The sequence below is a fragment of the Pelodiscus sinensis genome, chromosome 1, assembly GCF_049634645.1.
Source record: "Pelodiscus sinensis isolate JC-2024 chromosome 1, ASM4963464v1, whole genome shotgun sequence".
Taxonomy (NCBI): Eukaryota; Metazoa; Chordata; order Testudines; family Trionychidae; genus Pelodiscus; species Pelodiscus sinensis.
Window position 1 is genome coordinate 149,427,294 of NC_134711.1, and position 142,952 is coordinate 149,570,245.

General features: G+C 44.4%; 4 protein-coding genes and 1 long non-coding RNA gene across 10 annotated transcripts; 3 read left to right on the top strand and 2 right to left on the bottom strand.

Moving 5' to 3' along the window:
• Positions 1–2,033: 2,033 nt before the first annotated feature.
• On the bottom strand, positions 2,034–23,588 carry GPR161 (G protein-coupled receptor 161). 2 transcript variants are annotated; one of them, XR_012897417.1, is made up of 7 exons: positions 23,456–23,588; positions 20,251–20,662; positions 14,910–15,634; positions 11,223–11,330; positions 7,156–7,275; positions 6,448–6,677; positions 5,686–5,823 (listed from the first exon to the last, which is right to left on the bottom strand). XR_012897417.1 is itself a non-coding variant. In XM_075907091.1 (6 exons), the coding sequence occupies exons 2-6, from the start codon at positions 20,631–20,633 to the stop codon at positions 5,576–5,578; spliced, it is 1,584 nt and encodes a 527-aa protein (XP_075763206.1). In that variant the 5' UTR covers positions 20,634–20,662; positions 23,456–23,588; the 3' UTR covers positions 2,034–5,575. The 2 variants fall into 2 exon arrangements, 1 of the variants encoding a protein (XP_075763206.1); XM_075907091.1 differs by lacking the exon at positions 6,448–6,677 and having other exon boundaries at positions 2,034–5,823.
• Positions 23,589–32,094: 8,506 nt separating this feature from the next.
• On the top strand, positions 32,095–55,031 carry TIPRL (TOR signaling pathway regulator). The gene is made up of 7 exons (XM_006124635.4): positions 32,095–32,326; positions 36,125–36,304; positions 38,447–38,546; positions 42,220–42,351; positions 44,578–44,673; positions 44,998–45,060; positions 48,148–55,031. Exons 1-7 carry the CDS (start codon positions 32,226–32,228, stop codon positions 48,295–48,297), a joined length of 822 nt encoding a protein of 273 aa, XP_006124697.3. The 5' UTR covers positions 32,095–32,225; the 3' UTR covers positions 48,298–55,031.
• Positions 55,032–57,376: 2,345 nt separating this feature from the next.
• On the top strand, positions 57,377–76,014 carry SFT2D2 (SFT2 domain containing 2). Of its 2 annotated transcripts, none has more exons than XM_006124632.4 (8): positions 57,377–57,579; positions 59,445–59,531; positions 60,699–60,784; positions 63,656–63,737; positions 64,336–64,371; positions 64,463–64,521; positions 67,252–67,281; positions 69,726–76,014. In XM_006124632.4, the coding sequence occupies exons 1-8, from the start codon at positions 57,517–57,519 to the stop codon at positions 69,763–69,765; spliced, it is 483 nt and encodes a 160-aa protein (XP_006124694.1). In that variant the 5' UTR covers positions 57,377–57,516; the 3' UTR covers positions 69,766–76,014. The 2 variants fall into 2 exon arrangements, with proteins under 2 accessions (XP_006124694.1, XP_006124695.1); XM_006124633.4 differs by lacking the exon at positions 57,377–57,579 and adding an exon at positions 57,955–58,114.
• A 7,552-nt stretch (positions 76,015–83,566) lies between these two features.
• Positions 83,567–116,348, top strand: TBX19 (T-box transcription factor 19). 4 transcript variants are annotated; one of them, XM_075907231.1, is made up of 8 exons: positions 83,567–85,439; positions 93,019–93,283; positions 97,377–97,511; positions 99,957–100,018; positions 101,122–101,183; positions 108,769–108,957; positions 111,801–111,936; positions 114,887–115,087. In XM_075907231.1, exons 1-8 carry the CDS (start codon positions 85,243–85,245, stop codon positions 114,951–114,953), a joined length of 1,113 nt encoding a protein of 370 aa, XP_075763346.1. In that variant the 5' UTR covers positions 83,567–85,242; the 3' UTR covers positions 114,954–115,087. The 4 variants fall into 4 exon arrangements, with proteins under 4 accessions (XP_075763346.1, XP_075763354.1, XP_075763337.1 ...); XM_075907239.1 differs by having other exon boundaries at positions 84,319–85,439; positions 115,060–116,348; XM_075907222.1 differs by having other exon boundaries at positions 84,338–85,439; positions 108,772–108,957; positions 114,912–116,339.
• LOC106732121 (uncharacterized) lies at positions 84,684–96,947 on the bottom strand. Its single transcript, XR_012897441.1, has 3 exons — positions 96,594–96,947; positions 93,259–93,331; positions 84,684–84,856 (listed from the first exon to the last, which is right to left on the bottom strand). It is a non-coding gene; the product is annotated as an uncharacterized LOC106732121 (long non-coding RNA).
• Positions 116,349–142,952: the final 26,604 nt, after the last annotated feature.

The window sequence follows — 142,952 nt, forward strand, 5'->3', positions numbered from 1 at the left end:
ACATTGGCCACAGACGCTTTTCCAGAAAAAGGGCTTTTCCGGAAAAGCAGCCTGCCAATGTAGACGCTCCTTTTCCGGAAAAACTGAAAACAAAATAGTATTCCGTTTTAAGCAGTTCCGGAAATTCATGCCAGTGTAGACACAGCCCTGGGTCTTAATTTTTTTAATTTAGAAAACATATTTCACAAAAGGCTGTAAAACATGGTCTCAGATAACCATTTCTGTAGGGTGTCAGACATGGCAATTTATACAAAATAAGGACTCTGAGATACTTACCATATGAGAAGTCCCATGAAGTAAATGGGACTACTCACATACTTACAATTAGACATGTGTTTAAATGCCTTCCTAGACTGGGGCATTAAAGATGCTAAATTTTTTTTGATTAATTAAATACTGCTTTGTGTAAGGGTGGACTACATGCATTTTGATTTGATAGCTGCCCATGACATTTGGAGCCATGCTTCCAGGGTGAAGTGGCACACCCAGAGACAGTAGAGAGTTAGGAGGCCACTGTGCATTTGTCCCTGACCCCCCGTTGTCCCTTGGATGCATGTAAATACAGGGGAGAGGAGGGCAAAACCCACATTCTCCTCATGGAACAAACTTGATCATAATTGCTGACTCATGGAGGACATAACTGAACCCTAAGGATAAATCTCAACATGAATTCAATTCTGATTGCCAGAAAAGGACAGAATCTGACAAATAATACTGGTGAACTAAGGAAGGGGCGGAAGTGTCATGCAACATGTTCCATGCTTTTGTCTTAGGCTAGAACTATTACTTTCTTTAGTGGAACATTGTCAACATTTAAAAAAATTCGTCTGCCGTGAAATCAGTAACACCTTTGATTATCAAAAAGTAATTTTTTTTTTTAAATCTCACTTTTTTCAGGGGTGGGACACTTCATGCAGGGTGCAGAATGAAAATCGACTGCTCACTTTACAATGTTTTTCCTTATACTCTGCATGCAACTTTGTAAAATGTGTATTTCTTAATTAGTTATTTCTCTAATAATGCCTCAAACTAGAAAACACTAACAATGGTATTATGGAGAGGGTTTAAGATGTTTTGTTTTGTAAATAAGTTATTTAGCAAATATATTATTAATCTATTAGTGAAATTAACACTGAATCAAATTCAACCTTGGTATAAGCAGGTGCAACTCCTCAAACCTTCAGGTGGGCTGAATTTGGGTCTGTGTTTTGGTGCATAAGGTGCTCTTTAAATAATGCTAACTATTTTGTGCTTTCATATGAGCCTTGGTGGTCTCCCCCCCTACATTTATGCCTTTGGGCCTGAATCTTGACAATTACTTCAACTCAACCTAATGGTGAATAAGGGTAAATCCAATCCATCCAAACTATGTTCCCTTTTCTTCAAGGGCATTTTTGGTCAATTGTTTTGCAAGGGTTTACAAAATACAGGCAGTCCCCAGGTTACGTACAAGATAGGGACTGTAGGTTTGTTCTTAAGTTGAATCTGTATGTAAGTCGGAACTGGCGTCCAGATTCAGCCGCTGCTGAAACTGACCGCCAGTTCTGACTTACATACAGATTCAACTTAAGAAACCCAGGCGTCCCCAAGTCAGCTGCTGCTGAAACTGATCAGCGGCTGATTCCAGGAAGCCTGGGGCAGAGCAACTCTGCCTCGGGCTTCCTGTAGTCAGCGCTGGTCAGTTTCAGCAGTGGCTGACTTGGGGACACCTGGGGCAGAGCAGCTGGGGTGCTGCTGGGTTGCTCCAGTAGCACCGCTCCTCGGCGCTACTGGACCAACCCAGCAGCACCCCAGCTGCTCTGCCCCAGGCGTCCTGATTCAGCCGCTGCTGAAACTGACCAGCAGCGACTGAATCAGGATGCCTGGGGCAGAGCAGCTGGGGTGCTGCCGGGTTGGTCCAGTAGTGCCCGGAGCGGCACTGCGTGACCAACCGGCAGTGCCCCAGCTGCTCTGCCCCAGGGTCCACAACAAAAGCCTGGTCTGCTGGGGGGGGGGGACGACACACTAGCTGCGCCCCCCCCCCAGCAGACCAGGGACACGGGGAGCAAAGCCACTGCTGCGGCTTTGCTCCCGGTGCCCCTGGTCTGCTGGAGACGGTCCCCAGCAGACCAGGGGCACCGGGAGCAGCTTTTCTCGCCCCAGAGGTCGAGGTGGCGGGACCACTGCCTGCGAGCTCCGGGGCGAGAAAGCCCCGTTCGTAAGTGCGGATCCGACATAAGTTGGATCCGCGTAAGTCGGGGACTGCCTGTAAGTGGAACATTAAGACACTGTTTCTAACAATCGGACGAGCTACTATACCATGTGTGTGTTTACATAGACAGCAATGAAAACAGCATCACTCATGAAAAGAATTCCAGTGACATATTCCTTTTACAATGGCAATAATGACCTCGGTGCAGGGCATTTCCTGGCAATTAATGGATTTACATATTCTTGAACATTTGCCCAGAGCTGCCAAAAGATACAATTTATACATTGAAAAATTAAATAAAGTAAAATGAATGCGTGATTGGGGTCAATAGGTTTCTGGCTATCAATTCCTCACAAACCGATATTATTAGCTTTCATTCCTGAATATTTTGTAGTTATGCAAAACACCCCATACTAGTGAACTATTGCGGTCTCAATTCAATAGTTCATCCCTATTCAGCAAAACACATGCTTAATTTAAAGCAAATCTCATTGACTTCAATGGGACAGAAGTGAGTACTGAGGCATGAGCTTAAGCGCATTGTTGAACAGGCATGGATTTAAGCATGTGCTTGAATGCTTTGTTGAACTGGGGCCAGGGAAAGGTGTGACCTAGAAGTTTAGAAATGAGGCTGAGTTTCATTAAATCTAGAGTTCTTACCCTCTGATACTCTGTCTGTGGCCTTGGGTAAGTCACATGCAGCTCAACTGTCACAAGAGTTCTCTAATTCTCAGGTTTTTAAGTGCCCAAACTGAGATGCCTTAACGCTGATTTTCAGAGGTATTGTGCCCCTACAGTTACCATGTGGATCACACACAATGAGCGAGCACTTTTCAGGCCTGCAGACAGGAATTCCAAGCCCCAGGACAACACATCAATTGGACCCCTAATTCCCTCCCTCAGTGGGAGCCAGAATCCACCTTCCTCCCTGCCCAGAGAAACCCCAGCACCACCCCTCAATCAGAGGACCCTTTGGTCAGTCACTGCTCCATCCCCCACCTGCCTGGAAGTATCCATCCCATTCTCCTTCCCCTTTCTGCTCCCCAGAGGTTCTGTACCCCCTGAACTCCTTTCTCCCAGCTTCCTTGCCTACCTCTGTATGCATTAGGGATGTAAGCAACTAGTCAAGCAGTTGATTACCCAATAAGCATAAGCTTATCAGATAGTCAAGTAGACACTTGATTAGTCGCTCCCTCCCCCCCTTTCCTGCCTCTATCAGAGAGAGACAACAAGTGGGGGAGCAGAAGGTGGTGCTGGAGGGAGCCAGTTTAAAAGCCAGTTTCCCCTAGTACCATCTCCAGAGCGGGAAAAAGAGGCAGAGGCATAGTGGGGGACTGGGCACAAGCCGGGAATCAGCTGATTTCCAGCTCAAGCCTGGTCCTATGTGTCTGCTTTTTAAATGCTCTTAATACATTTAAAAATCAGAGGCACAGGGAGGGGGACAAGACGCGAGCCAGTCAGCTGTCCCGACTCGCTCCACGTCCTCCCTGCTGCATGTCTGCTTTTTAAATGTATGAAGAGCCAGGCGGCTCTTCATACATTTAAAAAGCAGACATGCAGCGGGGGAAGGGACTGGTCACGAGCTGGGAATCAACTGATTCCCAGCTTGCGCCTGGTCCCCCAGCTATGCCTCTGCCTTTTAAATGTGTTAAGATCCTTTAGACTCTTAATACATTTAAAAGGCAGAGCCGCAGTGGGGTTAGGTCCCAGGCCGGGAGCTAATCCTGCTGTAGTTCTACAGTTCCCCTCCTTATCGGCTAATCTAATAGTCAATGGACATTTCATCGACTACTCGATTAGCTGATTACCCACAATTTAACATCCCTAGTTTGCACTCCTCTACTCTTTTGCCCTCCCAGCCCAGTTCATTTGTATCTCTCGCTCCCTGCAGTCCTGCACCCAGCTCTACCCCCAGAGTTTGGCTCCCTTCTTCTCTTCCCAGCCTGGCTCTCTTCCCTCATTCCCAGCCCAGCTCTCCTCTCCCTGCTCCTTCTGTCCCCCTCCCTCTGCCCTGCTGCTCCTTGGACCCAGGCAGGGGTTCAAAGTGGCAGGGAGCTCCCCCCTGCTGCTCCGTGGATTCCAGCTCCAGGGCTCCCTGCAGCTGCTGCCACACTTCTACAGCAGCACTGTTTAAAAGGACCAGGCCTCCTTAATGCCACCAGGCTCCTGTGCAATTGCCCCCTTTTCCTTGCCCTCTCCCCCTGTCAGTGAGCCTGGCACTTCTGGGCAAGCCTGGTCCTTCACTTTGCTGCTTCAACAAAACAGGGACTTTACATTGCTTACCTGGGGGTGGGAGCTGTAAAGGTTAATTTATGTTCATAGAGCGCTTGGAATGTGAAAAGTGCTATATAAGTGCTAAATATTACTTTAAGATTTCATGAGTTTAACTCCAAGAAAGACTTGCACTGAGGTAGCTATTGCTTAAACAATACAAAAAAGACATGCTCCCTTGTAAAAATCCAACTCGTACTTTTTCTATGTGTAAAGAATGTGTCCTGAAGAATAATGTCACTATTAAAAGGCAATGAAGAATTGATATTCAATCTCATCCTTATTAAATCTTGGTAGCTGTACAATGCCTCCAAGTAAAAACAAAACAAGGAAAGCAAATAATTCTCACAGAGAACTAAAAAACCCAAACAAAATATGCATGTCAGTCTTTTGAAACCATTTCTGCAACCATCTTTCCAATGCTGGCCTGCCTTTACCCATTATATGTGGGAATGATATATCTGCTCTCCCTGGTGAAACACTTGTCCAGTGGAACAAAAGCCTCATATTTAGCATTCCCATGACTGTCAAAAACATAATCCAACATGAAAAGTAAACAGGACCATAATTTGGATAAAAGGGATCTTGGAAATCTGAAAACTAGTCTCTGATTTTGTGCTTTTGTTAAATGCATGACCTGGTCTTTTTTTTACAGTTCCCCAAAACAACACAGTGTATAAAATTCCAAGTAAGTAGAACCATCAAATCTCCTCTTTTAGGGATTACATTGATAGCTCATGTGTCAGTTCTCTACAACACCTCATATATTGCTGCATGGGGTTTTTCTTGTGTGGTTTGCTTTCCTATGAAATATCAGGAATTGACCACTGACAGATATTTGATCTGTATTCAGTTTGGTCCAGTAAGGCAGATCCTATGTTTTTATGTGCTGCCTAATGAATTAAAAACATTACACAAACACATTTACAGTACCCTGAACAGTAAGTAAATACTGTTCTAAAATGCAGATGTATGTATTTAATGACAAGTATTCAGGTATTTTCAAGTGTTCTTGACTAAAACACTGAAGTTAAGCCATTCTGAATATCCTGCTTCTTTTAAAATAATGAGAACTGGTCCTACTTAGTGGTTTCTTCCGGTTCAGTGCTCTTGTCAAATATTCCCTTCATCAATGCTTTGCAGCTGAAGTCTTTGGCCAACCTGAGCCCTGCCACTACGCCGTACACCAACACTGTTGCTTGGTACAGTCCGCGAAGGGAACAAAGATCCCGGTAAAGCATCTTCTCCAAATAAGCTGATTTTCACATCAGCTTCAATAGCTTTAGCCAAGCTGGATGCATAACTGTCCAAAGATTTATGCACTTCAGCTTTTACATGGAAAACAGAATTCTTTGCAGCTTCTAAAAAAATAAAGACAGAACAATTAATAACGTGCAAACATCTGAGGGCAAATATTGGTCTTTGGGTCTGCAAATGTGGGATCATGTCTTCTACATATAATTACTATTGCAACTTATACTACTTATGCTTCCATAGCATATTTTATCTGAGGTTCTCAAAGCACACTAAGCTTCAAAATATTTTTTCACAGAAATGTTATGCACCACTCTGTCTTACTGGTCATCACAAGCTCCCATAAGAATTTCATGCAGTTTCTAAAAGTTCTATGTTGTCTCCTAGATTGGTTTAGGAATGTGAATAGCTAATTGGTTACAGGTGATGCTTACTGGTTATGGTTAACCAGTGGGACTTAGGGGAAGGGGGCTGCTCCAGCCAAGTGCGGCAGTCTCCGCTCACCCCCATTTAAGTGGTTAACCAGTTAAACATTATGTTCAATCAGTTAACTGATTAAATGGGATTTTACATCCCTAGATTGGTTAGCTACAGTGTGGTGCAAGAGCAGATGCACTTATATCAAACACACATCTGTCCTGGCTTTAAAGTCATTCCTATGTGAATAAGAAGAAAAGAGCAGATCTTAAAAAGAATTGGACAGACGGTAGAAAGACAGTTTTAAAATATACCTGAGTCCTGACTAGCCTCACTTCCCTGTTCCAGAAAACGTGTTCTTCCCTCCCTTCCACTCACTCACTGGCAGCATCAGGATGGGAAACAGCTGGGAGATGTAGCCCAGGTGGCATGGGAGAACAGTCAATGAGATGGAAGTCAGAGCAGGCATCAGTGGTGAAAATAGGTGATCCAGCAATAAAGGATGGAGTGAGTGGGGGGCCTCTCAAGAAGGTTGTGGAGGAATCTGCAGAAGGGAGGAGTCAGAGCAGCTATTGGAGGGGAAGGGGTGAAGAGCCCAGGGAATAATACTTGTTCTCTGAGGGCATGTCTACACTACAGGAAAAAGTCAAATTAAGATCCCTAACTTCATCTACATTAATTGTGTAGCTGAAGTTGAAATACCTTAACTCAACTTTTGACACTGACCACACTGTAGGAAATCAAAGGGAGAACGTTCTCCCTTTGACTTCCCTTACTCCTCGTGGAAGCAGGACGACCAGCATCAACTGAAGTGCCCCTCTCACTTCGAATTAGCTGTCTTCACTAAACCCGCTAATTCGGACCCTGGAAGATCGAAAGCGGCAGTTTCAATCTTCTCTGTAGTGTAAATATACCCTGTGTTCTAAGTTTTAAGAGAGGGACAGTTAGGCTGGGCAGCAATCTGGGAGGTGCAGGGGGCTCATCCCAGGTGAGCAGTATTATTGTAACCATCCTGAACACACCTTTGATTTGCTCCACTTCATCTTCGAATGTCACTGAACTCCTCCGTCGATAGGGATAAACACAATGCGGGTGATGAGCACCATCTGAACTATAGTCCTCAAGCAGCATCACATCTGTCCCTGAAATGCAGAAAACGTTTAGAAATAGTACCAACCCCTGAGAAGACAAACCTAAAATTATCGGGGGGAAATGAATTTTTGAGTGCATGGCCTTTCGCCCCTCTCTTTAAAAGATGCCTAAAATGTGCTGATGTATTATCACTCCGCATTCAACTGTGATGGGATTTCACACAAGTTATTATCTAAAGTTGCCAACTTTTTAATTGCATGGAACCAAACACTCCTTCCCTGTCCATACCCCATTCCTTCCCCAAGATCCCACCCATTCTTCGAAGCCCTGTCCCATTCAATCCATCCCCCCTCCCTCTGTCACCTCACTTTCACCAGGCTGGGACAGGAGATTGAGGTGCAGGAGGAGGGACTGAGGGCTCTGGCTGGGGGTGTGGTCTCTGGGGTGAGGCCAGGGATGAGAGGTTTGGGGTGCAGGAGAGGGCTATGGGCTGGAGCAGGGGGTAGGATGTAGGGGGTGCAGGCACTGGGATATGGTCTTGCTCCTCACTACCACACAGTTATGGCTGAATACAGGCACTAAGAGTAGGCCAACACTGCACTTCGACACCTGTGGCTGGCTTGGGTCAGCTGAGTCAGGCTCACAGGGCTCTGGCTAAGAAGCTGTTTAATTGCAGTGTGGCCATTTAGGCTCGAGCTGCAGCCTGAGCTCTGGGACCCTCCCACCATGCAGGATTCTAGAGCCCAGTCTGGAGCCAGAACGTCTATACCACAATTAGAGCCCCTTAGTCAGTAGGCATGGGCTAGCCCGGGCTTTTTAATTGCAGTGTAGACTAGGGATGTAAGTGACTAGTTGAGTGACTATTCAACTACTTGCTTTCCCCCATCTGCTGCCTTTGTATCAGAGGCAGCAAGGGGGAGAGCAAGAGCTGTTGCTTGGAGGAGCCAGCTTAAAAGCTGGTCCCCCCCAACCCCAGCACTGTCTCTGCAGTGTAGGAGGAGGGGGGTACCAGGGAAGTAGCAGTCCTGGCTGCGGCTCTGCATTTAGATTTAAATCTAAAATGCAGAGCCACAGCGGTGTTAGCGAGCACTACCATTTATCTACTAATTGAGTAGTCAATGGAAATTCCATCGACTATTCAATTAGCTAATTAACCATTACTTAACATCCCTAGTGTAGATAATCCTTGTGACAATCAGAGAGGCATTCTGCCTGCTTGGCACAGAAGTAGACAGTGTGCCTCAGAGAGCACTAAGGGAGCATGCTGTGTAATTGCTTCTTACACCTGCTGTTGAAAGGTGCAACATGCGCTCCCCTGAATGCACGGGACGCGTTACTCTCGGGCCAAAAACATTTGCACTCTGATGATGAATCAAAAGCTTCTTTCAACATCTGTTCCATGTTTTATATCTTGTCCCAAATCATTCATCAGTTCAATTATACCCACTGCACACCACACAATTATACCCTCCCAGCCACACAAGTTCAGTTGATTCCTGGATTTATTATTATTGGAATATCCAGAAGGTCCAGGACCAATTTAGAGCAGAGATGACAACACGCATCCACGATGAGTTCCATGAGACGAGACACTGCCTCGCATATCTGACCTTAACTAATGATGTATTTAGCAAACCTGTTTTTGTTAAACGAAGGATGGTCCAGAATTGCACTATGATATATACATATTTCCATTCCATCCTGTCAAATGCCTCTCCAAACACATAATAATGAAAGACTGAGTTATCTTCCTCATAGACCATGCTAAATGAGGGAGATACTTTTAATGTTCTGTGGATAATTTGGGGTATTGATGTCAATGGGGCAAGATCCAAGCCCTACTCCTTGGATACCTAGACTGAAATGGATCGGTAAAATTAGGAAGAAGACACTCTAGTCCTTGAGAAAAATGTTTAGCATATATTTTAAAAACCATATTGAGTAAGGAAATTGGCCTGTAATTCTTGCCTCAGAAGTGGAGACCTGTAGGCTGTCTCTACACTGGCATGAATTTCCGGAACTGCTTAAAACGGAATACTATTCCGTTTTCAGTTTTTCCGGAAAAGGAGCGTCTACATTGGCAGGCTGCTTTTCCCGAAAAGCCCTTTTTCCGGAAAAGCGTCTGTGGCCAATGTAGACGCGCTTTTCCGGAAAAGAGCCCCGATTGCCATTTTCGCGATCGGGGCTTTTTTCCGGAAAAGACTACTGGGCTGTCTACACTGGCCCTTTTCCGGAACAGTGTTCTGGAATAAGGACTTATGCCCGAGTGGGAGCAGAATAGTTTTTCTGGAATAGCGGCTGATTTTATACAGTAGAGCATCGTTGCTTTTCCGGAAATTCAAGGGCCAGTGTAGACAGCAAGCAGCTTATTCCGGAAAAGCGGCTGATTTTCCGGAATAAGTGGCCCAGTGAAGACACAGCCGTATAGAATAGGGATGTTAAACATCAGTTAATTGAATAGTTGAGTAACCTCATGAATTCTTATCAGTTACTTGACTATTCTATAGTCCCCGGGGGCTGGGCCAGCACCCAGTGCAATCTGGCCCTACTCCCAAGGAACTCCTTGCCACTCCACACTCCTGCCTCTGTATCAGAGGCAGTAGAGTGGGCTACCAGGCAGAGCTGGTCCGTGAGGGGATCCAGTTTAAAAACCAGCTCCCCTCATGGACTGTCTTTGTGTAGCCCCATGCTGTTGCCTCTGATACAGAAGCAGCAGCACGGGGTGCCAAAAGCCCCTGTCTGGGGCAGAGGTCTGAGCTCCCAGACCCGGTTTGAGCCAGAACTAAGCCAGGCTGTCTGCCCGCCCAGCTCCTAATACACTTTAAATGCAGAGCTGCAGAGGCGCAAGGTGGGACTCAGCCATCCTACTGGCCAGCCTGCTAAAAAATTTACTGGTGGGGGGGATGCTTGTAGTCTATAGCCCTAACTGATAAGCTTTTGCTTATTGGTTAATTGACTATACTATTACATCCCTAGTTTAGAAGGGATGCTAAGGTAATGTTTTGACTGAATATGGATGATTTTTATATTATCTGCCTCATTAAATACTTGATCTGGAACAGGCATTCCTTGATCTTTTCTCTTTATACATCTCCTTTGGCTTATACTACCTAAAAAGCCTGTCTTCTGTCGTTTCCCAATTCGAATTCCCTACACATTGGGGCTAACAACTTATATCTTTGATGTGGAGGCCTTTTGGTGTCTTTTTTCAGATAGCTATAAAGAGAAGAGTTCCCCATTACCCTTTATCACCTATAGCTGCTTATAAGCCTACAATTCACTTACTGTATCCACAGTATTAGTGGAGTAGTGTTGCCTTCATGAAAAATACCACCCTGCCAGCCTCCTCTCCCAGTCAGAGGGAAGCAGAAAGCACTGCAGAGCTGCACTTGTCAGAAGAGTGCTCTCTGGTGTCTTTAAAAAAATGCTCTTTAAAATAGATGCTCTTTAAAACGTCCTTCTGTGGGTAGTTAAAACCACAACCCCCCTATTACCACAGCAGATCACAGTGACCTCTCCCTAGCTACTATCTGAGAGATTCATGACAAAGATGGGAAGCTTCTGCTTGATAAGAGAGGCTCTAGCATAGAGTGGCCAAATGAAAGCTCCTACGAGCAGGAAGTGAAGGCCTATTTCCCTAGCAGTTTGCTGCTTAGCTTCTTGGGGAGCGCGGAAGATTACTGAAGGAAGGAGAAAAAAGCAATGGAACAAACAGATTATCATGCTCTTAGGAAATATCCATTAGGGAAAGAAATTATTCTCCTGGGCTGAACAGCATTTTCGTAGTACACGCTTCAAGATCAAATACACAGAGGAGAAGCTAAGGCAATTCTGCTCAGGATATCAATGGTCTGTGGAACATAGGTTGAAAACCACTGCCATAGGAGATGCTTAATGTTACTGTTCATTTGCCAAAAGATATCTAGACATAAATACAGACTGCCCACAGAATTCTGCAAGTAAAATCTTCTGTCTGTGAAAGGAAAACAACAGTTACCTGAATCCTGAGAGCAGCTGAAACCAGTGTCCCCTGTGCTGCTGCTGCTGTGTCCTAAAGGCCGCCCACCTGCCATGAGAGCTGTGAGATGGGGAGATAGTCCCAAATCTGCAAAACAGTTAAATTATCACAGAATTGTGCTCTGTATGGTAGATCTATTGTAATATAGCATCTTCAGACAAATCCCACATCCAAGTGCCCAATTCGATCCCTGACTTTCCCTTCTCCCCATTTGCTTGTGATAAAAGAACAAAAAACATTCTACTAATTCAGCTGTCAAACCATCTGGATTTCCCACCTTGTTCATGTCACCAGCTGCCAAATGCTTCTAGACTCTTTCCACAAAGCAAGCCTGCTGTCTATTGTTCTCCAGCAATTTGCAAATATGTGCAATTTACTGGGGGAGCCAATTATATTTGGAAATATTTGCACATATATATGCACATAAATATGTACTGGAAAAAAATGTATCAGACACTCTCTAGTCAAGGGATTAAATCTAGTAGCCAGAAGTAGCAATGAAAGACAAGTGTAATGGTGGGATGATAACTAGTGAGGGCAGGGGCAAGTTCCAGATTCTTTACAACCCTCAGATGCTGGAAAGGGGGAAAACTCTGCGATTCTTAATAAGATACAGTCTTAAGATCTTGACCTTTTCTATCAGTCTCTATCTAGCCAGTAGATGTCTGATAAATTGGAAGCTGCCCAGCCTACTCTTGCAAATGGAAGAAGCTTCCCTGGCAATGCTTCCAGTCTTTCCAGAGCCTGTCTCTGGGCATGTCTACATTAGGAAATTATTTTGAGATACCTTATTTTTAAATAATAACTCCTGAAATAACTATTTTGAAATAGCACATCCACACTACAGGGACGCTTCGAAATTAGTCCAAGGCTGGTTCCCCTAATGTGGACGCGCTACCTTAATTTAGAGCCCCAGGAAGCACTGGGGAGTAATTACCTTGAATGACTCTGGGGCAGTGATTCCCAACCTTTTTCCCATGGAGGAACCCCTAAAATAATTTTTCATATCCTGAGGAACCCCTACCTATGAAAATGTTTGCTTGGCCAGAAAAAGTTGACAGCAGGGAGCGCAATTCAATTACTGCTAAATTACTGTCAAGAAAATGTATTTGTAAAGAGCTGTTATATATATATGTAAGCATTGTAAGAAAAAAAAATGTATTTATTCCATGATTTCTCGCAGAACCCCTGACGATGGTCTACAGAACCCTGGTTGGGAAACACTGCTCTGGGGAGTAGTTATTTTGAAATAGCAGCAGTGGAGAATCCACACTACCCCTATTTCAAAATAACTATTTCAAAATAAGCATTAATGCCTGAGGAAATCAGGAAATACCAACTGTAATTTTGAAATAACAACAAGCCCCTTAATTCAAAATAATGGGCTTGGTAGTGTGAATGCTCCACTTGTTATTTCAAAATAAGGGAGTTATTTAAAATAGCTCCCTAGAGTAAACCAGGACTCTGAAAGCTACCTGGATTCCATAATGAAGATGGGAGTTTCCAGTGCCCTCACCTTCCTTCCATGTTTTGTTTCTTTTTTCCCCACTGATAATTCCAGTGCTTTCCTCTACATATAACTCTCCCAAGCATTACCATGAAAGTGCAATTTCCAAGGTGTGCTGAATTAGCAATCATAATAATGATCAGAATCTTGCTAATGTCATTATGCTAGAATATGACAAAGCTCTGAGCAGCAGCAGAGGCACTGATGGTGCCTGTCTACAGACTCAGGAAGACACTACAGGTAGTCCCCGAGTTATGAACGCATCGACTTATGACCGTTCGTCCTTACGACCAACCTCCCATTAAGCATATCCCTGAGTTACGAATGCACAATCGCACTTACGAACAGCGCAGTCACATTTAATGAATGGGGTCCGACTTATGAACAGATCGAGTTACAACCAAGTGCTTGGTACGTAACTCGTTCGTAAGTTGGGGACTATCTGTATTGTACTGGAATAGTTTCATTACATTTATAAAGTTTTCTTCACAACCACGACTAAAAACGTAAACAAACACTCGCATTTTTTGGTGTCCCTAGAAAAAATTGCCATTGGTGAGACACCTGCATTTTTCAACCTCTGTACATAGTTGACTGTATCGGACACTTGATCGTAAGAAGTGGAGGATTACTGCAGATAAGAGGAAGGGGATAGGCTTGTGCTTGCTAGAGAATTTAAAATCTGGTGCCTAACATCAATTAACTCTTATCCAAACCCCATTGAAATTAATGGAAAAATTCTCATTGAATTTGATGGGTTTTGAATCAGGGCCATCATGAGGAGAGGGACTGCTGCTCCCATTTCTAAACTGAATACAAATTTTGCACTTGCAGAGAGCAATAATATTTGTGTTTCAACAGCGTATTTTCCTATCCTGCTTTACCAAGGAAAAAACTACTGCTTCCCAGCAGTGACACAAATTGGTCTGGTACGTCTTGAACAATACAGAATTTTTTTAATACTAAGAAGCATTGGGAATTAAGGAATGGTTCTAAATATCTGATGGATTTCTTTGAGATGTTTATATAAAACTACTTTGACAAGGAATGGGGTATATTATTATTAGCACCTACAACTGACTTGATGCTATACACTATGCAAAAATAAAAACAGTCCCAGGCCCACACAGTTTACAATCTAAAATGCATGCAGAAAAAGGATTTGATGGACTGGGAAATCTAGAAATGCAGATCACAGTCTTCTATGGGTTCACTGCTTATGAGCCTTGTGGGAGAAGATGTTTTTTTGAATGGACTATCCTTAACTTAAAACTCTCACTTCAGACTGTAAAGGTTTTACCTGATATTGTTACAAGGAACATGTAAGTTTATGGTAACTGGAAGACATTAGAGAAAAAAATATTTTCTTTATTTGTTTCCATTTGTTTACTCTGAGCATTTGATAGAATTTTGTGTCTAGTCAGTTTCTCTTGCATGGTTGGTCAATTTCAGACCTTGCTTGCATTTCCCTTTCATTCAGAAGAGGGTGGTGATTTCCCCCTATCTCATTCTCAAAAACAGAATTTTAACTTTCCAAAATGTTTTGACTTCAGGCATAGATCAGGAAAAGTTTAGCCCTACAGGTAAAAATTTGGGGATGTTACAATTAACTAACTACTTTGTCTTAGAATGGAAACTTTGGAACAATGTTAACTATGGCTTTTGTTATGACTCCAGCTAAAATGACAACCTTACCAAGGAGAGAACTAACACCACTCGGAAAACATTTTTATATTAAGCTGAATACATTTATACTTTGCTTATCATAGCTATATTGGGCCTCATTCTACATTTTATGGCATTATTTTTACATCCATGTAACTTCACTGAAGCTGGAATCAGGCCCGCTGAGTATATTAATCATATGAGAGTGACAGTGTATGCGTGTGAGAGAGAAAGAGCGAGGGAGAGAGAGAGAGGGAAAGAAAGAGAATGATAATTTAGCTGTATCAAGAGATGGAGATGCATTCCCATCAAAGGCAAGGAGCTCATCAGCTTTCCTTCAGATGGAAGATATAATTTGAAAAAACAGTCCACTGGGAGCCTTCTTGAGCACATCTCTAGTGTGCATTTGCACAGTCTTGAGACATGCAACATGTGTGCAGATACAAAGTATAAACCTCACGGGAAGAACATTTTTTTATCTCAGTGTTTGTTACCTGTGATCCTATTGGAAATGCTGAATAATCTGGATGTCCTGTGACGCTGAACAAATGACTCCCGGTAATATCGGTCCCCAAAGCACATTCCTAATAGTTCTTTGCGCACTGTCTTGTTCCAGAGTCCATAAATCAGTGGATGGCAAATGGCACTTGAAAAAGATAACCATGTTGCTAATGTCTCCAGAGCAGGAGAAATGCTATTTTTCCCCCAAAGAGCTTCTGATGTAATTACTATCATGTAGGGCCCCCATGTGATGACAAAAGCACCAATGACAACCAAGATAGTTATGAAAGCTTTGCACTGATTGGCTGAGTAGACAACCCCTTGGAAAGCATTCTTTCGACTGCCTGAAGAGGAGGTAGAGGTGCTAGAGTTCTTTCTCCCATTCCTCTGGGTGCCCTCCTCGACAATGACCACGCTACCACAGTGAATCTTACGTGCTTTAATCCTAGCCACACGAAATATGAATCCATAACAGATCATCATAACCAGGAAGGGCAGCAAAGCACACCAGATCTGCCAAAAGACTGTGTAGCCTGCCTCCTTATGCCACGCAGCCACACACATCCATTTGAACTGATCAAACTCCAAGGAAGACCACCCAAAGAGAGGCGGAAGGCAGCCAATGAGGGAGTGTAGCCACACGTACACAAGAGCGACAACTGCTCTGTTTCCTGTAATCTTCATTGGATACACCATTGGATACAAGACAGCATAATACCTGGGAAACACAAAAGGAGATATCGGTAGTATCATAGAAAAGTATAATGAGCAAAGATCTGGTTTACTGCTTAAGAACCAAGACCCATCACAGTCCAGGGCTATGTCTAGAGTCTAGACTGCAGAGCTTTTCAGGAATACCAGAGGTATCCCTTAAAAGCTCTGCCGCATCCAAGGAACACGTCTGCTTTTTTGGAACAGTTTCTGAAAAAGTGAACATGTTCTTTTGGCATTCCTGTATTCCTCTCGGTGAGAGAAATAAGGGATGTTCTGAAAGAGGCGTTTTTTCCAAAATTTGGCCCCATGTAGGCAGGCCAAATTTCAGAAAAGCCTCTTTTGGAAAAAAAGCTGAAAAAAGATAACACAAATTGCGGTTTGCAATTTGCATATCTTTTTCCAACTATTCTTTGCAGTGTAGACATAGTCCGGGGAAGTTTTCCACTCCCCAAACCTACATGCAATTAGAGTCACCATTAAAAAAATCATGTTTAAAAAATTATTTTCAGTTGAGAACTCAAAAGTCAAGATGTGCCCAAGATGAGACTGCATATGCAACCTGAAATCTGCTTCCTGACCATAAAAACATGAGACTGGCCATACTGCATCAGACTAAAGGTCCATCTACCTCCGTATCCTGTCTTCTGACAATAGCCAATGCCAGGTGCTTCAGAATCTTGCTGTATTAGTGAGATTTTAGAATTATACATGATTACATAGATGATATGCTATTATAGCATCAATTGATTTTAACAATCTTAGATGCATGCGCAGCATCTTGAAATACAGTGAACCCTCGTTTATCGCGGTAGATAGGTTCCAAACCCGACCGCGATAGATGAAAATCCGCGAAGTAGGATCCTCAAAGCCTCGGGGGAAGCCGGCCGGGGGGCATCCCAGGCGCGCCTGGGCTGCGCCCCCGCCGGAGCCCCTCCGCGGCTTTCAAAGCCTCCGGGGAAGCCGGCGGGGGGGCATCCCAGGCGCGCCTGGGCTGCTCCCCCGCCGGAGCCCCTCCGCGGCTTTCAAAGCCTCGGGGGAAGCCGGCGGGGGGGCATCCCAGGCGCGCCTGGGCTGCTCCCCCGCCGGAGCCCCTCCGCGGCTTTCAAAGCCTCCGGGGAAGCCGGCGGGGGGGCATCCCAGGCGCGCCTGGGCTGCTCCCCCGCCGGAGCCCCTCCGCGGCTTTCAAAGCCTCCGGGGAAGCCGGCGGGGGGGCATCCCAGGCGCGCCTGGGCTGCTCCCCCGCCGGAGCCCCTCCGCGGCTTTCAAAGCCGCGGAGGGGCTCCGGCTGGGGAGCAGCCCAGGCGCGCCTGGGATGCCCCCCCGCCGGCTTCCCCCGAGGCTTTGAAAGCCGCGGAGGGGCTCCGGCGGGGGAGCAGCCCAGGCGCGCCTGGGATGCCCCCCCGCCGGCTTCCCCCGAGGCTTTGAAAGCCGCGGAGGGGCTCCGGCGGGGGAGCAGCCCAGGCGCGCCTGGGATGCCCCCCCGCCGGCTTCCCCGGAGGCTTTGAAAGCCGCGGAGGGGCTCCGGCGGGGGAGCAGCCCAGGCGCGCCTGGGATGCCCCCCCGCCGGCTTCCCCCGAGGCTTTTTAAAGTTTTGGTAACCGCTACTTCGCGGTTCGACCATCGATTCACGTATATACATAATGTAATGAAAAAAGTCCGCGAAGTCGTGAATCCGCGATGGTCGAACCGCGAAGTAGCGAGGGTTCACTGTACTAATTTAATTATATTCTACTCTTCTATTTCACGATTTTATATGTAATTACAGGAAAAAGGTATTATATTGGGGAGGTAATGTTGTCTACTGGGTAGAGCACTAGACAGGGATTTATGGATCTAGATTTAGCTCTGCCACTGGTCTTGAGCAAGTCACTTCACCTCTCTCTGTGCATCAGTTTCCCCATGTATGAAATGAGGATAAAGGTACTGGCCTCCTTTGACTTCCTCCCATGCTTCAAGATTTGCTGCTGAAAAGTGCAATACAAGAGCTAAGTAACTGTTATTACTAATTACTATAATTGCAGTGGTTTCCAACCTTCTCCATCCTATACTCACATTAAAAATGTCTGGGACCTTCCACTACCCATTTAGCCTGAAGGAAGGGGAATGAGATCATGGTTCCCAGGTTGAGAATCCAAGTTACTTTGTATTGTTTAAAAACTGTATTTAATTGGGTCTCTGCAACCTTAACTCTGACTTTTCACTGCTTTATCCATGGAACCTTCACATTCTCTTATCAAAACTTTTTAGATTGCTACATGTATAGATTCTGAGGCCAAAAGGGACCATTGTATTCATCTAGTCTGACCTCTAGAACATTCCCAAAGAATTCCTAGAGCAGATCTTTTAGAAAAAAAAATCCAATCTTGATTTTAAAATAACTAGTGATGAAGAATCTGCCACAACCCTTGGTAAATTGTTCCAATGGTTCATTTAATTACTCTTTCTGTTCAAAATTTTCTCTTTATTTCCAGCCTGAATTTGTCGAGCCTCAACTGTCAGCCATTTGTGTTATACCTTTCTCTGCTACACCGAAGAGCCCATTATTAAATATTTGTTCCCCCTTGTACATAATTATGGACTATAATCAAGTCACCCCTTAATCTTCTCTTGGTTAAGCTAAATACAGTAAACTTCCGATAATCCGGCACCTTTAGGACCCAGGGGGTGCTGGATTATCAGATATGCCGGCGTACGGGAAGGGGGGGCTATGAGGGGTCTGGGGTGAGGGGTGGGGTCGGCGGGGAACTGCGCAGCGTGGGTGAGGGCGGCGCTGCAGGACCAACCCGGCAGCACCCCAGCTGCTCTGCTCCCGGCTTCCTCAAGTCAGACGCTGGTCAGTTTCAGCAGTGGGGGACTTGGGGAAGCCGGGGGCAGAGCAACTGGGGTGCTCTGCCCCAGGGCTTCCCCAAGTTCACCGCTGCTGAAGCTGACCAATGGCGGACTTGGGTAAGCCAGGGGCAGAGCAGCTCCAACTATCCGGCTGGCGGGAGCACTTCTGGGTTCCAGTTGGTGCCGGACTATCGGGAGTGCCGGACCACTGGATGCCGGACAATTGGAGTTTTACTGTAGATTGCACTTTTTGAGTTTATCATTATGGGCATGTCTACACTAGGAAATTATTTTGAAATAAATTATTTTGAAATAGTAACTCCCAAAATAACTATTTCAAAATAGCGTGTCCATACTACAGGGACGCCTCGAAATTAGACGGAGGCAGGCTCCCTTAATGTGGATGCGCTACCCTGACTTAGAACCCTAGGAAGCACTGGGAAGTAGTAACTTTGAATGACCATCCACACTACCGCTATTTTGAAATAACTATTTTGAAATAAGCATTATTCCTCATGGAAAGCAGGAGTTATTTCAAAATAACCAGCCCGCTATTTCAAAATAATGGGCTTGTAGTGTGGACACTCTGCTTGTTATTTCAAAATAACTGCCTAGTATAAAACTAGGGCTATAAGGCATATGTTCTGAGCCTTTAATTATTCTTGTGCTCGTCTCTGAAGCCCTTAACATTTATCAACATCCTTCTTGCAATGTGGGCACCAGAACTGGACACAATATTCCATGGGGTCAAACCAGTACCAGAGAGGTAAAATAATCTCTCAACTCCTGCTTGAGATTCCCCTATTTATTCACTGAATAGTTACATTAGTCCTTCTGGCCAGAAAGGCACCCTGGGAACTCAAATTCAGCTGATTATACTTCACAACTCCCAATCTTTCAATCACTCCTTCCCAGGATCAAGTCCCCTACCTGTAACTATGGCCTATCTTCTTTGTTCCTAAATGGATACTGTATTACTCAGAGTTACAAACACCTCAGGAATGGAGGTTGTCCATGGGTACCGACTATTCCTCTAGCAAGGGGTGCAGGGTGCTCAACTGCATGCTCCACCTCTTCCCTTAAACACCTGCCCCTTCTCGCCCTTGCTCTACCTTCACTCCACCTCTTTCCTGAAGCCCTCACCTCCTACGATCATATCATGTCCTTGCTCCTCCCACCTCCCTCCCAGAGCCTCTCAAACACTGTGGAACAGCAGTTTTGTGGCGGGTGGCAAACATTGGGAGGGAGGAGAAGTATTTGGTCAGCAGAGCCGCCATCAGGCAAGTAGTGCTGGGGGGATAGGGAGCCAAAAGGAGAGCTTGGCTGCCAGTAGGTGCTAAGCACTTGCTAATTTTTCCATGTGGATGCTCCAGCCCTGCAGCACCCACAGAGTCGATGCCACTGGGTTGTTCATAACTGTGAAATTGTTCGTAATTCTGAACAAAACGTTATGGTTATCCTTTCAAAAGTTTACAGCTGAACACTGATTTAATACAGCTTTGAAACTTTACTCTGCAGAAGAAAAATGCTGTGTTCCCTTTATTTTAGTAGTTTGCATTTAACACAGGACTTGTGCTGTACTTATATTTGTTTGTTTGTTTGTTTCTCTGCTGCTGCCTGATTGTGTCCTTCCAAGTCCCAATGACTTGTGTGGTTGACTGGTCAGTTTGTAACTTTGGTGTTGGTAACTCTGAGGTTCTACTGTACATTTAGCCACATTACAAAATATCTTGCTGCGTGCACCTTGTTTGGATTAATCATTGTTGTTCATCATGAAAAGGAGGAGCTTACCGATCTATAGCAATGAGACCAAGAGTGAGCATGCTGGCTGAGCTGATCAGCATGTAAAGTAGGGCAGAAAAGTTGCACCAAACTACTCCAAAGATCCATTCCCGCCTAATGGAGCTGGTGACAACAAAAGGAAGTACTAGTACAGACAGCAGGAAATTGGACAGTGTCAGACTGAACACAAACTTGTTGCTCAGTGTAAGGAGGTAAGACTTCCGGTAAAGGGTGACAACAATCACCAAGTTGCCCAAACAGATGAAGATAGCAATGACGATAATAGCAATTGACTCCGTGACTCTGATTGCCCCGTTGTCCTGTGTGGTGAGGTTTCTCAGGCCCTTCCCATTGCTGAGGGAGGAGTTGATGCTCATTGTCAGAGCGCACATTGACAGAGCAGACAGCACATGCTGGGCAGCTGGAACAAGAAGAAAAACACCTGTATTTTACATTCCAGGACTTCAACACCCCTTATCAACACTAATCAAGCTTCACAACACTCACAGGAGACACATAACCATTTTACATGGGGAAACTGAGGCACAGAGCAGTTCCCTGAGGTCATATACAGCAAGGCAATGGCAGAGCCAAGCACAGAACACAAGAACAGGGTTGGAAAACAGGGAGGAAATTTTGCAAACATTTCATTTAATATTTTCCAGGGATGGGAGGGAGACATTATTTAAAACTTTTGACCAGCTTTCCCGATGAGTTCTAACACCCAGTCATCTACACTAAAAAGCCATTATGAAAAGAAAAAATAATGGAGTTATAAATGGTCTTGACTTGAACAGGTGACTACTGTGGTATTTTACTCTGATCTGTAGAGCACCTGCTGCTGTTACACATAAGCCTTGTTTGCAACTGCTAAGTCACAGTAAAAAAATTAAAAATACATTAAAACACTCTTTCTAAATATCACTTTTGCAATGCCTGTGGTTACCTCAGGATTGGTCTTGTATTGCCAGTGAGCCGGGGGAGGTGATCCTCTGTGTGACTATCAGTGGGAAATGTGTCCAAGAGGCAATGCCTTTATTAAGCTCTCATTCACATTATGAAAATGGTTAACAGCCCTTACCTAAAGCTTTATCACTTCTCCCAGCTGACCAACATCTCCCTATTGCTCCTGATTCCCATGAGAGCCATTATGATCTCCCTTTATTGTTTCTAGCAGATTCCTGACTACTAACCCTTCATCCTGGTAGGCCTGCACAATTCCTCTGGGCTCCTGATTAGTGGCACTTCCACTGCCAGCTGCCTCAAGAGGCCTCTATTCCGGCCTCAAAAATGTCACTCCTGCTTTACCACCTTTCCCCTGTGTGAACAATGGTGCTCCCCCCCCCCCCCGCAATGAAGCAGGGAACTGTATGAACATAATGTACAGCCCCCTCACTGCTTTGTCACTGAAGCCATATACATATTGCATCCCCAAATCCATGCCAAAAATTGAAAAAAAAATAAAAAGGGAAAGTCAAAAAATTCATGCAAATTTGCTGTTAAAATTTCTTGGAGGCTAGTGATTCACCAGAAAGTGCCACTTTCTGGATATTCATGCCCCCCAGTCAAGAAGGATGGAAAGCAAGATTCCCAGCTAAAGCAGCCTCTGTGAGTCACAACTCCACAAGAAATGCTAATACCAAGTTTGCCTGAACTTGAAGACAATCTTTTTTTGAAATTTCCTTTTATATTTTTTTCAATTTTTGACTGAGATTTTGGAAGGCAGCATGCATAAAAGAGAAAAAAATCATTTTTAAAAACAAATTTCTCTCCATGTTTTGTTAAGAAAACATTAATTTACTGACATTAAAAGAATTTTTAAATTGCATTTACTTCCCACCACCAGTGGAGCTGATTGTTTACGCTTTGCATTTCATTTGGCACAGACCATGGACATTGTGCATAAGATCTTGGGCTGCTTTCAGCTACACCTCTAGTGATATAAATCAGCCCAGAGTCAGCTTCTCTGGGAACTCAGGAAGGATCTATGAAGGAGGAAGGTCAGGCGGCACAGAGTAGGGATGTTAGATATAATGTAATTGAGTAGTCTGTGTAACTACATGAAATCTTAGCAGTTACACAAATATACCACAGTACCCAGGGGCAGGGCCGCTCCCACTCTTGAGAAACCTCTTGTCACCCCACACTGCTGCCTCTATATATGAGGCAGCAATATAGGATGGCAGACAGGAGCTGGTGGATCAGGCGAGCCAGTTTAAAAACCAATTCCCCCACACAATCCCCTAGCCCCATGCTGCTGCCTCTGATACAGAGGGTTTGAGCTCCCCACAGACTGAGGCTGCTGCCAGGGACAAGCCCCTGTCTGCAGCAGGCCCAGGCTCGCTGGGAACAAGGACTGCTCCATATTTGGCAAAGTAAGCACCGTCCTGAGTGTTCAGCAAATGCTTATGCACCAGTGGGAGCAGCTGCGGGTGGTATGTGCAGCTGCAAAGTCGGCATAGGAAGTACTGGGGGGGGAGGGGTTCCAAATACGGGTTCCCACCCTAGTTCTTTAATGTAGACAAGGTCCCACTACGCAGGCCAGGGAAGAGCAAACCATGGAGACAGGCCCTGCAGAGAACACCCTGTATCCTCTCGCAGCCAGAGCGCGGGGAGGGCAGGAAATCCCGGGGGCGCTGCTATTGCTGCCGCAGGGCGCCCAGGAACTCTCCTAAGGCTTCAGCACGGCCGGCTCCTGCCGGAGCGAAGGCGAGAGGGGGGCGAAGCCGAGCCGGTGCCGTGCGGCAGGGCGGGCAGGGAAGCCGGCAGGGCGCTCGGAGCAGGCGGGTCCCGCGGGCATGTGGCGGGGGCGCATCTGTGCACAGGCCCGTCGCCCTCCTCTCGTGTCACCCGCCTGCCGCTCCGAGGGACACTCGAGCTCCGGCCCGGGCGGGATGGTCCCGTGGCCCGATCCTCCCGCAGCCTTCCCCGGGCCCAGCGGCCCCGCTCGGGGCGGGACACCAGGGGGAGGGGGGGGCGCACTCCGCTCGGCTGCTCCCCTGCCCAGAAGCGCAGCCTCCCCCTCGGGCCCGGCCCCGCAGACAAAGGCTGGTGGGGGCGGGAGCCGCTCGCTCCGAGCCCCGCCGGGCTCCTCCAGCAGGGCCCCGGCAGCAAAGGGCAGCGGGAAGCGGCGGGCTGGGCGAGCCCGCAAAGGAGGCCCCCGCGCTGCAGCTGCAGCCACACGCTCCCCTGCGGGGCCGTGGGACAGACTCACCGCCGGGCCGGGCCGCGCCGCGCCGCTTTCTCCTTCCCCTGCCGCCTCCGCTGCAGTCAGGGGCGGGAGGTTTCGGGTTACAGCGCCCGGGACCCCCCACAGCAGCCGCCAAGCCAGAGGCCCGGAAAACCTGCCCGACCCGCCTCCCGGCTCCATCCCCCTTCCACACATCCCCCCTGCCCCCTCCTGTGCCCCTTCCACACCCCTCCTCCTCTCTTCCCCCACCCCCTCCTCCTTTCCCCCTCACATCCCTCCTCCCCCACCTCGCCTCCTGTCCTCACACCCTTCTATCTCCTTCCACGTCTCTCCTCCTGATCTCCCTCATCTATTTTCCTTCTACACTTTCTCTCCTCCTTTCCACATCTTTTCCCACCCCCTCCATCCATTTTTGCATCTCCTTCATCTTCTGTCCCACTTTCACTCTTCTGCTCCCCCACCCTGCTTTCCACTCCCTCCTCCATTCATCTTTCTTCCCACCTTCCTTTCTTTCCTCTATCAGTTTCCTGTTCTCTTCCCATGTTTCTGCACTCAGCAATCCCCCTTCCTACTTTTTTTTTTCCTGACAGGTGTCTTTTCTTTTCGCCTTCCAATCTGCTACAACTTTTCCCTGCTATTTGCTCACCCTTGGTCTACTCTCTCACCCCCTCTGCTATTTTTTCCCCTGTCCCCCTTCATACAGACTCACAAGACCAAATTCAGGGATGTAATATAACTTAAATTCCATTATACTAATTTAGACTTCTGTAGACATTGGTACTAGGGATGTTAAATATCGGTTAATTCACTAGTCAATTAACCTCATGAATTCTTGTCGGTTAGTCGACTATTCTATAGTCCCTGGACAGCCCCTGTCTGGAGGGAAGGGGTCTGAGCTCCCAGACCTGGCACAAGGCAGAACTGAGCCAGGCTGCTTGCCCACCTGGCTCCTAATACACTTTAAAGGCAGAGCTGCAGCGAGGTAAGTCCAGGACCCAGTGCAAGCCAGGACTGAGCTGGGCGGCTGGCCAGCCTGCTAAAAAGTGTACTGGCAAGGGGGAAGAGGGGGGAATGCATGTAGTCTATAGCATTAACCTATAAACTTTTCCTTATTGGTTAATCGACTACACTATTACATCCCTAATTGGATGTAACTTGAAATGTGTGTGTGTAAAACTGTATGAGCATAAAGGCATCTAATATGCATTACCACTACATTTGGCAGGCTCAGATGAGGTATGAAGCAGGGAAGGTATTTGCCCAACATCACATAATAAGTAGCAGAACCAGGAATAGAACCTGGCATCCTGACTCCTAGTTCCTTAAATCATCATAGCAAATGCCAAGAAGACACAGCCTCCTTGCTGATGATATGCCACCTAGATCAATCTGTGGCTACATATTTAAGGTGGCTTGGCTAGATATTCAGCTTGTTCATCACTAGCAATCTTAGTGCACCACCAAAGCTTTTGGCACCTAAGTGATCATTAGCAGGATAGTGACATTCCTTTGTGCATGTGCTTCAGAATTCATTGGTCTTTCATTCCAACAATATACTCATGCCAAGAAACCTGCCCAAACTGAATAAGTGCGGATGGAGGTGACTGCTGGGTTTGGCTTTTATCTTGTCCTGCCATGTGATATGGAGTAGCCGATGAAGATGATGAGAAGTCCCCTAAGTGCTCTGAACTAAAATGCTGTTATTAATAGAAATGTGAAAGGTATTGTAAGCAGTGTGCCAGTTCTGTACAGTGCTTTTCAAATGTGAAAGTTACAACCTGGAGGGGAAAAGGTGGTTACATGTCACTTTTGTGCCTCCCTAATTCTGGGCTGCTCCAGATGCTAGCATGGCCCTAGTACAAATTAGAGCAATGGTTCTCAAACCAGGGATTGCAACCCATCCAGGAGTTGTGAGGTTATTATGACAGGATTGAGAATACATGCATGAAGCAGAGAATAAGTGGTATAAAATATCTAATTTAAATCAGGTATTTTAGAAAATTACACACACCTTTCCATCACAATGTGTTTACTTCACAAAGTACTTCATAATACACTGTAAACTATAATGCAGTGATTGTTGTTCTTAGACAATATATATATATATATATAATCACCACTTCAGGGAAATTGAACTCAGGATATTATGCACACAGGTTTGTTGTCTTGGGACTAAAAAGGTGGGACTGGGAAAACATTAGAGGACTTGATTGTGCAGCAGTTGAAGTGCTGCATTAAGCTGGAGACCAATCAGAACACTGAGATCTGCAAAAAAGCGATTTATAATTTAACAGACACACAGGCAGTAGTGATATGGGGGAGAGGGCACGAGGAGGCTTGCAAGGGCCCCATCCTTATAACCACACCTCCCAGCAAAAATGACAAATGTTAGGCCATAGTAAGGGTGGCAAGGTATGAGAGTACCACCCTTACTTCTGTAGTTCTGCACTGGTGTTGGCACTACCTTTAGAGCTGGGTGTCTGGACAGCAGCTGTCATTCTCTAGATGCCCAGATCCTAAAGCAGTGCTGCTGCCAATAGCAGCAGCACAGAAATAAGGGTGGCAGGAGCCTGGGAGCAAAGTGATCTATGGCCATGTTGTTCTGCTTCCTTCCACCACTGCTGGTGAGTGCTGGGGGAGGCCTGACCTATGCTGCCAGCACCAGGTGCCCCACCCCAGTCCTCAGGGCCACTCCCATGCTCTGGTCTTCTTGCCCATGGTGTTTGGGAAGGCTCATGCCCTCCCCCATGCATTGCCCCTGCCTCCCAGAATAATGAATATTTTATATTTTATCCAAATACACACTTACAGCCAAATCTTTACAACTAAACTAACATTTATTTGTCAAGAAAAGAGAGAGTATTGGTTAAAAGATCAATATACATACAGACATGAATACAGTTTTGAGATCACATTCATGGTAGAATTCGTCCATTGGTTATAGTCCAGTATCCATAGTCAGGGTGATTTCAGATGGGACTGGAGATCTCAGTCTTATTACTTTAAGCTTTCCCTGATAAATTATCAAGCAGATCTGAGATAAAAAGGATCAGGTCCCAAGGGTCTTTATGCAGTCCCAGGATTCTATTGACAGGTCAGAGTCTTTAGGCAAATAATAGGAAATCCTGGAGACTTGTTTCCTAAGCACCACCAGTAATTAGCTGCAGAGATCGACATGAGCCAATTGCCGGTTTTCATAATTCCCAGATGATTCGCTATAGATCTCAAAGGAATATGAATACATTATAGACAGGAACTATTTGGTTACATTGTTATTCTTGAATAATGTATATGTAAACACACAAAAACATTATCTACCAGTATGTCCCTAAAGATTGAATTTGACTCATTTATTCTATAGGATCATAGAACCATAGAGCTGGAAGAGACCTCAGAAGGTCATCAAGTCCAGCACCCTGCTCTAGGCAGGACCAATCCCAACTAAATCAACCCGGCCAGGGCTTTGTCAAGCCGAGACTTAAACACCTCTAGGGATGGAGACTCCACTACTTCCCTAGGTAACCCATTCCAGTGCTTCACCACCCTCCTAGTGAAATAGTTTTTCCTAATATCTAACCTGGACCTCTCCCACCACAACTTGAGACCATTGCTCCTTGTTCTGCCATCTGTGACTACTGAGAACAGCCTTTCTCCATCCTCTTTGGAAGCTCCCTTCAGGAAGTTGAAGGCTGCTATCAAATCCCCCCTCACTCTTCGCTTCTGCAGACTAAACAGACCCAACTCCCTCAGCCTCTCCTCATAGGTCATATGCTGCAGCCCCCTAATCATTTTGGTTGCCCTCCGCTGGACCCTCTCCAATGCGTCCACATCCTTTTTGTAGTGGGGGGCCCAGAACTGAACACAGTACTCCAGATGCTCACTCCTGTTCTGGCCATGAGTCACAGAAATAAATAATCTGTCAGACAATGGATTTTTACTCAGTGTGCAGCTTCATAGGTCATTTACATTCCCTCACTCAGGTCTTAAATTCTCAAAGATTATTTCCCTGTGGTTTCCCATTCCCCTACACTTGGGGTTCTGGGTGTTAGCTCAGTGGGGAGAGGGAGGAAAAGATTGGGGTGAACACCACAGAACTGAAGCCTCACACCTTGGCACTTTCTACAGGCCTGAAGTATGCCTCCTGCTGGTTTGAAAATGTTTACCAGAGCTCTGCTAGAGTGGGCTCTGATGAATTTGAGCCCTGCACTCATCCCATGCATTTCCTAGGAAACCTACTCAATTAACAGTTTACACTGTTTCAAAAAGTTCTTTAATGTTCCTAACAGCAATAAACACAGTCCAGAAACCCTCTGAGGAGAATATGGGGTTGATCCCCAAGGAATAAATAGTTAAACCAGCTGACTGTATACAATGTTATTGTGCTATAAAATGTCAAATAAGGTCTTTTATGAAAGCTTGTAGTGTAATGTCCCTATGTTTTATGTAAGTCACATCTTTCCAGGAGTTACATACAATCCCACAGTAACACATACAGGCAGTCCCCGGGTTACGTACAAGATAGGGACTGTAGGTTTGTTCTTAAGTTGAATTTGTATGTAAGTCAGAACTGGTACATATTGTACCCCAGGTGTCCCCGATTCAGCGCTGCTGAAACTGACCAGCGGCTGACTACAGGAAGCCCGAGGCAGAGCTGCTTTGCCCCGGGCTTCCTCGAATCAGCTGCTGGTCAGTTTCAGCAGCAGCTGACTTGGGGACACCTGGGGTAGAGCAGCTGGGGTGCTGCCAGGTTGGTCCCCGCAGCGCCGAGGTGCGGTGCTGCGGGGACCAACCCGGCAGCGCCCCAGCTGCTCTGTCCCAGGCGTCCAGATTCAGCCACTGTTGAAACTGATCAGCAGCGGCTGAATCGGACACGCCTGGGGCAGAGCAGCTGGGGTGCTGCTGGGTTGGTCCAGTAGCGCCGCACCTCGGCGCTGTGGGACCAACCTGGCAGCCCCCCAGCTGCTCTACCCCAGGCTTCCTGATTTAGCCGCTGCAGAAACTGACCAGCGGCGAGAAAAGCCTGGTCTGCTGGGGAGTGGGGCACACTAGCTGCGTCCCCCCCCCCCCCAGCCGACCAGGGAGACGCGGGCGGCGGGACCGCTGAGACGCGCCACGGTCCCGCCGCCTGCGTCCTCCGCGGCTTTGCTCCGCGTCTCCCTGGTCTGCTGAGGGAGCCCCCCCAGCAGACTAGGGAGACGCAGAGCGGCTTTTCTCGCCGCGGGGTTCCCTCACCCCATTCGTAAGTAGGGATCCGACATAAGTCGGATCCACGTAACCCGGGGACTGCCTGTAATTGCATTTGTAATACAATGGATCTCAGAAGTATTGCATTTAGCTCAGTACAGTTTAATACATTGCAGAAGAGGACACTCCCCACTATTATAGCAACACTTCTCTAGTTTGGTGCATTCCCACCCTCAATAGATGGAAACAGAGGTAGAAAGAGGGTCAAATTGCAACTTCAGCTACATCAATTGTGCAGCTGAAGTCGAAATAGCTTAACTCAGCGTTTGGTGCTGTCTACACAGCAGGAAGTTGAAAGAAGAACACTCTCCCTTCAGCTTCCCTTACCCCATGTGAAATGAGGGTTACAGGAGTCGGAGTAAGAAGTCCTCCAGCTTGACATTATTTTGAAATACAGGCTTGTAGTGTAGACATGCTCCTTGTTATTTTGGAATAACATCAGTTATTCCAAAATAATGTTGTTGTGTAGACGTACCCATAGTGAAATTCATGTTTAGTGTATCTGCCATCCCCATTTCTGTGACTCAGGAATCGTTTGTTGCAAATTGGTAAAGGGCATAGAAGATACATAGGAGTTTACGGGGATCCCATAGATGACTGGTGCTTCCCCATAATGGGGGGACACTAGCTAAGGGGGAAGACATGCGACCATCCCATGTGTCTCTCCTTCAGTGACTCCCCTCCCACTTTGTGTTACCCAGCCCCATGCCACATGAGGGTGAGGATTCTATGTCCTTCTTTCTCCTGCACCTCTCTCCCACCGCATTTGCTACTTTCTCTGCCCTTGGCAGTTGGGCAGAAATCAGGACACAGCTGTTTCTGCCTAAAAGGGACTGAATGGAAGGTGAGAGAGAGAGAGAGAGAGAGAGAGAGTGTGTGTGTGTGTGGTTGTGCCCACAAAAGCTCATGATACCATCTACATGTTTTGTTAGTCTCTAAGGCTCATCTAAACTACATCCTCTTCCGAAAGAGGAATGTAAATGAGGCTGATCAAACATGCAAATGAAGTGCAGATTTACCAATCTTGTGCTTCATTTGCATAATTGCGGGCGAGCGCTTTTTCGAAAAAGGGTTTTTCGAAAAAGAAACTTCAGTCTAGAAGGAATTCTTTAAAAAAAAACCAACCCTTTTTTGAAAGAGCCTGTACTCCTGAAAAAATGAGGTGTATGGGCTTTTTTGAAAAAGGGCTTTTTTATTGAAAGAACCCCATCTCAACTGCGCTTTGTTTTTTGAAAAACCCTTTTTCGAAAAAGCATTCTCCCACTATTATGCAAATGAAGCACAAGATTTGTAAATCTGCACTTCATTTACATTTTCAGTCGGGCTCATTTACATTTCTCTTTCAGAAGAGGAATTTAGTTTAGACGAGCCCTAAGGTGCAGCAGGACCATTCGTTGTTTTTTAACATTTTTATGTATGTGAGAGTGAGCCTCCAAATCAGACTCTCTTATGCAGAAGCAGCTGACAAATGTGTTGTTTAGTTGGGATAATAATGCTTCCTTTTCTGGCTGATCATATGTTTCACAGTGTAAATCGAATTGCATTACTTAACCTGATGCTAATGAAGATGATGACTTCACGTAAGATCAACAAGAAATGTTTTATCCCAAAACAGCATGTTTCTATGAGTAAAGACAATAAATATTGGGAGTATAATGGGAATATTATGATATACCTGAATCCTTCACCAAGGAGACAAAACTGTCAGGATGTTTAGCCTTACAAAAGGAGGGTGACAACCAATGTTCCCTCTAATCTTTTCTATGTGTTGATTATTTCCATCCATGTGCAGAATACATTTTTATGTGTATCAAGGCATTTGCGAATAGGGTTGCCAGATGGTTTAACAAAAAATACCGTACCACCCAAAAAAACCTGGGAAGAAATTCCGTTAAGAAAAAAAAAACAGCAAAAGTTGTTGAGCAAAAAGAAAAAAAAAAGGGATTGAGTAGGGCCGAAATACAGTCGCGGCCCTTTAGTTCCCAGCCTGCTCCATCCTCCCCTTGCCCCAGCCAGCCCAAGCTGTGCTGCGTGTCCCAACCACCCTTCCACAGACACCTGAGCTGGGAAAAACAGAAAATGTTCTGAATTTTTTTACTGGATGGAAGGCGCAAATACCGGTGGCTGTCCAATTCAGTACCGGACACCTGGCAACCCTATGTGTGAAGGTGTACCACTAGCAGAAGCAAAATCCTAGATGTGGGAAATCTGCTAATCAGCTGGAGAGCATTTGAAGCTCTCTTTGAGTGGCTGCACAGGCGCACAGCTTACAGAGAATATTGGTGCCAGCCAACATGGCTGAAAAACACTGAAGACTTCATTAAACAATACAGTATCCTGATTGGGGGGGGGGAAGGGGGAGAGTAGGGTGTCCAATTCCATCCTGAAGCCCTTCCCCCTCCTGCCATCCCCTTGCCATCTCCTCTCCCTGTCACTCTGTTCCCTGAGGACTGGGCCTCAGGGATTACTTGGGGAGCCTCGCACAGGGTGGTCCCCCAGCAGTAGGGTCCCCCTGCACTCCCTTTTTGAAGGCAGACAATTGTAGAACAATTGTAGAACAATCAGAAGTGTTAAACTGAATGTAAAGAAATGAAACCAAGATAGGAACATAGTAGGGGTATCAATAACAGTAAACACTGTGATTGGGATCATTACAGTGTTTCCGAGCATTAAAATTCTGAAAATATAGAATACAGACATAACAATATTTAGTATATTTCAGAAATACAAATTGCAGTTTTTTTTCAATGATTGATGGCAGTGGTAAGCTTCAAATTTGTTTAAAATTGTAAATACAGGGCATCTCTGCTATTAGTTCGCCCCATATATATCCGTTTCATACTTAAATCGTGTGCAACACAAACCAAACAACCACAAACAAAAACCCCAACCAATTTGTGCAAATGGAAGTCAGCTGCAGGAGAAAAAAAATCACCACTTTGGGTGTAAGTCCAAGTTTTTTGGAACAGAACTTGGACTTGTAGCGAGGACAGCCGGTACATCAATACAATGTGTTCAACTCCTGTCTACAGCTATCAGGGGGTAGGGAAACTAAAGTTTAGCGTTTCATTTTAATTGTGGAAAACACTGGTTTTTATGAGCAGCTAATGCTGGGGTTCTGCAGTCCCGGGCCAGTAGGCTGTGTGGGGTGCCTGTTGTCACACCCAGCCGCGCCTTTCCAACGCTTTGACCGGCCCCTTCTCAACTCCCTCGTGCTCTGCTAAGGAAACGCCTCCCCGTGCCGGACCCACAGGCAGAGGCGCTGTGGTGGAAAGGGAGGGGCGGCGGCTCTGCGAACGCAGGGACTGCGGGAAGGGCGGAGCGCGCCTGTGTTCCCCGCCCCTCCAGGCCCCGCCCCCTCGAATCCCCGCTGCGCCTGCGCGCGTTTCTCGTGACGCTGGATGACTCTACCCCCAGGCCAGTCGGTGACCCCGGAAGCGGAAGTGCAGGACGGCGGGGAGTGCGGATTCCGGTTCCGGCGGCGCTGGTGCCGCTGCTGGGGGGAGCCCAGCAACCGCCTCTTCTCCCACCTCCTCCTCCCGGCCCCGCCATGCTCCCCGTGTTCCAGAGCAGCCGCCGCGAGTTCACCTTCGGGCCTTGGAAACTCAGCGCCGCCCAGACCCACATCATGAAATCTGCCCAGGCCGAGAGGTGGGGGCGGGCTGCGGGCCGGCGGGGGTTGGGCTGCCTGCGCCCGCTCTACGGGCTGCGGCCGGGCGGGCGCCCGTGGACGCTCTGAGTTGTCAGCCTGAGGTTTGAGCCCGGGTCTGACTCGGGTCAGCAGGCCCCCGGGATTTGGGCGCTAACGTCTGGGCTCCTGCCCTGTCATTCCGCAGTGTGGATACAGCTTAAACCACAACCCATGTGCGGTCTGTGGAGAGCAGCTTGGATGCAATAGCACAGGTGTCGGACCTCGGGCCAGCGATTGTAAATCTAGGTGTTTGACGCCATGTAACGGTTGCTCAGACATGAGCTTGGAAACATTAAGGCTAAACTAGAGACCTTATATAATGGCACAGCTGTACCGCTTTGTCTCCTGTGTAGCTAGCTATGATGATAGAAGGGCTTAATTAAACTGACCCCCCGCCCCCAAGCACCGGGAGCTAGGGATGTAAAATCCTGTTCAATAAGTTAACCAGTTAAACATTAAGCTGCTGTTACCTGGTATGCATCACCTGTTAAGGGTGATGCTTACTGGGTAGTTGGTTAACCAGTTACTGCATCCTGCTGGGGATGAGAAATGGTGTCACCAGTAGGGATGCAAAAGTATAACCATTTAAATGGCTAGCCCATAAGCCTGGTGTTAGCAGTTAATATTAACAGTTATATGCAGGCTCCCACCTTGCTCCTGGGGAACCGGCTGCCACCCTGCACTACTGGCTCTAGCAGTTATACAACTACCCACTTTTTAACATCCCTAGTTGGCAGGAGAGGCTCTACCCAATGACATAGCACTTGCTGTATCAGTGCTTTTGTGGATTAAATGTATGTTGGTGGGGGTATGTGTGTTCCACACTCCTGACCAATAAAACTTGTACTGATAAAAGTGTTAGTGTAGACATAGTCTGAGTCCATAACCATTGGGCCTTCAGACCTGGGTTTACTACATAGTGTAGGCAAAAACCTTGGCAAAACCCAGCTATCTTCTCAAGAGCCACAGCAAAGAGCACTACTAATAAAAGGGAACCCCAATAAATGTAAAGTGCATATTGCCACCATTTGGGGTCAAGAATTTCTTTTGCATCCTTTGTCTGATGTTGTGGGTCATCTTTTTGTTTGAGAGGTAGGGATGTGGTGTTTTTCTTCTTCTTCCCAAGGACATTTATTGTGGACTCTTCAGCTCATGTTTTCTTACCAAATGGACCACATGCCTTTTCAGATGTGGCAACAATTTCTGTTTCTATAAAGCAGTAGGAGAAACTGCTTCCTTCAGACTTGACTATTGTTTGTTTGAAACCTGAATGTTAAACTAAATATAAATAGTTCAGATACTAACAGTAATATTTGAGTTTGTTTACAAGCAACTTTTTTTTGATAGTTTGTTATCTCTGGATCTCATATCCTATAGTAAATTAAATCTGTCATACTTCAGCTATTTTAAGTCTCACCAATATAGGACTTTCAGATTGTTGCATTAATTTTTGTGAGATTCATTTGCTTATCATAAACTTATTTTGGAAGGTACTCTTTGTATAAGTCTGCCTTTTATTCAAATGTTTGTAAAGTCCTGAATAGACTTTTAAATTAAAAATGTCATTTTATTGAATTGCATTCCATAGCAAAGTGTATGATAAACATGAGGAGATGAAATCATAAGGTTATGACATTATTTACCAAACTATCTGGGAGTCATAGTCATACAGCCAGATCGCATGGTGTTTGTTGTGAGCTGCACAAACACAGTGCAATTCTACTCTTAGGAGCATTTTTTGCACTCACTTTTTTCTCATTCTATCTGTGCCTGATGTGTCTATTTACAATTACAGACCGGTAAATTTACCAGGTAAATTAGTTGAAACTATAGCAAAGAATAAAATCATCAGACACATAGATGCACATAATTTGTTGAGGGAAAGTCAACATGGTTTCTAAAAAGGGAAATCATTCTTTACTAATCTACAAGAGTTATTTGAGGGGGGCCAACAAATATGTGGACAAGGGGGATACAGTAGATATAGTGTACTTAGATTTCTGGAAAGCCTTTGACAAGATCCCTCACCAAAGGCTCTTAAGTAAAGTAAGTTGTCATGGGACAAGAGGAAATGTCCTCTCATGGAGTGAAAACTGGTTAAAAGACAGGAAACAAAGGGTAGGAATAAATAGTCAGTTTTCAGAATGGGGAGGGGTAACTAGTGATATCCCCCAAAGGTCCGTACTGGGACCAATGCTATTTAACCTATTTATAAATGATCTGGAAAAAGGGGTAAACAGTGAGGTGGCAAAATTTGTAGGTGATGCTAAACTGCTCAAGATAGTTAAGAACAAAGCAGATTAACAAAGCAGACTGTAAAGAGCTCTCACCAAACTAAGTCAGTGGGCAACAAAATGGCAAATGTAATTTAATGCTGGTAAATGTAAAGTAATGCACATTGGAAAAAATAATCCAAACTATACATACAAAATTATGAGGACTGATTTAGATATAACAACTCAGGATAGAGATCTCGGAGTCATTTGTGGATAGTTCTCTGAAAACATCCGCTCAATGTGCAGCAGCAGTCAAAAATGCAAACAATGTTAGGAATAATTAAAAAGGGATAGAGACTAAGAGAATATCTTATTGCTTCCATAAAAAACTATGGTACACCCATATCTTGAAGACTGTACAGCTGCAGTTACCTCATAAAAATATATTGGCATTGGAAAAGGTTCAAAAAAGGGCAATACAAATGATTAGGGGTTGGAACAGGTCCCACATGAAGAGAGATTAAAAAGACTGGGACCTTTCATCTTAGAAAAGAGGAGACTAAGGGGGGATATGACAGAGGTCTATAATATCATGACTGGTGTGGAAAAAGTGAATAAGGAAAAGTTATTTACTTGTTCCTATAGTGGTCACCAAATGAAATTAATGGGTAGCAGGTTTAAAACAAACAAAAGGAAGTTTTTCTCCACGCAGCACACTGTTGGCCTGTGGAACACCTTGCTAGAGGATATTGTGAAGACCAGGACTTTAACAGGATTCAAAAAAGAACTAGATCAATTCATGGAGGTTAGGTCCATCAATGGCTATTAGTCAGAATGGGTAGGGATGGTGTCCCTAGCCTCTGTCAGAAGCTGGGAATGGGCAACAGGGGAGGGATCACTTGATGATTCCGTTCTGTTCATTCCCTTTGGAGCACATGGCACTGGTCTCTGTCAGAAGACAGGACACTTGGTTAGATGGATCTTTGGTCTGACCCGGTATGGCCATTTTTATGTTCTTGAATCTTGAATTATTCCTGCTTGCTATGGTGACTAAAATAACTGTTACTGCATTTTTCACCTGATAGGTGTGCAAAATAGGGATGTAAAATCTCTTTTAATTTGATACCTGGTTAAACATTATGTTTAACCAGTTACCCAATTAAATGGTGTGTGTGGGGGGGGGGTTGTCACCAGCTCCCACTGGTTAACTGTAATCGGTAAGACTCACCCATTAAGGGTGAGGCTTACCCGTTAATCATTCACATCCCAGATGCAAAATGATTACATTTACAAAAGAGAGATGTTTTCTTGTCTTTCTAATTTTGTCTGCATAATAGATTCACTAAAGATATTACTATCTTATCAGGCTTTCCCACTGTATGCCTTACCAGTATTTTTCAAGCTTGAACTGCATGGTCCTCTTGTAGGGAGAGAAATCTAATTTTAGTCTATGTTGCCCACTCAGTCTTTGGTCAGTGTAGTTACGAAGTACTGCAAATTTAGATTGCAACTTTATTGTTTTAACCTCTTTGTCCAATACAGATTAGCTGAAGAATTGCACATGCCTTCCCTCCCAGAAATGATGTTTGGAGACAACATTCTCAAAATTCAGCATGATTACGGCTTTGGAATTGAATTCACTGCAATAGATGCTTTAAAATGTGTAAATAAATATCAAGGTATGATTAAAGTGGCCTGTGCAGAGGAATGGCAAGAGAGCAGGTGAGCAATATTACCACAGTAATAGGGCACGTGCTAATATGAAGGGGGATGAAGTGTGATATGGTGGCTAATGCAGAAGACTGGAGCCTGCATCTTATCTTCTATGGACATCTTACTAGATTGCTAGCCGATTTTCAACTCAAGTGTATGAGACAGGGAGTTTGTGGGGTGGGGAAAGAGACAGAGTATGTTTTGGGGAGGTGTATATGTGAGAGGCAGTGTGTATGTTGCGACAGAATGAGCATGTTGTCTTTTTAAGTTCATACTAGGGCTGTAAAATCCTGTGTGATTGGTTAACCGGTTAAATAGGAAGTTTGTCTCTCTTTTAACCAGTTAAGGGGGGGGCACCACAATATAGCTGGGCTGGAGTGACTCCTTGTTTCTCCCACACCGTGGCTGGGCTGGAGCAACCCACTGCAACAGGCAGGAGCAGTTCCTGCCTGTGAAGCACCCAGGCCTGCCATGGACAGGGGCTGCTCCAGACACCCCCTCTGTTGCTTTAACTTTGCTGCAAAATGTTCTATTCCTCCTGTCAAATTTTATTTTATCAGCAAAACAGGAGAGTTTTGCTGACAAAAGAACCATTACAATGTGTACACTTCTACTGTTTTGTTGGCAAAAGCTGCCTTTTGCTGACAAAACTCAGTACAGCTACTCCCCAAGTTACGACACCTCCACTTACGACCAAAGCAGTCATAAATGTGGATCCGAGTTACGAACAGCGTTCTGCGCTTACGAACAGCGCGGTTGCCATGTAAGTCTATGGGATCTGAGTTACGAACACTTCGAGTTATGGACCAAGTGTTGGTCCGTAGCTTGTTTGTAACTCGGGGAGCAGCTATAATGTAGATGGCTTTTCTGTGCTTTAGGGTATGTCTGCATTTAATAGCTATTTCGGGATACCCCACATCTACACAAGCCGCCTGTTATTTCGAAATATTTTTTGAAATAATGGGCATGCTGTTTCAGCATCCCGGTAACCCTCATTCCACGAGGGTTAAGGGATGTCTCGAAATAGCACGTTATTTCGAAATTTGGTGCTGAGTAGACGTGCCAAATGACGAAATAAGCTATTTCAAAATAAATTCTAAATAAGATATGCAATGTGCGTAGCACAAATTGTATATCTTATTTTGAGTTTAGGGTTCTGTGTAGATGCATCCATAGTCTCTCATCTGTAAAACTGGGATGGTTATATTTCCCGAGTATTGTGGCTGATTTAACACTTGTAAAGACTTTTGTTTGATTCTGCTGCCATTTTAGTCAGTTGAAAAATTCCTGTTGTGACATGACTGTTACAAGATTTCATATCTTAAGGTGAAAGGCACTGCACAAGTTTAAAATGTTGCTACTGGAGGCTTTTTTTTTTTTTTGTAGTATGCTTAGTCTCAATACAGAATTCTAAATTTATCAGGATGTTGGCAATGCTGCTGGCAGTATAAGGCACAGAAGAATAAAAATTGTCCAAATGCCTAAAATGAAGTGTAGTATCTGACTATATGCTTTAACCACCACAGACTGAGACTCTTTACCTTTTATGGGTGGCACCCCAAAAAACACTTATGCATTGATTCTTGAAAAAAACCACCCACCTTAATCTGGGTCAGTGCAGGCTATGTTTATTATATATCTCATTTACTTTATCTGATCCTCATATTTTCTCTCAGCCCAAATTTGACCCCGATGCTCAATGTCTGTTTTTTAACTTGTATTCTCTTTGAAATGTTTGCTCTAATTTAATATTTTAAATCAGTTTAGTATCAGATGCATTCTGTCAGCAGACTCCTTTCTATTTGTGTAGAGGAATGGGTTGAATAGGCAAAGTTAAATTGTGCAACATTTGACATTATTAAACTAAAGACTTCTGTCTAAAATTGTATGAGTGAAGCATTTATGCTATGGAATTAATGCTTGGTAAAGGTGTTCAAAATGACTGGAGATATATATGGATATTTTCAAGGAGAAGCCATACTGTATAGATGTGGCCTGGCACTAGAGTCTTTGCCCGGGCAAAATCACCATTTCCAGGAAGTTTTGGCTGATTAGTCATCAGTGTTGGGATCAGAGGACATGTCTTTTTTATGTGGTATTGTAAATGTTATATGCATATTAAAGTTTGGGGTTTTCTCTTCCTTTATTGAGGACTGAGGCTGAACACACGAAAGAGGTTGTTAAACCATATGATTGGACCTATACGACAGACTACAAAGGAACATTATTAGGAGACACTGTAAAGTTAAAAGTGAGTAATTTCTTCTCGTTACATGCTTGTTGCATCATCTTGTGTATAGGGATATAATGGAATAACTGTTTAAATGGTTAACCAATAAGCATGAGCTTATCGGTTACCAGACAGTTAGACGCTGGCTCCCAGGCAGTCAGCTTCCACCTCTCACTGCTGGCTCTGTATCGGAGCTCGTAGCATGGGGTGGCAGTCAGCTCCCTCAGAGTGGGGTCAGGAGCCGGTACACTCCAGGAGCTGGCTTAAAAGTCTGTATCAGAGGCAGCAGTGTGGGACAGCAGTCGACTCCTCGGGAACGGAGCTGCAAGTGGGAGCCAGTGCATGCTGGGAGCTGTCTTAAAAGCTGGCTTCCTGTGTATGCCGGGTACTAGGGTGCAGTCTGCCACACAATGCTGTGGGCTCTGCAGTATAAAGCTTATATTCTTGGGAGTGGAGCCAGCAGCCGGGAGCTGGCTGCTGGCCCTGCTCCCAGGGAACCGGCTGTGCAGGCTCTGCAGTATAAACTTTATACTGCAGAGCCCACAGTGTGTAACCGCTAAGATTTTCAGTGGTTTCATGGTTACTTAATTGACTGCTTTTTAACATCCCTAATTGTGTGTAGGCTTACTGAAAAATAAAGCATGCCTTCTAAAGTAAGATTGCATAATTTTGTAGAGATCTGCTTTCAAAGTATGATTGATTTATGGAGACTCATATTTGTTAAGCAAACCACTGTTCACTTTGGGTAATAAAAAAAAAATTAGTGGTTTCAAAAATTTTCTGATTTATGTCCCATGGTCCCTTGTATTTGGAATATTGTATTTGTATTTTGTGTGTGGCTCCTTAATGCTTATGTTATCACTGCAGTTCTGAACTCCTTGAACTTGAAGGTCTCTTGTAATTGTGTAGAACTTTAATCATGCCAGCTGACTGTGACACTCTACTTGGGATGTAAGGGAGTAGTGGACTGGAGTATCGACTACTCACTCCCCCACACCTTTCTGTCTCTGTGAGAGGCAGCAAGGAGAGTGAGAAACGAGCCAGTGCTGTGGGTAGCCAGCTTAAAAGCCAGTTCCATCCGGCACCCTGTCTGTGGTGCCGCCTGCTCAATGAGGGGAGGGGAAGATGGGGAGGCTGCTGCTGCCAAGCAACCCCTGTTTGCAGTGGCCCCAGGCTGGCTGTGTGAGGGGCTGCTCCAGCAGCAGCCATTGTCTGCAGCCAGCCAAGCAGTCCTGGCTCGCACTGGTCCAGGATACTGCACCTCTGCACTTTAAATATAGTATGAGCCCAGTGGCTCTTGCTACGTTTAAAATGCAGAGCCACAGTGCAGGTGGCTCCCCAGCACTATCTACACGATTAGTTAGATAACCCCAGTTTAACATCCTTACATTGTATTCCAGATTTGTCTGCTAATCAGTGGTGCTGTTTACATACAATAATAAATGTATTCATATCTCCTTTGTGACAACCCCTCCCCAGTTGTAAATAACCATTTTAAAGTACAGGCAGTCCCCGGGTTACGTACAAGATAGGGACTGTAGGTTTGTTCTTAAGTTGAATTTGTATGTAAGTCGGAACTGGTACATATTGTAGGGGAAACTCTAGCCAAACATTTCTCCAGAGCTCAGTTTTATTCTCCCACACCTCACTTCCCTCGGTCCTTTATTCTCAAGCTGAGGTGTCTGCTGAGAAAAGCCGCTCCACGTCCCCCTGGTCTGCTGTGGGGGGGCGCTAGCTTTGCGTCGCCCTGGTCTGCTGGGGGGAAGCAGCTAGTGCGGGGTTGCCTCATCCCGTTTGTAAGTAGGGATCCGATGTAAGTCGGATCCATGTAACCCGGGGACTGCCTGTAGTCATGAAGTACATCTCCTTGATGTTAACAAGCAAACAAAACCTCTCAATCCCCAATCTTTACTAGACAGATTATTCTAGTTAATCCCCTAGGATTTACTATAGTTTTAAAAAAACTTCTTGGGTCCTTTTGGAATGAATTGTACTTTATAAATATAAAACTTCTCTTGTACAGACTGTAGTGATCTGTCAATTCAAAATGTTTTTCATCATCACCTCCAGGGTTCTCTAGCTTCAGTTAAGTGTGTCTGAATCTCAGAGTTCAGACAGCAAAGAAATGGAAAATGTTCATGTGTCTTAGGCTTGTCTACCTGAATAGCTCTACAGAGGCTTTGCTGCAGAGCTTTTGTGAAGACTTCACTGCATTGACAGGAGAGCTTCTCCCAGTGGCATAGTTAATCACCTTCCCAAGTGACAATAGCTGTGTTTAAGGGGAGACGCTCTCCTGCTGATTTAGCACTGTCTATATGGGGTGTTGGGTTGGTGTCCTTGTCGTTCAGGAATTTGGATTGCTGCAGTTGTACCAATGTAGGACTGGATCTGTGGAGTATAGTTGGCCTTTTATTTCCTTAGTTCAGCCTCCAAGTCCATAGAATGAGCTGCCTTGCATGTAGCATGTGATAGGGCCATTTTCCTAGCCTTTGTAGTACAAAGTTCTTTGATGGCTCATCTGATTTTGGTGGTTCTTCTGGACAGCCTGGAGAAAACTCTTCCCATCTGAGGTCAGAAATTTTAGAGTAAACATTTTCCAAGTTATAAAGCAAAACATATATTTCCTAATAGCATGGAATGTAGACATGACGAATAAGATTAATTCATGCAGCAACTTACAGTCTAAACACTAAATGCATTCTTATTCTAATAACTATTTAAAGCAACACTTAATACACAAAGGAAGTGGTCTGGTCTCCTGCTACAAGTTTATCAGTTCTTAGTTAACGCCTGCAGTCTTGGCAAGAGCTATCACCTGGCTAGCCAGCATCACAATGCACTCAATACTATCCCAACTATTTGTAATCTTGATCTCATTCAAAACTGTTTGCAGATACTTTTTTCAAGTGAAGTTTAGCAAAACCCATGCTCATTATGCCCCAATCTGTAAGGTGACCGCTCATGGGAAATCCCAAACTTTGGGTTTCTTGTCTTGTCATGTTTCCTCTTGGAATTCTTAGCTTTTAGCATTTGTTTTTTCCATGAGAAGCTCAGAAACTTATGGCTGAGCATGGTAGAAGTAAAGGTGTAAGGTTGGACTTCCCCAGTCTGGCACCCTGGGGACCTCAGAGGTCCCAAACTAGGGAGTTTACCAGACCAAGGGAGGTCAATGCTCCCCTGCTGGCCACTGGTTACCACTCCCAGAGTTCTCTCCTGGCCACCAGCCCAGGCCACTGGACCCTGGTCCTGGCAGGGCTTCCTGCCTCTGTCTCCCTTGCCGCCAGCTTGGCTTGCTCCTGGTCCTGGCCGGGAGCTCCCCTGTGCTTCTGGCTCTAGTAGAACTCTTGGCTATGCTCCTGACTGTGGCCAGCTCCCCCTCCCAGCCACTGGGGCTCTCTGGTGTCTTGCTGCAGTTGGAGGAGTACAAGGTTTTCAGCAGAAGACATAAACTGCAGAATTCTTATGACACATAATTCTAGACACACAAGGTGGGTGAGGTAGCACTTTTACTGGACCAATTTCTGTTGGTGAGAAGCAGAGCTCTGTGCCATCTCAAAAGCTTGTCTCACTAACAGAAATTGGTCCAATAAATGGTATTACCTCACCTGCCTTGTGTTTCTAATATCCCGAGACCGACACTGCCGCTACAAAACTGCCAAATTATGCTAACTATTCCTAAACTTAATTTGCCTAGGTTGTTCCTACTACTGATCACATAAATACAGAGAAACTGAAGGCCCGAGAACAGATCATGTTTTTTGAAGAAGTTCTGCTTTTTGAAGATGAGCTTCATGATCATGGAGTTTCAAGTCTGAATGTAAAAATAGTAAGTTTAATCACTTCCTGTGTACGTAATCCGTCCCCCCAGAAAATCCTCTCTTGAGTGGAAATTAAGATAAAATAAGAAGCAGACCAAAGGTACTGTTTGTAGGTTAGTTAAAACCCATAAAATTGATGAGTTGAAAAGCAGGCCTTCTTTAGGATTAAAAGTAACATAATTATGGTTTGCAAGAGAAAGACAAACCCAAGGTCACTCAGGAATTCTAAAGACTTTGGTAGAGGGTGGTGGGTTAGTTGGTTTGTTTTTGTTTGTTTTTACTGAGTACTGCTTTTGGAGTAAGAGTGTTCTGTGGATGGGGAGAGCGGGGAGACACAGACTGAAGCAGAGAGACAGAGTGCTATGCAGACATAGCCTGGAATAGAGATGTTAAATATTGCTTAATTGAATAGTCGATTAACCTCATGAATTCTTATAGGTGAGTTGACTATTCTACAGTCCCTGGGGCAGGGCTGGCTGCCAGTGTGCTCCGGCCTCACTCCTGAGGAGTCCTCTGCCATTCCGCGCTGCTGCCTCTGTATCAGAGGCAGCAGCGCAAGTGCCAAGCAGGAGCTAGACTGCAAGGGGAGCCAGTTTAAAAATCAGCTCCCCTTGTGGACCATCTGCTTGTTTCCCTGTGCTGCTACCTCTGATAAAGGGGCAGTAACGTGGGGTGGCAGCAGCCCCTGTTGGGGGGGGAGGGAGTCTGAGCTCCTGCATCTGGAGCTGGAACTGAGCCAGGCTGCCTACCCGCCCGGCTCCTAATATACTTTAAATGCAGAGCTGCAGCAGGGGTAGGTCCTGGACCTGGTGTCAGCCAGGACTGAGCTGGACTGCTGGCCATCTTGCTAAAAAATTTACTGGTGATGGAAATGTTTGTAGTCTATAGCATTAACCTATAAGCTTTTGCTTATCGGTTAATTGACTACACTATTACATCCCTAGCCTGGCCCTGCAACAAGCTGAGTGGAGAGGGCTTGGGATCAGAGTATTGGCTGAAAGTTTGGTTTTGTGAGCAAGGAAGCAGTCTCCTTTTTTGTTTTTGTGGGGGTTTTTTGTTGTGCATTTGAAGGGCTTTGTACATTCTTTGTAAATAAACAAAAATAACAGACTTCATCATGAGTGAAGTCCCCAAACTTTCACAAGCTCTTTGGGTCCAAGGGTTAACAGTATAATAAACTAACATTTAAAAATTATTTCAGTGTAAATAGCCAAATGTTTTAATGTTATAGATAAGGAACATTGCTCAGGGACTCTGTCCCCCTTAATAGCATCTTAGGCAGTTTCTCACCTGCTTCACAGGGAGAGATGAGGATTAATTGCCTGAGATGTGTAAAGCACTTCATATTTGTGAATGCTGTAAAAGTGTGTATCAATTGCCATCAGCATACTAGCGTTTTTTCTTCTGTTACAAAATCCTAAGAGCCCCTTACATGAATAAGACCGAACCACTTCCTCCAGACTTGTGAGGTATGTCTATGCTGCAGTTGGCAGTGTGCTTCCCACTATGGGCAGGACACTAGCACACTAAAAATAGTAATGTGGCCATTACAGCATGGACAGTGTTATACCCACGTGGTTGGAAGTGATTGTACTCAAGTGGCTAATTCAAACTGCCATCCATGCTGCCACAGCCATGTTACTGTTTTCTGCATACTAATATGAGCAGAGCTAGTGTGTGTCTTTCTACTCAACTGGGAAGCATGCTCCCAACTGCAGTGTTGCTGTATCCTTGGGCTGAGACTTGTCTTACATGATGGCCTGGGTTGCAGAATCAGAATGTATATCTTTTTAGGGGACATTTAATACCCTGTCAAATATATTTAAAATGTAAGTTTTTGTATTTTTTTTCTAAAATCATAATCTTATAGGAAAAAAAGAATTCTGGTATCAGAGGTTATAAGGACCAGTCCTCACCCCCTCCCACCCCACTGCACTGGGGAGAGCAGGATTATTATGTATGTTTTGTAACAATCTTTTGACTTGTATTATCTACTTTGCTATTTTCTCAGTTTTTTGGTGATGAGGTACAGACCTTGAGTGTACCGTTTAAAGCTCACTGCCTCCCATTCAGTTGTGCACCTGACATGGAGCTTATTTTCTTCATAAGACTATGGCTCGGAACAGTGCAAATGCTACTAGCACTAGTGGTTCTGAACATCTTATCTAAATAGCTGCATATTTTACAGTACGATGTCAATGTGTCAAAGTATACATCTTTGTTTTTTTTTGTAGAGAGTCATGCCTTCCAGCTTCTTTGTATTGTTGAGGTTTTTCTTGCGAGTTGATGGTGTACTTATCAGGATGAATGATACAAGACTTTACCATGAGGTAAACACGTATATCCCTGATGTCTGTCATGTTTCACTTGGGAGGATATGGCCCGTATGGTGTTACTTTGTGTGTTCAATATTGTTGTAGCCATGTCAATCCTAGGATATTAGGGAGAGGAGGTGGTTGAGGTAGTATCTGTTATTGAATTAACTTCTGGTTAGTGAGAGATGCAAGCTTATGAGTTTACTTAGCGCCTTCTTCAAATCTGGGAAACTTAACTCAGAGTGTCACAGTTAAAATGTATGGTTTATTTACAGAGTATTGATGGAATACTAGAAAATGTTTTTTGATAATTGTTTTACCTGTTTTCTCTCTTATTAGGCTGACAAGCCGTACATGTTACGAGAATACACATCTAGAGAAAGCAAAATTTCAAGCTTAACGGTAATGTGTATAAAAATGTTTTCCATGTATATTAGTTTCACCCATCTTAAGATGTTGTAGAAAATGCTATAGTGCTATCTGGAGGAAGATTGATACTTCTCATCGTTTGAATAATTATACATTTTAGATTCTGGATAGAATTATTCATTCAGAGTTGAAGCCCCCATGATCTCCTGCAGCAGTTAATTCTGTAGGCTGGTGGTGTGCCTACACTGCTAGCAATCTTTGAGGTCACTTACTAGCATAGATTGATGCAGGCTGGCTGATGCAAATGCTATAATTGACCTAAGAACGGAAAGTAAAAGGCATATGGTTTTATGGTACTTAAGTGCACTTGTATAATAATATGAGTGTTTCAGAGATAGCTAAAAGGTCTAGCTATTAGAGGTGGAAACTACAAGTTAGGACTGCTGAGTTCTTTTCTTGACTCCACCACAGACTCATTGTGTGATCTTGGAGAGATCCCATAATATCTCTCTGCCTCTTTTCCCCATCTATAAAATGAGGTTAATAGTGCACTAATAGGGGCATTTCTAGGGGTTTATTTGTGAAACATTGAAGATCCTTGCAAGTAAGAGATTATGCTATAAAAATGACCCTTTTTTATTCAGCACACAATATATGACATCTGCATATCGAAATTAAATCTGTTTAATGACAGAATGAGTTTGAGGTATAGGGTCTAGAGATGTAAATATCCAGTTAAAAAGCTAACCTATTAAATTATATAATTGTAATCATTCAACTAGTTAACTGTGGCTGGGGTCTGGACAGCCTGCTGCAGGTAGAGGGGATTACTCTGGCTGGCCGGCCCTCCAGTTACCAGATAAGCATCCCAGTAAGGCTGATACTTACTGGGTAACCAGGATACTTACCTGGGTAACCAGGTAAACTTTTACATCCCTAGTAGGGTCCATTTAGCTATCAGAGTGAGCTGGATGCTATTCTGCCTCATGCTTTAAAATGATCATCCAAGCTACAGAATCTTTTTGCTGGTCATGATAAAGGACTGAACACAAATGTATTTCCCTAGTTGAGTTTGCAAAGCTGCCTGTTAGAAAACATAAATCAGCTTTTGACCTGTAAATTGGGAACATCGGATTTAAAAGTCGTTCAAAGAATAAGAGTCAGTTTCAAAATTCAACAGCACTGTGCTGTGATAAAAGCATGATAAAAGCGTGAACCAGCTGCAGTGTGGGCTGCATACCAAAAGCATATGAGTAATCTTTTAGATCAAGGGTCCGCAGCCTCTCAGAGGTGACATGCCAAGATTTAACCCTCTTGCCCTGGGCTGTACCACTCTCCCAGGAGGGAGGAAAGGGGCTCTCTCTACCATGTGCCCCGCCTGGGCTTCTGCCCTGCACTCAGCTCCAGCTATTCCTGTGGGGAGAGGAAGAGCAGTGTGCATGTGCTTCTTTCGAAGCCAGATGTGGTACGGCGCCTTAGGGCTTCCCTCCCCTCCCCCACAGAAAGCCAACACTGGCTTGTCTTCCGGGGAGGGTTAAGGGGGGAGGAGGTGCGATGCTGGATCACCGGGCTGGGGTCAGGATGGCTCGGGGGTGGAAAATTCAGGGAAATGGGTGAGGCGGAGGCAGGTGGATGACCTTGAGGTGTCCAGCCCTGTTGGGGGCAGGGTCCCATGGGGGTGCGATCCATGGCACCCTCGCCTTTCTGCCAGGGATCCAAGTGCCCAGGGCCCAACGAGGCTTTGGGGAAAGGAGACCCCACCAAGTGTTTTCCTCTCCTATAGCTGCTGCTGCCCTCTAGTGCAGTGGTTCTCAAACATTTTGGTCCTTGGACCACCTGGCTCAGTGCAAACCTTTCCGTGGCCCACCAGTTGCTAACGCAAACTCACCGGTAATTATATAATTATACCTGATTCCTTTTGCTAGCACTGCAGCTAGGAAGAATGGTTTAATTTAAATTATTAAATAGATTAAGCATTTTAACTTTCTCATGTTAGTTTATCAAACTTAATTTTAAATAAAATAAAATAGTAATTTATGTCCAGTACAAAAGGTTTCAACGTTTTCTTTCTTTATGGCAAGTTTGGGGAGCTATCAGTTGGGGACCACACAAATGAGAAGCAAAAAACTACTCCTAAAACTCCCAACCCTCTGAGCCTGACCCCATTACACCCCATTTCCTACTTTTCCTCCTCACCCTGGTCCCCAGGACCCAACCCCTCTCATGGGGGAGGTCCTGGCTCTGTGTGGGGTGCCTGTGCCACCCAGTGGAGGCGGGTGGGGAGCCGGGGTGGCTTTCAGGGACATCGGGGGTGGATGTGAGTTGGGACTTTCTTCACCTCTCCTCCTCCCTTGCTCCCAGAAGACAGAGCTGGTGCTCCAAGCCTTGCGGCTGCACAGACTGTGGAGGGGACAGGGATGAGTTCCCTCCACGGACTCCGCGTGCCATTGAAAGTCGGCTCCACGCATGCCCTAGGTTGCCGACCCCTGTTCTAGATGTAAGTTAGTTTATAAGACTTGAAGTCAGTGTTCTCAGAATCACTCTCCTTTTAAACATCTTGTAAGTAATGAGGCTGTATAGTTTCAGGAAATACCTATAGAAAAAAGAGAGTTTTTAAAATGCCTCTCTTGTTGAATTATCCGGTTTTAATTTAAGATGCTTGAATGAAACATTTCTACACACTTAGAATTAGTGCATTTCTTCTCTGAAAGTGTGTGTGTGTGGGGGGGAGGGCGATGATTCTGTTTACTGATCAGATTGATTCCCCTATGTACTATCAAGGGGATAGTACCCCTGCTACTCCAGTATCCAAAATAGTTAAGTGTTAAAAAACCCAACTAGTTAAAAGTGACATCTAGTAAAAAAGTGACATGTAATTTTGAGTATCATAGTTGCCCCTAGTTGATCCTGCCAGTTTTTGTGGTAAATGATCTTGTTCTGAAAGACCCACACAGAGAGAGAAAACTGAGTGTACACACACAACATGGAGTTAAATGCCAAAGTACATTGAATGAACAGCTATCTGTCTTCTGTGCTTTAACTGTAGTCAGTAAATATTTCATACAGGTCAGAGTTTATTTATGTCTGAATTTATTTCTAACTGAAATATTTGCTCCCTAGCACGTTCCACCCTCCCTGTTCACGGAGCCTAATGAGATCTCTCAGTATTTACCTGTAAAGGAGACTGTTTGTGAGAAGCTAGAATTCCCAGAGAAGTTGGATGCTGAGCCTACAGCTTCATCAGAAAGCACATGCATGGAATCGAAATAAATGTGATTTTATGTGGACTTGAAGTGGGTGCTCTTCTGGAGATCGTATGATCACTTGACCATTACCACTGGGGTAGTTTCACTATTTATGAAATAAAGATAATATGTTTGGCTAATTTTTCTGTAGCTTTACAAGGGGCAAAAGGTCATTTCAGGCAGGTTTCACTAATGTATATATTGTCCTTTTTTTAAAAAATTCATTTCAAACCTGTATCTGGAAATAATGATAGATTGGTAGCAAACAGGAGAATTGCCTTGGCAAATAAGCCCCTCCCATGAATAGCAGTTCTTGTTCTGTTTTAAACATTTGGCAGTTGTATTGCCTGAACCCTCAACCACTAGCTCCCTACATCAAGAATTTTGGCTCTTGATACTAAGCAGCTAGTGTAATTCACAAAACTAAACAGCTTTGACTAACTCTATGTAGAATACTTCTATAATAAAATGTTTTGTTCCCTCTGGTGCATATGATGATTGACCTTCAGTTGTACATTAGAAATTTTTCTTGGTTAGCCCTGGTGTAAGCTAATATACAAGTTAGGTAATTCCTCTGACTCTTAAACGCAGACCTCTCATTGGAGGATATTTTTTCTTCCCTCCATGAATGGTTTTAAAAAGTTAGCATTGTGCAAAGCACTAAAATTTCAGACACATTATAAAGATCATTTGTTACCTTGTTTGGGAGCCATTAACTCAGAGTAGGAAATGGCTTGAAGTTAACAGAGGAGGCCCACACAGTGCTAAGTTTGTTAGCAAGTACCAATTCACCTGATGTCTAGAGGGGCTGGACTATCTAACAACACTAGTCTGATTCTTACACGGGATAGGTGTGCTGCTAATGCAGTGTCTAGTCATCAAAATGCATTGCACTGTATCGACTTTCCAGTGAGCACCCCATTTAATCGGTTATGCCTTGACAAACTGCTAGGTCCCAAGTATTTCAGTTCCTAAAGAATTGAGGTATTGGTTTTTGGGACTGGATTTCCCTAACCTTAAAGGGACACTGTCAAGTATGATAGGCCTGAAATTTAGGATTTTTTATCCTAAAAATCCTAATATGATTAAAAGTGTATTTGTGTGTATATTCATGGTTTTGTTCAGTGCAATTTTATACTTTTTGTGGATTTAAATAATTGCCCTTTGTAGCCATGAAACCTAAACACTTCAGTGTGGTATGGCATGAGAACTAAGAAGCTAAATAGGGTTTCATGCTCATATTGAATGGAGTGCAAGAATCAAAGATGATGGCAAAAAATAAATCTTAAGTTTTTAACTGACTTAATATATTTCAGGATGGTGGCAATAATTCAGATGAGGGAAGAAAACTTTTAATCTTATTAAGGAGAGTATATATTCTAATTCTTCCTTACATCAAAATATGCAATTTAGAGTGGATCCATAGTGATGAGATGTGTAAAAAATAAATAAATAAATAATTTTTTTTGTAAAACAAAACCATTGAGACTTAAAAGAAAGAAAAAAGCTGCTTCAATTTAAGATGACACTGGATTTTAGAGAAAGCAACTGCCATCAAAATAACAGCAGGTATCTTTCAGAAGATTGGTTCCACTAGGGCAGTGAGACAGTATGGTCTAGTGGAGTGAGCATGGGGCTGAAAGGCAGGAACTTCTAAACAGTAGTCCTTACTCTGCCATGGATTGACTGTGTGACTATGGATAAGTCACTTAACTTTTCTGTGCCTCTGTCCCCATCTCTATAATGGGGTAATACATTCCTACCTCACTAGATCTGTGAGGATTAGTTTGTAAAACATTTTATCTCTGCAAAGAATTCTTGAATATGCCTGCAGCCTTACATTTTGAAAAGACTAGCATGAAAAACAAACACACTCGATGGTTTACTATCAATTTGATTCAAATAGAAGAGGACTGAATTTAAAATATAACTGACTACTCAAAGAGCTAGGTAATTCCCTGGCAGATGTTGCCCAGGAACATCTAAAATGTGGGATGACAGGCTATTTGGCCTCTGATAAGCAGGTAAATCCTCATATGCAAAAATCCTATTTTATTCTTTTTCTCCAGCACCAAGGCCCAGCTACCTCCAAGCTTCTTCCTGCATTTGGTTCCTAGTCAAGCTTCTATATCAAGATAAACAGGGTGAAACTGGCAGGGAAGGAACTTGATATGGAAACAAACATAGTAAATTAGTTTGGGAGAAACAGACTTAAGTCTCATTCATTGAGGGGGAAAAGAAGGCAAGGGACTGGAACAACAATGTGCAGAGAGGGAGGATCTAATTGTTGGGGAAGTAAATATTACTTCATCGTTTATTCACAGCATACACCATTTTAGATGCCTCTTAAGAAGTTTAAAAATCTGATATTTTGAAATTGTGGTCCTTAGTGTTGGAGAGGAGAGTTGGGATGCTTATAATATAAGGAAACATACCTGTGTACTGGCTAAAATACTATGGTTCAAGTTTGGTCAGTGATACAAGTTCAGCTCCATTACACTGAGGCAGGATAGAGAAAAACAGTCCACATATTCCATGTCTAATATTAAGAAAAGAGTGCATTGCATGTTCAGCATATATTGTGTGTAATAGCCCTTCCATTACTGATTATAGTGTTTTTGTGATGTTTAAAACAGAGCTGTGGAGTTTGCACTTATCTTTGAATATGTACACCATTCTATCTGTTCTGGCTACCTGCATTTAAATGGAACATGCATCCCTGAGAAATCACAGGCTCCTATTAGAAAATTATACTTTTTTTCTTGTCACTCCAAATTTAATGTTGTGTAAATACACAAGAGGCTGTGAAATTGGTATCCTGGATGCTGCTGGGGGTACAAGCTTCCCAGAGGAAAGAAGCCAGTGCCAGTGTTACAAGATCCTTTGAAGGGATGGAAGAAGTGCTTCTCTGGCAGTTTTGTGGTCACTTTAATATGTGATGGTCTATACTTGTAGTTTTCTATCACTATATAAAATGTACACAACATTTTATAGTTCTAAGTCTGAGTTTTGATAGCAAAATATAAAAGGACAGTATACTTGGAAGATGCAACGCCACTTTAGATATGAAAACAATTAGGGCAGCATTTGTTACAGTGTTCCTGTGTAGGGAGGTGAACCCAAACACATAGTTGGAGGACCAAGAAAGATGGATAGGCCTCTACCAACCCATAGGAGGTTGAAGGTAGGCTGTAATTTTTTCTAAAGCAGGGGTGTGGTTTCAGGTTTCAAAAGTTTGGATAGTACTGTATTATAGCATAGCTTTCAGATGTGATGAACACTTTAAGGATGTTAAATAGCGGTTATTTGGCTAATCCTGTAGTCGATAAAAATTTGTATCAGCTACACGATTAATCGATAAGGAACGCTCTGCAGGGGTAGCTCCTAGAGCTGGCTTGAGCCACAGGACTCTTACTACAGTTAAAATGCAAAGGCACGGCAGTCCAGAGCCGGCGTGAGCTGGGACTGAGCCAGCTCCGGGAGTCACCTGCACTGCGGCTCTGCGTTTTAAATGTAGTCAGAGCCCGGCAGCTCTTACTATATTTAAAATGCAGAGGTTCCAAACCAGCAGGAGCAGGGACAGCTGGGTCCTGGCTCATGCTAGGTCTAGCAGCCCCTGTTTGTGGTGGCTTGGGGTGGCTGTGAAAAGGGGCTGTTTGGCAGCAGCAGTCCCTGTCTGTGGGGGAGCCACAGCTCCCTACTGGGAACCCTGCGGACAGGGGCTGCTGCTGGAGCAGCCTCCCCTATTTCCTTCCCTCTGTTGCCTCTTATCTGATAGAGGCAGCAGGGGAGGAGCAGGCAGCACCACTGAGACAGTAGTGGGGGAGGGGAGACCCGCTTTTAAGCCAGCTCCATCAGCACCAGCTCCTATTTTCCCTCTCCCCTCCCCCTTGCTGCCTGTCATAGGCTATGTCTAGACTGCTGCTTTTTTTCTGCAAAAGGTATGCAAATTGTGCTCCATAATTTGTGTACCTTTTTCTGATAGTTTTGTCGGAAGAGGCTTTTCTGAAATTTGGGCCATCTACACTGGGCCAAATTTCAGAAAAACCTCTTCTTTTGGAAGAGCCCTTCTTCGTGGAAGGAAGAAGACAAGGCTTCTGAAAGAGCGTGTCTGCAATTCTGCAATAAATGTCAGCAGAGCAGACGAGTCCCTGAATGCAGCAGAGTTTTTCCAGGATACCTTACAGTATCCCAGAAAAACCCCATAGTCTAGACAGCCATACAGAGACAGTAAGGGGTGAGGGAAAGCGAGTAGTCGAGTACTCCACTCGACTACTCAATAAGCTTATGCTTATCGGGTAGTTGAGAAATCAACTACTCGCTTACATCACTACAACACTTATGGCTTCCTTAGAAGTCAGTCTCATGTGCACTTCTTAGCGCATCAGACTCTTTCCACTCTCCAAGAACAATAAACGTTGTGTGTGTGTATATATATATTGAAATTTAAAACTCAGTTTAGTGCTAAATGTGCAGGGATAACACTGGGAAACCAAAGCACTCTAAAGACTCACAATACTGCATTTCTCAGTGAATCTTGGGGAAAAAAATAGGGCTGTCAAACAATTAAAAAACTAATTGCAAGATTTTTAAAAATCATGATTAATCAATTTTAATCATTTATTTAAATGTCAGATGCTTCTATATTGTCTATGTATTGATTTAACTTAAAACACAATGCAGTGCACAGTGTTCCCATAACTTTGCTTATATGTTCACATTATAACTGATTACATATTTGCAATGTAAAAAAGGTAAGAGAAAAATATCACTTCACTTCATTCAAGTACTGTAATGTAATCTCTTTATCATGAAAGTTGAATTTATAAATGTATTTTTTACATGACTGCACTCACAAACCAAATAATGTAAAACTTTAGAGCCAACAAGTCCACTCAGTCCTGTTTCTTGTTCAGTCAGTTGCTAAGAATGACAAGTTTGTTTTTATTTGAGAGAGAATGCTGCCCACTTCTTAGTTACACAGCTACCTGAAAGACATGTAGTCACATGGGACTGTTGTAGCTAATGTTGCAGGATATTTACATGCCAAGTACACTAAACATTAGTATGTCTCCTGCTGCTTCAACCTCCATTCCAGAGGATACACTCCATGATGATCAGTTCTGCTTGATAATGATCCAAAGCAGTGCAGACTGATGCATGTTCATTTTCATCATCTGATGCCATCAACAGAAGGTTGATTTTCTTTTTGATGGTTCAGGATGTTGCTCTTTTAAGACTTCCAACTGAATGTTTGACACCTCATTCATCTCAGATTTTGAAAAGCACATCAGAGCACCTTGGGTTGAGTGCTGTAACTATTTTTAGAAATCTCGTATTGGTCCCTTCTTTGTGTTTCGTCAAATCTGCCATGAAAGTGTTGTTAAATCAAACAATATATGCTAGGTCATCTGAGAGCGCCATAACACAAAATATATGACAGGAAGCAGGTAAATCTACAGAGCAAGAGATATACAATTCTCTCCCAAGGACTTAAATCGCAAATTTAATTAACTTTTTTTTTTTAACAAGCATCAGCATGAAAGTATGTCCTCTGAAATGGTGGTGGAAGCATGAAGGGGTATGTGAATGTTTAGAATATCTAGCACATGAATACTTTGTAACAGTGGCTACAAAAGTGCTATGTGAATGCCTGTGAATTGAAAAACATGTTTTGTGGCAAGTATATGTTTTCACAAATATTATAAGGAGAACACTGTACACTTTGTATTCTGTGTTATAATTGAAATCAATATATTTGAAACCCAAAATATACTAAATTTAAATTAGCATGGTAGTGTTTAACAATGTGATTACAACTGTGATTAGTTGTGATTAATTTTTACATTGAGTTAATGGCAGTTAGTTGGCAGCCCTAAAAATCTAAACAAAACAAGAAAAAACACTGCCTGTCTACTTCCTGTCTGAATAAAATTACTGGATGATAGTTAAGTAAAACAAACTTGAGCCCATAAGGGCTCTGAAAAAGCTGCACAATGTTTTCTATTGATGTGCTTTCATGTCTGTTCAGATCATGAACACTTGAAGCTAGCTTGTTTGGTACCGTGGTGTTGAATTGTTTAAAATAAATGAAAAATTAATGTTTTAATCATAATATGCCTCTGTTTACTGTGTCGAAACTAGACCTGCACTTCAAGAATGTAATCTATTTCCATCACCCCAAAGTTATGAAGAAATTGCTCATTGTACCAGTGTTTTGGATCTTAAATTGACGTTTGAGAGACCATAAAGAAATGTATTTGGTGTAACTGAAGATATTAAATGCTACAAGACTTGATATTTGTAAGACATGTTTTAAAGTAGTGCAACTTGACCTTTTCAGAGTGCAGCATTCCAAAGTGAAGAAATGTTTCAAAATGCTTTGTTTGTAAAACAGGAGAGAGCAGTGCCCTTATGAAAGCAGGTGTACTACTGTCTTATAGTTTATAGCATACTTAGTAATTAAAGTGTCTGATCTTGTGTTTTTGAAATCAGTGAAATGTTATGATTGACTTCGGTGGGTGCAGGATCGTGCCCTATGTAATACCAACAACTTTTGTATACTAAGGCCAGATCCTGCAAACACTTCACATCTATGTGCATTTGAGCAATGAGTAAAGCATGTACAAAATGTTGCTGGAGCAGGTCTAAAAAAGCAACCATGGTTGCTTATAATCTCAATGTTACAAGTCTTCAAAGATTTTGCTATATAAATAATTCATATTCTGGAAGCCAAATAAACTACATTATTGAGCACTACCAGATGTTCCCAGCAGTGCTTGGGATTGTAATTTTTTTTGAGGGAGTTGGAAGGTGGGGTGGGGTCCTGAAGGAAGGGAGTGGAGGGTTAGGGGATTCAGGACAGGGGGTGGAGGAGGTCTGAGTGGGTCAGGGCTGAGGCTGCACTGCCCTACTAGTGGCTCCTCCCAGGGAAGGCCATGGCAGTGGGTGCTGCAGTAGCTGGCTCTGCCTGGTGGCTTCTTCTCAAGGGGGTGGCGCTGTGCTGCCCTAAAGCTGCCTCCTCTTGGGGCGGGGCTGCCGTGGCAGGGGCTGCACTGGCTGGCCCCTTCTGGCAATGCTCCCCAGTGGGGCCATGGTGGCAGAATTCTGCAATGCTTGGGCCCTGGCTGTTAGCTGCTTCCTGGGAGGAGGGGGACTGCTGGCTGTCAGGGGACTTGCCCTGCAAGAGGAGTTTGGCCTGAGGTTTTGGGAGAGAGAGGCCACTTACCCAGACTGGTGGCCTGCAACATGCAAAGCCCAGTTCCCAACTGCCCACTCTCTTACTGATGTGGTTGCCCCCCTGGGATCACTCTGCAATATAACAGTCTGCTGTGCTTGCTGCCCCCCTGTGGTCATTGTGGAGTATAACCACTCCTATCAGGCTCCTCCCTTTCTGTGTTATGGGAAACAATGGGATTCTAGGCACATCCCACTGTCCTGGCACAGCCAAACCCTTACCTTGCTTTAAGTTATAAGAGGAAGCTGCATACCGAATTTGGTGGTACTAGCCCTTACTATGTAGGAGACATTGAAAAAATGGACTCACAGGTGGACAGACAGATTCACATTTCTAACATACAGTAAGAAGATTAGCTAAACAAAAGAGGAAAGCAAATATGTATCCAGTGAAAGTAGTCAAGAAATAATTAACAGAGCACTGGCTTTTGGAGGTTTTTAAGAGTTGGTTAGAAATAAGACACTGTGCATAACTATGGCTTGCAAACTATAGTGTGTCAGGGAGAAAACTAAAAAGGTGAATATGCTCTATTTTAAGAAATAATAAAATAGAGTGAAAGTTGCCCATCTATTATTTTGCAGTACATTATCTTAAATATGTCTGAAGTAATGTTAGAGGACTCTTGTGCAGCAGAATGAGCTAAGACATTCGAGCACAGTGTGCAGTGTTGCCCGATGTACACATTCAGAAATTATGATTCAGGCTTTCCAAAACCAGTAAGAAAGTCTCAGAAGGGTAGCCATGTTCAGGGCTTGCCGAGTGTCAGTGAGCCCTGCTCGCCAGCCGTGTGGTTCTGCGCTCTGCGCGTGTGCAGATCGCTTCATGCCGGCTCTTCCGGGGTGTAATCTACTCACCACGGGTGAGTAGATTACACTATTTGTCGAACCCTGGCCATGTTAGTCTGTAACTTTAAATACTGCAAGTAGTCCTGTGGCACATTAGAAGCTAACAAAAATATATATAGGATCATGAGCTTTTGTGGTCAAAACCTACTTCAGATGAGCTGGAAGCTGGAGTGGAAATAACAGGAACCCAGAATTTATAACAGGAAAAAGAAGGGAAGAAAAATAGGGGGCAATGGTACCTGTCAGTTGTAGTACCTGTGCTAATGAGGCTAATTGAGTGGGCTGGAAGTGTCTCATACTTAGCTTTTGATGTAAATGAGGAGTTAAATGCAGGGAAGGTTGGATTTATAACCACATCTAGTTAATGTCTTTGATCAAGGCCAGGAAAACAGTGGTAAATTTGCATATGAAGGTTAATTCCCCACTCTCTCTGTAATTGGCCTGTGATATTTCTTTGTAGAAGGATGGCTGCTTTTAAATTCACGACTGAGTGCCCACGTAGGGCTTATGTGGGTTACCATTTGTGATGTCTGAAGCCAAACAGTGAGGTTTATTACGAGATCAAAAATACTAAATGTTTGCTGCTTTTCATTTGCACCGTTTTTGAGCCTTTGGATTAGCCTTGCGACCCATTTCTCAGCATTTTCCCGTCACACCGATGTCTAGAAACTTTTAAAACAAAACTTATTTCAGATTCTCGCAGCTCCGGAGCCGAGGCGTTAGGGAAAGCAGCCGATATTGGGAAATTTGCCATAAAATCCTAAATTGGCAACGCCGCGTTGGGGGCAGTTCTGCACTGGGCGATGCGAGGGCGCAGAAAAGGAGCAGCTCGGCCACTAGGTGCCTCGGCATGGGCGCCAAGGGCCCCGCTCTGGGGGTGCCGCACACCTTTCTGCAGGCAGGCGAATACAGTCCAGACGGCAGCTCCCAGCACGCATCGCGCAGCGGGGCGGGACTACATCTCCCAGCAGGCACTGCACCGGCTCAGCCGCGGGGTTGGCTGGAAGGGGGCGAGTTCCTGGCCAGGGTGCGCGCTGGGGCTTGTAGTCCCGGGGGCGGGGAGTGGAAGGGCTGGCGAGCGAGCAGCCAGGTAGACGGGGTACAGAAGCGAGCGGCGGCGCCAGCAGCAGCTGCAGGGTGGGGGGGCCGCGAGCCGGGCAGGATGGACAAGCTCAAGCGGGTGCTGAACGGGCAGGACGCGGAGGACCAGGGCGGCCTGAGCGAGGTAACGCCCCCTCCCTCCGTGCCCCGGGGCGGGGCTGGTTGGGGGCCCCCAGCAGGGGAGGGAGGCTCGTTTCAGGGACTGGGGGGGGGGGGGGGACTCCTTCTGCTCCCCCCCTCCCGCGCGGCCAGCCCAGGAGTGGGGGGGTTGCAGTGAATCCTTTGCAGCAGGGAGCGGTGCCCGGCCAGTCCCCTGGGGAGCGGGGTCTGGGCCGTGGGCAGCGCCAAGCCTTTGGGGGGGGGCATCGCACGCGCGCTTCAGCTGCTGCCTAGTGGTTCGAGACGCGCCCCCGCCTCCTCCAGCTGCTCTGACTCACTTTGGGGGGGGACGTGCGAATCCGCAACTGCGCTGTCGCCTTGAGCTCGGGCTCCAGCCTCCTGGGCCCCGCCGAGGTAGTTCCTGTTGTCAGTGTAAATAAACTGTATCCGTACTCCCAGCAGAGTGTCGGAAGGGAAAGAAATGTAGCCACCCGCCTCTCGCTCTCTGACTCACCGCATTGCTTTCCTCTTAGGCAATGTCAATCAGTTTCATCCTATGGGTTTGTTTTCAGCTTCGGAGCGCTGCCTTGTTTGGGTTTCAAACACTGGGAGGAGTGGTGGTTTGTTTCTTTTAAAAACTAGTTTCTTTTACAAAAACATCGTGTACACATTTTTGTTGGCTTTTTTTTAAAGCTACTTCCTGCATAGCTTTAGACTTGAGCCAAGGTTGATGCCACACAACTTTAAACATAAAGGGTCTTAATTATTTAAAGACTGGTTTGTAGGTGGAAAGGTGGCTAAACTTCCTGGAAACTAATTGGATTTAAATGATTTCCATCTGAATGTAAAGGGGTATTCATAAATTCTTGCTGTTCAGTGGACCCAGCTGGGTGTTTATGGGTGGAAAATATGTTGCATGGATTTTCACTTTGACTAGATAGGTGAAACAGAAGCGTTCTGTTCCATTTTGGTAATTGGAACATAGAAAACAACAGAAAGCAAATTGTGGTGCTGCTTATAAGCTGCTTTTTCTATCAGAACTTTAATGGAATCTCCCTGAGTTCACTTCCAGTGAATATCAAAATAAAGGGTGGGAGAGGGGGAAATTAATAGGTAATTAAGAATGTGGTGATAGCCATGGTGTTGCAACTTCACTGCAGCTGTGAGGTAGTGTAGATACTTCTTACAGTGACAGAATGGGGTTTTTTTTCCTACTCTGTGGTAAATCCACCACAACTAGAGGCAATAGCATAGCTAATCTTATGGAAGAATCTTCTGTGGACCAATGTGTGTACCAGGGCTAAGGCTGGTTTATCTACTTTTTTCAGATGTGGATTTTTTTGCACACCTTAGGGAGGTAATTAAGGTGACCTTAGTTTTAGGTGTGGGACCAGGCTTTAATTGGGAGATGAAGAATATATATTTGCTGAGGTAGGTATGTCTCTGCTAATAGAAGAACAGGAAAGGTTAGGTATAAATATAGGTGACTGACAGACTATATAGCATTATGGCAAACTCATCATTTATTGAAGACCTCATTTACTTTGGGAATTCTGTTTGCAATATGGTTTCAAAACTGAGCTCTCTGATAGCAGTATTGCTACTGAACATTGATTCATTTTTTATTTATTTGATGTTCTAATGGAATATCTTTCAGGTAGTTCTTAAATTGTTGATGAAAATTAGGGATGTAAAATTCCAATTAAGTGGTTCGACATTAAATTGAACCGGTTAACTGATTAAATGGGAGGTGTCAGGGTGGGGGGTGGTTAAAAGTTATCCACTCACATCTCTAATGGAAATAGAGCTATAAGGTTTGTTTGGTGAAGTTGGGGCACAAGGTAATGTATTAAAGGATATATGTCTCCGTTATTTGTGTTTGGCTTCCAGATTGTTGATGCATCTTCATTAAGCTGGGGCACGAGAGTGAAAGGCTTCATTGCTTGTTTTACTATAGGAGTTCTGTGCTCTATCCTGGTAAGTCCTTGTCTGTGTGTCAGCTTCTGCTCTAGAAGGAGGCTCTGTTTGGTGTGCTCAGTAACTTTTATAGCACATCTTATCCCAAAGTGGATAACAAAAAGATGTACAAACTGGCCCTAGTTCTGCAAGCTGCTTGAGACTTTGGGCAGGCATCTGTGTTGGCAAGGGAACATGTTGAAATGCAGCTATAAAATAAAATCTAAACAAACTAGAAATGAAATGGCCGGATCATCTCCTTGCTCTCTAATTTGTGTAGAAATGGACGATGTGTGTTTCAACATGCAACTTCTGTGGAATGTGATTCTTAAGTACCAAGAGGAATGATGTGAGAGGCTATGTGGTATGGGAGTGGTAAACTAGTGCTGGATTGCAGGTAGGGAATGGTATTCAGGCCAGGCAGGAGGACTGAGCCAGGCCATACTAAGGATTCATCTACCTAGGCAAATTGAGGGATTGTGTGGTAGTATGATTGTCAGTCTACAAAGGTCAGATCAAACTGTTATAACAGAGTCAATAGGAGCACTTTTGTTATAAACAGTGCCTGACATGGCAAAACTGATCTTCAAGATGGAACTACATTGTTTTGTATTGTATTCATATAGCCTATGTTCCTGCGAGGGATCTAAAAGCTTAACCCGTAAGCCTCACCCTTTTAATGGGTGAGGATTACCAGCTCTGTTTAACCGGTAGGGGCTGAAGCAGCTCCCTGCCTGACCCAGCCTTGTGTGGCCATCATCAGAGCAGGCAGTCCCATTCCTACTGCACCAGAGCGTCCTCTCAGGGCTGGCACATGCTGCCTGCCCTGTTTCCAGGGAGGTGGCTTCACTGCAGGCTGTGCAGTGTAAAGCTTATTTAAGAGTTCTATGCAACCCATGGTGTGTGTCACTGCTAGGATTTTTAGTGGTTATAAGGTTAAATTTTTAAACACATTTTTTATGTTTTTGCAAGGGGGGAAGGAACCCTCTGGAACCCTTGTATAAAAAAAGGAGACTGGGTTCTATCAGCAAGTGAAATGCTCTGCTCTGTAAAGAATGCAAACAAACACAAACCAACTCTTGTAATTACTTTTAAGTTTAAGTTTGCTAGTGCTTCTGCAGTGCTGCTAAAGAGACTAATTGGGGCTATTTTGGTTGCAACACATCATAACATTTTATTCTTTTTCAGGGTACTTGCTTGCTATGGGTGCCAAGGAAAGGACTAATTCTCTTTGCAGTATTTTATACTCTGGGGAATATTGCATCCCTTGGAAGGTAACAGATTTCTATAAATTAGTTATCTGGTATAAAGGCAGAAAATGAGAACAGAAGGATGGGGTGTGAATGTACATGTACTTGTCAGTGATAGAAATGATGGGCTGTTGGGATGAATGTTCACGTCTATCTCTCTACAAATTGCTATGAGTCAGAAATAATAAGAGGGACAAATATGACTGATTTTTAAATACTCCAGTTTTTGGAAAAAGAAACCGTTTCAGCTAGCATTGTCTTTCCTGTTTGAATCCTATATTGTCGGGATATACTGACTGAAAAAAGAGGAGTAAAATCTCATTCTTCCTGTTGGGGTCAAAAAGACATCTACATAACTTACATATGGTTTAGTGCATTGTTGTTTTCTACACTTTCCTCTGAACCCTCATCTATTAGTCCATGCTGGAGACAGTCAATCATCTGACTAGATAGACCAATGGTCTGATATGACACATGTTGAAAAGACTTTTGCTGTGTAGGTTGTCTCAGTGCCCTCCCAAGAGACCTGTGCATCATTGTAAATAGCTCAATGAAGATCTCTTCTCAATGTGCAGCTGACATTAAAAAAACAAACAAACAAGATGTTGAAAGATGTAAGGAATAGGGTGGCAAGTAATATAGAAACTACCATAATGCCATTACTTAACTCAAAGGTTCAGCCTCATCTGGAATACTGTGTGCTACAATGGTCACCCGATCACAAACCGCATACTACAGAACTCGAGCTATAAAGCTTCATTTGTTAAGCTGGGACACAAGCTGATGTGGTCAAGGATGTGTGGGTGGCTAATTTTTTTTATCCTTTACTTTTCAATCCTTATTATATAAAGATAGCTTTTCTTACATGAAAGAGATGTGAGTGATCAAAAGCAGGAAAAACTTTCATGTGGAAAGGATTGAAAAGATTGGAATTGTTTACCTTCCAAAGAAGATCATAGAACTGGAAGGGACCTCAAGTGATCATCAAGTCCGTTCTCCTGCCCTTGTGGCAAGACCAAGCACTGTCTAGGTCATCCCTGATAGATCTCTACCCAATCTGCTCTTAAATATCTCCAGAGATGGAGATTCACAAACTCCTTAGGCCATTTATTCCAGTGTTTAACCAACTGGGCAGTTAGGAAGTTGTCCAATCTAGGGATGTAAAATCCTGTGTAATTGGCTAAATTAATTGTTTAACTGGCGAACCAATTAAAGGAGGGTGGCCAAGCAGGGGCGACACATGACCGAAGCAGCCCCTGTTTGTAACATGACTGGGCTTGCCATGGGCAGGGGCTGCTCCAGATAGCCGACACTAGTGGGAAGCTGCTCCCCTCTCACTGGTTAACCGGAATAGGTAAGCCTCACCATTAAGGGTTAAGCTTACTGGTTAACCTTTCACATCCTTAGTCCAATCTAAGCCTTCCTTGCTGCGGTTTAAGCCCATTGCTCTTTGTCCTATTAGAGGCCAAGGAGAACAATTTTTCTCCTCCCTCCTTGTAACACCCTTTTAGATACTTGAAAAACGCTATTGTCCCCTCTGAGTCTTCTCTTTTCTAAACTAAAGCCCAATTCTTTCAGTCTTCCCTTATAGGTCATGTTTTCTAGACCTTTAATTATTTTTTTCTTCTCTGGACCTTCTCCAATTTCTCCACATCTTGCTTGAAATGCGGTGCCCAGAACTGGACACAATACTCCAGCTGAGGCCTAATCATTGCAGGGTAAAGCAAAAGAATGACTTCTCATGTCTTGCTCACAAGCACTCCTGTTAATGCATCCCAGAATCATGTTTGCTGTGTGTGTGGTGGTTTGTGTGTGTTTTGCAACAGTCACACTGTTGACTCAATTAGATTACTAGAGGGAATGTGATACAAATATTAAGTAACAAATGTTCTAGACAAGTTAGCAATGGAAAGCTTATTCTCCTTGTCTCATAACATAAGAATTACAGGACACTCAATTAAAATTCAACGTTGGGAAATTCAAAGCCAATAAAAGGGAATATGTTTTCATGCAATGTGTAACTTGACTGTAACTCATTATCATGTGTCGTGGGGGGGGGAGATGAGACTCCTCCATCATCTCTGGCATACAGTAGAATTAGTCATGCCAATGACTGTGGCTTTCTTAGGTATGTGCCATCTGACTGATCTTTAAAGGAATACTCTACTTGGCCAATCCTCTCTCCTCATCTGTGGCTGGCTTGGCATTTTTCTTCTCTCCTGCCACCTCATCTCTTCTATTATATTGCATCTTGGGCTGCTCTTGCTGATGACAGGTGGCCATTGCTTCAGTCAACAGGTGGGAAGAGGAGTCCTCTTAGAATCAGAGAGAAAATTAATAAACTAGCTTGACAAAACAAGCTAAGATTTTAATACAAATTTAAATGAAAATTTGATCAATAATTTAATCTGAACCACGCTGTCTTTAAAGACAGCTGAGTCTGATGGCACATTTAGATTGTCATGCGTTTGTAAGTAGTAAACTTATTGACTCGTTTGTGTAAATGCAGTCTAGATATGTCAGGGATCTCATTCAGCAGATCAGAATGAAGGACTGGAATGGGACCCCTTTGCATCCCTATTGCAATGCTTCGACTCCATCCCTGTTCAAATCCAAATTACAAATGTCAGCAATTGCTTCTTCCCAAGACTATCTTTGTTTGGTGCCCACTTCTCAGGATGTATTTTCTCCATTCTCAGTTGTATCCTGATTTTTGTTTTATAATACTGCCTGGCTACCTCGTGCTATCCGTATAGCAAAATTGCTATGATAACATAGATACCAGTGCCTAATATAGTAGTGACCTTCAGTGCCAGCATGTTTAGTTAGGGAACCTGACAATCTAATTTTGTTGCTGTGTGTAGATGTTTTACGTGTCTGTTTTGCTTGTTACAGTACTGTTTTCCTTATGGGGCCTATGAGACAATTGAAAAGAATGTTTGAACCCACTCGTTTGATAGCTACTATTGTTATGCTAGTAAGTATCAAAGAATTTTGTTTTAACTTGCACTAAATGGGTACTAAATCAGTACAAAGTAAACAGTAGTGCTTTGATTCAGTTACGTTTCACTACACTATTCTTAAACTTTCTGGTTTTATGGCTGTTCTTAGCACTGGAGGTGTACATTGTTAAAACACTGAAAGATCTCATGTTCTGAAGAGCATGGCCTAAATAAGGCTAATATAGTACAAGGACAGTGTTTCTGGAGCATGAAGTAGAATTGTCATCAAGGGGTTTGGTAGGTGATGCAGAAGTGGTTTTGGAGAAATCTGACCCCCACAAACGCACATATGGGCAACGTGAAACACAATGCAAATACAAGATTGAGGGTTATTAAAAGAGGGGTTTGGGATGAAACAAGTGTAGGCAGACATAAATGTTACATGATAGTGTCAGCCCTCTTAATCTCTTGTTCTTACCTATTCTAGCTGCTAGTTTCACTCATTGGTAAAATACCTGTAGATGGAGTTTCATAAGAAGGTACTTGGAGATCTTAGTCATTCTTGGATGGCTTACATCTTGATGTATAATCGAGTAGTTCCTATTTTAACTGAAATTTCCTGTTTTCTTCCAGCTGTGTCTTGTACTAACATTGTGCTCTGCCTTCTGGGTGAGTATGTGGGTCTTGCAGATAGCCTACATAGGCTAGCAAATATATATGCTTAATATTTGATTGCATTATTGTTCTGTGTTTCTTCCAGTGGCACAACAAGGGACTTGCTCTCATCTTCTGCATTTTGCAGTTTTTTGCCTTGGCATGGTAGGTAACTTCCCTCCCACCCCCCAATAGAGGTGGCTTTAGCCTCGGAATTCAATTCAAGCATGCTGTACTTAACTCCTTTTGGACTTGGATTTTGAATTGCATCTGCAGCAGCACTCTTTGTTCTGGCACTACAGCTGTATTGCAGGCCTGGTGCAAAGGGGAAGTCCTGGGAAGGAGTGGGGGAGTATGACAATGTGTACTTGGGTTTGGCTCTGGCTGCAGGCATTTTTAGCTTGGCACAAGGGGATGCAGCATTGCTCAGGTTTAGCGCCATTGGCTTTTGTGGGTGCAGTTGAACCTGTGAACCCTGGCTGCCTCTGCTCCTCCCCATCCCCACCCCAAGTAACCTGGATTAAAACAAGCTTCAGTTAATAGATTGTCAGGGGACTATAAAGTATGAATTATGATAGGGTAGTTCTCCCTTTCCTGTAGCCAAACAAACATGAACCACCTATGAATCCTAATAATCTAATCTTCACGAGTGGTTGTTGGGGATGTACTGGTGTATTCATTTCAATGGTTAACTGATGAGTCTGGGCTGGGGTGGGCAAAATGGCCTCCGCGGGCTGGATTCAGCCCGCCAAGTGGGTTGATCCGGCCTGTGGAGGCCCTGCCATGCCCCCAGGCCAAGGCAGGCAGGGTGGGGGCAGGACGGAGGAAGCTTCATGCGCTCCCCGCCCCTAAGCTCTGATTGGCCTGGGGCTGGGAGGAGTGCATGAAGTTTCCTCCGCCCTACCCCCACCCTGCCTGGAGCATGCAGCACTTGAAAGTGCTGCATGCTCCTGGCAGGGCGGGAGGAGGCTTTGCATGTTCCCCCCGCCCCCAGGCCAATCGGAGCTTGGGGGCAGAGAAGCACATGAAGCTTCCTCTGTCCTGCCCCTGCCCATCGAGGAGCACACAGCACTTCAAAGTGCTACATGCTCCTGGCAGGGTGGAGGAAACTTCATGCATGTCCCCAGACCCCCCTAATTGGTCTGGGGGTGGGGGAGCATGCAGAGCCTCTTCCCGCCCTGCCAGGAGCATGGGTGTCTAGTGGGAAGGTGTTGCTCTATCAGGAGGCTTGGATATACTCAGTGAAGCCACACCGGGTGCATAAACATAAGAGGTTTTATTGCCAAAGCATATTCTCCCTTACAGCCTTCATGCGTTACTAAATACGTGCTTCTCAGTGCAGAGAAGCAGGCAATTAAGCAAGCAAATGAGCATTCAGGTGAGCAAGGATTCAATGCTTAGGCCCCTTCAGCTACCGCCAGTCCCAGGTCCCCCTGTCTGTGCTCTTGAGGGCTGGTAGCAGGTGCTGCTCCGGTGTGGGGAATTCCTGGGCATCCACGCAGCCTAGATCCACAGGTGGGACTGACCATTCAAGCAGTGCCTTTTGGCTGTTTTATAACATTCTGAGAAGCACAAACCATTCACAGGCAGATTCTAGCAAGAAGCACCGTGGCTATCCCATTCCCAAACATGTCCTTTGGCTTAATTATCTCACAACTTGTTTATGCAGCTAAGGAGGCCTTGAGCCAGCTCATCACTGGTTAGAACCAGCCCGGCTCCAGCCGAGCCACTTACAAAAAACAGCAGGGGTAACTAACAGTTGCCCCCTGACAGAAGGGGGGGCAAAGGGGCTCCTCCATCCCCCAGACCAATCATGGTCTGTGGGTGGGGAAGCCTGGGAGCATCCTGGCCCCGCCCCTTCCATTTTAGGCCCTGCCCCTACTGGGACAGCCCGTGGTCCCCGGCCAAAAATTATTGCCTACCCCTGGATTGGGCTCCTTGATTAACCCTTATGGTTACACATCAGCTCATCTCCCCTGCTGTGTCTGTATCAGAGGCAGCAGAGCAGGCAGGAGCCAGTACTTGCGGAGAGCCGTCTTTTAATCTGGTTTGCCAGGAGCACCGGCTCCCGCAGAGCTGCCTTCCCTGCTAAGAGTGACCACTGAAGAGTAACTCTTATTATTTCAGTAAACACGTAACCACTGAAAGTTTCAGTGGTTATATGTTTACCAAATTAATAATAATAATAAACCTCTTTAACATCCCTATTGGTTGTCCCACAAGGCGTTGGAGATCAGATGGCCTGTCTGCTCTCTGCTCTAGAGTTCCATTTTGGAATGGGCTGAGAACAGCACCGAGTCCCTCTCAGAGTCTTAAACATTTTAGAACCAGGAGCAGGGTTCCCTTGGTTGGGTCAGTTTGCATTTGCCCATTTAGCCCTCCATTTTACACTAGCACTTCCTTTCTGGATGTTATTGTTCTTGGCCGTTTTCTTTACTTTCCCTGCTTAAGGTCAAAAGAGCTTATAGCTGTTTCTTTTTAATTATTCTGACTTCCATACAACTTCCCAGGTTCATTGATATAGATGCTGTAGGAATAAAAGGTTCACTGGGTGGTGTTCTCACTAGCGAGATGACTAATCCTACTTGTCCTGGGGCTTGATGCATATAGGGTTTCAGAGGGGAAAATTTTTGATGATTAACATTTTTATATAGAGCTGTAGCCTTGCTGTGCTGCTTCATTGATTTAACAAAGATGTCTTCAGGAGCACGGTTGAGGAGCAGCTTGCATGCCTGTCCACTGCCTGCACTGGAGTTGCTGCTTTCATGTGCACTGAGATGCATCTATCTTTGTTCCCATGTGGTGTGGGAAGGAGTTGTTGCTTTTATGTGTGACACTTATGTAATCTAAAATGAATGGTAGCTCAATTTTTTTAATATTCTCTTCCTCTCTTAGGTACAGCATTTCTTTCATCCCATTTGCAAGGTAAGCTTGATTTCTTTCCTTATTGTATTAGTGAATATCTAGTAAAGGTTATCGTACAGTTAACTCCCCCATAAAGTATATAACTTTAAAAGGGTTATGATAGTTTTTTCTGAATGACCATAGAGTGGATTATAAATTAAATACCTAATTTTTTTCACCTGTAACTGAAATATAGCCATCCCTGGGGTGAAACATGGCCACTGGGGACTAAGAGTGCCTCCTTCTGAAAAGTCTTCAGGGAGGGGAGGGAAGAATTGGAGGTCCCAGTGTTTGCTGGCTTTTTCTGCTGAAACTCAACTAATATTTGTTTTACAAATGTTGCATGCACCGAAAGGTACGCTGCGTGCCTCAGAATGCAACCTATAGGTGCACAGGACTGTTTGAATATGCTGTCAAATCTCATGTGTTAAACTCTCCATCTTCTTAAAAGCCACCTGTCAAGCTTGTCCTGTCAGGTGCCAAACCCACCCAGATCCCCAGTGACAAACTGAATGGTCTTCACACCTGTAGAAATCGTCCACCCTGCCAGACGAAATGTTGGCACATCTCTTGAGGGAGATGTCCTCTGAGAGCAGAGTTGAGAATTGCTCACTTGATCCTGAATGATCTCTTGCAACATGTCTTAGCTCCTTATGGTTGTAGTAAGTTGAGGGTTAGTAACATGGAGTCAGCAGGCCTAAATCGAGGCCTGTAACATAAAAACAGCAACAGGCCTGCAATCTAGTGAGCAAGACTTTGATTCAGTAACACAGGAGCCAAGAAAGAGGCCCTATGGATAATGGTGTAATTGTGTAAGGTAGGTGGAGCATGGAAGGACACAGGGAGGACTGTAAGCCAAAGGAGTAGCGGAACCTCTTAATAAGAAATGTCTTGGTGCAAAGACTCCCCAAAAACTAATGCACATACTGACCTAGGTTCAGGACGGGATTGAGATTGACAGCATGAAGGATAGTAAGTAAGCCCCTCTTCCGTAAGGTATGGGGTGGTAACTAGGCAACAGGGTAGTAACCTGGTATGTAAAGAAGTGATGTAAGTTGTTTGTACATATCTATAAAAGGACACTGCAAATGATGCACAGTGGCTGACTGGGGGGGAGGAGGGGGCGGGGTGCTAGCGGTGCACTAGGCACCTGAATGGCAAGTGTCGGTGCCTAGACTTACAGAACGCACAGTGGCTTAACTCTGACTAATCGCTGTTAATATGTTATATTGCAATAGACCTGCTAAGTGTTGGTACTTTGTCAACATGGGCCGTAATGTACAGTGGTGTAGCATTGTAGGATCTCTGATACCAACTGTTAGAGCTTCGCATTTGACAATAAACCTGCTCGATTGATTTCAAACCTTGCCTGCATCTGTCATTTCCGGGTGCTCTGAGATCTCCTGTGTTGACCCAAGTGCACAGGGTCTAACATTCTAGATAAAGGGAGCACTGATAGTTACACATGCAGCTGAGAGTTTATCATCACTGAAGGAGTAGAGGTCCTGTCAGGAGCACACTGGGACAACCCCGAGAACACTGACCAGACACTGAACCATTGACAGTACGGACCACTGACAGTACAACAGTGGTTACCAGTCTGTTCCATCTTGTACTTAGAATACGTCTAGACTTAAAATGCTGCATCCATGCAAGTTCAGCACTTCAATGAAGACACTCAAAGCTGACGGGAGAGAGCTCTATCAGTGTAGTTAATCTATCTCCCTAAGAAGTGGTAGCTACATCAGTGGGAGAAACACTTCCACCAAAATAGCGCTTTTTACACGGGAGGCAGAAGGGGTTAGGTTGGTGGATTTTTCATACCCCTGAGCGACATAGTCATACTAATGTAGATCTGTACTGTAGACCTGGCCTTAATCTCAGTGCACAAAGTCCACTTCACCCCTGAATGAAAGCATCCACACAGGTGTCTTAATTCCTGGGCATTTAATTCACTACTGTGGTTGATGTGCCTTAACTTTCCTGAGTGTTTCCAAATAGATATAATCTGGAATGGAATCCTAAGAATTACCTTTTGAAAACATAAGCAATAGTCGAAAATACTAAAATGAACAATGGGACTGAACTAGTTATCCTGTGGGAACCTTAATTTAGATTTTCTTAATGCATTTCAGGTTTCCTTTTAATACTTTGTATGCTTACATACATCTGTGTCCAATTCAAAATCCCCTCTTCCTCCCTCTCCTCCCCTCAAATACTTCAGACAGGTACTTAGGTGTATCTCTCACTTAAATGAAACTTCCAGCTGTCTCCACTGTGTACCTATTATACAGGTTGCATACATGTGAATGTTGCAGGGAGGACTCCTACAGCCTTATTCACAGAATGTTACATTGTGCAGGAGTAAAATGTTTAAATCTTCAGGCAGGCTGTCTTAGTTACTGCAATGAAACATTTGTGGAAGCAGTCCAGTCATGTTGGTATTTCTCTCTCTTTCCCCACAGGGATGCTGTGAAGAAATGTTTTACTGTTTGTGTGTCGTAACAGGTATATGGGCTGTCTTGCAACGTTCCAGGAAGTACATTAGAAATATGCGAACCATTTTGTGTGTATCTTCCTACTTGTCTTAACACATGCCTTGCAGCTTGTAGTGGGAGGCTGCTTATATTAAAATCAGCACATGCAGGCACCTGTAAACAATTACATCAGTCAGAATGATGAAGTGATGCTTTCTGTAACATTTAGTCCAGCTCAGCTGAGCTGACCTCTAGAATTGAGTTTTGTTGTTTTAGATAAATTAGGCAAATCTCACAAACTGAAACAGATAACCTTTAACGAGACATTGTTAGATTAAAAATGAGTACCCCGCTGGTGTAAAGCAACACAACTTTGTTGTCTTCAAAGGAATTCTAATCAATTTATACCAGCGGAGGATTTGTTGTATACTAAGAGATCAGACCTGCAATTTGTGACCTCCTAACTCTGAAATAACTTTAAAATCTGTTGAGATTTTTGTTTAATTTTTGTACTGGATAGTGAAACTCCTGGTCTGTTGTTGCTTTCTGGCTCTCTTTCAGGAGCTCAGCACTGCAATGATTGTATTTGTAACACTACCAGAGAAGGGTTAAGTCTAAATGGGGGAAAACTGTTTTACTGAATATTCTTGAGTTTCATTTCTTTACCGAACTACTAATGTTTGGGTTTAAACTACTGACACCGTGTCTGTAAAATCTGTGTGTCTCACACTCACACAAAAGCAATTGATCATCACTTGAAAGTGCTAAGAGTTCAGTGCAGCCAAGGTCAAATGAGAGGCCCTTTTACTCATTAGGGACCTGATTTCTACAGCCTGCCTGCCACAGCTTGTAGTATCATACAGCAGGGCATGGAGCTGCATTTCTCGCATCAGGTTAGGTGCCCATCCTGTTCCCAGCTGTAAGATGGGAGAAACACACAAGCCAGGACTTGGTAGAAGAACAAAGGAAGAACAGTCTCAATCTGTGATCAGAAAACTCAGAGGTGCTTTCTAAATGGTTTTTGTGTGTACTTTACTTTAAAATAGGAAAGCATTTCTATACATCCTTTAAAATATCCCCCCCACACGCGTGCGCGCTCACTCTCTCTCACACACACACACACACACACACACAGGCAGAATTAGTGTTAGAAAAGGAAGAGACACTTCTTCTAGCTTACAGCTCTCACTGGTTCATAACATTTCTCTGCACAGGGATAAGAGATCATTTAAATCCCCCTGCAATTCTAATATCACTTTGTGGACCAGAAGAAATGCATAGCTGTATGATCTTCAAGCCTCTATATTCTGAGGAGAGTGATAGTAACCTCTGCTTGCTATCAGTAAGGAAATGAATGCAGTTTATGCAGTATTAAACTGCCAACTTCGAACAAATTATACCTAATGGTTGGGATTTTTGACACATCAGGTAGTTCCAAAACCACCTTAAAGAAACCATCCTCTTTCTCTGTGCCCTTAGCCAAATTCTTTTGTGAGTCACTGTTTCCAAGCTATACAGTGGTTCATTGGAAAACTTGGTATCATTCAGTCCTTGGACACTGCCTCGTATCTCTGTTGGATACATCCTTACTTTACTGGTACCAAAGCTTATCTTTCATGTTGTGGGCTGGGACCAAGTTCTGGGAAGATGATGATCAGTGAGGTTTTGTAGATGACTGCAAAATATTGGTGCCTTTTGCAGGGTTTATCTTTTTGTCCCTTAAGGCCTTATCTGCCCCACCGATACAACTACATCAGGAGTCTGTTCGCAACTTATAACCCAAGGGCAAACATTCTAATTTGTAACATAGATAGGATGTTACCCATGGCTCATAACCAAATTAACCTTGGTCAGATCAGCAACTAAACAGTGCATCAGCCTAGTGAAGGAAACCGGTTTCATGGCATCCAGGAAATTTTACTAGAATCTGAGGAGTTATGTAAAAAAACCCTCAAACCCAAAGTGTCCTTCAGTCATTCTAGATAGCTTTAGGGCTTTCCATTGTCTTAGAATCCTCTTCAAAGTCCATCATCCAGTTTAAATGGATATCCATGGGCTTCTTGTGGCTAAAGTTACTTTTTAAAAAAAATAATTAAGAACAGACCTTTAAAAATGTGCCCCAGCTATGCTTGAAAGTATGGATGAGGTATCAAAAACACGTTCCTCCATAGTTTTGTCTTTGAGAAGAAAAGGGAACTTAATATGCTGACTCCATTATTTTCCCATGCTTCATCCTTGAAAGGAAAGAACAGTAAAGGACCCAAGATAAACTTTCCTGTTTGTACCCTCCATGGCTTTTAAAACCAGGGGTCATGATACAGCAGTAACTTCCCTTGGCCACCTAGGTTTTAGCCGATAGTATCCATCTCTCTCCTTCCCCAGGAATAGAGACTCTGCAGCCTGGGCAGATGCTCTGATCTGTTTTGCAATCCTGTTAGGTGGGGACTGGAGTGTTCTCTGAGAGAACTATCTTACTGCTGTCTTCTATATGCGGATCAGGCTGTCCTGGGGTCCCATCCACAAGACACTTCCACCAGAGAAGTGATTCTGGCTTCAGGACCTTAGTAGCATAGTGCTAAAGTGGCTGTGACAGGAGGGGTGCAAGTACTGACTTTTCCGACCACAATAGCCTTACATAGAGACTCTGGCTCCAAGTGGAACAGCCACCTCTTGACTGCCCATGGTCACTACTTGCTGAGCAGGCACCCTCTTTGGATTGATTCAGACTTCCTTTGGCACTGAGAGTGGCAGCCACATACTCTCATGAAATATGTCTCCTGGGGGAGGAGGGCAAGTGTAATAATCTAAGCTCAATTCAGTTAGGGTGTCCCTCTCAAATCATCTGCAAGTGGAGAGCTTGGGGAAAAGAAGAGACCAGGTGCCCCATTCATATTGTTGCCTATTGCTGTTCTTGAAGCTGGTGCTTGGCTAGTTGTACTGTCACTGTTAGAAATATCATTCCCCCCCCCCCCCCCCCCGATGATGAAATCCAACTTTCCACATGATTTGCAGACAAGTGGATACCAAGCATAGTTAAGCAGCTGAGTTGTTTTGGGGGAGATGATTCTCATGGGCTTCGTTAGTCTGAAAGCAAAACTCTGCTTAGACACATACAAAAGCCTTATGCATCTCCCACAGACACATTTGGTTTAGGCAGTTTGGCTTCTTTATTTCAGCTGCTTCTGAGTTCTGATTTTCAGGGAGCTGCCTTTTAAAAATATGGTTCCCTGGTTTATTATGCTTCCTTGGCTGCATCATATTGTGGTAAAAACAGAAAGCTGGGAATTAAGATGTTATGCTCCCATCTCTTCCTCCCAACTAAGACAAGTCACTTAATTTGTTTGCCTCAGTGTAACTGGGATGTGAGCTACCTCCCAGTTTGTATCCTGCCAAAGGATCCTATCCAGGTTTTTTTTAAAGAGTCTTTGCAATGTTTACAAAATGCTTCTGTAAGAGGCAATTAGAAAATCTATCCCTTAATGCCTTGCTGAAGTCCAAATGTATTTTTAGCACTCGTTTCTCTGAGGGAACTCGTAGAAAGCTCTATATAAGTAGCATGGAGCTTCTTCAACTCCCACCCCCCAAAAGTGCTGTTAATCAAGTCTATCACTATAGGAACCAAAACCACAAAATCCTGTGGTGTAGGATTGCTTGTTCCTGTTCTTCAGGTCACTCATTCCTTGACCTTTTCTGCCTTCGTAAAGGGCTAGCGCTTGCCCTGGCATGTTGCAGCAGAGCACACAGTTTCTAACTCAACCGGGACCAAACCTCAGTTTTATACACTGGCTAGAACTTTTGTATCTGCATATTAGTGACTTAGAACCTTTCTGCTCACTTTTTGGTGGAATGGTTGATTTTTATTATAAGTAGGGAATTTAGGGTTTGGAGCTATACAGTAACTTGTTACCAGCAAACCGATTGTCTGCGTGTCTTAAATTTCAGATCCACAAGCTAACTGTTTTAGATGCAGAGTTCCATCCCTGCTGCTCTTCAGTCAATAAGCTACAAGAAGTAAATGTTAATAAACAGTATCTTGTGTAGAGATGTTGAATGTCCTTAATGGAGAGAAGTCACAGAGGGGGGGGACTCAGAACTTTGAAGGAAAGGGAGAGGGCAGAGGGAGTGGAAGTATAACAACCACTTGAGGGATAATAGTGTTCATGCTATCCTCTGGTACTGCAAAAGTTTTCCATGAATGAATCCTGCTTTTGTGGTTGGGGCGCTAACTTGTTAGTAAAGTCCCGATGGAGTGTGTCTCTAATATGAGAAGCGGTCAGGTTTGTGGGTTCACCTCAAATGGCTTTGCCTAATAAAATTGCTTTATTCTATTGAAACAAAGATTTGTGACTTCCACTTACTTATTAACATCTCTGTTCAGATTTCTACTGTTTGATTGCCACTGAATACTTGCCTTGTTAGTGACACACATTGCAGTCCCATGTTTGTAATTAACCTGTCCTATTGGTATGTCTGCATACTACATTAGCCATTGCATTCTACCTGCCCTGCAAGTACACTTCATCCATTGTGGTAGCAAACAATACTGTAGTAAAAGTGAAAATAACAAAATTGGACAGTAGAATACATTCCCTGTGAACTCATTAGTACTGAAAAGGAAGCTACTTTGGTTAGTAAAGCAGCTTTCTTGTGTGTTCTAATTGGTGGTTAGCTATTCATGAGTAGTTAGGTGTCTTTCAACCACCAGGTCCATGCAGTTCCTCATATTCCGCATCTTTCTGCTGTGTGTATGCCAGGAATGCATAGAAAATAGCTTCATTCGTTTAAAAAAAAAAATCATGTGTTTGGATTTCAAAGCTTCTTCCCCTGGCGTAGCTCCTTCCTAACTTTACAACTACAAAGGCTGAGACTTTCAAAGAAGCTTAAGGGACATAGGTTCCAAACTAGCTCTCTTGGGCACACTTGAAAGTCTCAGACCTGCTTGTCTTTCATTTGCTGAAGCTGCAGTACATGTTAATACAATGCTACTTTAACATCAATAACAAAAAGCCTTAAATGCAATTCTAGCCTGGAAAATAACTTAAACCCAAAATGCCTGACTTCTCAGATTCGGTAGGAACAGAAATCAGATACGTCTTTTCATCTGTAAAGAGCACATTAATTCTGGAGGGGCTGGGACACATTAAACCTGGAAGCCTATATGCAATTTTTAATCATTCTTCAGCATAAGACCTCACTTTAATGACACATAATGAAGTGCACTTTGAATATGAGACTGCCTAAGGCTTTTTTAGTAAGAACAGCTTTTTTAGTAAGAACTACAGCCAAATTTACATGTAGAAAATATCCAGTCTTGTTTAGTAATTTTATAGCTACTTAATCATCAAGACTAGTTGATAGGCAGTTTTGAAACCCAAGGAAGTATGTTCTGTATTCTGCACCAGGTCTTAACTACAGAAAATACCTTGTAAAAATTCTTTCAAATTTCATAGATGTATGTTCCTGGAGTATGCAGCAAAGCTGTTAGGACTTTGTGCAGCATCTTGGGGTAAGTTTCATTCAAGAAACTGAAGCACTATGTCAAATATGTGTAAATTTAGGGAGAAGATTGCATCTATTTTATCTTTAAAGGAGATGCAAACTACATGCTGGGTTACACTATTGTCCACATTTTTCTATTAAAAACGCTGACTGTAAACTGCATTGTAGAACTCTGGGAAGGGAGACATATTTGACCAGCCTTTGTGTACCAGAAGATGACACTTTCTTGTATGTGATTGCAATATGCCATTTTAACCTGTTCAGTTTCTAAAAAATAGTTTTTGCAGTCAGTTCAATTCCGTTCCTATACTTTTGTCATGTTACGGTCTCCTGGTTAGGATCCACCACTATTAGTCTCTGTAGTATTCTTGTTTATGGATTCTAAAAACTGTTCAGCCAAAAAATGCTTGTCTTAATTGCAAATATGTAGGTGTTAAGATCATGGTAAATCATAACCAAACTGAGAGGGGAAGCATAGCTGCATAAAATGGGGACATTGCGTTTTAAAAATCTTGTGCCAAGCTTTGAAATATGGTGATTTTTTTTAAAGTCATTTTGTCAATTGAGATTTTTTGGTAAAACAAGATACTTGTGAAAATCTCCACTAACTGTTTTGTATTATTGGCTTCTTGACCTTTTGTATGTATCTGGTTGTTTTGTCTGACTTTGTTCAGTAAACATTTTTTAACTTATTGCAATTTTTTTCTGTAATGGAAGCTACATCCTAAGACATGTGAACATAATTGTTTTTCAATAAAGTTGACACTGCAGTAAATGATCTGTTGCTTCTCAATAATGGCTCTTAGTATTTAATTTAAATGTAGTTTTCAGTGAAACTGCAAGTGAAATTAGGTATTTCATGGACATAGAATAGTGCAAAAGGGCTTCTTTGGCTGTGTGTGTGTGTGTGTGTGTGTGTGTGTGTGTGTGTAAAATAGACGTAAATAGTTAAAATAGGGGAGGAGATATAGTGTGAATATAGGATTTGGAGCAAGGAACACTGCCTGACACTGTCTTCCTCTGATCCTGATCAGGTTCCTTGATCTGGGGGAGAGGAAAAAAAAAATCAGGTGTTTTTTAAAACACTGGTATGCTCTCATTGTTGATGCTGCTTGTAGTTGCGCTCCTAAGGAAATTTAGACTAAAAGGAACCTTTACGTGTATGGTTGTACCCATAAGGTGCTAGGTAGGCTCTGATCCATGTAGATTCTTATATTGCATACTGTAGTGTTAGTGCCTTAAGCAACATGGCTAACAACTGGTGTGTGTTCTCTCCTCTTCCCAGGGGGTGGATTATGTGCAATAAAGTGTACTGTTTATGTTCACTAATATATGCTGACTACTGTACCTGAATAGTATTTCAATGAGATATATAAAGCATTAATGTAGTTATAGAGGCCAAACTGGCTCATCTCTTTTGTTACCCTCTATACCAGTGTTTCTCAACCAGTGGTATGAGTACCCTTAGGGGTACTCAAGAGAAGTCTGGGGGGGTATGTCAGCACAACTGAAATTTGGAGAAAACAATGTTTGTTTCAAGTTTTACAGCGCTTTATTATTTTTGTACTTTTTTTACACCCAAAAATGTCATCGCCCATCCAGCTACTATTTAAGTTTAAACAAATGTGTTGCAATAGTAGAAGAAAAAAATCTGAAAACTGCAGGTACTAGGGGTACTTTTTTTGTTGGAAAAAGGGGTACTTTATTAAAAAAAAAAGTTGAGAAACACTGTTCTACACATATGCAAGTATTCCACAAAACCTTGAAGCCGAGCCTGGGTTTCAGTAGATCAGAAAACTCACTATCCGACCATACATTCGTTTCCTGATGGTAGCAAAAGAAAAGATGTTACTCCCAGAAACCTGGAAAGTGTCCCTGTGAACTGCAGCTCTCAAGCCTACTAAGGAGCAGAAAGCCATGGCAGCTGGAGCTTTGGGATGGTCAGACTGCACTGGAGCTGAGGAGCCTGCTTTCATCGAGGCAGGCAGTGAAGGAGCAGAGGAGCTGCAGATCTAGGAATAATTTTTTCCAAAAGAAAATCAAACATTTCCAACAACATTGAGAATTCTTCAGCAGGAACTTCTTAGCTTCTGGAAAAATGATTTTTTTTGTGGGACAATAAGGCTATGTCTACACTGCACAGTTATTTCAGAATAAGCTATTCCAGAATAGCTATTCTGAAATAGCATGTCTACGCTGCAGGGAAGCCTCAACATTACTGAGGCAGGCTTTCCTAATGTAGACGTGGTATCTCGATTTAGGGCTCCAGGAGGAATAACTTAGCCCCTCATCAGGGCCATTCTATTTCAAAATAGCAGAAGTGGAGCAACTACACACACCTTATTTCAAAATAGCTATTTTGGAATAGGTGTTTATTCTTTGTAGAATGAGGTTTACAGAAGCTGGAATAAGCCGTCCATTATTTTGAAATTATTTCGAAATAAGGGAATTGCTGTGTAGACGCTCACCTAGTTATTTTGGAATAACAGCTGTTATTCCGAAATAACTTTGTGTAGACGCACCCTCAGACAGCAAGGACCCAACCATCTTAAAGCTCTGTCTCAACACACATAAAGACATAGGCCTAAAGCAGGGGTGGGGAACCTTTTTTGTGTCAGGGGGACACATACAAATGAGGGGAAAAAAATCTTTGCTGAGGCAGCTCAACAGAGCCTGGTGCGGGGAGCCCAGGCTAGTAGATCTTGTGTGCTCCAGCCCTGTGAAGGGACAGTGCAGGGGGTGGGTGCTGGAGCACTGGTGTGGGCCCCCTAATGCTGGAGGAGCCCTGAACCTGAGGTGCTGGATCCAGGCAAGCCGGGGGCTGCATCTGGTCCCCAGGCCTTAGGTTCCCCACACCTGGCCTAAAGTGCTAACAGTCTTATCAAATCCCTAGAGTAAATATAGAAGGGTCCAATATGATCAACTAACCTGACTTCTTGCATAATACAGTGTAGAACGTCACCAATTATTTCCCGCATCAAACCTATGGTGTCATGCTCTTGCTCAGCCAGTCTTTTGGAAATGTATCTAGTCTTGATTTTAAGACTTTAAGTGATGGAGACTCAGCCATATTCCTAGGAAATTTTTGTTTCAGTGGTTAATTACTGTCACAGTTAAACATTTGCTCCTTATGTCTAGCCTTCAATTTCTCCAGCTTCAGTTTCCAGTGGGTGGCTCTTATGCCTCTTTCAAGTTCAGAGGCGGACATACGCTCCTCTTTTCTGTGTGTGTGGGTTTGTGGGATAGCTCCCTTTTGGGAGGAGAGATTCAGAGAAGAGTGACTTACCCCTTTCCCCAATTCCCACTGCTCCTTTTTGTTGCAGTTTTGATTTGCTTAGTGGAAGTGCCCTGTGGCAGGAGAAATTTGGTGTCAGGGAAACTAAAACTGAGAGGGTTTAATTTCTAAATGCACCTTCCCCACCATCCCAGTCTCAGGCAGCCTGGGGTGTAGTGTATGATGGTGACTGTAAGCAGAGACTCGTAAGAGATAGGTTGCCACTCCTTTTTAACTTCTTCTGGCACACCTTGTGATGAGATAGAAAGTACTTGCTGTAGGTATGATTGAGAGGAAGATTTGGGATGGGCACATTTTCATTGTTCTTTTGGCAGCCTAGGGGAGGTGTGCTCTCAAGCACCCTCTGGGAAGGGGCAGCTTTGAGGGTTTGGGGTTTTTTGGTTTCTGTGGTAGCAAGCATGGGACAATATTGACGTGACAAAAGTGCATAGGAGGTGTAGGCTGGAGCAGATGTTTCAAGGAGGTCCCTATGGCTTTTTCTTAGCGCGCGCTCTCAGGCTGACAGGGCTGTACGGCAGGGGTGGGGATCCTGGAGGCCGGATGCGGCCCCTGGCTTGTCTGTAAAGTTTGGGGCTCACCCCCAGCATTAGGGAGCCCATGCTAGTGCCCCAGCCCTGCTGCTGTTTTTTCCTCTCCCTCCTCCCCCCCCCCCCCCCCCCCGTGGGGCTGGAGCACACAATCTACTAGTCTGGGCCCTCTAGGTTCTGGTGTGCAAGGGGAATGTGGGAAGTGTTTTTCACCGTAGTTGGCAGCAACATCAGTGAAGGTTTTTTTCTTTGTTTTTGGAGGGTTTTTTTGCTTTGGACTTGTAAGTGGCCCCTCGCTGATTTTTCTGTAGGTCAGTGGTCCCTGACCCAAAAATGGTTCCCCACCTGTTGTAGGTGGATAAAGACCCTGCTTGCTTTCCATGCTGTTTACTGTAATGTCAGTGGTTAAGGTACGTATCACGCATGATTTAGTTATCACCCTCAACTTTGCAACTTGACATTTAGACAAAGGATGCTACTGGGCCCATTTTTCATGGCCATCGCTGGCTTGGCATTTAGTGTAACATGAAACCAAAGGGCAGGAAGTGCAGCTGTGATTGCATTTGCATTCAGATGTAGGAAGATTCCTACACCCATCTCTGTTTTCTTCCCAGATTGCACCAATACAATATTGCCCGCCTTGTCTTTCCAGGCTGTGGCTCTCTCTCTTATAGGAGGCATGAGGTAAATTCCCTTCCACTGTGGCTAAACACTCTTAGCACCTGCTAATTCTCCACTTCCTGCCTAAACAGGCTCTGACTCGTTTATGAGGATGGCAGGCTCAGAGGCTATGGAAAATATGGGAGGGGGAGAAGAGGTAACTTTTTTCCCCAAAGCTGCACTAGTACAGCTTCTATTTGCTTTGACTAGGATTTGGGGGGGGGGCTCAGTCCTGCAAAATCAGGACACTTCACCATAGGTGCCCCTATGTGGATTTAGAGCCTTTATCCAGGCAAAAAAACCCGAACTTTTCTTTCCCAGTATAAAAGATCCAACTACTTTTACTGCTCTGAAATATAAGAGTTTAAAAAAAGTGCAAGCTAATTTTATCCTCCCCTGTTCCTCAACTTCCCCCCTGCAATAATATTGATCGACCCTATCAGCAAGATTGTGGAGAGAAGTTCATGATTGTGAAGGGCTTCAAGGTCCTGAAGCTGAAGGGGGGAAAAATATATTTTAATCACTCAGTCCAGTCATATCTGATCCATTTTCAATTATTTTTTCCAATCCAGAATAGAATGGAGTAGTTCCATTTTTCTGTTGCTTAATATGAGCACTACTGAAATTCCAGACAATCAAGCAACAGAAGCACAAGGAGGTGGGTGGATGGTGTGTGTGTGTGTGGTGTGTGGTGTGTGTGTGTGTATACACACACTAAAAATGTTTGCCATTGCTTGGGAACTAACCCCCCAACAGTAATGAAAAGGCTAATCTCCCCTAAATCTCCTGTAGTCTAATAATCTCCCAGGGTGCTAGATCCATGATTAAAACCCCTGCTGAAAGCAGCTGTCTTTTTGTTCTTTTTAATTATAACTCCTCACTTGGTGGGTGTTGGATTTCCTGATGGTGTCCTGGCGTGTGAGGTGTTCAGTTTCGTGCGGCTGTAGGGACTGAATGTTCAGAGACGGTTACTTATTCAAGTGGTTCAATGGATATAGGGGAGACGGAAAGAGTGAGTCCTATTCTCGTGGATTTCCTTTTATCAAGAAGGGTTGTCTTTTATTTGCAAGCATGGGCCTGAAGACAAAAACCAGCTATCAAATATCAGGTGGCGAACAAGCCTTGCTAATTATTTTTTCCTTCTGTGTCTCAGCAGCTGTAGGCCAAAAAGGTTTTGAGTTTGACTGATTAAAAACTCAAAAAAGAAATAATCCATCAATGCCTAGGTAAGTATGTTCATTGTTGATCAGAAACAAATTAAAAAACAAAGATCCCCGTGAATGTTTTATTTTAATAGATTTTTGGTGCTCAGTCCCCTTTTTATCTGAGTTCCTTGGATCTATTCATTTAACATTATTTACCAAATAATTATATAGATTTGGGATTTGACATTAGCTGTTCACTGGGAGTGCCTAGTAATTTGATGTTTGAGCTGCATCAGGTACAGGTTCAACCTCTCTAAACTGGGACACTCTGGTGTGGTAACATCTGTGAAGAGTCCCAGTAGAGGGTTGCTGGCAGGGAGCACTGCGGCCGGGCTGCCAGCAGGGCAGTGGCTGCCTCGTGTACTCCAGCTGGCTGTGGGGAGGGGCTGGTGGCAGGAGGGTAGCTGGAGGCGACTGGTAGCAGGGGCACCAGAAATGACCTCCCCAGGTCTGGCAATATTCTTCAGCTGGGATTGGTCAGGGGCTGGACCAGTGAGATCCAACCTGTCGTTTTGACTAGCTACAAGTCCTATGATATTGTTTGTACACCCTAGTTGGATGAGTATAATGCCTAGAATTGAATTTCCAATACAGGCTCAAGTTGAGAAGCTAAATATTAGCTTTTGGTGCATATCCATTGTTTTCCCAACTATCCCTGGCAGTAAATTTGCGCATGGAAGGTTCTACTGGAAGTAAATGCAAATAGGGCGTGCATGTTACTCCTCCAGCCACCCTCTACCTACAACTGCACGGGGAAGACAGAGTTAAGTTTTAATGGTTGGTGAATGCAGATAACTAGCATTCTGTGTTCCCTTGTCAACGCAGCACCACACACAAGCAAATATCAGGCTTGGGCTCATTTTATTTTATATATCAAATGGAAACAAAGACTCCGCAGAGGTTTGGAAATAGAGCAGGGAGTCACGAATTCCTGTGCTCTGGTTTTGACTCCCTAGCAGCATGGAAAATAAAAGGAAGGTTCCACCCTTTAAACAAAAAGTGGAAATACGAAGTTAAATTTCCCCCAACAATCCCGCCTACTTGTCTATTATCTGCTTCCTGGCCTACAACTCATTCCATTGGGGGCAGTGAGGACATGCGAATTCCTATAAGGCATTTCTATTTCCTCCCTTACATGATGCTGGAGCCCTGGTGAGGGGTTGCTGTTAGCACCATTACATGATGAGAGAATGAGAAAGTTGCTGGTGGATCAGATACAGAATCACAGATCAGAAGAAAACTGTCTATTTTTTCCTTGAATGCAACATTTGCCAGACTTCTAAAAGCTAAGCTCCATATGACAAAAATGAAACTACCCCACCCAGAAACCCTATATTGCAAAAGGCCTTCCATCCTACGGCATCCTCAGTGCTCCTCCTACTTGCTTGTCTTTTGGGCCCCTCCAGGGGGCTGCGCCTCACACCTTGGTGCAGATCTTCCTACTATGACTCTATCACTCCTTTCTCAGATCAGTTAATGAGCTGTGGAATAATTGACACTTACAGTATTCTCTCTGAGCTCAGTAGAGAGGGATCACACCTTAGAGCTATTTTTCAGGCTGTCTGCAAATTCAAGCAGACTTGCTAGCTCAATTATGTTCACCCCACAGTTTGATGATTTTTGCAACCATAACACCTGAAGACTAATTTTTAAAAGATAAAATAAAAGCTGGGCCACTGGAGGCTTATTGAGAGGTCTGTCTGTCCCACTTCCAGCCCGTCAACTAGTCAGGGAGGGACATACTCTGCTGGCTTAATAACCCCCCAAAAATATCAATGCAGCAACAAGATTGAGATTCTATTTGAGCAAATGCCAGGACAGTTGAGCAACTGAAGTGTATTTCCCTTTGGTGACATTTTTAAATGTGGGGACTAAAAGTTTGGCACCTTGAGCCATCTCGAGGATCCATTTAAACTAGTACTTACTATGGAAGCGTTCAGCACCTGCAGCCTCCGAGTGCTGGATGCTGAAGACCTCAGAAAATGAGGCTGCTTGTTTTGATGGCCTAAATATGGATCATGGTGCTAGCTTTCGACATCTGATTCAACGTTGGTGGTCTTTGTGTTAATGCCCTAAAGAATTCTGTGGTGCTCACTTGAATATAATACACCAAAGAATGTGGCTGAAACTAACAAAAAGCAACCCCTCCCTCTGCCCCTTGAATTATTGCAGTGTCACAAATAAAGCACTGTAATCACAGTAATAAAGTCCATCATCTGCCTCTGACCAGCAAATGACTGGCTGCTAGGGATTCAGAGGCAGTATCCCCTACTGCTGTCCTGCTTGTTTCTCTTTCTAGCTGCTGTGTTCTGTTGTCATTTTTGTGTGTATGCTGATTTGCCTTGAAATGTGAGCAAGCTGATGCTGGGACGCTGATTTTCAGAGGTGAAGCTAAGCCGCTATCACTACAGCTGGAAGCAGTGAGACTGATGGGCAGTCCGTATCGCTGAACACCAAGCCCTGTGTTGTAATATTTGTCTGTCAAAGGCCCATGCTCAACTATTGCTATAGAAATAGCATGGTTATCACTGCTGCAAGTCCCTGTCTTAGACTCTCCTGAGTTCGGAGCAACAAAATTCCTAACATTAAGGTCGCATCAAAATCACTTTTGCCTTTAATCGCCTTGGTGCAATCTGAGAAATGTAAATATAAAAATGACAGGAAATCTGTATTTATTTTAGAGATAGTTGAAAAACTGATAGTTTTTCACAATATCTGTGCATCAATGTTGAATTTTCAAAAGAGGTCACCTAGTTTTAATCTCTGTATTGTATTTTCCCATGTCTGTATATAAACAACTAAAAGTCACCTGTCCTGTGTTCTCTAAGTGCTTGTTATGACATTTGTGCATACAGAAAGACAAACTCCTTAGCCTTGCCATGCAGCAGAAACAACCAGCCAAACTATTGATTTATAAATTCCTCCACCCATCTCCTCAAAAGCCATCTGGCTGGATTGTCAGAGGGGGTTGAGCGCCCCAAAATCCCACTGACTTCAATACGTGTTGCAAGAATCCAGAACACTGACAATCAGGATCCAGGGGGTAGTATTAACTGCAGGAACGGGCCACTTTACTGCAACTAGAGGGAAGATGACTTTTTGGAACTGACAGGGTAACCTAACTCTCTTTTTTTCCATATGAAAGCTAATCGGAATGTGGTACATTCAGGCTGAAAAGGATCGATATAAAGCAAAATACTTTAACCCCTATTGACCTCCCAGGATTCTGTGAATTCTCATGTTTGGCACTGGTCAGGTCTGGAAGGTGCTGGACTAGACAGGTTAACCTGTACTATTCAATACAAAAGGGGTTCAAAAACTGGCCCATTGTGCTTTGTAGCACTACACCACTTCTTGTCATGCAAAATCTGGTGGACTTCGTAAATATACCTTAATGAAACACTGCCAGACCCTTAACGCTCTGTATAATGAGCTCTGGACTTTTATCAATGCAGGGGCTGAATAAGTTTCTAACAATGAAATAACTAAAAAAATAAGTCCTTTCTGCTCTCAGGAAAAAAAAAGTGTATAAAAGCTCATCAAGGGCTAGTGAATTAAACAGGCATAAAGTTCTCTGTCATGTCATTGGAATGACCAGAAATTATTATTATACTTTCCAAAAAGAGAGGTGTATCATTTAAAAAAATCCCAAAAATCTGAGCTGCAGCTTGTCCTAGACTCCTGAAATTTTGAACAGGCACTCAATTGTCCTCCAGGCACAAGACCACACAGGCAAAATGTAAGTATATTAGGAGCCTTTTATTAGTATTTTATTTTAAGAAAAAGGGGAGATGAGAGAGCACATGTTGATTTTTGCTGGAATGCTTGCAAAACTAACCTCTTTGTACCAATCTTGAATGTTGTTTGCTGAGTATTCCCCCTTTGCCTGGGGTTTGCATCAGCACAAGCACAATTTCCATGCATTGTTTCATTCTGGAAATGAAACAATTTTCATTAATGGAAACCTGGTTCTCAAGCAGAACAATTAGACCCACTTCAGATTGAAAAAAGATAAAAGCCCATTAATTTGGATGGAGAACTCTTCTTCCCAGGCAGCCAATTGCGTAATCAGGCTGCCTCCCACCTGACTTGATGAGTAATTATGAGATAGTCCTCTTTTTGTATGTGCATGTGTGTCAACCTTAGCACATTGGTGTCACCATCCCATTGGGACTTCCGGGGGGAAGAACGAGTAGACTGCCAAAGATCAGGGACAGCAGATTTGTTAGTGTGGCTAATTCATTGGCTTGGGTTTAGGTATACTTAGTGGTGTGGTGTTTTTTTTTAAAAGCCATCTGAGAAGTTTCTGACAGTTCAGCATGACTGAGATGGGATGTAAGAAGCCCAGTGACTGCACCGTCTCCAGACTGCTCAATGTTGTGGAGAGCGAACTTCGAGCTGGCAGAGACAAAGGGGACCCAACTGAGAAACAGCTCCGGGTTGTCTTGGAGGAGGCTGCGCTGTGGCAGAGGTTCAGGGAAGTCACTAATGAGATGATCGTGACCAAGAATGGCAGGTGAGTGCTGTACTGTCCCCAGTGTAATTAGTGTATCCTACGGTATATGGGGAATATTAGCAACTACTGTTTACGTAGGTTAAAGGAAACTGTAGCCATGGTTTAATGTTGTTAGGGGGTGTGTGTGTTTCCCCCTGAATGCTGCACAGGGAGACAAAGACAGTCTCAGACACGGCCTATAAACTAAGGAGAGAGGTACGTGAAGAAGAGATTATAGCATCAGGACTGAACAAAACAGTAAAAAACATTTCCCAGGAGAAGAATAGTCCCACCTGCCAACCTCACTGCAAGAGCTTTCCCCCTACACCCTGCCAGTGATTCCCTCTGATAACAATACTCAGTGTGCAGACAGCAGCTTTTCCTCCCCCAGGCTGACGGTGCTTTACGGAGCAGTGTCCATAATCCCATTTTACAGCTGAGGAAGGTGAGTCAGCTGCCTGAGCTCACACCAGTCAATAGTACATTTCTGACTAGCACCAAAGTCTCCTAGCCAATTGGACCAGCCATACTCTCCCATGTCTCTGTTGCTCTGCAGATACGCACTCCTGTATAAACAATTCATTAAAGAAATGGATGCAAGACAAGCCTGTTTGCAACAAACAGGGGTGGTTCAGATTCAGTAGTGCAGCAATGCTGCTGTCCATCACCTTTGGCAGAGAACTTGGAAACCCATCTGGAACTTTGGTTGTGCCCAGCAGCTAAGAATTGTGAGCAATGCAGAGGACAACATTTTGCCTTCGTAAAGTCTGGTGAATAGATCATTTACCAGTGTGAGGCACTCTCCTAAATGCCTAGAAGGAGACAGTGCTAAACCTGGAAACTTACTGGGTGGCAAAGTCTAGTGCTCTGCTGGGCTGGGAGTGAGGACTGTACCACCACTCCATAGTGGGCAGACTGTGCTATTAGGTCAGTACCACCCAGGTGTGATCAAAGGAAGGTCTGGCCACAAAGCAGGGAAGAAATTTCTGTTTTTCAGAGCACACACTTCTTTTAGTGGATTGGCACGGGGAGGTTTCACAGAAGATGTGCCTATTTAAGGAAGGATTGGAATAAAGATCCAAACTGAAAGGGGGTGGCATGTGTCAATCTTGCAGAAAGCGATTAAGATCCACAATTTTTGGATGCAGAATGTGGACATTGGCTGAACTGAGTGTTACTAGCTGAATGCACCTGTCATGAATCTTAGCAATTAAAGATCAAAACAAGCTATTAGTTCAAGAAGTCTTTCCTCCCTGTGAAAACAGGTAGGCTGTGTCTAGACTGGCAAGTTTTTCCGCAAAATCAGCTGCTTTTCCGGAAAAACTTGCCTGCTATCTACACTGGCCGCTTGAATTTCCACAAAAGCACTAACGATCTTATGTAAGATTGTCAGTGTTCTTGCGGAAATACTATGCTGCTCCTCTTCGGGCAAAAGTCCTTTTGCGCAAAACTTTTGCACAAAAGGACCAGTGTAGATAGCTCAGATTTGTTTTCCACAAAAAAGCCCTGATCGCGAAAATGGCGATCGGGACTTTTTTGCGGAAAAGCGCATCTAGATTGGCACGGACGCTTGTCCGCAAAAAGGGCTTTTACAGAAAAGCGTCCTGCCAATCTAGACGCTCTGTTCCGAAAATGCTTTTAACGGAAAACTTTTCTGTTAAAAGCATTTCCGGAAAATCATGCCAGTCTAGACGTAGCCCTAGTGAACAGATATTAAACTGATTCCACATGAGTATTATATTCATTCCCGATAGTGACATGTCTGGAGAGACAGACGTCGGTTTCTTCTAAGGCCTCATCTACACTTAGAAGTTGTGTCTCTTTAAATTCAATTGTTTTGTTAATGAATGTAGTTAAAGGAAAGCTAATTCCTATGTGGGCATTTGTTTTGCTATAAGAATGGCTTATTTCTGTTTAGCTTATGCTTATTCCTATTCCCTGGTCGGCCGTAGGAAGTTATTTTGAAATAACCCCTCTTATTTCAAAATAATAAGTGGAGCATCCACACTACCAAGCCTGTTCTTTCAAAATAATGGGCTGGTTATTTAGAAATCTGTACTTCTGCTTTCTTTGGGGAATAAGCTTATTTCCAAATAGATATTTTGGGAATTATTATTTCCAACTTAGTTATTTCAAAATAATTTCCTAGTGTAGACATGCCCTAATTGATTTAAGCCAAATGATGGCAAGCCTGTTTAAACTCAAATAAGAGAGCTTTGCATTGATTTAACTAAATTAGGTATAAATCATACCTTCAGTGAAAACAATTCCTTTTGTAGACCAGCTGGTAAGCACTCAATGTAGACAATACTGCTTATCCCTACACAGAATAATATTTTACCAGAGGTAAAGCATACAAATGACAATGTGGATAATGATTTTTGCCATGAGAAAGAAGGAGTTTGATGAGTCTGATATTATCAGATGTTCATGATTACTTTAGGGCTGGCTTTGGATAGCATTGCACTGATCAAATTATCAATATTTTTGCTTTGTTCTAAATTCTGCATTCATCATCAACCTGAACCTGCCTCCCCTGAAGTCAATGAGCATTGTCACTAATGTCAGTGGAAGCAGAACTGGGTTCTTTCTGTAATAGAAAACATAAGTTGCCTTATAAAGATGCTGAAATACAATAGACACACACAGTGATGATATTAGCGTGTTTGGGGTTGTTACTATAAAATCATGCAGGCTTTTATAAAAAAGACCTCTCTTTGAACTTCTAAAAGTATATTTTAATTAAAACCAGCAGGTAAGCTGGGGAAATATAGACAATGCCCCTACAATATATACTGTCAGGCAGAATGCAGAGGGACAGAGAGAGACCTGGCAGAGCTTTTTTCCTGCCACACATGGCCTTTTGCAGGCTAGGGAATCTTAAATAACAGGAAAAGTGCTGTGTTGGGCTTTTCAGGAGAGTGTGACAGTGCATGGCACAAGCCTAACTCTAAAACTCCTGTTGACTTCAAAAGGAGGAATGTGCATGGAAATCCCATTCTAAGAACGTTATGAACAATCACAAAGTAATCCTGATGACACCCTATCAAATCGGTAACTGTTGTTATGTGGGGTAACTTTTGCTAGAATGTGGGAATGGGTGACAAGAGATGGAACACTTGAGTACCTGTTCTGTTAATTCCTTCCTGAGCCCTTGACATTGGCCACTGTTGGCAAACAGGGTACTAAGCCAGCTGTCCCAGTATGGTTGGTCTGACCCAGTATGACTGTTCTTATGTAACTGAGGCCCCAGTGTGATGAAGTGACTTGGGCAAGCTCACATACCAAACCAAGGGCAGAATAGAAAGGCAAAAGCTGCATGACCTTAAAGTTTAGGACTTAGCAGTTCAATAATAACATGTACAACTTGACAATTTCTGGTTGATTAGTCTCTAGCAGGTGCCAGTATATCCCCAATGTGCGTGAATCACAGTGATTCCAAGTGCCCATGTCAGAATTAGAGACTTTGATACTGTAGCTGAGATATGTAACCAATACTATGTGATGCTCCATTATAATAATGTGACTGGCATAGCAGTAACTAGAGGCTCACAGAAGTGAAGAGATGGATATGTCTGATGTTCTGGAGATTATGCAGCCCAGTAAGGATATCCGTCCCTGCCTGCTCTGTAGCTTGCGGTGCTTTTATGATGTGATGCTAAGGCTCAGAGATCCCCTGACACCAGTGGCCTATCCCCAAGTACAAGTCTCACCCCAGCTTCCACCAGCCTAGTTGTTCCCTGCAGGGTAACATCAATGATCCTTCCAGTCCTGAGATTCCCCAAAGCCATCCTCCATAAATTCTGGGCACTTAGACTTTCCCCTCTGCCTCCTCACCACAGAAAGCATGAAACCAGCGCTCAGACAGCAGCTTCCTTTGGCACGCATGCGCCAGGGATTTGCACCTCCTAGACTTGTTTGAGGTAAAACTAAACAAGATTTATTTAGCAGAAAAGCCACAGATCCAAAGATGAAAGGGGAAGGGAAGCAAACAGACTAGTTACACAGCAAATAAACAGAAAGCTGCAACCTCAGGCTTTGTTTCCATATTAGATAAACTCTTGTGTCTAATACAAATTTCCTTGTGCCCAAAGTGCACCCTACCCTATAAGGCAAAACTTGTGTTTCATGGACAGCCCCTGCCTAGCAACTAACCCTCTGTTTCTGGATGAAAACTTCTATTTCAAGCCTCCTGTTAAAAAAGCTTCCCTACTCAACGCCTCTTTTTTTCCCTTTCAGACTTGTGTAATTTATAGTTACGATTGGGGAAGTCCTCAGTCATAGGGACTGGAACTAGGGCTGCTGAGGAGTCTGTCACACCCCCGGCTTGAAGTGGGTTCCATCATACGCAGGGTTTCCAGCGTAGTTCAATGGCTCTCAGCTACTCCCACTATACAAATTGTTCCAAAGCATCTCGCTCATCAGTGTCCTGCTATTAGCTTTAATGGTCCATCGTTGTCCTTTTCAGGGTTGGAAAAGGGCTGGGTACTTGAAGGTGGCTTCAGCTACACAACTGGCTTGGGAGGAAGCCCCTCCCTGCCTGGTTGCTTCCCGGCTTTGTTGTGAGGTGATGCTAAAGTTGCCTCACAGTTACAATTTACAACTTTCTGTCTAGACACGGACGTGCATTTGTTACCTTGGTGTGTGTACAAACCTCCTACTCATCAAGTTCAGAACACTGCAGACTTTCTTAGAAGACCTCACTCCATATGTTTTTACAGTACAGCAACAGTGTACAATCAGTTAAATCAACCATTCACTTCTGGGGCTTAATCCATCTCTTCTCTCCTTGGGGCCTCTGCAATCTGATTGCCACAGTAAGTGCCAGACATACCTGTTGTTAAACTACAAATAGTCCTGTGGCACCTTAGAGACTAACATATATATTAGGTCATAAGCTTTCGTGCATAAAGCCTACTTCATCAGATGAGTTGGAGTGGAAATTATAGAATCCCGGGTATGTATAACAGCAAAAGCAGTTACCTATCAATTGTACGTCCAGTGTTAAGGAAGCTAATTAAGTCAGGTTGGATGTGTCCCATTCACAGCATCTGATGTGGAGATGTGAATACCAAAAGCAGGGAAATAGCCTTTGCAGTGCGTTAACCAGTTAAGATCTTTATTCAACTCTAAGGTGATAGTACAGGTTGGATCTACCTGGTCTGGCACTCTTGGAACCTGACTGGTCCTGGATGAGGGATTTTTCTGGACCAGGGGAGGTCATTTCAGGCCCTCTGCTTCTGGCCCCATGCCACCGTCCTTTCCTACCAGGCTTCCTGGTTTCCCCCCACAGCCCAATTGAGCCACACACTAGCTCCCGGATGCTCCACAGTCAAGCCGAGCTGTGTGCCGACTCTTGGCAGCCCCTTCCCCCCAACCCAGCTAAGTCCCTGCCTCACCTCTCGCAGCCCAGCTGAGCTGTGTGCTAGCTCCCATCTCCTCCCCCACAGTCCAAATGAGTTGCACACCAGCTCCTGGGCCCCCAGCCCTCTGCAGCACGCTGTGACTCTCTGATCATCCATGGTCATGCTGGACCACAGCTGTTGCCAGATCAGAGAGTCTCAGATTTTAGAGGTGCAACCTGTACTGAACTTGTAAATGAACTCCAGTTCAGCTGCTCTGGAGCCCCATGCAGGGCACCCCGATGTGTTGCCTGGGGGGAGACTAGCCCTAGCCCTCCCCTTCTGCCTGAGGCTTTGCCCTGTCTGAGGGCATGGAGTCAAGGCCCCTTTCCACTTTGCCCAGGGGCCCAACAAGTCTCTCTGCAGCCCTGCAGGTTACCCCTGTTTTCAGCCTCACCACTTGCTTCCTATAGTTTGCAGTGGTAGGACATGTAGTTTAGCAACCTTTCCCCAAAGTAAACTGAGGGGGGTTTGGGTGCATCGCCCAGGTTTTCAATTAATATGGATCGACAGGGAAAGGCATTCCCTTGGGAGAGCTATCAGTGCTGAGCTGCATTTTCCCTATGGAAAACCGAGTCCTCATCCCAGCCATGGAGCCTCAGACGCACTTTGCCTCCTGATCATTTTCAGAACAGCCCTCCACCACCATGCCACTTCTCCCGGGACAGGCCACAATTTCCCTAAGCCCTCTTCCCCTCCCCCGGCTCTCCCACTTACCGCCAGACTTACTCTCCAGCATGCCCCTCCCGACAGGCCCACGTCCTACCACAGCCTCCTGCTTGATTGTCGCCTGCAGCTGTTACATGCAGACATGTATCCCTGACATGACTAGAAGTCGGTGCATCTCACAGTTTACAAGCTGAATGAGAGAAGTGTGGGCCTAAAGGGGCAGTGACCATGTAGGTGAGGGAAGTGTGTTGAGTAGGGCTGTGGTGGAAGAAAGAGGCAATATGTGTGGGGAGGACCCTGCCAAGAGTGGGTTTATTTTACAACTCTGTGTGTGTGTGTGTGTGTGTGTGTGTGTGTGTATGTATACAATTATATGTATAATTATACCGTATAATAAAATAGTAAAAAACAAACAAAAACCCACCCAAACCCCACACACACAAAACAAGAAAATTAAAATTCCATGAAGCAAAGCCATTGGTTGGCTATCAATAGAACAAATTCCTATACAAGATGTTTACACAACAAATGTGTATTTTCATGCAGCAAAGGCCTGATCCAAAGTTCACCAGTCATGGGAGTCTTCTCATGCACTCCAATGAACTTTAGCTTGGGCCCTAACTGAAACAATCTTCCTCATACTCTATGCACATTAATCAGTCATACAGATAGCAGGTGGCTTTAAAGCCTGCCTTATTCCGTATGCATTTTAAAGCATCATATATAATCCATAGATTCCAAGGCCAGAAAGACAATTGTGAGTATCTAGTCTGATCTGCATAATGCAGGCCAGAGATCTCCCCATAAATAATTCCCAGAGCAGGGTTTTTTTTTAAATAAAAACATCCAATCTTGATTTAAATATTTGTTAGTAATGAGAATCCACCATGACCGTTAGTAAACTGTTCCAATGATTAATTACTCTCGCCATTAAAAATGCACATCTTATTTCCCGTCTGAATTAGTCTAGCTTCGCCTTTCGGACAATGGGTCATTACGCCTGTCTCTGCTAGACTAAAGAACCCCTCCCATGTTAGTGATTGTTCCCACATGTCTATGTCGTGAAGGAAAAATTGAAATCTGCCTGTCTTCTTGTAGTTTGTTTATAGTCAGAGTTATGACTCCCCATTGGCTGGTCAGTGATAAAGGGGATGTGTGAATGGTTTTTAATAGTTTTCTACAAATTAAGAAGTTACAGTTGTAAGATCTGAATTCTTGCTGCCTTCTAGATCTGTACTTTTGTGGCATAGGGATTTCCCCTCACCTGTCCAGCAGAATAAGACTGATAGTCCTGTTAGTTTATACATAAAAGTGTGACTAGTGCAGGACCATAGTATCAATCCTGGTCTTATCAATCAGGATGATTTTGGGGTGAAATTCCGTGTGTCAGGTGAAACATTTTGTGGCTGGTTCTGACTGATCAATAGGAAATGAAAAACTCAGTGTCTTTGCAGAAACATACTAGCAACTATCTTTTCTATCAGGACTAATGATGCTTTTCCCCTTCTTGTTTTCTGTTTCCATTACAGAAGGATGTTCCCAGTTTTAAAGGTCAGTGTGTCTGGCTTGGATCCCAATGCCATGTACTCCTTCCTGTTGGACTTTGCCCCCACTGACGGACACCGCTGGAAGTATGTGAACGGTGAATGGGTGCCGGCAGGGAAACAAGAGCCACCAAGCCACAGCTGTGTCTACATCCACCCCGACTCTCCCAATTTTGGGGCACACTGGATGAAAGCCTCTGTTTCCTTCAGCAAAGTGAAACTTACCAACAAGCTCAATGGAAGCGGGCAGGTACAGCACGATGTTTCCCATACACCTCTTGTCTTCCATCGCAAGCACCTACCAATCAAGAAATATCAAGGGTGCATTTATGCAATTAGAGAGGCCCTTATAGGCCTCTTCCCCCACAGATGCCAATTATTCTCTGGAGCCCAAACATAAACAGGAATAAACAGGTCTTAATTGGCACTTTCAGATTTTAATGGACTTCTTGATGTAAAGAGAGACCGAGTGCTGTGGGTTACTTAATCATCGGTGCTTTTCATAGTTTGTCTTGTGTGCTAGGTTTTTTACATAGAACTTTAGAAAAAAGGGGAAAAATGGTCGTGGGTATTAGGTTTTTGTTGTTTTTCCCCATGTTGTTTGTTGTAAGTGGAATGTTGGCAAGAGTCAGATACCTGAATAAAAGGCTGCTCCTAAATGAAATAATTACTATGTCTGCTTCTGCCTCATGATAATTATCAATATTCTATCGAGTCAGCTTTGGCCTTGGGAAGGAAACTGCATGTACTAGAAATAAGTGACATTCACTTTGAGCCCCTTAAAAACACAAACAGAAAAATTTGTTTGGACTGTTTTTTTTCCAATATGTATCAGAAAGTAATGATCTTTTGTTTGCATATTTGTTTTGTACAAAACTCCTATATTGGATGCTGCATGTCAGCCTGGAGTCAATTCCTTTCAAGTAAATATTTAGGTTTGGAAGAATTTGATTTGTATCAATAAATGCTGATTTCACCAATCACACAAAAACTGACCAAAATATTTCCATTGATGATAATTATGTATAGATAGATAAAGTCAGAGAAATGCTACTACAGAACATATTAGAGTTTGATTTCAGGATGTTGATTTTGTGTAGTTTGATGTGACATTGACAATTTCTGTTTTTACAATGTTAAAGCTTTAATTTTTCAAATCTCAGTATCTACTGTCATTTAATAATGATCAGCTCATCTGCCTCCTCTGCCGTGCTCATAATTTTGTGCAACTGTTCATTTTTATATATATAAAAATAGAAAAAATGCTTAAAAATAAACATCAAGATTATCTATCAAGTATCAGAGGGGTAGCCGTGTTAGTCTGAATCTGCAAAAGCGGCGAGGAGTCCTGTGGCACCTTATAGACTAACTGAAGTGTAGGAGCATAAGCTTTCGTGGGCAAAGACCCACTTTGTCAGATGCATGCGTGACATGCATCTGACGAAGTGGGTCTTTGCCCACGAAAGCTTATGCTCCTACACTTCAGTTAGTCCAGTGGTCCCCAACCTTTTGGGGCTGCTGGGCACCCAGGGGCAGGGCCGCTCATGTGCCGGGCACCTGGGGGCGGGATCACCCGTACGCTGCATGGCCAGAGGCCGGGACCGCCCATGTGCTGCACTCTTGGGGCCGGCGCCGCTCCTGGGCCACACGCCCAGGAGCCAGCAGCGCCCATGCGCTGTGCGCCTAGGACCGGCGCCGCTCCTGTGCCACGTGCCCAGGGGCTGGCACTGCCTATACGCCGCACGCCCGGGGCTGGCACAGCCCTTGCGCTGTGTACCCGGGGGCGGGGCCACCCATAAGCTGCGCGCCCAGGGGCTGGCACCGCCCATGCACCACGTGCCCGGGGGCGGGGCTGGCCTCGATCACTCGGTGGGCGCACAGAAATGGCCTGGTGGGCGCCATGGCGCCCACGGGCACCACTGAGTTAGTCTATAAGGTGCCACAGGACTCCTCGCCGCTTTTGAAGATTATCTGTATACATTATAAATATATATATAATTTGTTTATATAATTATATATAGATATAATTTTAAATGAATAAAAATCAAATTCTGCCCAACATATAAAAACTTTCTTTACTTTAACCTTAGCCCTGACTCATAACTCCCTATTATAGTATTTCTAATTTGTTTGTTGTCATTTTATTATGCTCATCTAGGACCCTTGCAAGCTTTAATATTTAGTTTCAAAGCACTCTTACGAGTGACTTGTTTGTCTCCATTTTATGGATTGGGAAACGAGCACAAACAGATGACATCTTTGCCTAAGGTCATACATGCTGTCAGTAGCAGAGCTAAGAACAGAATCCAATTGCTGCCAAGATCTAGCTCTGCATCTGAAGTATAAGACCTTAGCTCCCGAATCCCCAGAAGAGAGGGTTGTTTTTAAAGGGTGGGAAAAAATAATGGACAAATAAATCTGGGTGTCTAGGCAAGTCATGGCCTCTGTCTAGGGCTCTGCTTTCCCTTCTGTGTTCTTAATCAAAATGTGATACCTGAAGGGAGGTGTTTTATCATAATAAATATATTGTTCACTGAGCATCCCTCATGTGCTCAGCACTGTGCAAAACACAGGAAAAGGTCATGGCCCCAGTGCTTTTTAGACCATAAGCACTCCAGGGTCAGACCAAAGGTCCATCTAACCAAGTGTCCTGTCTTCTGTCAGTGACCAGTGCCATGTGCTCCAAAGGGAATGAACAGAACAGGGAATCATCAAGTGATCCCTCCCCTGTTGCCCATTCCCAGCTTCTGACAGAGGCTAGGGACACCATCCATACCCATTCTGACTAATAGCCATTGATGGACCTAACCACCATGAATTTATCTATCTCTTTTTTTTAACCTGTTAAAGTCCTGGTCTTCTCAACATCCACTGGCAAGGAGTTCCACAGGTTGACTGTGCATTTTCCCACCACTGGGATGCTACGTTTAATTATATTATGGTCACTAATTCCAAGTGGTCCAGCTACAGTCAACCTCTTGGACCAGATCCTGTGCTCCACTTAGGAGTAAATAAAGAATTGCCTCTCCTCTTTTGGTTCCAGAACCAGCTGCTCCAAGAAGCAATCATTTAAGGTGTCAAGAAACTTTCTCTCTGCATCTTATCCCTGAATATGGGGATAGTCAATATGGAGATAGCTAAAATCCCCCATTATTATTAAGTTTTTTATTTGTATAGCCTCTCTAATCTCCCTTAGCATTTCATAGTTACTAACACTATCCTGATCAAGTGGTCAGTAATATATCCCTAATGCTATAGTCATGTTATTAGAGCATGGAAGTATTATCCATAAAGATTCTATGGAACAATTTGATTCATTTAAGATTTTAATTTCATTTGAGTCTATTCTTTCTTTCACATTTAGTGCCACTCCCCCAACCAGCGTGACCTGATCTGTCCTTCTAATACATACCCCAGTATGGCTGTGTCCCATTGATTATTCTCATTCCACCAAGTTATTGTGATGGCTATTGTATTAATATCCTCATTCTATGTTAGGTGCTCTAGTTCACCCATCTTATTATTTAGACTTCCGGCATAGGGTAGGCATTCTCTCTTACCTCTTTGTACAGCTTGCAACACACAATGGGGCCTCAGAGCTGATATTTACAGCTGCATCAAAGCACCAAATGTAATTCAGCTAGAGCCTGTACCTGTGCAGCTAGGACAGAAGGCGGAAAGGAGAAATCTTTCTCTCACAGCCAACCAGGAACTGGGGAGGGGATTGCATGAATCACCGAGAGGACGACCTTGCAGAGCTCTGCTGACGTTGGGTTTGCATTGTGATGTTTCTACGTGCTGTCCACTTAATATGGGGCTGACAGTGAGTGTCAACAACAGAATGCAAATATCGCAAGGCCAGGTCAGGTCATCGCTTGTGATTTCTCTGCGGCTCTGTTTGGTGACAAATGTAGTTCTTCAGCTGTTTCAGACTGGTCATCGCTGATGTAGCTGTGACAGTTCATGGCAGCAGCCATACTGAGGCAGACCAAATGTCCACCCAGCCCAGTATCCTCTCTTTCAACTATGGCCCATGCCAACTGCCTTATAGGGAACGAACAGAACAGGCAATTATCAAGTGGACCATCCCGTCACTCATTCCCAGCCTCTAGTAATCAGAAGGTAGGGATACCATCTCTGCCTGTCCTTGCTAATAGCCATTAATGAACCTAACCTCCATGAATTTATCTAGTGTATTTTAACCCTGTTATAGTTTTGGCCTTCACAATATCCTCTGGCAAGGAGTTCCACAAGTTGACTAACATTGTGTGGAGGAATACCTCCTTTTGTTTTTTTTTAAACAAGCTGCCTATTAATTCTGTCTTCCTTCTTGTTTTCTACAGATAATGCTGAATTCCCTGCATAAATATGAGCCTCAGGTTCACATTGTTCGCGTGGGAGGCCCACACAGGATGGTGATGAACTGCTCCTTTCCGGAGACTCAGTTCATAGCTGTCACTGCTTACCAAAATGAAGAGGTAGGTGGGTAATAATGTCACATTGTTTGGTCATTGCTGATGAGAAATATTAAAAGCTAAAGACGTGAACAATCAGCATACACCAGTTGTGAAAATAAGCCTGTATCCTATCTCCGTGTCAGTCCAGAGCAGACTGAGGGCCCATCTAGTTGAAAACTCTGACTCCTTACTGGAACAAAACATGCCTTTGGTCCACTTTGTCTGCACTACCAGGATGGATAAATGATCAGTCTAGTCTGGTATTTTGCTTGCTGCCATACTGGACTGGTCTATCTGTACCAGTAGCCCATCCCCTTACCATGCTGGGACACACTGAGGCTTTCTATCTAGTCTGGTATCTGTCTCTAACACTGCCCAGTGCTGGATATCTCAGGTTGTACCTCCAAAAATCTGGGACTCTCTAGTCTGGCAACATCTGTAGCCCGGCAGGACCATTGATGCTCCTGGAGCAGAGAGCCCGGGAGCCTAAGGGCAGGAGGACCAGCCAGGTGGGACATTGGACTTGGCAACCCAGCTGGAGCCAGTGCAAGACTGCAGCCTTCCAGCAGCCCCAGGAGCATGAGGTCACAGTCCCACAGCTTTCCCTGGCTGTGCAGGGCTAGGGCTGGGGCTGTGCAGGGCTGGGGTTGGAGCCCCAGCCCCGTGGCTACTGCTGGCTGCACAGGAACGGAGCCCTGTGGAAGGAGCCAGAGCCGGGGCCACCCAAACAGCTAGCAATAGCTGGGCAAATCTCCCAGACAGGTTCGGGGAAGGAGGACAAGGCAGGGTTGTCTGCTGGGGCAGCCTGTGAGCAGTAGGAGATGGGATTGGGAGCTGGTGGCAGGAGACCTCCCCTTGTCCAGCAAATTCTCTTGTTTGGGACTGGCCAGGTCCTGATGATGCCGGACCAGAGAAGTCCAACCTGTATAACCCCTCTACTCTTCTTATAATTCACTCAGACTATTGTACTATATCACACGGCAGGCCTGGGCAAAATACCCTCCATGGGCTGGATCCAGCCCGCCAAGCCACCGGATCTGGCCTGTGAACGCAGTGGGGAGCCTCAGGCAGACGTCGTACTTGCCTCACACTGCCCCTCCCAACACTGCTCAGAAAAGTGACTGCTGCAGCCGTTTCTTTTTCTCAGCTGTGAGCCTGGGGGGGAGGGGGGAGTGGTGCTTCACATGCTGCTCCCGCCCGCAGCACAATCCCACTGGCCGATTTCTGGCCAATGGGAACTGCCTGTTTGAAGAGCAGGCAGTGCATGAAGCACCACTCTGCCCTCCCCTCAGGCTCTTATTCACCAGCGTGCATGGCCATGCAGCCTGCACAGGGGTGGGGCTGGCAGGAAAGCTGCCTGAGGAACATGCTGGGCTGCTGGCCGGGAGTCACCCAGGTAAGTTTCCTGGCCAGAGCCTGCCTCTGGCACTGCAGCCCCTTCTTCCCCCAACCCTCTGCCCCCCCACTCCTGCCCCTCTACCCTACATAAGCCAAACCCTCTGTCTCCCTCCTGAACCCATACCCGCTCCCAGACCTTGCACCCCAATCCCCTGCCCTAGGTCACAGTCCAAGCCCCTGCACCCTAGTCACAATTGCCTCCTTCACCCAAACTTCCTCCCAGACCCCCTCCTGCACTCCAATATCTTACCCCAAGCTCCCTTCTGCACCCAACCTCCATCTCAGACCCTGCACCTCCTCCATTGATATCATGGGAGAGTGCAGCCCTCAACCACTTACCAAATTCTTGGAGCAGGCTCCCTACCCCATCAAAAATTATTGCTCACTCCTGTCATAGGGAAAGGTTTTCCTGACCTCAAACCATGCCCTGTTCCCTGAAGCATGAGGGTTGGTAGTCCTTGTCCCCCTTTTCCTTGTTAATGACACTATGCATATTAAGAATATTTATATGCAATTCAGTGTCTTCTGGAGAAGTATTCCCAGGAATACAGAATTTCCCATACTGGATCAGATCATTGGTCCATCAGGGCTGGTTTCCTGCCTTTGGCAGTGACCAGTGGTTGGTGTTTCAGAGGAGAGCAATGCTCCCACACAATGCACCTGGCTAACATATAGTCACATGATAAATACAATACCTGTCTTCTCCACTAACTGACGTGGAACTCAGTCCATTCTGTTTACTCTGGACCAGGGGTTCCCAACCTGGGGTATGCGTACCCTCAGGGGGTACGAGACGCTTGTCAAGGGGGTACGGGGAATATTTGGTAAATAACTAGATTATCCTAATTGAAATATTCCAAAAGTAGTAGTGTTAGTGAAAAAAGTTGTGGATTCTAGGGTCTAAAATTTATTTCCTTTCATATTGAATAGGGTGTATGGGAAGGTTTACTAAAAGCCAAGAAGGTACAGGGACCAAAAAAGGTTGGGAACCCCTGCTCTGGACAATGCTATGTCAGGTCTCTGTTAAAATTACCTTCACTAACATGTCTTGTTTTTTGCAAACCCAAGATAACAGCTCTCAAAATCAAGTATAATCCCTTTGCCAAAGCTTTCCTGGATGCGAAGGAAAGGTGAGTTTGGCTTTTGCTCAGCTTGGTGACTTTTGCTGCTGTTAGAGTTAAAATTGTAACTTTGCTATGAGAAAGATACGGGGCAAATCCTGACGGCTTTTCCAAAGCTGTTAATCCAGAGTAACTCCATTGAAGTCAGTAGTGTTAATGTCAGATTCACACCACAGTATATGTCACCACATTTGGTACCTACATAGTTGAGTGGACTGCTGATACAAAATGCTGCAATATCATTTACTGGTCACATTTTATAATAAAAAGGTTATAATTACAGTGATTGTTTTTTGTTTTGTTTTTCATTATGTAATCATTACTAATTCATATAAATAGAAACTTAACAACTTGACTGTTTGTACTTATTAGTTTGTTAGTATTAGATTCTAGGTATATTAGCTCCATTGTATTTACGCTTAATTGTTCTCATATAGTCTCATTTCATGTAACTCTCCAATTATATGAATAAGCAGTAAACACAGACATCAACATCAGTAAAACTGCAATTACTATCCTGTAATTACCATACTTTTACGGTAAAGTGGGACTCATTGCATTAAAAGAATCTCCGTGGGAGATCACTGTCTTTAAGACGTTAGAGAGACATGCGCAGTCAGAAAATAAAAGTGTATTTAATTGTCATCTTGAAATGGTTTGCATGTGCCACCTATGCTAACAAAATATGGCTCTTTGGCTCCCTCCAGTGGTTGGACCATGTACAAAGGTTTATAAGTCCACTATTACCTAAAAGCCAGTGACCTTGGTCCTTTTGTTCAAGCAAAAAAGGCTTCAATACTTAGATCCAGAGCACTAGGGTTCAACCTCTGAAGATGACAGAATCGGGGACATTATTGCACATGGAATTAGGCAAGGTCTCCTGCCTCATAGATGGCACATTTGGCATAGTACAGAGCTTTCTACAGCTCATTAGTAAATGGTTGAAGACGGTAACATTTCTTGTCTCTCTTCATTTTTCTCTCTGTCTTTTCAGTTGATGAAACCTAAAACTGAACAATTTTCAGTTTTAATTTTCTCAGTTTTCATGTCCCTAAGCCTTTCACCTTCTCTTGAATACAACACTACATGACCACTCATTTTTTCTCTTTCAGAAACCATCCCAAAGATACTCCCGAAAATGTTTCAGAAGGTCAACATATGACTTATTCTCATTGTAAGGTTTCATAACATTATTTTACTCATGGGGACTTGAAGTATGATATACTATAATAGGTATTGTGGACAGAGGATTTGCTTGACCAGATAATCACTAGTTTTAGCCAAAGTAGAGTCCTGTTACTGATGGAGGCCATTACTATAAATACTTAAGAGGAAGGTTCAAGAAACTCTCTAGTAGGCAGTTATAAAATAATCTACCTCAAGGAAATTATCTTTATGATCCCTAGTGCTTAGAGGTTTGCCTCATCTTGGCAGGTTCAGAGTTATGACTCTTTCAAATCTGCCCTCTTTTGGTTCCTTTGTTTAGTATTATAACTCAGGAGATCCTTGTTATCCTTACAGATGTCCCATCATTATAACTGTATGAATGATTCATTAAAAATTGGAAGTTTTTATTCTTGTTTTATTGAAAATTGGCTTTTCTTCCCTTCATAAACAAACTCTAATATTTGTGGGAAATGTTTTGTTTCCAGATTTTTCCCAGGAAACATTTTTACTGACATTTTTTGCCTCTTCAACAAAGTATTTTCATTTAATTTCCCATTATTATTTCTAATTGTCAAAATGCACTTTTTAATCGGTCATGCTGGCAATTCTGTTCCCATCTCTAAATGAATTTTGGCTTGCTCGTCTTACTTGTTTTGTTCACAAATGATGTTCATGTCCATGAGCAGAATGCATGATGAGACCCCAACCATAGTGAACAACAACTGGATATTCAATTTGCTCAATCGTTCCCAAGAAAGTCAAAGCTGTTTGCTCAGCATTAATTCTGGATGGTTGTGCACCACCATCTTCCAGTGTCTGGAGGCCTATACAATAAAACTCTTCTACTTCAGACTGGTTGACAAGGAGACTTTTTATTGCCAGTATCAGGTATTTTGGTTTGTGTGCCAGAAGGTCCTGGACTCTCTGTCTCCCTTTCCCTTACCATACATATTTTACATATTTGGGTAGCTAGCATCCATGGAATTGTGTGGCACATAGTGGGTGTTACAGAATATGGAGTGTGTGGCTGTACAGCATATATTGATTATAGAATGACTATGAGCCGCCATTGTGACATGGCCGTGAAAAAGGCTAATACGATCTTGGGATGTATTAGGTGAGGTATTTCCAGTAGGGATAAGGACGTATTAGTGCCATAATACAAGACATTGGTGAGACCCCATTTGGAATACTGTGTGCAGTTCTGGTCTCCCATGTTTAAGAAGGATGAATTTAAACTGGAATAGGTACAAAGAAGGGCCACTAGGATGATCCGAGGAATGGAAAACCTGTCTTATGAAAGGAGACTCAGGGAGCTTGGCTTGTTTACCTTAACCAAAAGAAGGCTGAGGGGGGACATGATTGCACTTTTTAAATATATTAGAGGGATAAATACCAGGGAGGGAGAGGAATTATTTAAGCTTAATACCAATGTGGACACAAGAACAAATGGATATAAGCTGGCTAGTAGGAAGTTTAGACTTGAGATTAGATGAAGGTTTCTAACCATTAGAGGAGTGAAGTTCTGGAACGGCCTTCCAAGGGAAGTAGTGGGGGCAAAAGATCTATCTGGTTTCATAGAATCATAGAATAATAGGACTGGAAGGGACCTCGAGAGGTCATCGAGTCCAGCCCCCCTGCCCTCAAGGCAGGACCAAGCTCCGTCTACACCATCCCTGACAGATGTCTATCTAACCTGTTCTTAAATATCTCCAGAGAGGGAGATTCCACCACCTCCCTTGGCAATTTATTCCAATATTTGACCACCCTGACAGTTAGGAATTTTTTCCTAATGTCCAATCTAAACCTCCCCTGCTGCACTTTAAGCCCATTACTCCTTGTCCTGTCCTCAGAAACCAAGAGGAACAAATTTTCTCCTTCCTCCTTGTGACACCCTTTTAGATATTTGAAAACCGCTATCATGTCCCCCCTTAATCTTCTTTTTTCCAAACTAAACAAGCCCAGTTCATGAAGCCTGGCTTCATAGGTCATGTTCTCTAAACCTTTAATCATTCTTGTCGCTCTTCTCTGTACCCTTTCCAATTTCTCCACATCTTTCTTGAAATGTGGCGCCCAGAACTGGACACAGTACTCCAGCTGAGGCCTAACTAGTGCAGAGTAGAGCGGCAGAATGACTTCACGAGTTTTGCTTACAACACACCTGTTGATACAACCTAGAATCATATTTGCTTTTTTTGCAACAGCATCACACTGTTGACTCTTGTGGTCCACTATGACCCCTAGATCCCTTTCCGCCATGCTCCTTCCTAGACAGTCGCTTCCCATCTTGTATGTATGGAACTGATTGTTCCTTCCTAAGTGGAGCACTTTGCATTTCTCTTTATTAAACCTCATCCTGTTTACCTCTGACCACTTCTCTAAGTTGCTAAGGTCATTTTGAATTATGTCCCTATCCTCCAAAGAAGTTGCAACCCCACCCAGTTTGGTATCATCTGCAAAATTACTAAGCACACTCTCTATCCCAATATCTACGTCATTGATGAAGATATTGAACAGTACGGGTCCCAAAACAGACCCTTGAGGAACTCCACTTGTTATCCCTTTCCAGCAGGATTTGGAACCGTTAACAACAACTCTCTGACTATGGTTATCCAGCCAATTATGCACGCACCTTATCGTGGCCCTATCTAAGTTATATTTGCCTAGTTTATCAATAAGAATATCATGCGAGACCGTATCAAATGCCTTACTAAAGTCTAGGTATATGACATCCACCGCTTCTCCCTTATCCACAAGGCTCGTTATCCTATCAAAGAAAGCTATCAGATTAGTTTGGCATGACTTGTTCTTCACAAACCCATGCTGGCTATTCCCTATCACTTTATTACCTTCCAAGTGTTTGCATATGATTTCCTTAATTACCTGCTCCATTATCTTCCCTGGGACAGACGTTAAACTGACCGGTCTGTAGTTTCCTGGGTTGTTCTTATTCCCCTTTTTATAGATGGGCACAATATTTGCCCTTTTCCAGTCTTCTGGAATCTCCCGTCTGCCATGATTTTTCAAAAGTCATAGCTAAAGGCTCAGATACCTCCTCTATCAGCTCCTTGAGTATCCTGGGATGCATTTCATCAGGACCTGGTGACTTGCTGACATCTAACTTTCCTAAGTGATTTTTAACTTGTTCTTTCTGTATTCTATCTTCTAAACTTACCCTCTCTCTGCTTGTATTCACTACGTTAGGCACACCTCCAGACTTCTCGGTGAAGACCGAAACAAAGAAGTCATTGAGCATCTCCGCCATTTCCAAGTTTCCTGTTACTGCTTCTCCCTCCTCACTAAGCAGTGGGCCTACCCTGTCCTTGGTCTTCCTCTTGCTTTTAATGTATTTATAAAAGGTCTTCTTGTTTCCCTTTATGCCTGTAGCTAGTTTGAGCTAATTTTGTGCCTTTGCCTTTCTAATCTTGCCCCTGCATTCCCGTGTTGCTTGCCTATATTCATCCTTTGTTATTTGTCCTAGTTTCCATTTTTTATGAGACTCCTTTTTTATTTTGAGATCATGCAAGATCTCCTTGTTAAGCCAAGCTGGTCTTTTGCCATATTTTCTATCTTTCCTACACAGCGGAATTGTTTGCTTTTGGGCCCTTAACAACATCCCTTTGAAATACTTCCAACTCTCCTCAGTTGTTTTTCCCTTCAGTCTTGCTTCCCATGGGACCTTACCTACAAGTTCTCTGAGCTTATCAAAATCTGCCTTCCTGAAATCCATTACCTCAGTTGTGCTGGTCTCCCTTCTACCTTTCCTTAAGATCATGAACTCTATTATTTCATGATCACTGTCCCCTATACTGTCTTCCACTTTCAAGTTCTCAACTAGTTCCTCCCTATTTGTTAAAACCAAATCCAGAACAGCTTCTCCTCTGGTAGCTTTTTCAACCTTCTGAGACAGAAAGTTGTCTCCAATGCAGTCCAGAAACTTATTGGATAGCCTGTGCCCCGCTGTGTTAGTTTCCCAACATATGTCTGGATAGTTGAAGTCCCCCATCACCACCAAATCTTGGGCTTTGGATAGTTTTGTTAATTGTTTAAAAAAGGCCTCATCCACCTGGCTAGGTGGCCTGTAGTAGACTCCTAGCATGATATCACCCTCGTTTTTTACCCCTTTTAGCTTAACCCAGAGACTCTCTACACAGCTATCTCCTACGTTCATCTCCACTTCAGTCCAAGTGTGTACATTTTTAATATACAAGGCAACCCCTCCTCCCTTTTTTCCCTGTCTGTCCTTCCTGAGCAAGCCGTACCCTTCCATACCAACATTCCAATCATGCATCCCATCCCACCAGGTTTCTGTAATACCAATGATATCATAGTTGTATTTATTGGTTAGCAATTCCAGTTCTTCCTGCTTATTACCCATACTTCTTGCATTTGTATATACGCATCTAAGATACTGATTTGATCTTGCCTCCCTGTTGTGCCCTGACCCTCCTTTCTCCTTGCCATTATAGGCCGTAGTCCCCCCCATTTCCAACCCATCTTCCAGTCCCGCACATTCAGCACTTACCTGTGGGCTTTGCTCACCTGTCCCCGTCGAACCTAGTTTAAAGCCCTCCTCACAAGGTTAGCCAGTCTGTGTCCAAACAAGGCCTTCCCGCTCCTGGAAAGGTGAACTCCATCTCTGCCAAGCAGTCCTTCCTGGAAGAGCACCCCATGATCAAGGAAGCCGAATCCCTCCTGGCGACACCATCTTCGCAGCCAGGCATTCACCTCCAGGATGCACCTCTCTCTGCCCGGGCCCCTACCTTTGACAGGAAGGAGTGAAGAGAATACCACCTGCGCTCCAAACTCCTACACCCTAACTAGATGGGTTTATGAAGGGGATGGTTTGATGAGATAACATGATCTTGGTAACTAATTGACCATTCATTATCAGTGGGAATAGGTCAATGGAGGGATGATAGGAGTTACTATAGAGAACTTTCTGGGTGTCTGGCTGGTGAGTCTTGCCCACATGCTCAGGGTTTAGCTGATCACCATATTTGGGGTCAGGAAGGAATTTTCCTCCAGGGTAGATTGGCAGAGGCCCTGGAGGTTTTTCGCCTTCCTCTGTAGCATGGGGTACAGAACACAGCTAGAGGATTCTCTGCATCTTGGGGTCTTCAAAGTATTTGAAGGCTTCAATATCTGAGATATAGGTGAGAGGATTATTCTGAGAGGGGTGGGTGAGATTCTGTGGCCTGCACTGTGCAGGGGGTCAGACTAGATGATCATAATGGTCCCTTCTGACCTTAAAGTCTATGAGTCTATATAGAATGGCTTTTGAGATAGTAAGCTCAGCACTGGAGGAAGGAGCAAAGGCACCATGTTACATCGTTCTTTAGAGAACTGCCAAACGAAGGCACTGGTTGGGTAGATTCCAGAAGGAGGCACATAGGATCACAGAATCGGAAGGACACACAAGAGGTTGTCACGTCCAGTCCCATGCATTCGTGGCAGGACCAACCACCATCTAGACCTGGGGTGGACAATAAAATGGCAGCAGCGGCTGCTGCAGGTATGTTTACTTGTGCGGCGCCTCTGCAAGTATGGTGCTTACAGCTCCCATTGGTTATGGATCACCATTCCCAGCCAATGAGAGCTACAGGAAGTGGTGCGGACCACGACACTGCTTCCTGCTGGGCTCCTTCCCATGAATGGAGATTGGAGGCCAACAGACTCTGTAAGCACCCATACCTGTGGAGGTGCAGATAAATACAGTGGTGATGGCCTGACAGGAGCTAACCGTGGTGAACTGAATCTAGTCCATGGGCCAATATTTGCCCACGCCTGATCTAGACCATCACTGACAGGTGTCTGTCTAACCTGCTCTTAAAAATCTCCAATGATGCAGATTCCACCATCTCTCCAGGCAATTTATTTCTCCTCAGGCAGAAGGACTAGATGAGTCTTCAATGGGGTCTTTGAGGGAAGTGAAATTTGGAGAGAAGGGTTGGGAAGACAACACTATTCAATATTGATTTATTTGATTAAAACTAAATAGCCTGTTTGTTATAATTACAAGAATGGCATCATTAATTAAAAAAAAAAAAGCAAATTAAACCCAATTCCTGATGTACCCTCCCTCTGGGCATTACATCTGAATTCTGCTCATCACACGATGTACAGCTATCATGTGGTACATGCTTCTATTTGCACTGTTTGAACTCCAAGGTATGAAAATTTCTCTGAATTAGCAAGTGATTTGCAATCATCTAAAATTTAAGTGGACAACCAATACAGGGACCTACCAGGTGGATACAGGTTGAACCTCCCCAATCCAGGACTCTTTGGTCTGGCAACATCCCAAGTTTGGATGTTGCTGGACCAAAGAGCCCCAGGAGAATGGGATCTGTGAAGTCCTAGCTGGGCCAGCAGCGGCTAGGCAGGGGAACCCTGGTGTCAGCTGGGCCAGGGCCTCTGGGAGCCTCAACCCTGGCTGGGGAACCCTCGGCATCAGTGGGGACATGATGCAGCTGGAGTGGCCCCGGCCTGGGAATCCTGAGAACAACCTGGTGGCAGTGGGGCTATGCAGTGGCCCAGGAGCCCTGGCCAGGGAACCCTGGTAATGAGTCCAGGTGACAGCTGGGAGACCTGGCCCAAGCAGGGGAATCCCCAGTGGCAGTGGGGCTGGCTTGGAGGCCCTGGCTGGGGAACCCCAAGAATCTCTGGCAGCAGCAGAGCAAGCAGCAGTCAGGAATCCCCCTCTCTCCCCCCTGGGGCAGCAGGGCTAGGCTGCAGCAGTGGCCAGGTGACCTCAGGGCTGGGAAACCCTAAGGATCTCCCGGAGGTACCGGGGCCAGCAGTGGCTGAATGGGGCTGGTGGTGGTCGGACAGCCCTGGCTGGGGAAGTCCTGGTGGCATCGTGCAGGAAGTGTCAGCCAGGCAGGGCACCCCATCCTTGAGTCCCAAGGACAGGAGTTGGCAGTAAGTAGTGCAACATTGACCTCCCTGGTCTGGCAAACTCCCTGGTCCGGGACGACTCAGCTCCCAAGGTTGCTGGACCAAGGAGGTTCAACCGGTAATCAAGATCTCTTGCTTTAGCAAGGTCTGCAAAGATTACAGGGGTTGGTACTTTGCTATCACCTTTTGACTATGATGGTAGATCTAGGTCCTGACTCAATAAAGATCCCATGGTACTTTTCCAAAGAGTAAGGACATATCTCTGTGGGCAGACCTATAGGTAAATAACTTTGTTTTCCTAAATCTGCCCTGCCTTCTTTTGCACACACTAGTAGTCTTCACATCTTGCCTTATGTTATTGTGCATTGTTGCTCTTTTATGATAAGAAGTTTTCATGTTCCACCCAAAGGGCAGCTGCATTTCACTGGAGGAGTAAACTGCTTCCTTTCTAAAATGTATAAAGTGCTGGGGATAATTTGGAATAAAGATGCTATGTAAGCATTAGACATATTATCTAGTGTTTGTTGTGCGTGTGTGTGTGTGTGTAAGGGTGGCAACTTGCAACTCAAAAAGTGCTTTTCTAGTGTCTGGAGGTCTTGTGACTTGGCTGGGCACATTTTTAGGAAGTCTGGTTACCTCCCTTATTCCTATTTTATTAATTTTGCTTGCTGTATCTTCTTTCTCCCTCAAAGTAGGTGGCTGGTTGATTTCCAATCAAGATGCAGTGTGCGCAACTGGAAGCTCTAATTATCAATATGGAGGAGCTTTGTCTTTTCCCGCTCCACATTCTCACCATGGCTGTGAGCATTATGCGGCTCTCCGAGGGCATAGGGCTGCACCATATCCTGCTTCGTACATGCAGAGAAATCACTCCCCAACGGGTAAGTCTGTAATGTCTCTTCACGCAGAGAAAGCCTGCACAACTCTGCCTTGCATTAAAAGAAACAGCAAAACGAGAAAAGGAGAAATCAGTAGAGAGAGCACGGTATGCGTCTCTTCTGTAACAATCTGCACTGAACTCTGAGAACAAACTAACTCCTGAAATCCACACATAAGGAGAGTATCCAGAAATTAAAAGGTGTGGTGCACAGAAAACAAGCATGTAAAAGTTACTGAGATAGATATGTCACAAAGGCTAAGAAGGGAAGTAGGAGAGAAATCGCGTTTAAATTACTTATTATACCAAAATTCCAAAAACCATTTTGGTCTTTCTTTTCACTCCAGAATCAGTCTTGCTTCTGAGAGTACATCTACACTAGCCCCCTAGATCGATCTAGGGAGGCTAATGAGGGTGACCGAAATTGCAAATCAAGCCTGGGATTTAAATACCCCGCGCTTGAGTTGCATGTTCCCAGCCGGTCGCCATTTTAGAAATTGATTTGCCTGAAGTAACTGCCTGTGTCTACGTGCGGCAGTGAAACGGGATTCCAATTTAAAGCCCTAACTCGAATTAGCTGGTAGTCCTCCTGCAATGACGTACCCTGAGACAAAAGCAGCCATTAAGAGAATCTTAAGAGCTGATCTAGGATCAGGTTTTTGTATTGTCAGTGTGTCTTTAGAGCCCCTTCTGCCTGAAAATTCTCTGAATTTTCAGGCAAAAGGGGCTCTAAAGACACACTGACAATTCAGGACGTTCGTCCTCCGGATGTGACTGTCAATATTAATCATGATGGCAGTTTCTCTGAAAAAGTTCAGAAGAGGGCAACAAAAATCATTTGGGGTGTGGAACTGCTACAATATGAGGACAGAGTAATGAGACTGGGCTGTTTTATCTTAGAAAGGAGGAGGCTAAAGGGGTATATGACAGAGGTCTATAAAATCATGACTGGTGTGGCAAAAGTAGATAAGGAAAAGTTATTTACTTGTTTCCATAACATAAGAACTATGGGGTCACCAAATGAAATTAATAGGTAATAGGTTTAAAATGAAATATTTCTTCACACAACACAGTCAACCCATGGGACTCCTTGCCAGAGGATATTGTGAAGACCAGCACTTTAACAGGGTTCAAAAAAGAACTAGATCAATTCATGGATGTTAGGTCCATCAATAGCTTAAAAACCAGGTTGGGCAGGAATGATCTCCCTACCCTCTGTTTGTAAGAAGTTGGTAATGGGCAACAGGGGATTGCCTGATGATTATCATTTGTTCATTCCCGCTGGACACTTGACATTGACCATGGTCAAAAGATAGGATATTGAGCTAGATGGACCTTTGGTCTGACCCAGTCTGGCTGTTTTTATATTCTTATATGGATACATGTCCATAAGGTACTGGACTGAGGTTATGTTTACACTACGGGATAAGATCAAATTAAGATACGCAATTTCAGCTATGTTATTGTGTAGCTGAAGTTAAAGTACCTTAACTCAACTTTAGGAGCTGCCCCCAGTGCAGAAAGTCAAAGAGAGAACACTCTCCCTTTGACTTCTCTTATTCCTCGTGAAAGCAGGACTAGCGGCATTGACTGGAGTGCCCTGTCAATTTGAATTAGCGTGTCCTCACTAAACCTGTTAATTCAAACCCTGGAAGGAAGATCAACAGTGGCAGCTTAAATCTTCTCTGTAGTGTAGACATACCCTTAGAGAATCAATTTGTTTCACAAAAGGCCATTGAACAGTCAGCAGCTGATAATAACTTTGCTCATTCTGACTTTACGCTGGATTTGAACTAACCATGCTAGAGATGAAAGGTTCTATATTCCATTTAGAATGGGTCAAAAATCAGAATTTCTGTTGCATGGGAACTGCTGACATTTTAAAATTTGGTTTAATTCCAAATAAAAATGAAAATGGCAAAAATTCAACAGTTCCCCACAAAACAAATTTTTTTATATGTTCTTGTTTTGGATTGGTCAAAATGTTCATTTTTGATGCAATCAAATATCATTCAGATTTTCCTTTTTAAATTTAATAGTCATAAGTAGACATGGTTGGAAATTTTCCATTGAAATGAGACTTTGGCAGAAAATGAAAATTGGCTGGAACAAAACATTTCACTGAAGCTCTTACAGACTGGCCAATTTTTTCCCTCCAAAAAACAAAAATGTTTTCACTGGAAACCAGCTGATGTTCCATGATCCACAGCTTCATGCTTGGGAGCCTGGTGTGTTGATGGAAGCTAGGTCTGGTAGGGACCCATGGCCAGGGGCCCCTGAAGCACTCATATTTTTTCCCAAGCAAAATTCAGTCAAAATTGACATGTTTTCCCATGGCAAGTTTTGGTATCCGCAATATGGCATTTTCCAATAGAAAAAAAAATCAATTCAAAATCATTCAGCTAGCTCTGGTCCGTTTCTCTGACATCCAGACTAGTATGATTTACTTTTTGAGTGAAGAAACCATGAATAAAATAGGTTTGTTCTTCCCTGTGAGATTAACCCAAGCCCATAGGCAGGAGCTTTTATTGGCCTGTTAGGGCATGTCTACACTTATTTCGAAATAACAAGGTGAGTGTCCACACTACCAAGCCTGTTATTTAAAAAAAAAAAAAAAAAAAAAAAAAGGATTTGTTATTTTGAAATAACTCCTGCTTGTGAAGAGAAATAGTGCTATTTTAAAATTATTATTTCGGGAGTTAGTATTTCAGAATAACTTATTTTGAAGTAACTCCCTAGGGTAGACATGCCCTTAGATTATTCTCTCAGTTCTGCCTGTTTTCTATATTTCTTTTTTGCCTTGCAAAAACTTGGTGTAGTCACCAAACTTTTGTGTTTCCTCGAAAGTGAATTTGATAGAGAGCTCAAGCAATAATCTGCAGATGTTTCCAGGGCACGATAGTTGGACTTCTTTACCATCTACTCCACATGCCAACTTGCTTTCAGTACCACACACCAAGGGAGCTGCCACTGCTGGTCCAAGGTAAGGTTACAGAAGAATCATTAGGCAGCATGGAATGGAAGCATGAACAAGGTGTTAGGACTTGGTGACCAAGTCTAGCTCTGCCACCACCTCATTTCATGGCCTTACTAAGTCACTTTACCTCAGTTTTCCACTCTGAAAAATGAGGACAACTAGGTTTACCAGCTGGGTTTTGCGAAGCTTAATCTTTTTTGTTGTTCTTGGAAAATGTAAAGGACTAAATAAATGCTAATTAGTATTATCTCCACCTTTTAACTGATGCACACAGGGGCAGATGACTGTTTTGCGGGGCTCTGGGCAGCATAATTCCACGGGGCTCCCCCTTTGCCACGGCGCATGCGCAGTGACGCCATGCACATGTGAAGCGGCGCCACAGCGCATGCGCGGGGCTTTCTGAAGCGCGGGGCCCGGGGAGGCCGCCCCGTTCGCCCTGTCCTATATCCGCCCCTGGATGCACAATTGGTCCCTTCAGTCTATTTTCCAGTCTTTTAAGGCAGTGGCTCTCAACCTTTTCCAGAGTACTTCACCCCTTTCAGGAATCTGATTTGTCTTGAGTACCCCCCAAGTTTCACCTCACTGAAAAACTACTTGCTTATAAAATCAGACATAAAACTGCAAAATTGGTTATTTTCTCATTTTGACCATATAATTGTAAAATAAATAAACTGGAATGTAAACATTGCACTTACATTTCTGTGTCTAATACATAGAGCAGTATAAGCAAGTCATTCATGGTCAATATTAAATTGTAGTTTGTACTTACTTCACCACCAATTCTTTTTACGTAGTCTGTTGTAAAACCAAGCAAATATTTTGATCAGTTGATGTATCCTCTGGAAGACCTCTGTGTACTCCCAAAGTACACATAAGCTCTGGTTGAGAATTAATGATTTAAAGTTCTCAAGTCATGGTTCTTTAAACAATGCATGAAAACAATAATTTTTGCACTGATTTTAGGTTAGCTTTTGTACTTGTAGCCCTATTTATAATATCTATTACTAATGGAAGATTTACGTGGCATTGCTCGAGTACTTAACTCAAATAAGTTTTGTTTTTCTTCATTTAAATCATTGCTCTGAGTGGGGCTGGGAAGGAGGGGTCCAGGCTGCCCCAGGGAGAGAGAACACCAGCCCTCTCTCACTTCAGCAGTTTAGGGTTAGGCAAGAAGCAATTGTTCATGGCTGCTGCAGCTCCAGTGGGCACAGTTGAGGAAGTGAAAACAGACACACAAACAAACATACTTGTCCCTTTCTTCTGCCCCCTGCTGGGGTTAAAGCTGTCCAGGTCCCCATCTGTGACCCTTTGCTGTCCCCTGTGGTCATTCTGCAGTATAACTACCTGCTGCCAGACCTCTCCCTTTCCAGTGTATGAGAAACATTTGAACTCCAAGCACATCTCATTGTCCTGGCACAACCAAACCCTGACCTTGCTTTCAGTTAGGGTGAGGAAGCTGCCTACCAAATTTGGTGCTCCTAGCTCTTACCTTTGAGAGGAGTTTTGAACAATGGACTCACAAATGAACAGACAAATGTACATTTCTAAAATAGATGTGATTTATAGCGCATTTACAATGCAAATGTATACAGTCAAACTATGTACATTCAGTGAAAAGATATTTAAGATCACTAATTTAAAATTGAAATATTTGAAAAAAAATATTAATCTTTAATAGAGACTACTCCATCAAGGGAAGAAGAGGTGTGTGTGTGAACCAATACTTTGGAGTGTAGACATACCCTGAGGCTTTTTCAGAAAAGCAGCCGTTTTTCCGAAAAACTTCACTTACGTCCACACTGCAATCGCGTTCGTTAAAAAAAAAAAAAAAATCGAAAGCTCAAAGGGGTTTTTCTGACATTGGTAAACCTCTATGAGGAAGAACACCTTTTCTGAAACAACTCTTTCGCAAAAAGGTGTGTGGATGGGGACGAGGGAGTTCTTTCGATACAAGAGAAAAGAGGAAAAAGCACAGGTGCCCTGGTGGCCACTCTGCCCGTAGTAATCACAGCTTACATGAGAGATAGCTATCTGTTGAAAAAGCAGATCGCTTTTTCGATGCATTTTGGCAGTGTGGACACTCTCTTTCAGAAGACTTTTTTTGGAAGATCTCTTCCGGAAAAGCTTCTTCTGAAAGATGCCTGCAGTCTAAACATAGCCAGTGTGTAGGAATGGCAGTCAGGACTTCTGGATTCTCCTATCAGCAATAAAGACAGCCATTTGAGGCAGTGGCTACATAAATGGGATTGGTCAATAGGACTGTTGAGTTCTATGCCTGGGTTTGGTGATTAACCCTCAAGAAAAATCATGTGTGCATTTTTTTAAGTATTCACTAATTCTGGGTTCCTTATTTTTTGGGTGCCCAATCTGAGAATCTTTGCTTAATAATCAGAAGTTTTGAGCACCTTCAACTCCAGCAGAAAGCAGTGGGAGCTGCCTGTGCTTTGAAAAGCAATATCTCCCCTCAGCACATAAAAACTCAGGCATCCAAAACTAGTGGACACTGAAATATCTTTAATCCCTCATCACCCTGCTGTGTAAAATGGGGCTAATAATGCTTGCCTCACTGGGGCATTGTGCAATCGAGTTCATTAGATGTTATGAAGCTACCAAGTGCTGTTAACAGAGAAGTTGACATTTTCTGAATTTAGACGTTTGGATGAAGTATTTAATTTTAAAATGCAGAAAGCCACTGGAGATATTTTTTATACAAATTTCCCCTCCTCTGTTGATCAGCTGCAGAGCTGGTGGATTTTTTTTTTCAAATTTTAGAAATATAAGCAATTCCAAAATTAGTTTCACATTTCCTCCCCTTCCCCCCCCACTGGCCCCAAACTAGCCTTAGTTGTTATTGGATTTCCAGCTGTTCTGCTATCACAGTAGCCAGTTCTGGGTAATGCACTTGACTCTGCCATACTGTGCTATCTGGGGGTTAATCTACCTATTTAAATTCTAGTATGGTTTACACTGCTTCGTTCCAGCCACTATCCATGTCTGTGGACTGTCAGCAACAGTGCCATTAATGTTACCAACCCGGGGAGCGACATGAATGGCAGTCCTCCAGGCACGTTTGTGCGAGGTAACATCCCTTTGTCCACCACACCTTCATCTGCGTCGATTCCTCTGCAGGGAGCAGGCACTGGCAATGTGGAAACACCAGGGGAACTCACTCTTGCCAGACTAGCTGATTCTGCTTGGACCTCCTTGCATTCGTTTTAATAGGCAGGAAGCTCTTGAGGAATGTTCAGCAGGATCCAAACAAGGCTGACTGGACAAGAACACCATCTGGGATCACAGTTCAGAGTGGGGAGGAGACATGCACACAAGGAACCTGTTTCAGCGATGCACCGGATTCCATAAAACACCTTGCACCTCTTCACTTCCAAAGTGGACAATAAAAGACTGAGTCAAGAGGTCTGGTGCAAAGGTAGGGGAACAGTCAGAGGGGAGCTAGCTTCTGGTTGTATCATTCAGCGCTACAGTAGACAATGACCGATCCGTCTTTAGAGTCACCTTTGCTTCCACGTCCAAAGCAAAGGGGCCAGCAATTCAGGATCCAGTGGGATAGAAGTGGACACTGGGTCGTTGAATGGGATTTCAAAGGAATATACATTTCAACTTAGGCCAGTGTTAGCTAACAGGGCGCTCATAACAGTAACCCAGAAACCATGACATCCCCCTACTGTTCCTGAGGAGTGTATTAAAGTGGAAATGCCCAGAAATGCCCTCGCATTCCTAAACACTTGTTTTATGAAATTCTTAAAATTCCTCAAGCTAACTTCCAACGTGGAAGAAATTGCCATCAGCCTCCCTAAGGCCCTCCCCCTGGTTCACATGCATAGGGTGTTGTTCTTCCTTCCTCTACTACAGCTAATATTGTAGCCTTTGTGTGCTATAAGAAAACCTAGCAAGACTGCTAGAAAGTTGGCTGCATTTCAACGTTGGGTGAAGTGGATCCTACAGTGAGTTTGTAAAGTGATGTAAATTCCGTGTGTCATATTTATTGTTATTTTTGAGCAGTTACAAAAAAGGATATTAACCTTGTATTTCCACTTTGCTTCAGGGTACAGGCAAAGTAAAAATAAACAAATGATATGGTTTGGTTTAGTCTCATTTGCTTGCCAAAAAGCAACAATAATAAATTGCATCTGTCTGTAGAGGCATCAGACAGAACTCGAAACAGCTCAACCAGCAGGAATCCCCAACCTAGACTGGAGCTTTCTGTCCCCATCTGTGCCCTTGGCCTGCTCTGGAACCTTGAGAAAGCCTCTTCCATTCTCTCAGTCCCTGCCTCCTTTTGTAACTCTATATCAGGGGTGGGAAACCTTTAGTGGGTTGGGGCCACTGACCCACAGAAAAATGAGTTAGGGCTAGGGTTGCTAGATGGTTAAAACAAAAATACTGAACCCCTGCCCCCCCAAAAAAACACCGGGAAAAAATTCTGCTGGGGGGGGGGAGGGGAAGAGACCAAAGTTGTTAAGAAAAAAAAATTAAAATAAAACAGCATTAAAATAGCATGTCCCCTTTAAGTGCAGGGATAGGAACAGGGAGAAGTTGAGCACTAAGACCCAGGGGAAGCATTGCTTCCCCTAGGTCTTTTCACCTGCAGCCATTTTGTGCCAGCAGCCTTGCGAACCAGGTAAGCATGGGGGCCGGAGGTGTTGGGGGCTAGGGGAAGGGAGGCGCTGAATATTTGTAGGATTGCCAGGTGCCCGGCCTTTTCATCTCCTGGCCAGGGAAAAATTCAAAAAATACCAGACAGCTCAGGTGACTGGTATTCACCCGGACAGTCGGGTATTTTCTGCTCTTGCCCGGTGAAAAAAATTCAGAGAATACCAGACACCTGGTAACCCTGGGGCCCACACACAAGTGAGAAGCGAAAAAACCAACCGACCGACAGCCCTCACAACGGTAGCCCCCCCAACTGAGAAACAGAAGGGTGCTCCCTGGGCCTGCGGTTCCCCACCTCTGCTCTATTGAGTGTAACGTTGTCAGGGCAGGAATGCGCTAGTGCATACAGTGCCTGGGAAAATGGGGGCTGTGATCTCACATAAGACATGTTCATGTCGCTGCTAGTGAACTACTCCTGGCTTCCCACCCACTGCAGACCCTCTCTCGCCAGCCTCTGCAAACTGACTTGAATCAACTACCTGCATTCCCCAAGCCAGCCAGCATACAGACCCTCGTCACGCTGATACCAGCCGCTGTGTGCTGCAGCGGTGAGTGTGCCCAGCCCAGACCATGCTGGCTGCCTGGGCACAAGTGCCATCAACCCCTGTATTGTGTGCGCATCCAGCATCTTCCCACCCTGGATGCTGCCGGGCTCCTCCCTGCTGGTGTAGCATCACAAGCAGCTGCTGTGAAAATGGGCTTCTAGTAGCAGTTTCTGACATACTAGCTTGTCAGTTTTGGCTTACATCAGTTTTTGCTCAGTACACTCTGGCTGCGTCTTCACTGGCATGGTTTTCCGCAAATGCTTTTAACGGAAAAGTTTTTCTGTTACAAGCATTTGTGGAAAAGAGCATCTATGGAAAAGAGCATCTAGACTGGCAGGGACGCTTTTGCGCAAAAGCACTTTTTGTGGAAAAGCGCCCGTGCCAATCTAGACGCGGTTTTGCGCAAGAAAGCCACGATCGCCATTTTCGCCATCGGGGCTTTTTTGCACAAAACGGTTCTCAGTTGTCTACACTGGCCCTCTTGTACAAAAGCATTTGTTCCCCAAATGGGAGAATTGTATTTGTGGAAGAACGCTGACAATCTTGCATTAGATCGTCAGCGTTCTTGCACAAATTCAAAGCGCTAGTGTAGACAGTTGGCAAGTTTTTCCGCAAAAGCAGGAGCTTTTGCAGAAAAACTTGCCAGTCTAGACGCAGCCCCTAGGTATGGAATTCTGAAAGGCAGCTGTTTCTGATGCTACAAGTAGAAAGCAGCCCAGGCGAGGTGCAATCAAGGAGCCCTGTAGCCAGCAAGGTATATGTGTCTGTCCAGTAAAATTTTCTTTGCATATTTATATTTGCATAATGAATATGCAAATAAAATGTTGTCAGTTCACCAAAAGTGCGGACTTGAGACATCCTTCGTCATAGACAGGGGTTGCTCTGGCAGTAGCCCATCTGCAGGGGTCCCAGCTCCCCCCCAGGACCCTCTGTGGACAGTGGCTGCTGGACCCCAGAAGAAGTCCAGCTCAGTCCCGGTTTGCACTGGGTGAATGAATGCTGTGGCTCTGCATTTTAAGTGTAGTCTTTAGTATTATGCATTTCAGAAGAATAAGTCTTCTGATTGAAAAGAGTATTTTATACATTGTGCAAGCATAGCTGCTCCGAAATTCACTAAGGAGAAACACATGATGGAAGCTTAATGACTTATTTTGTCTTTACAAATAGATCTTTATTAAGGTGTACGTGGATTATTAAAAGTTACTTGTACATTCCTAGAAATGCTCTCAAATGTTAAGCTTATTTAACAAAAAAAAGTTGAGTTGGCACAATTTATTTAAAGAAGGAAATTTGTGTAAATAGACAAGAAAACATTTTATATTAGCTTGTACTGTGAAAAGACAATTGAGGGTTTTTTAAAATACTCACTTTGAAAACTGAAATATTTGATTATTTTCCACCCTCATTTGTTTTACACAATTCAGTGGTATTTGGGGTGGAATTTTTATGAAAAAAAAAGGCAGAGTAACATTTACTTAAAATACCTGTTTGCAATTCTGTAGTGTGGAGAGTAAGAAGATGTGGAGCCTGTCACCCTTGTCTGATTTCATTTCTCCATGTATAAAATGTAATTTTAAATGCTACCCTGCGAGCCTGTTGAATGAGAACATTCATAAACAATAAAGTCAGCAGAGACCACTGGGATCATCTAGTATGACCTCCTGCACTAATTCCTGTTTGAATTAGAAAAATTTGGAAGAAAAAAAAAAAGCACCTAGCTCTCAGTAAAGAATCCACTGGGGCAAGTTGTTCCAATGGTTATTACGTTCACTGTTTTAGAAACTAGCACTTTGTGCTTTCTAGATTGAATTGTATAGCATCGGCTTTCAGCTATCTGATCTTGTTCATTTGCTCAATTGAAGAGGCCTCTGTTTAATTTTCTCTTCTGTGGGTACTTAACTGATCAAATGACCTCTTAATCTTCTTTTGGTTAAGATGAAAGATTGAGCTCCGTGACCCTTTCACTGTAAAAACATTTTCCACTCATTCTCCTGCTCTTCTCTGAATCCTCTCCAATTTATCAAAATCCTTCCTGAAGTGTGGGATATCAGAACTGAAAATACTATTCAAGTGGGTGTCACACCAGTGTCAAATAAATGCAGTGTTCCTAATCCTTCTAGATATTCCTTTGTGTAGTCAAGTATTGCATTGATCCTTTTGGCAACAGCATTTCAGCCGGACCTTGTGTTTAGCTGATCATCTGTCAAGATACCCAAGTCCTGGTTGACAATAAAAAGGAGGAAAGGGTTGATGATTATGTCCCTCTTGTGAAAAGATTTGGGTTTTTTTAACCTGATGGGCAGCTGTATGGACGCGCAGTAACACTACAAAGGTACTGGCAATGAAAAATAGACACAAACTTGATGCCAGAGAAGGAGTTGGTGCTGAGATGGGTTTTCCCTGTGTAGTCTTCAATGCTCTCAGTGCCTGAGTAGGCAGTGATGGTTTGGTTTTCCATGGCACTGCTGATAGGGCTGGAAATAGGAATGTTAAATGGTAACTGGATACCCAGGAAGCATCATCCTTAGAGATGTTAAAATACTTTTGACACAAGGGGCAGGCCTGAGCATGGGAAGAGGCAGCAGCATGGACAGGAGAGGCAGCTGGTGCTGCAGGAACCAGCACGCACAGGTGTCAGCTTAGAAGCTGGCTCCCCCCACATGCCAGTTCCTGCCAGCTACAGGTGGTTCTGACTTCCCACATATCCTGGCTTCTACCCTGCTGCTTCCCCCAATGCACTGCTGCCTCTATGGGAGGTAGCTCTCTATGTGCAGCCAGCTCACCCTGTGCACCAGCTCCTCTTTCCTCTGTTGCCTCCCTGCTTATTAGTTAACTGTGTACAGGAGTACACTTTAACATTCCTACACTTAACAGGTATAAACTAATTAAATAGGCTTTTACATCCCTACTGCACAAGGGCTTTGCTCCTGCTTTAAGACTGAAGACATTCCAGTTTGGGACTGGTGAGTGTGTGTGTGTGTGTTATGGCCAAAATGGCAATATTTGTCCTGAGGGAGGGTCTATGTAAGCTGACTTTAGCACAAAGGTTAGTCTCAATTCCCTTAGTTGCCCAATCTTAACATCATGCTGTATGCTTTCAGAAACCTCAAGTGCCTCTCCCTTCAAGTGGGGACAGGAGGAAATGAAGGTGTGGCAAGCTGCATGCTATGCAAGAGCCACCTCATAACTCTGGTATAGAAAGTCATGGATGCCAGGGGTATTTTTTCCCCTTCTCACTTCAGTGGGCCCCTGATCCAAGCAAATACTTTCTCTCCCTTTTTGGCAGCGTAGCTAATGGAAAAGATATGGAAAGAGAAATGAGCACAGCTGCTGTAGAAGTAAAAGTCAAGCAGTTTAATAAGATCAAATCATGAGTGCTGAAAAATTTCCATCAAGAATATTAAAAGGAACTGGCAGATGAAATTGCAAACCCAATAGCAAGGAATTTTAATTAATCCAGGAACTTGGGCTTGCACTGTGACAGGAGAATTGCTAATAGAATTCAGAATGGTCTTTCTTGGTCTGCCATCCTTGAGACCTGAGGAGGTCACTTCCACCTCTCTGCTGACAGACTCTAGACTGCCCTGCTGCTGGCTGTCAGCAAGCCCCAGCCGCTACTGCTCTTGGGCTGTAGGGGATGCTAAGTCTCCACTGCCCCAGGGCTGCAGTGAGCAGGCCCTTAGACCTGACTTTGTGGTCCTCTGGCTTACCCATATCCATAGTTATGCCAGACTTGCTTGTCCCAGATGAGAGATTCAACCTGTGCCTAGTTTTTTTTTTTTTAAAGAATAAACAATGATCTAATAAACTATAGGAAGGTTAGTTTGACTTCAATGTATGCAGGGGCTTGGAATGAATTTTGAAAGAGAGTAGTTAAGAACATAGGGGTTAAAAGGTAACAAAATACACCATGGTTTTATAAAAAGTAAGTTGCACTAGACCAACCTGATCTGTCTTTGAGAAACTTGTTTTAGATGCAGGCAATGCCGTAAAACTGATCTACCTGGATTTCACTGAGGCATTTGATACATTTTTTCCCACATGGGAAATCATTCAATTGGAGATGGGAATTAATGAGACTTGAAAGATGGACAAGGAACTGGTGGGTTATAATGAACAGTGAACTGTCAGGCCGGAGTGAGGTTATTAGTGAAATTCCTTAAGGGTGGGTATTGGAACCAATCTTCTTTAACATTTGTATTCATGCCCATGGCACAAGAAGGGGGAATGTCCTTATAAAATTTGCAGATGACAAAAAGATTAGAGGTATTCTGGCCCTCCCCTATATTGGCAATATCATGCCATAAGAACTGGATGATCTTCAAAGCTGGAATGGAATGAAATTTAGCAGTGCAATGAGTAACAAAAGACTAGGGAATTGTCAGGAGGAAGAAACTGGTTGGTTATGAGATGACTACAAGCTGCCAATGCGAGGCAGCCATGAAAGAGGCTAATGAAGTGATATTGCCAACAGCCCTAGTGAAGTGTTAGTGTCATACAAGACATTGGGGAGTCTTCAAATGGAATAGCATGTGCAATTCTAGTTTCCTGGATTTAAGCGAGATTAGTGCAAAGCAGGATAGGTGCAGTGACAGGCCACTAGGATGATCAGAGGAATGGGAAACTTACCTTATGCAAGAGAGGCTAAAAGAGCTTGGCTTGTTGAGCATAATCAAACAGCTGAGGGGACATACAGCTGCCCTCCTTAAATACATCAGAGGGATAAATAGCAGGGAGGGAGAGGAGTTAGAATTTAAGCACCAGTGTGGGCACAAGAACAAAAATGCACAAACTGGCCATCAATACATTTAGGCTGCATTTACACTGGCACATCCTTGTGCGAAAACAGCCACCTCTTGCGCAAAAACATGCCACACATTCTTGCCCAAGTAAACTGATGTTGTACTGTAGAAAATCAGGGCTTCTTGTGCAAGAACTCTGACACTTCCCCTCAGGCAGAAGCCCTCTTGCACAGAGCTCTTCCAGAAGAGGCCAGTGTAGACAGGCAACATGAACACTGGCATGGATGCTCTTGCACAAAAGCACATGCCAGTCTAAATGCTCTCTTGTAGAAGAATTTTTGCACAAGAACTCTTCTGCAAAAGAGTTCTTGTGCAAGAAGCTGCCAGTGTAGATGTAGCCTTAGGCTTGAAATTAGACAAAGATTAACAGAGGAGTGAACTTCTGGAATAGCCTCTCAGGAAAAGCAATGAGGTCATAAAACCTAACTGGCTTCAAGACTCTGCTTAGTAATGGCATGATGAGACTATTTACCCTGGCATGTAGCCATACTGCAACTGCTAATAGCAAATATCCCCCAAAGCCAGTGAGAGACTAGTTGTGGCACGCTCCGAGTTACTGCAGTGCCTTGTTACCCAGGGCTACATCTAGACTACACTGTATTTTCAAAATAGGATATGCAAATTCCACAGGATCTCACTTCCAAAAGCAGGTCTTTCAAAGATGAAAGTAGTCTGGATGCATTTTTTCAGGAAAATGCCCCTTTCAAAAAAACCATGTAAACCTTATTTAAGGAAGAGAGGTTTTTCAAAAAAGGTCCCCCCCCCCCCCCCCCCTGAAAAAACTGCATCCAGGCTACTTTCATTTTTGAAAGACCTGCTTTTGAAAGTGGGAATTTGCATATCCTCTATTGAAAATATAGCAGCCTAGATTTACCCTAGCTGTCTGAATGTTTGGGTCTTGCTGATCACCATACTTGGGGCTGGGAAGGAATTTTCCCTTGGGTCAAATTAGCAGAGAGTCTGGGGGATTTTTGACCTTTTTCTGTAGCATCAGGCAGGGGTCACTTGCACGTTTACGTGAGTAAATGGTGGATTGTCTGTGACTTGAAGTCCTTAAAACATTTGAGGATTTCTGTAACTCAGAGGTTTTAGGTCTAGTACAGGAGTGGATGGATGAGTTTGTGGCCTAAAAGTTACAGGTCAGACTCAGTGATCTTGATGGTTCCTGTTGGCCTGGTTTATACTGCACATCTAGGTCATATGCAGCCTTAGGATGACCTACTGGGGAAATGCTTTCACTTACATTTGGCTCCCCTCACCATGCTTCTCTGCTACCTTTATATTGCCCACAGCTATGCTGCTATGTTATTAGAACAATGCAGAGTCAGCATCTGTGTAAGTCACAGTGCAGTTTGTGTTGACTGGTGCTGGGCCCCAGGAACTTCCACGCACTGGCCAACACTGATAGTACCAGCCATATAAGCACTCTTAGGAAGGAGATACACTGCTGATGCAAAGAGCCAAGAGTGTACACAAGAGATTTAATAAGAGAGTGGCTATATACCCAAATAAGCAAGGTCAACATTTTGTAGTGTAAAGTCAGAGCTATGAGACTGGGTCAACAAGTGTTTTGTACAGGGATATTTCTAATGTATTATATGATGGAAGAAAGATGAAGACATCCATGGAAGACTTGTAGAAAATGAGGATAGTGGCCCTTAGAGCAGCAGACTAAATCTGTACCTGAGAGAGCTAGCCATGAATATTAAATTCTAACGGATCAACTGGTTAGCTAGGTAACACATTGTTCCAGAACTAACAAATATTTGAAAACTGATTAACTAGTTAAGAAGTCTACTCTAATATACGAACTATACCAGGATATTCCCAGAAATGCACTTAACCATAAAGTCTTTTAAATGCAAAAAGGCCAATTATATTTGCTCTAAAAAGCTAAACAATAAGCAATCAATACAGTAGCAAACAAGTGTTTGTTCAGTACTCTCCCCAAAAGCCCATCCCATGCCCCTCTCCCCCCCAAGTGGCACCAGGGTAATCAGAGAGGAATGACAACTATCTAGCAATCACGGGTTATGTACACCATATAACAAGTGATTTCATTGTCAATTGCTTTCTGAAGCTCAGAACTAATTTTGGGCAGTCTAGTGTTGCACATTTCTTGGTTTTCCCTCAACCTTGGCCTAGGCCAGGATGGGTCTTTTCTTTTGATTTTATGGATGTCAAAACTAGCAATTGGTCTTCTCTTTTCACAAGCCCACATTTTAAAATATTGGCATTTTGGCAGCTACTATAAATTCATCACAATACAACCCTTCTGTGTGTTAAGAAAAAACTGTTAGAGATCATCATATTTCAAGAACAGTTTCCTTACAAAACGTATCTTGTTCCAGGCTGCATTCTGGTGTAGCATTTTAACCCATTTCCAGGACAGGTGCCTTTTGCTTTGCTCTGTACACAATTTACTGAACGCAGGCAATTATTAATCAGGCTAACCTAACTTTAAACCTATTTTAAAACTATCCTATAAAAGTAAACTTAGTGTATGAGAATGTAAATTAACTATTCAATGGATTAAGACAGATTTCTATAAATAAAAGCAATCCAAATGTCAGATCTGACAAGCTATATACATTATAAACAACCAACAGTGATAGATTGCAGATATAAAATTGCTGATTTCTCTTGCAGATTATATGTATTTGGGGAATTGGTGGGGCAACCCCAGGGCACCTTCTGCTTGGACTTTTGAGTTGACAATATCTCTACAGTTATTGCACCAAATAGTGTATCAGTGATACCCTCCTCAAATGTTAGCAGAACAGCCTAAGTATTCTTCATTTTATTATCACTAACCAATTAATATTACTGCAATTGCATAATTTGAAATAAGATTACTTCACAAGTCTTTTGTAAATTTGTTTTATTAAAGCAATCATGTTGCATGAGAAATCTATCAGTACATACGTGGTAGCGAGCCGCCTGCCTTTTATCACCAAAGAATTGAGGGGGATCTATTCCTTCTGAGATCTGGGTCCGTTGCAGAATAGTTGGGTAAGATTCTGAAGGGTACAGAAGGTCAGAGTAGATTAGAAGATCACGGCCATCCTTTCTGGGTTTAAGTCTGGTTTGTGGTACTGATTATCTGATAAAATCCAGACTGATCTGTTGTGGTAACCAAGAATGAAGTACTTGTTATCTAGTCACTTAAATATTTTAATGTGAAAAGCTAAAATATGCTTTTTTCTAAATCCATGTGATTTACTTTGTGCTGCATTAATTTGAAATAACATTAATTAGTGGCAAAACTACTGGGGGCAGGGACTGAAAATTAAACTGATTTCCTTCTCAGTCTAGGCCTACAATACAAGCTTTGATCAAGAATTTTTCCTATTGCTTCCTTTTCTCCTGCATTCATTACACTGCTATGTTTTCAACAGAACAGAACAGCCTATGACACTGTAGCAGGAACTATTTATTGTGGTAAGAAGAAATGGAGTCAGACGATACCAATGCTCAGATTACCAAACTTTTTTGAACTTGTAAAAAAACCCACAAAAATAAAAAGACTACCATCAGTAATGGTTGCCCAAATTAACTGGAGACAGATTTGGACATTAAACAAATGAGCCATTTCTGTATGGTACAAGCGATTATCTTGAAAGTTCTGATTTGTCTTAAATGCCGAAGAAGTTGGAAAGAAATAGCACCTCTCCAATATGGAAATATTAACATTAGATTGACAGGAAGAAAACAAGTTCTATTTATCCATAAAGGACCATTTCTTTCAGTCTCCAGAAAGGAGACACCTGGAAATATTGCCATAAGTTGTACATCTTAATTTTTTTATGGGAAAAGAAAGATGGGAAAATGTAGCTGTGGCCTATGGTGGTGTTTACAAAACGTTACACAACCATCTTCTCAGAGACAGTTGCAGGGTTCCTTTGGGGGCAAAAATCTAACATGTTTGTTTAATCCAATACATTTTGTGGGTTTGGGTATCAATCCCTAAAAGTCATTAGTGAATTTCTTCACTCCAAGCATTGTACAGTAGACTTCCGATAATCCGGCACCTTTGCAACCTGGGGGAAAAAGAGGATTATACCCCTGTGATGGGTCTGCCGGGACCCGCACTGCGTCTGGCCGGGGGTGGGCAGGGAACAAGGGGCAAACCCTCCGCCATTTTGCAGGAAGGCAGGGGAAGCCCCGAGCAACCGCCAAGAGTTTCTGGGAAGGGAGCAGGCTCCCCACCCCCTAGACTGCAGTAGTTATCGCCAAGCAGGGGGGTGAGGGGCAGAGCTGCAGGACCAACCCAGCAGCACCCCAGCTGCTCTGCTCCGCTGCTTCCCCAAGTCTGCCACTAGTCATTTTCAGCAGCAGCGGACTCGGGGAAGTGCCGCCCCTCATCCTCCTGCTCAGCGATAACTACTGCAGTCTGAGGGGTGGGGAGCCTGCTATCTTCCCAGAAACTCTTGGCAGCAGCGTGGGGCTGAGCACAGCCAGAACGGGGCAAATTGGGGGGGGGGGGGGGGGAGGGGACTTAGCTCTTGCCCTCTCTCCTTTATTGCCACTTGCAAGCCAGCAGCTGGGTTTCCCCAGCTGGCCAGGCACCAGCAGCTGCGCAGGGCTTCCCCTGCCTTCCTGCAAAGTGGCAGAGGGTTCGCCCCCTCACCCTGCTGTTCCCCACCCACTCCCCGCCCGGACACAGTGCGGTCCTGGCAGACCTGTCACAGGGGTATAATCTCCTTCCCCTCTTCTCTCCCTCCCTTTCCCAGCCACGAGCACCCATGGGGCTCACAGCAGCTCCAATTGTCCGGGTGGCCAAAGCACTTCCAGGGTCCAGTTGGTGCTGGACTATTGGGAGTGCCGGACCACTGGATGCCGGACAATTGGAGTTTTATTGTATTTCTTTACTACTTTTAAAATGTATTATCTAAACATGTATTTTATGCATGATTACAGTCACTTTCTATGACTCTCTCAATGAAGAGGCAAATTAGGTTACTACTTTGCAGGCATAAAACGTTACTGTAGTATTTGTGAATTAGGTTTGTGCAAATAACTTCAAAGTTATACGATTAACAGAACAGACCTTGGTAAAAAAGTAGTGAAAATGGTTGCTTCCATTTGTTGGGGAAGGAAAAAATTTACTTCAAGTTCTCGCATATAGACTATGTAAACAGATAGATGGAGTTTATATGCAGCATGTAGAAAATATCAGCCAGAACACAAATTATGGCTGTAACTTTATAAATTCAACGATTGGTTTTCATGTTCTTAAACTTTTGCCTAATCATTTCTATATTCAGAATAACTGACTCCCTACTGATGAAGAAGCCTAATATTTTGCATGGTTACATAGCTTTGGTAACTTTTATTCTTCATGTAACATTGATTAGGAAAGTTTTGGAAAAACAATGCACATGTTCACTGTTAACGTGAAATATGTCAGGTATTTTTAAATGAATTAGAACGCCACAATATTGTAAGTGGTTGACTTAGCACTAAATATTGACAAGCAGTTACTCTTGACTGTCACGTAGTTTGTGCAGGGGGATATTCTGGGAGATGTTTACAAATGTGCATTGTAAACTAGGGCCATGATAGTGTACCAAACCTTCAGTTATGTGCAATTCCAGCCACCTCCCCACTGCTGCTGCCTCTGTATCAGAGGCAGCAGCATAGTAGGGAGAGAAGGGGGAGCAGGTTTGCACAGGGAGCTGGCTTAAAAGCAGGTTCCCTGCACACACCAGATCCTGTGAAGCTGCCCTCCTCCTGATATGTAAATGTGTAACCACTGAAAAAATTCAGCAGTTACATGTTAACCCCTCCCCCCAATCACCCTTTAACATCCCAATTCAAACAAAAGGTTTCTTCAAAGTGAATTTGGGAAGTGAAGTGCCACTGTCAACTTTCACAATGATTTAGAATTTTAATTTGATGTATGATTGGGGCTAAGTGTTCATGGGTGTTAGTGTGTAGGAGTATTTTGAAACAGGAAAGTATCCAGCTGAACTAATTCACTACACTGGCACTTAAATCTTTTTGGTTAGCACTTGCTATAGGTTGAATGTCTGAACACAACAGCCATACTGGGTCAGACCAAAGGTCCATCTAGTTCAGTATCCTGTCTTCTGACTGTCAGATGCTCTAGAGGGAGTAAGCAGAACAGGTCATCAAACAATCCCTCTCCCATCACCCATTCCTAGCCTCTCTCAAACAGAAGCTCTGAAACCCATTCCTGCCAATCCTAAACAGCAGCCACTGATGGCCCTAACCTCCGTGAATTAATCTAGATCTTTTCTGAACCCTATTAAAGTCCTGGTGTTCATAATCTCCTCCAGCAAGGAGTTCCACAGGCCAACTATGCATGTGAGGGAAAAACAACAACTTCCTTTTGTTTTAAACCTACCTATTAATTTGATTTGGTGACCCTATTTCTTATGGGAACAAGTAAATTTTTCCTTATTTGCTTTTTCCACCCTAATCATGGTTTTTATAGACTTGTGTCATCGCCCCCCCCCCCCACACACACACACAGAGAAGAGACTTGGATAGGTCCCAGTCTTTTTAATCTCTCTTCATATGGAATCTGTTCCAAATCCCTAATCATTTTTGTTGTCCTTTTCTGAACCTTTTCCAATGCCAAAAATATACCTTTTTGAGATGAGGCTGTCTGTACTACGGGGCTTTATTGGAAAAAGGTACGCAAATTGTGCGCCACAATTAGTGTACCTTTTTGATAGCTTTTTTGGAAGAGCATTTTCCAAACTTTGGCCCGTCTACACTCTGCAACGTTTTGGAAAAAACACTTTCAGACGAGCCCTTTTCTCTTGTGGGAGGAGGAAGACAGGGCTTCCAAAAGAGCATGTCCGCTCTTCCACAAATAAGGCAGAAGAGCAGATACATTCCCTGCATGCAGCAGAGTGTTTCGGGATACTGGACCCCATAGTCTAGACAGCCTGAAATGCACTAGTCAAGATGTGAGCGTACCATGGTTGTATATAGAGGCAATCAAATGTTTTCTTCTCTGTCCCTTTTTAAATTATTCCTAATATTCTGTGCACAGAATATTTCAGAGATATTCTGTGCACAGAATATTTCAGAGTTTCAGAGAACTCTCCACAATGACACCAAGATCCCTCAAGGGGTTAGAGCTAAATTAGCCCCCATCGTATTGGATGTATAGTTGAGATTACTTTTCCAATGTACCTAACATTTATCAACATGAACTTTCATTTGCCATTTTGTTGCCCGCTGACGTAGTTGAGAGATTTTTGAAGCTTTTCACTTGTTTTTGTTCTGAAATATCTGGAGCAGTTTAGTGTCACCTGCAAATTTTACCACCTCATTGTTTATCCCTTTCTCCATATAATTGAAGAGGCTGAATAGGATCAGTCCCAGCACAGACCCTTGGTTGGGGAGGGTGCGGGGGGAGGGAAGGGGGGAAGAAGACACCAACACCTCTATTCTGAATTGACCATTTAGTTCTAACCTTTGTTTTGTCTTTAACCAGTTATCAATCCATCAGAGGACATTCTGTCTTATCCCATGACAATTAACTTTACGTGAGGGACCTTGTCAAAGGCTTTCTGGCAGACACCAAAACCCACAGGTAAGTGAAAGACATTGAGACCTGGGAGATGGCTTAGAAATAGGAAGGAGCAAGGGCTTTAATAGTAGAGATAAAGGAGAGACTAAGCAGAACTGGAGGGGGGAGGGAGAAAATCAGATCGGTATCTTAGATGCCTATATAAAAATGCAAGTAGTATGGGGAATAAGCAGAAAGAACTTGAAGTGCTAATAAACCAACACAAATATGATATAGTCGGTAGCATAGACTCGGTGGAAAAATACACACAAGTGGAATATTGGTATAGCAGGGTACAGTTTGCTCAGGAACATTAGGCAGGAAAAAGGAAGGGGTGATGCCTTATATATTACAAAATTATACACTTGGATGTAGGTGGAGATGGACAGATGACTTGTTGTCCAGGTTAGGTTAAAAGGGGTAAAAATAAGGGTGATGTCATGCTAGGGATTTACTACAAACCACCTACCCAGGCAGAGGGGTGGATGCAGCTTTTTTCAATCAACAAAATCATCCAAAGCACAGAATTTGGTGGTGATGGGGGACTTCAACTATCCAGACATCTGTTTAGACCTAACAGCAGGGCACAGATTAGCCAATAAGTTCTTGGACTGCATTAGAGACAATTTCAGAAGGCCGAGGAAGCTACCGTGGGGGAAGCTCTTCTAGATTTGATTTTAATAAACAGGGAGGAACTAGTTGACAGTTTGAAAGTGGAAGGCAGCTTGGGAATGGTAGAAGGCAGAACAGCAAAATAAAGACAGATTTCAGGAAGGCAGATTTTAGTAAACTCGAGAGAGCTGGTAGGTAAGGTTCACGGGAAACAAGACTGAGAAAAACAAGTGAAGAGAGTTGGCAGTTTTTAAAAGGGACATTACTAAGGGCCCAGAAGCAAACTATTCCAGAGTAGGAAAAATAGGAATAGTAGCAGACCACCACCTTGAATCAACCAGGAGATTTTACATGATCTAAAAAAAAATATCAAACAGGAGTCACATAAAAAGTGGAAACTGGACCAAATTATAAAGGATGAATATAAACGGATTGCTTAGCGAAGACAGAAACCACAGGAAACTTGGAAATGGCAGAGGTACTTAATGACTTTCGGTTTTCACCAAGAAGACTGATAGTGATGGGATGCCTAACACAGGGAATGCTAGTGGAAATGGGGTAGGTTTAAAAAAAAATTGCTTAGGAAAGTTAGATGTCGTCAAGACAGCAGGGCCTGATCAAATGCATCCTAGAATACTCAAGAAGCTGATAGAAGAGGTATCTGAGCCTTTAGCTATCATCTTTGAAAAATCATGGAAGTCTGAAGAGAGTCCAGAAGACTGGAAAAGGGCAAATATAATGCCCATCTATAGAAAAGGAAATAACCCAGGAGACTACAGACCAAGTTTAACTTTGTACCAGGGAAGATAGAGGAGCAAGTAATGAAGGAATTCATCTGCAAACATTTGGAAGGTAAGACAGTGATAGGGAACAACCAGCATGGATTTGTAAAAAAATAAATCATGTCCAACCAATCTGACAGCTTTGACAACATATCAAGCCTTGTGGATAAGGGAGAAGTGGTGGACATGGTATACCTAGACTTTAGTAAGGCATTTAACAGTCTTGCATGACCTTATCAATAAATTAGGGCAATACAACCTACACAGGGCTACTATAAGGTAGGTGCATAACTGGTTGGGTAATAGTTCTCAGAGTAGTAGTTAATGGTTATGCTGGAAGGGCATAACAAGTGGGGTTCTGCAAGGGTGGGACCGTTCTGTTCAAGAACACCACTGATTTAGATTATGGCAGAGTTTGATTATTAAATTTGCAGGGGACAGTGTTTTGGAGCAGTATAATTCAAAATGATCTGGACAAACTGGAGAAATGGTCTGAGGTAAACAGGATGAAGTTTAATACGAACAAATGCAAAGTACTCCATTTAGGAAGGAACAATCTGTTCTCCACATACAGAAAGGGAAGTGATGGTCTAGGAAGGACTACTGCAGAAAGGGATCTAGGGAGTCACAGTGGACAACAAAGTTAAACATGAGTTAATAGTATGACACTGTTGCAGAAAAAGCAAACAGGATTCTGGAATGCATTAAGAGGAGTGTTGTAAGCAAAACATGGGAAGTCATTCTCCCACTCTATTCTGTGCTGATTAGGCCTCAGTTGGATTACTGTGTCCAGTCCTGGGTACCACATTTCAAGCAAGATGGAGAAATTGGAGACAGTCCAGAGAAGAAGAAAAATTATTAAAGGTCTTGTGGAAACCATTTCACCATTTCATATTTAGCTAGAAGCCACTTCATACAACAGAAGCCATTTAAGTCCCCTGCTTCTGCACATATGCCAGAGAGTGAACTAACCTTCACCGAGGTGAGAAAAACCAGAAGGATGAGCTGTTGGAATGCGTTAATGAACTATTTTGAGCTGAAGTTCCTACTCCCTAAAACCTGTTTCTTTCTTTGCTGATAGTTTCTCTTTGAAGTTAGCTTTGATTTCTTGCCCTGACATCAGACTTGTTTGGTTAAGGGTATAAATTACTAGGATTGATTGTGTTGAACAGCCTTACTGGGTCCAGCTCTGCTGGGGTCATGTTTGGCTCACTTTGTGCCTTATTGATCAGTAAGGCTGTTTGTTAGCCACCTAACCACAGGGGAATATTTTGCTTCAACAATCTAGAAACATGAGCTATGAGGGGTGATGGAAAGAATTGGGCTTGTTTAGTTTAAATAAGAAGACTGAGAGGGAACAAGATACCCTTCTAGATACTAAAACGGCTGTTATACAAGGAGGACGGAGAAAAATTGTTCTCTTTGACCTCTGATGACGACATAACAAGCAATGGGCTTACATTGCAGCAAGGGGAGTTTAGGTTGGACATCAGGAAAAACTTCTTGTCAGGGTGGTAAAACACTGGAATAAATTGCCTGTGTGTGGAATCTCCATCTCTGGAGAGGCAATTCTTGACTCAGTCCTAAGCCGAGCACGGGATCTGGTGGTCCGAGGGGTAAATACAAGTGGAGCGCTGGGAAACGGCGACCATAAGGCCATAACATAGAACATTTCCCTGCGGTGGGAAAAGGCACCTCAGCCGCCCAACACTGTGGCACGCACTCAATTTCAGAAAGGGGAACTAGACAAAAGTGAGGAGGTTGGTCAAAAAGGTACAGTGCCAAAAGGAAAAACCCTGCCAGCTGCATGGACACTTTTCCAAGACACCGTAAGAGAGGCCCAACTGAAATGTACACCCCACACACACACACACACACAGTGTAAGAGAACCCCCAAGTAACCGAAGCAGCGAGACAGAGAGAGAAGAGAGGCGCACCATTTAAAAAGAAGTGGGGAAGACAGAAAGGAGCAGAAACGGTCCAATTCAGTGTCAAAATAGAAGCAGCCACCGCCGCCGCCGCCAAAAGGAGTTTGAAGAACAGCCAGCCAAACAGTCAAAAAAGTAATTAAAAAAAGCCATTCAGCTAAGTACATCAGAAGCGGGAAGCCCGCTAAACCACCAGCGGGGCCGCTTGACCATCGAAATGCTAAAGGAGCACTCCAAGGCGATTAGGTCGTTGTTGCAGAAACCACATGAATTCTTTGCTTTCCTCTTCACGGCTGACGATGGCGTTAGGGAGATTCCCCAACTCGAGCAATTCTTTGGAGCTGACAAAGCTGAGGCATCGTCCCAGACTGAGGTGTCCCTAGAGGAGGTTTGGGAGCAAAGCGAGAAAACTTCACAGTAACAAGTCAGCGGGACCGGACGCCATTCACCACCCAAGAGTTCTGAAAGAAGTCAGATGTGAAACTGCACAAGTATTAAGCTGGGTTTCGTAACCTAGCCCTTAAAAATCAAGCTTCCCTAGCTAATGACGGGAAAGACAGCTAACGGGACGCCAAGATTTTTCAAAAGGGCTCTAGAGGCCATCCTCCTGGCAATTACAGACCGGTAAGTCGAACGGCAGCACCCGCCAAGTTACTTGGAACTACGGTCATGCCTAAAATTGTCCGACACACAGATGAACATAATTTGTTGGGTGTGGGGGAAGCCAACCAACATGGCTTCTCTAAAGGGAAGTCACGTCTTACTACTAGAGAGTTCTGTGACGGGGGACAACAGACATGCGGCCAAGGGGGGAGCCAGTGGCTACAGCGTACTTAGATTTCCAGAAAGCCTTTGACAAGCTCCCTCACCAAAGGCTCTCACGTCAAGTACGTTGTCGTCAAGGGAGAAGAGGGAAGGTCCTCCCATGGACTGACAACTGGCTAGAGAGAGACAGGAAACTAAGGGTAGGAATAAATGGTCAGTTTTCAGAACGGAGAGAGGGGCCACCCCAAAGGGTCCGTACTGGGACCCATCCTATTTGTAAGTCATCTGGAGAAAGGGGGAAACAGTCAGGTGGCAACATTTGCAGGTGATGCTCGAGATGGTCTGCTTTGTTCTTAACTGTGAAGCGCTTCCAAGAGATCTCACAAAACTAAGTCAGTGGGCAACAAAGTGGCAAGTGAAAGCTAACGATGTCGATGAATGGAGAGTAACGTACACGGGGGCGGGCGGGGGAAGGGGGAGAGAAAATCATCCCCGACTCTACATACAAAACGACGGGGACTAATTTAAGCTCTAATCACTCAGGAGAGGAGGAGATCTTGGAGTCACTGAGGAGCGTTCCCTGAAAACATCCACTCAACGTGCAGCAGCAGCCAAAAAAGCGCGCATAACGTCAGGAATCCTTTAAAAATGGGACAGAGGAGAAGACCACAGAGAATCTCTCATCACCTCTCTATAAAGCCACGGTACGTCCACATCTTGCACACGGCGTCGCCTCCGCGCCACAGAGACCAACTGGCTTTGGAAGGGCTTCAGAAAGGGGCAGCAGAAACGATGAGGGGTTTGGAGCGGGTCCCATAGGAAGAGAAGAGAGATTAAAAAGCCTGGGACTTTTCAAGCTTAGAAAAAGAGGAGACTCAGGGGCGATACGATAGAGGCCTATAAAATCATGACTGGGGTGGAAAAGGTGAACAAGGAAACAAAAAGTTATGTACGCGTTCCCTTAAGAACTAAGGGTCGCCACATGAAATGAACAGGTAGCAGATGCTGAAAAGAAAAAGGCAGTTTCTCCTTCACGCAGCGTGCTCTCAGCCCGCGGAACTCCTTGCCACAGGAGGTTGAGACGACCAGGACTCTACATGGGTTCAAAAACAGAACTAGATACATTCACGGAGGTCAGGGCCATCAGCGGCGTCCCTAGCCTCTGGTTTGTCAGTCAGAGCCTGGAAACGGACGACAGGAGAGGGATCGCTCGAGTCCCGTCTGGTGGCTCCCTCTGGGGCATCAGGCATCGGCCGCTGTCGGAAGACAGGAGACTGGGCTAGACGGACCCATGGCCGTTCTTACAATCTTAACACAGCCCCCCCCAAAAAGCCACGCTTACCCGAGCTCCACTTGGACGTTTCCCAGGGCAAGTCCCCTGTTGGCTGCTCACTCAGTTCGCTCTGGCTGCCTCCGGGATAAGGCTGCTGGCTCCAAGCGCCTTGCTTCCAACCCAGTCAGCCCCCGAAGGCCCCCACCGGCATCAAAGCACTCTCGACGGCCAAACACATGGTCTCTCAGTCCCCGCAACTAGCGCCAGTCAGACAAATTCTCAGAAACACACACACACACACACACACACACACACACGGACACTCATCCCACCAGCCCACAGCACAGCCCCCTCACCCCAACACCACCTCCCCCCCGCCCCCCACAAAGAGCCACACTTACCCCACAGCTCCTCTCGGACGTTTCCCAGGCTAACGCCGAAACGCTTCCAGTTCCACGAGCAGGCCCAGGTAGGCAGGCAGGCAGCCCTTCAGAGTCTCCATGCACGGAGGAGACGATGGAGCGGAGAGGAGGGATTTCAAGCTGTGAAAGCAACTGGGGGAAACTTTAGAGGAAGGGGGAGCCTGTACGGGAAGGATGGGCTCCACCTAAACCAAAAAGGGAACCCGGCTGCCGGCACTTAGCATTAAAAAGGGCGGAGAGCGGTTTTTAAACTGGAGGCTAAAGGAAAGCCGACGGGTGCGGAGGGGCACCTGCATCGGACAGAGACATCTCTTAGGGGACATCTCTATTAAGGGAGAGGCTGGGTACGAGCAGACGAGAAACAGTCACATGAAAAAGGGTCTAACGTGTCTGGAAACGGCAGACAGACAAAGAGTGACATTTTGCAAGGGCTTCTAGACCTCTAAATAGTAAGTGGGTGAACCAGAACGCCTCGTATCAAAAGGAGGCTACCGATACAATAGGCACCACGGAAACTTGGCCGAAGGAGGACGACCCACGGGACAGTGTCATACCAGGGTACTGTCAAAGTCAGACACACAGGACTCAGATTTGTCAGAGCGGTGCAGGGTGCAACACGCAAAAGAAGGCCACAGGCTACTGCGTCAATCGCCCTTGCGTTCACTCCAAGGATTTTATCCAAGGCGTGGTGCGGCTGCGATTGGGCAGATTCCAATCACACAGACCGCGGGGACTCGAGCCCCTTGGTCAGTCAGTCCCCAGACAGCGACGGCTCCCGTACTCACACGGCACAGGGAAGACGGATACACACGGAGACAAGAGAGTCTGAGAGGAAGGAGGCCTCTAGAAGGACGACGACCAACGGGACAGCGTCATACCAGGGTACGTCTCGGAAGGACACAACAGGTCGTGCTGGTGGGGGAGCGGCGGCACTAGCCGCGAAAGAAAATGCAGAGTCAAGTGAAGTAAAAAAACATCTTGAACGAACCAAAAGGTTCCCCAGAATCTCAGTGGGGGGGAAAGAGGTGGGGGCGGGCGGGGCAGTAAATCCATGCTCGAAGAAGAAGGAGGCCGCAGGGAACTATTACCCACCACCTGACCAGGACAGCGATAGTGACTATGAAATGCTAAGGGAGATTAGCGAGGCCATCAAAATTAAAGCCTCAGTAATAATAGTGGGGGATTTCAACTATCCCCATATTGACTGGGTAACACCTCACCTCAGGACGGGATGCACAGGTAACATTTCTTGAGACTTTAAAATGATTGCTTCTTGGAGCAAGCGGTTCTGGAACCCGCAAGGGGAGAGGCAATTCTTGACTCAGTCCTAAGCCGAGCACGGGATCTGGTGGTCCGAGGGGTAAATACAAGTGGAGCGCTGGGAAACGGCGACCATAAGGCCATAACATAGAACATTTCCCTGCGGTGGGAAAAGGCACCTCAGCCGCCCAACACTGTGGCACGCACTCAATTTCAAAAAGGGGAACTAGACAAAAGTGAGGAGGTTGGTCAAAAAGGTACAGTGCCAAAAGGAAAAACCCTGCCAGCTGCATGGACACTTTTCCAAGACACCGTAAGAGAGGCCCAACTGAAATGTACACCCCAAACACACACACAGTAAGAAAACCCCCAAGTAACCGAAGCAGCGAGACAGAGAGAGAAGAGAGGCGCACCATTTAAAAAGAAGTGGGGAAGACAGAAAGGAGCAGAAACGGTCCAATTCAGTGTCAAAATAGAAGCAGCAGCCGCCGCCGCCGCCAAAAGGAGTTTGAAGAACAGCCAGCCAAACAGTCAAAAAAGTAATTAAAAAAAGCCATTCGGCTAAGTACATCAGAAGCGGGAAGCCCGCTAAACCACCAGCGGGGCCGCTTGACCATCGAAATGCTAAAGGAGCACTCCAAGGCGATTAGGTCGTTGTTGCAGAAACCACATGAATTCTTTGCTTTCCTCTTCACGGCTGACGATGGCGTTAGGGAGATTCCCCAACTCGAGCAATTCTTTGGAGCTGACAAAGCTGAGGCATCGTCCCAGACTGAGGTGTCCCTAGAGGAGGTTTGGGAGCAAAGCGAGAAAACTTCACAGTAACAAGTCAGCGGGACCGGACGCCATTCACCACCCAAGAGTTCTGAAAGAAGTCAGATGTGAAACTGCACAAGTATTAAGCTGGGTTTCGTAACCTAGCCCTTAAAAATCAAGCTTCCCTAGCTAATGACGGGAAAGACAGCTAACGGAACGCCAAGATTTTTCAAAAGGGCTCTAGAGGCCATCCTCCTGGCAATTACAGACCGGTAAGTCGAACGGCAGCACCCGCCAAGTTACTTGGAACTACGGTCATGCCTAAAATTGTCCGACACACAGATGAACATAATTTGTTGGGTGTGGGGGAAGCCAACCAACATGGCTTCTCTAAAGGGAAGTCACGTCTTACTACTAGAGAGTTCTGTGACGGGGGACAACAGACATGCGGCCAAGGGGGGAGCCAGTGGCTACAGCGTACTTAGATTTCCAGAAAGCCTTTGACAAGCTCCCTCACCAAAGGCTCTCACGTCAAGTACGTTGTCGTCAAGGGAGAAGAGGGAAGGTCCTCCCATGGACTGACAACTGGCTAGAGAGAGACAGGAAACTAAGGGTAGGAATAAATGGTCAGTTTTCAGAACGGAGAGAGGGGCCACCCCAAAGGGTCCGTACTGGGACCCATCCTATTTGTAAGTCATCTGGAGAAAGGGGGAAACAGTCAGGTGGCAACATTTGCAGGTGATGCTCGAGATGGTCTGCTTTGTTCTTAACTGTGAAGCGCTTCCAAGAGATCTCACAAAACTAAGTCAGTGGGCAACAAAGTGGCAAGTGAAAGCTAACGATGTCGATGAATGGAGAGTAACGTACACGGGGGCGGGCGGGGGAAGGGGGAGAGAAAATCATCCTCGACTCTACATACAAAACGACGGGGACTAATTTAAGCTCTAATCACTCAGGAGAGGAGGAGATCTTGGAGTCACTGAGGAGCGTTCCCTGAAAACATCCACTCAACGTGCAGCAGCAGCCAAAAAAGCGCGCATAACGTCAGGAATCCTTTAAAAATGGGACAGAGGAGAAGACCACAGAGAATCTCTCATCACCTCTCTATAAAGCCACGGTACGTCCACATCTTGCACACGGCGTCGCCTCCGCGCCACAGAGACCAACTGGCTTTGGAAGGGCTTCAGAAAGGGGCAGCAGAAACGATGAGGGGTTTGGAGCGGGTCCCATAGGAAGAGAAGAGAGATTAAAAAGCCTGGGACTTTTCAAGCTTAGAAAAAGAGGAGACTCAGGGGCGATACGATAGAGGCCTATAAAATCATGACTGGGGTGGAAAAGGTGAACAAGGAAACAAAAAGTTATGTACGCGTTCCCTTAAGAACTAAGGGTCGCCACATGAAATGAACAGGTAGCAGATGCTGAAAAGAAAAAGGCAGTTTCTCCTTCACGCAGCGTGCTCTCAGCCCGCGGAACTCCTTGCCACAGGAGGTTGAGACGACCAGGACTCTACATGGGTTCAAAAACAGAACTAGATACATTCACGGAGGTCAGGGCCATCAGCGGCGTCCCTAGCCTCTGGTTTGTCAGTCAGAGCCTGGAAACGGACGACAGGAGAGGGATCGCTCGAGTCCCGTCTGGTGGCTCCCTCTGGGGCATCAGGCATCGGCCGCTGTCGGAAGACAGGAGACTGGGCTAGACGGACCCATGGCCGTTCTTACAATCTTAACACAGCCCCCCCCAAAAAGCCACGCTTACCCGAGCTCCACTTGGACGTTTCCCAGGGCAAGTCCCCTGTTGGCTGCTCACTCAGTTCGCTCTGGCTGCCTCCGGGATAAGGCTGCTGGCTCCAAGCGCCTTGCTTCCAACCCAGTCAGCCCCCGAAGGCCCCCACCGGCATCAAAGCACTCTCGACGGCCAAACACATGGTCTCTCAGTCCCCGCAACTAGCGCCAGTCAGACAAATTCTCAGAAACACACACACACACACACACACACACACGGACACTCATCCCACCAGCCCACAGCACAGCCCCCTCACCCCAACACCACCTCCCCCCCGCCCCCCACAAAGAGCCACACTTACCCCACAGCTCCTCTCGGACGTTTCCCAGGCTAACGCCGAAACGCTTCCAGTTCCACGAGCAGGCCCAGGTAGGCAGGCAGGCAGCCCTTCAGAGTCTCCATGCACGGAGGAGACGATGGAGCGGAGAGGAGGGATTTCAAGCTGTGAAAGCAACTGGGGGAAACTTTAGAGGAAGGGGGAGCCTGTACGGGAAGGATGGGCTCCACCTAAACCAAAAAGGGAACCCGGCTGCCGGCACTTAGCATTAAAAAGGGCGGAGAGCGGTTTTTAAACTGGAGGCTAAAGGAAAGCCGACGGGTGCGGAGGGGCACCTGCATCGGACAGAGACATCTCTTAGGGGACATCTCTATTAAGGGAGAGGCTGGGTACGAGCAGACGAGAAACAGTCACATGAAAAAGGGTCTAACGTGTCTGGAAACGGCAGACAGACAAAGAGTGACATTTTGCAAGGGCTTCTAGACCTCTAAATAGTAAGTGGGTGAACCAGAACGCCTCGTATCAAAAGGAGGCTACCGATACAATAGGCACCACGGAAACTTGGCCGAAGGAGGACGACCCACGGGACAGTGTCATACCAGGGTACTGTCAAAGTCAGACACACAGGACTCAGATTTGTCAGAGCGGTGCAGGGTGCAACACGCAAAAGAAGGCCACAGGCTACTGCGTCAATCGCCCTTGCGTTCACTCCAAGGATTTTATCCAAGGCGTGGTGCGGCTGCGATTGGGCAGATTCCAATCACACAGACCGCGGGGACTCGAGCCCCTTGGTCAGTCAGTCCCCAGACAGCGACGGCTCCCGTACTCACACGGCACAGGGAAGACGGATACACACGGAGACAAGAGAGTCTGAGAGGAAGGAGGCCTCTAGAAGGACGACGACCAACGGGACAGCGTCATACCAGGGTACGTCTCGGAAGGACACAACAGGTCGTGCTGGTGGGGGAGCGGCGGCACTAGCCGCGAAAGAAAATGCAGAGTCAAGTGAAGTAAAAAAACATCTTGAACGAACCAAAAGGTTCCCCAGAATCTCAGTGGGGGGGAAAGAGGTGGGGGCGGGCGGGGCAGTAAATCCAGGCTCGAAGAAGAAGGAGGCCGCAGGGAACTATTACCCACCACCTGACCAGGACAGCGATAGTGACTATGAAATGCTAAGGGAGATTAGCGAGGCCATCAAAATTAAAGCCTCAGTAATAATAGTGGGGGATTTCAACTATCCCCATATTGACTGGGTAACACCTCACCTCAGGACGGGATGCACAGGTAACATTTCTTGAGACTTTAAAATGATTGCTTCTTGGAGCAAGCGGTTCTGGAACCCGCAAGGGGAGAGGCAATTCTTGACTCAGTCCTAAGCCGAGCACGGGATCTGGTGGTCCGAGGGGTAAATACAAGTGGAGCGCTGGGAAACGGCGACCATAAGGCCATAACATAGAACATTTCCCTGCGGTGGGAAAAGGCACCTCAGCCGCCCAACACTGTGGCACGCACTCAATTTCAAAAAGGGGAACTAGACAAAAGTGAGGAGGTTGGTCAAAAAGGTACAGTGCCAAAAGGAAAAACCCTGCCAGCTGCATGGACACTTTTCCAAGACACCGTAAGAGAGGCCCAACTGAAATGTACACCCCAAACACACACACAGTAAGAAAACCCCCAAGTAACCGAAGCAGCGAGACAGAGAGAGAAGAGAGGCGCACCATTTAAAAAGAAGTGGGGAAGACAGAAAGGAGCAGAAACGGTCCAATTCAGTGTCAAAATAGAAGCAGCCGCCGCCGCCGCCGCCAAAAGGAGTTTGAAGAACAGCCAGCCAAACAGTCAAAAAAGTAATTAAAAAAAGCCATTCGGCTAAGTACATCAGAAGCGGGAAGCCCGCTAAACCACCAGCGGGGCCGCTTGACCATCGAAATGCTAAAGGAGCACTCCAAGGCGATTAGGTCGTTGTTGCAGAAACCACATGAATTCTTTGCTTTCCTCTTCACGGCTGACGATGGCGTTAGGGAGATTCCCCAACTCGAGCAATTCTTTGGAGCTGACAAAGCTGAGGCATCGTCCCAGACTGAGGTGTCCCTAGAGGAGGTTTGGGAGCAAAGCGAGAAAACTTCACAGTAACAAGTCAGCGGGACCGGACGCCATTCACCACCCAAGAGTTCTGAAAGAAGTCAGATGTGAAACTGCACAAGTATTAAGCTGGGTTTCGTAACCTAGCCCTTAAAAATCAAGCTTCCCTAGCTAATGACGGGAAAGACAGCTAACGGAACGCCAAGATTTTTCAAAAGGGCTTTAGAGGCCATCCTCCTGGCAATTACAGACCGGTAAGTCGAACGGCAGCACCCGCCAAGTTACTTGGAACTACGGTCATGCCTAAAATTGTCCGACACACAGATGAACATAATTTGTTGGGTGTGGGGGAAGCCAACCAACATGGCTTCTCTAAAGGGAAGTCACGTCTTACTACTAGAGAGTTCTGTGACGGGGGACAACAGACATGCGGCCAAGGGGGGAGCCAGTGGCTACAGCGTACTTAGATTTCCAGAAAGCCTTTGACAAGCTCCCTCACCAAAGGCTCTCACGTCAAGTACGTTGTCGTCAAGGGAGAAGAGGGAAGGTCCTCCCATGGACTGACAACTGGCTAGAGAGAGACAGGAAACTAAGGGTAGGAATAAATGGTCAGTTTTCAGAACGGAGAGAGGGGCCACCCCAAAGGGTCCGTACTGGGACCCATCCTATTTGTAAGTCATCTGGAGAAAGGGGGAAACAGTCAGGTGGCAACATTTGCAGGTGATGCTCGAGATGGTCTGCTTTGTTCTTAACTGTGAAGCGCTTCCAAGAGATCTCACAAAACTAAGTCAGTGGGCAACAAAGTGGCAAGTGAAAGCTAACGATGTCGATGAATGGAGAGTAACGTACACGGGGGCGGGCGGGGGAAGGGGGAGAGAAAATCATCCCCGACTCTACATACAAAACGACGGGGACTAATTTAAGCTCTAATCACTCAGGAGAGGAGGAGATCTTGGAGTCACTGAGGAGCGTTCCCTGAAAACATCCACTCAACGTGCAGCAGCAGCCAAAAAAGCGCGCATAACGTCAGGAATCCTTTAAAAATGGGACAGAGGAGAAGACCACAGAGAATCTCTCATCACCTCTCTATAAAGCCACGGTACGTCCACATCTTGCACACGGCGTCGCCTCCGCGCCACAGAGACCAACTGGCTTTGGAAGGGCTTCAGAAAGGGGCAGCAGAAACGATGAGGGGTTTGGAGCGGGTCCCATAGGAAGAGAAGAGAGATTAAAAAGCCTGGGACTTTTCAAGCTTAGAAAAAGAGGAGACTCAGGGGCGATACGATAGAGGCCTATAAAATCATGACTGGGGTGGAAAAGGTGAACAAGGAAACAAAAAGTTATGTACGCGTTCCCTTAAGAACTAAGGGTCGCCACATGAAATGAACAGGTAGCAGATGCTGAAAAGAAAAAGGCAGTTTCTCCTTCACGCAGCGTGCTCTCAGCCCGCGGAACTCCTTGCCACAGGAGGTTGAGACGACCAGGACTCTACATGGGTTCAAAAACAGAACTAGATACA

What these genes read in the sequence shown, in the direction of transcription:
- GPR161 (XM_075907091.1), bottom strand. Translation starts at nt 20,633, where the DNA reads ATGTGCGCTCTGACAATGAGCATCAACTCCTCCCTCAGCAATGGGAAG. An exon ending in GGTCTCATTGCTATAGATCG is followed by an intron (nt 15,635 to 20,250) that starts GTAAGCTCCTCC and finishes TGTGTTTCCCAG; the next exon opens with GTATTATGCTGTCTTGTATC. An exon ending in CAGCTGCTCTCAGGATTCAG is followed by an intron (nt 7,276 to 11,222) that starts GTAACTGTTGTT and finishes TCTGCATTTCAG; the next exon opens with GGACAGATGTGATGCTGCTT.
- TIPRL (XM_006124635.4), top strand. Translation starts at nt 32,226, where the DNA reads ATGCTCCCCGTGTTCCAGAGCAGCCGCCGCGAGTTCACCTTCGGGCCT. An exon ending in ATACAAGACTTTACCATGAG is followed by an intron (nt 44,674 to 44,997) that starts GTAAACACGTAT and finishes CTCTCTTATTAG; the next exon opens with GCTGACAAGCCGTACATGTT. An exon ending in GCAAAATTTCAAGCTTAACG is followed by an intron (nt 45,061 to 48,147) that starts GTAATGTGTATA and finishes TTTGCTCCCTAG; the next exon opens with CACGTTCCACCCTCCCTGTT.
- SFT2D2 (XM_006124632.4), top strand. Translation starts at nt 57,517, where the DNA reads ATGGACAAGCTCAAGCGGGTGCTGAACGGGCAGGACGCGGAGGACCAG. An exon ending in ACCAGGGCGGCCTGAGCGAG is followed by an intron (nt 57,580 to 59,444) that starts GTAACGCCCCCT and finishes TTTGGCTTCCAG; the next exon opens with ATTGTTGATGCATCTTCATT. An exon ending in GAGTTCTGTGCTCTATCCTG is followed by an intron (nt 59,532 to 60,698) that starts GTAAGTCCTTGT and finishes ATTCTTTTTCAG; the next exon opens with GGTACTTGCTTGCTATGGGT.
- TBX19 (XM_014574349.3), top strand. Translation starts at nt 85,243, where the DNA reads ATGACTGAGATGGGATGTAAGAAGCCCAGTGACTGCACCGTCTCCAGA. An exon ending in AGCTCAATGGAAGCGGGCAG is followed by an intron (nt 93,284 to 97,376) that starts GTACAGCACGAT and finishes TGTTTTCTACAG; the next exon opens with ATAATGCTGAATTCCCTGCA. An exon ending in TTCCTGGATGCGAAGGAAAG is followed by an intron (nt 100,019 to 101,121) that starts GTGAGTTTGGCT and finishes TTTCTCTTTCAG; the next exon opens with AAACCATCCCAAAGATACTC.